Source organism: Perna viridis, chromosome 7, assembly GCF_037379345.1.
Source record: "Perna viridis isolate PV_CMFRI_1.1 ecotype Kerala chromosome 7, ASM3737934v1, whole genome shotgun sequence".
Classification (NCBI taxonomy): domain Eukaryota; kingdom Metazoa; phylum Mollusca; class Bivalvia; order Mytilida; family Mytilidae; genus Perna; species Perna viridis.
The window spans coordinates 29939060-30083238 of record NC_142451.1 but is presented as its reverse complement, the minus strand read 5'-3'; the positions used below and the strand labels follow the sequence as shown (position 1 = coordinate 30083238).

At 33.2% G+C, this 144179-nt stretch overlaps 8 protein-coding genes across 19 annotated transcripts; 5 read left to right on the top strand and 3 right to left on the bottom strand.

The window, feature by feature from the left end:
- Positions 1 to 25480: 25480 nt before the first annotated feature.
- On the top strand, positions 25481 to 63960 carry LOC148612224 (zinc transporter ZIP10-like). Of its 4 annotated transcripts, XM_088593477.1 has the most exons (10): positions 25481 to 25643; positions 49130 to 49629; positions 50453 to 50636; positions 51548 to 51717; positions 54309 to 54476; positions 55837 to 55897; positions 59257 to 59508; positions 59755 to 59942; positions 60297 to 60460; positions 63347 to 63960. In XM_088593477.1, exons 2-9 carry the CDS (start codon positions 49207 to 49209, stop codon positions 60435 to 60437), a joined length of 1587 nt encoding a protein of 528 aa, XP_088449603.1. In that variant the 5' UTR covers positions 25481 to 25643; positions 49130 to 49206; the 3' UTR covers positions 60438 to 60460; positions 63347 to 63960. The 4 variants fall into 4 exon arrangements, with proteins under 4 accessions (XP_088449603.1, XP_088449606.1, XP_088449601.1 ...); XM_088593480.1 differs by having other exon boundaries at positions 55840 to 55897; positions 60297 to 63960; XM_088593475.1 differs by having other exon boundaries at positions 60297 to 63960.
- A 4703-nt stretch (positions 63961 to 68663) lies between these two features.
- On the top strand, positions 68664 to 96959 carry LOC148612223 (uncharacterized). Of its 7 annotated transcripts, none has more exons than XM_088593470.1 (13): positions 68664 to 68798; positions 72404 to 72444; positions 73199 to 73342; positions 74069 to 74160; positions 75637 to 75748; positions 76073 to 76192; positions 76571 to 76597; positions 79987 to 80013; positions 82477 to 82585; positions 85704 to 85828; positions 86515 to 86658; positions 88795 to 88920; positions 94250 to 96959. In XM_088593470.1, exons 2-13 carry the CDS (start codon positions 72423 to 72425, stop codon positions 94993 to 94995), a joined length of 1794 nt encoding a protein of 597 aa, XP_088449596.1. In that variant the 5' UTR covers positions 68664 to 68798; positions 72404 to 72422; the 3' UTR covers positions 94996 to 96959. The 7 variants fall into 7 exon arrangements, with proteins under 7 accessions (XP_088449596.1, XP_088449599.1, XP_088449597.1 ...); XM_088593468.1 differs by lacking the exon at positions 68664 to 68798 and adding an exon at positions 70467 to 70544; XM_088593469.1 differs by lacking the exon at positions 68664 to 68798 and adding an exon at positions 70482 to 70584.
- A 5585-nt stretch (positions 96960 to 102544) lies between these two features.
- On the top strand, positions 102545 to 104152 carry LOC148612222 (uncharacterized). The gene has a single exon (XM_088593466.1). It carries the CDS (start codon positions 102614 to 102616, stop codon positions 104150 to 104152), a length of 1539 nt encoding a protein of 512 aa, XP_088449592.1. The 5' UTR covers positions 102545 to 102613.
- Positions 104153 to 105298: 1146 nt separating this feature from the next.
- On the top strand, positions 105299 to 110847 carry LOC148612221 (uncharacterized). 2 transcript variants are annotated; one of them, XM_088593465.1, is made up of 5 exons: positions 105299 to 105437; positions 105607 to 105672; positions 106318 to 106508; positions 106829 to 106906; positions 108105 to 110847. In XM_088593465.1, the coding sequence occupies exons 2-5, from the start codon at positions 105639 to 105641 to the stop codon at positions 109827 to 109829; spliced, it is 2028 nt and encodes a 675-aa protein (XP_088449591.1). In that variant the 5' UTR covers positions 105299 to 105437; positions 105607 to 105638; the 3' UTR covers positions 109830 to 110847. The 2 variants fall into 2 exon arrangements, with proteins under 2 accessions (XP_088449591.1, XP_088449590.1); XM_088593464.1 differs by having other exon boundaries at positions 105352 to 105491.
- A 1302-nt stretch (positions 110848 to 112149) lies between these two features.
- LOC148612220 (uncharacterized) lies at positions 112150 to 114949 on the bottom strand. 2 transcript variants are annotated; one of them, XM_088593462.1, is made up of 3 exons: positions 114755 to 114949; positions 113419 to 113521; positions 112150 to 112312 (listed from the first exon to the last, which is right to left on the bottom strand). In XM_088593462.1, the coding sequence occupies exons 1-3, from the start codon at positions 114837 to 114839 to the stop codon at positions 112165 to 112167; spliced, it is 336 nt and encodes a 111-aa protein (XP_088449588.1). In that variant the 5' UTR covers positions 114840 to 114949; the 3' UTR covers positions 112150 to 112164. The 2 variants fall into 2 exon arrangements, with proteins under 2 accessions (XP_088449588.1, XP_088449589.1); XM_088593463.1 differs by lacking the exon at positions 114755 to 114949 and adding an exon at positions 114543 to 114579.
- Positions 114950 to 122047: 7098 nt separating this feature from the next.
- On the bottom strand, positions 122048 to 124270 carry LOC148612219 (beta-microseminoprotein-like). The gene is made up of 3 exons (XM_088593461.1): positions 124114 to 124270; positions 123367 to 123469; positions 122048 to 122230 (listed from the first exon to the last, which is right to left on the bottom strand). Exons 1-3 carry the CDS (start codon positions 124181 to 124183, stop codon positions 122098 to 122100), a joined length of 306 nt encoding a protein of 101 aa, XP_088449587.1. The 5' UTR covers positions 124184 to 124270; the 3' UTR covers positions 122048 to 122097.
- Positions 124271 to 124608: 338 nt separating this feature from the next.
- On the top strand, positions 124609 to 133602 carry LOC148612218 (uncharacterized). Its single transcript, XM_088593458.1, has 12 exons — positions 124609 to 124645; positions 125623 to 125809; positions 126390 to 126630; positions 126890 to 127072; positions 127584 to 127771; positions 128359 to 128518; positions 128781 to 128892; positions 129108 to 129258; positions 131899 to 132043; positions 132286 to 132460; positions 132869 to 133005; positions 133339 to 133602. Exons 2-12 carry the CDS (start codon positions 125624 to 125626, stop codon positions 133395 to 133397), a joined length of 1737 nt encoding a protein of 578 aa, XP_088449584.1. The 5' UTR covers positions 124609 to 124645; position 125623; the 3' UTR covers positions 133398 to 133602.
- Positions 133603 to 136400: 2798 nt separating this feature from the next.
- LOC148612217 (uncharacterized) lies at positions 136401 to 141121 on the bottom strand. The gene is made up of 3 exons (XM_088593460.1): positions 140982 to 141121; positions 138250 to 138352; positions 136401 to 136751 (listed from the first exon to the last, which is right to left on the bottom strand). Exons 1-3 carry the CDS (start codon positions 141049 to 141051, stop codon positions 136613 to 136615), a joined length of 312 nt encoding a protein of 103 aa, XP_088449586.1. The 5' UTR covers positions 141052 to 141121; the 3' UTR covers positions 136401 to 136612.
- Between the last annotated feature and the right edge of the window lie 3058 nt (positions 141122 to 144179).

The following is a 144179-nucleotide window of genomic DNA, read 5'->3' as shown; positions in this document are numbered from 1 at the left end:
GTTAATTTTGGTCTTGCACTAGTTCACTTTGCCGGATCCTTAAACGTTGAAAATTTGTTCTGGTCATTTTCATGATCATGAAAACAAAAATGAATAAAGCGTTCCCACGAGTTACTAAGTCATTTTCACGAGTAACTAAGTCGTTTCCAAGAATTTCTAAGTCATTCCCATGTGTTGCGCAAGTTGTTCCTTCGAGTGACTTAGTCATTCCAAAGAGTTCCTCATGTCGTTCCCATGAGTTACTGAGCCATTATTTCCACGAGATACGAGATACTAAGTCATTCCCACGAGTTCCTCAAGACATTTTCGCGAGTTACAAAATCATTCCCACGAGTAACTCAAGCCGTTCCTACGAGTTGTTAAGTCGCTTCCTCGGGTAATGAAGTCATCCCACCAGTTGTTTAGTCATTCCCTTCACTTACTTAGTAGTTAACACAAGTTACTCAAGTAATTCCTACGAGTTACTCAAGTCCTTCCCACGAGTTACTAAATCATTTCCACGAGTTACTCAAGTCGTTCCTAAGAGTTATCTAGCCATTTCCAAGAGTTACAAAGTTGTTCCTTCGAGTGACTTGGTCATTCCAACGAGTTTTTCATGTCGTTCCTAGGAGTTACTGAGCCATTTCTACGAGATACGAGATGCTAAGTCATTCCCACGAGTTACTCAAGTCATTTCCACGAGTAGCTCAAGTCGTTCCTTCGTGTTGTAAAGTCGTTTCCTCGGGTAATGAAGTCATCCCACCAGTTGTTTAGTCATTCCCTTCACTTACTTAAAAGTTACCACGAGTTACTCAAGTCATTCTCACGAGTTAGGACAGTCTTTCCCTCGAGTAACTTAGTCATTCCCACGAGTTACTGAAGTCGTTCCTAATAGTTACAAAAACGTTCCCACGAGTTATTTAGTCATTTCCACGAGTTACAAAGTCGTTCCTACGAGTTATCAAGTCATTCCAACGAGTACTTAATACATACCCACGAGTTGCTCAAGTCATTCCCATGAGTTACTTATTATACCTTTGCTGGTCGAATTTGGGCGGCTTAGGCGAAATTCCTTAACAAAATGCCACGCTCGGTGTTGTCCTTGTTAATTGCTAATATATATAGTATTCATGCATGAATACATACTTTTGGTCAAAAATGTTTGAAGATAGTATTTTAAATCTTAACCTGATGGTAGAAATGACTTGTAAGATTTTCTAGTTTTTTACATTACTCAACAATAAAAACTTATGAGGCATACTTCATTTTCACTCATTAATTTTTACATGTTTTAGATTTTTACTATTTAAACATATATGAAATACTGTCAAAGTGAAGGAATAAGTCAGCAAGTAGAGGATTACAAATTTTTCCCATTGGAATGCCGACCGTTTGTTGAAAAACGCGTCCACCACACTGGACAAATATGTTGTCGATTAAAAATTCCAGCGTTTTGTAAACATCTTCTGTATATTTGGAAGATGATTTGGAATTATTTCTTATAAAGTATGAGGAATATCTCCCAAGAACTATATATTTGTATCTAGGTGTACCGTCTTTTGTAGAAAAACAACGACGTATAATGATTTATAAGTCGAGATTTTTACTGAGTTGTTGGGAATAAAAGTATACAGTGTGGAAAAATCATAGGCTTAATGCTATTATATTCTGATAATAGTCTTGAACTGATTGTCTCCAAAATATTTCGAATTTTTCAGGATCCACATTGTATTAATACCACTACGGTAGTAACAAGTGTTGTGGTAGGACTGCAGACCCTCTTTGACAGCTGTGCGAATATAAGTTAAAAGTTTTGAAAGAGGTTTGGTGGTACATTTTGCAGATCCAGCTATGTAACGTTGTCTGTATCGATTCTTGTGGAGTTACATAGACGGTAAATCACAATCATCGTCCTTGATAGAGAGAATGGGGTAGCAGTATAAGTATTATCACTGCTATTATTTTCTACGTCAACCACTGATAATAAACATTGGATTTTAAATGTTTTGCAGACAAAAACAATGTTGTTTTATGCTTTGTCTGCTGGTACGACGACATATTTTTCATGTATAGTAAACAATGTTTTTGCTACATCGGGGTCTTTGAAAACCGATGTAGCATTGCACTCATTAACTTACTTAAAACTTTCATTCGTTCCAAAATAAAAGACATCACGGCCTTTAACCACTCTGACAGAGAATCGATGTCTTCTTGTTCTCGTTTTATCCATTTTCTTGCGTAGTCCTCTACGGCATCCATAAGAACTTTAAAGTTATAATTCCAATTCATGGAGCGTGCTTCACGGTATTTGGGACCTTTAGAAAGGATACTACGGATATTACGCAGAGATTCATTTGCTGGAGAATGTTAGCCAAATTAATTGCATCTATAACTTTGTTGACTTCTCACACAAACTGGTTTAAAGAGTCTGTGGAAACCAATGTCAAAAGTGATGGCAACAGCTGTATAATGATAAGTTAGGGTCAGAAACAGGAGGGTCAAGACTTGTTTTGTAAAGGGAGTGTAGTAGAGTGAGAGGTATAGAATAGAGTTTGGTTCTAATGTGATGTAGTCCAAAAGGTTTTTGTATGAAAGGAAGGAGACCATATATGGAGACAATATGTAACTTAGGTGACGTATAGTGGCGATGGCCATGACTCCTTTCCCATCTTGGATTTTTGTCAATAAATTCATCACATTTATGCTATTGTTATATTGGCGTGAAAGGTTTCCTATATTTTTGATGTTGTCATTGCATCCGTAAGGTATTGTAGTACCTAGCCTGCATATCCAGTACTTCTCTCTTTCCCTACGATAGTTTTTACTTAAAACGGGACTGTTCGTAGGATGGTAATTTTTTTTCTAAAATACGAACTTTCATAGAGAGGATTTAATGATCTTGTTGATTAAAATGTTGATAATCTGTCGGGAATTTGTAGGTATTTACTCCTGAACGATGACTGCACATTCTTTTGTTTAATCGTTCTTGTGTTTCACCGACAAATAATACAGCATAAGTTGCATTCTAATCCATATATTAAGTTTGTTAACTTGCAACTTAAGCCATCATGATTTCTTGTATGGAAGATTGTGTTTGTAAGGGAACTAGAGAAGTAAGAGTCGGTTATAAAAATGTTGCATGTTTTGCAATTTTTAATACCACATTTTGATATAGTGCAATGTGGTCCGTCATCGTTGTAGTCAAATATATCATTTAAAGTGATGGAACATGGTTTAATTATTTTGAAATAGTAAGAATTTTTGTACTGGAATAGATGGTCTGCGGACTGAACATGCGATAGTGTATTTTTTGTTGGAATTGTCGGAGCACTATCCATACCAGATGTGAGCGTGCTGAGATTTCCATTTGGGGACACAACAAGACTACAGTGTGTCCGATCTGCTCTCAGGTTCGGACCTTTTTAAACTGGGCGACTTCCGAGCCATTTTTTCTTTCATTTCTTTTGTTAAAACCATGAATTTTAAAATTGTATTACTGGGTTGATGGATGATACCCTCGGGGACAAAATCCACCAGGAAAAGTACGTATATAAAATTTTAAAGACAGCATCGTGTTATTGAGATAGAGATTATATGTCACCTTGTAAGAAATATTCATGAATGTCATAGTCTACAATTATGGATCTAGAGCTGATGCATGGGAGACAAATTGGGTTAATTATATAACTTTCTTTGCAAGTAATATACCAATAAGGGTCAATGTAATACATTAAATTATGTTTCCGCCTACCTTCACGGGGCATATTGTTTTAGCCTGTTTTTTCTCCCTCACGAACTTTGTGAGCACAACACCTCTGAAACTATTCAAAGTAATTCAATGAATCATGGTATATAATAAGCACATGATATGAACTAGTGCAAATTACAAGGAAATTAAGACCCAAAAGCCTATGTAGAAGATGCGGCCGTTGGAAAAAATCCTCATGAATCAGCTTACCAATGTACCTTTTCTGAAATTACTCAACGTATTTTCATGAAATTTGGTGAGTAATCAATACACAATATGTAAATATAAGATCCCAAATTATTACCAACGTAGATTTCGTAACTCGTGGGAACGACATCAGTAACTCGTTGTAATGACTTAGTAACTCATGGGAACGACATAAGTGACTCGTGGGAATGGCATAAGTGACTCGTTGGAACGACTTCACAACTCGCGGGGACGACATAAGTAACACGTGGGAACGGAATGACGTATTTATTGTTTTACATGTTCAAAAATTGACCATAACTTGGTCAAACGTGAAGACATACCTAAACAACGTTTAGTTGCATTGCTTAAGACAATTTTATTTCTCTGTTTTCTAAAATCAAAAATGAAAATCAAGGTAACTTCACTTTAAAAGAAAAAAAAAGACATGACAATGACACTTTTTTTAAATGGAATAAAATTGGAATAATGCGGTACATTAAGTATCTAAAGAAAACATTGGGAACGTACAGAATACAATAAAGTCTCTAATTCCTAAAACTTTACATATCAAGCCACAAACTATCTATGACACATCAGAAACAGTGTCTCTAACCGTTAGCGATGAACAAATAGATATAGTATCGCTTTCGAAAAAAGAGATTGGTTCCGAGGTCCCAGCGATATACGATTGCCAAAATTATAGACAGTAAGATCATTTCCTTACACTTTGGTCCTGGTAGTGTAACATTTCGAATTGTATTCATTCTTTGAATGAGTAGATTTCACACTTTGATATAATATAATATCACTATTTATCACACCGGTGCTATTGATAAGAGAAGGGTTTGATTTAAAATTTAGTTTTTTTATATATATTTAATGGGATTCCTATGTGACTCTAGCCGGAGAATTGCATTATTTTCGCTTAATTAATACCGGTATACACTCATTTGCAATATGACGGGTGCCGCTGGCGGAACAGGACATGTTTACCCTTCAAGGGCACCTGGTGTCACTCCTGGTCTATTGTGAGGGTTCGTACTGCTAGTGCTTTAGTCTTTTTGTCTTACGTATTGTTTTCTTTTTTATATCTATTTTGTTCCGGTTCGCTACATTGTGTATGTAGATCGTCTTTGATTCCTGTCCTAGCCATGCATTTGGATTTTGACGTATTTGAATTGTTCATACTTTAGTATTTTTTTGCCGATATTCAAAAACCCTGCCGACGACAATTTTTATAAACTATATAACCAGATACAAACTATGTTATCTCGTTTTAGTACCCTTGTATGTACTACTCATTGCAGAGGAAAGAGTAATCAAGGGAACAAAGATTCAAGCGGAAATCAAAAGAATGTAATCCAGGGACAAAGACGACCAGACATGGAAAGCAGACAAACAACGAAAAACATAAAGAAACTAAAATAATATATTCAAAGTAACGACAGAAAATGAGCATCTCGGACTCCACTAAAAACTGGGAGCATGGACGAGGTGCACCGGTTGGGTAAGCGTCCTCTGCCTTTCTAGAAACACTCGCAGAGTTGCTCATAAGCTCATAAAAAGTCAAGTCTGGAGTAGACGAAAGAGGAAAGGAAAAGTATGACACATTTAACAATTCAGTCTTTTTTTTTTGTTTTGGCTCTAAAGTTTACACTTTTCATTTATAAAAAAAACAATTCTATTACACCCTGATACTTTTTGCTTCTATTGTCATGGATTTAGAAAAAAAATGTGAACATTCATGTAGTCCTTGTGTTATTATACTTCAGTATAGAATAGATTTTACACAAAAGGTATTTTAACTTTAAAACTTAAAAAAGCAAGGACACAACAGTGGATTTTGATTCATTTAGAAAACAAATAAAGTTGGAAAAAATTAATAGAGGAAAAAAGGTAAATTAATGTTTCGCAATGTGTTAAAAATTGTTGCAGACTTATGTAATGAGGCATGATTATTACGTGTTACGTTACGTATTCAAGTTATTGATGACATTACGTAATTTGTTAAGTACAAACAGTACTTAAATAAGTTTGATTAGATTAATGATCTATCATTGTTAAAGTAACAACAGTATAGTTCACCTTCAGTTTTGAACAGTGACCAGATATAAAACAAGAATTCATTTTAATTTCAAGCTTATTGTCTGAGTTAATGTGTGCTACAAATTAAGAATAAGAATGATATGGCCTTTCTAGCTATTGGATTACCCTGTCTTTTTAACTCAATTAATTGAATGTCTACCGAATCCCAAACAATTCACTCCGGATAATTTCATATAGTAAACAAACCAAAGTATCCTACAATAACTATGTCTATTATATTTCCTCGCATTAAGAAAAGATGTATACCCGATTTTCTGATGATATTATATTGGTACAATTATTATATTTATAATATATATATATATATATATATATATATATATATATACATAAACTACACATCTTGAGAAGTCTATTACAGCTGTGATGGTGGACATACAAGCCTTCGGGATGATTTTGTTACTATCACATATATCTGAGATTTATTTCTGATAATCTTTGTACATATAATTCACGTATTTAAAAATAGAGAAATAAACAACCAGTTATATCAAACTATATTAGTGAGTATTTGCTTATTATTGTCTCTCTTGTATTGACTTTTGAAATACTAACTGTTTTGTACAATTATTGTAAAAGTTACAATATTTCAATTAAGATATTTGTATGTCTCATTGTTTCGACTGAAAGTACTCAAGAAAAAAGGTTTTTAATTATTACGACATATGACAACGGTTTATTAATGATGTTTATATGACATGCTTCAAAGCTCTTTGGATCACAGCCGTGATAGAATGGCAATAAATATATGCCCTACTATCATGACCTACGATGGCCCTTTTACCGACGTTATTGATAAGTGAACTAACTTTACCGACGTTACAACATAATTGTGCTCCAAAACGCTCGCCATTTCGTGCAGCACATAGGCTGTGTCTTTCTTAAAACATGAAGAATCTAATCCTGATAGATCGAGTTCGTGTGACCTAAAAAATCACGGAAACCCAATTTTATATCTTTTCTTACCGCGGGCTGGCTATAAATGTCGCATTCTTTATACTTCCTAGTAAATAGTCATAGTCAGAAAAATGACTCAAACCCAACAATGGAATAAAAATATACACATAGTATATATTACTGAAAATCAATTGACAATAACAAGTTACCTAATTAAGTTCTTTTAGATAACAAGATTTTATCATAATGTAATATAAAATTTACTTCTGATCAATGCATTAAGCGTCGCGTTTGTTTAGCACGTTTGTGCTTACATCCTTTTCGATTTTTTTATGTCGTAAAATAGAGTCGCATCTCAGTTTTTATGTATGATATTAACGGATCGATTAAAAAAAACTATTTGCTTGATTTGTAACGGTTGAGCTAGTTTATCAATCAAACGAATAAAATATTTGTAAGATGATGTTTAACTTCATAGGTTTTTCAATTGTTAAAATATATAATTACACCCTAATGTCAATAGTGTTTGACACGCTTTGCATTATGGTTGCTAAATTATTTCTATATTACTATATTATTATTATACTCACTTGCAATATAACGGATGTTTCTAGCAGAAAAGGACACGCCTCCCCTTCGGAACACCTTCCGGATGTCACTCTCGGTTTTTCAGTGGCAGTTCATATTGTTAATGTTTTAGTCTTTTGTGTGACGTCTCTTCAGCTTTGTGTTCGTTACAACGTGTATAAAGAACATTTCTGATCCATGTGTTCACATTCAGGTCATGTTTTGGGATGTTGACGTATTTGAACCGTCCTACTGCTGACGCTTCGGATTTTTTTGCGTCGATTTATCAGCTTAGTTTGGTTTAGAATACGTATCTAAAATTTATTTAATCAGTGCAGGAGCCAAGGATATTTCTTTATCAAGAAAGTCATATATTTTATTCGGGAGTTTTTATCTGGTGTGATATTGATTGACTTGTACCCATTTTGTTACTCTTTCGGTCTACATTATTGTTTTTCGGAGGAATTCCTTCAAATTTATTCGTGTAAGGATCATATATGGCACTTGGGTTAGGGTTGTTTGTTTGTTTTTGTTGTTGTTGTTATCACCACATTAATTTCTTTAAATTATAATTTGATATGAAGGCAATTAAAGCAAATGTATTTGGGGAGTTGAATATAAGTTTTTGAATTAAAGGAACAGGCTATTTTTACACAATAATATTATGAAAAAATAGATATTATACAATACAGAAAAGTTGGGTCGCTGAAAACAGTAAAGCCCATTTGGCAACACAGTACTTCTTGTGTTTCGCTTAACCTGTATCTCATTTGCATTTAACTTTGACTTAAACTTTTAAAAATGACTAAAACATTAAAGCTTCATTCCATATATTGCGCCGAGTAGAACCTCTTGGTAATTGATTTTGCTTCATATTTTCATATTTACGAACTCGTGGATAGTTATGGTGTATCCATCAACACCATGAAAACTGATTTATTCAACGGGTCATAGTTTTCCTTTCCTCGTTTGTCTACCCCGGACTTGACTTTTTATGAGCAACTCGGCGGGTGTTTCTAGAAGAGCAGAGGACGCTTACCCTACCGGTGCACCTTGTCCATGCTCCCAGTTTTTAGTGGAGTCCGAGTTGCTCATTTACTTTTGTGACTTTGTATGTATGATTTTAGTTACTTTATGTTCTTTGTTGTGTATGTCTGTTTTCCATGTCTGGTCTTTGTCCCTGGTTTACATTCTTTTGATTACCGCTATAACCTTGGTTCCCTTGATTACTCTTTCAACGGGTCATAGTTTTCCTTTCCTCGTTTGTCTACCCCGGACTTGACTTTTTATGAGCAACTCGGCGGATGTTTCTAGAAAAGCAGAAGACGCTTACCCTATCGGTGTACCTTGTCCATGCTGCCAGTTTTTAGTGGAGTTCGATTTGCTTTTTGCTTTTGTTACTTTGTGTGCGTTGTTTTGGTTACTTTTTGTTCTTTGTTGTGTATGTCTGCTTTCCACATCTGGTCTTTGTCCCTGGATTGCATTCTTTTGATTGCTGCTCTAGCCTTGGTTCCCTTGATTACCCTTTTAAAACTTTTTGTACACAATTATTGTTTGGATTTAGATCTTCCTATCATGTAATTAATTCTAATGCTGCTGATGAGAGAGTACTCCTAGAAACACGTGTATAGTATATCAAAATTTTCAATATTAATACGATTGGTATTTTTAATTTGCTAACACATAGAATTGGTTTCAAAAGTAGAGCTAAAGCTTTTTTCCGCTTTATAACAAAAATTGTGAAATTACAATGACGGTAAATTAGTAATTTGCATAAAATATTTGTTGTATTACTGCGCGCCGTTTCACCATGTGCGATTAACAGTAATCTCCCCGAAAATTCATTATATAGTAAGTAATTTCAATGGTAACGTGATTCATGGTGTAGAAAAACCCATCAAACAAACGATGCTTTTTCAGTCTACATATGCTTTAACTTTACATAATGATAATCAAATATGTCAAAAATCCGACCTACCTAATTTACGAAATTAAATCTTCAAAATTAAAATTTGCAATAAATATTTTAGATTATGATACGTCATTGAAAACTCGAATATTAGATTATTTAATATTTTTTCAACGAGGTGGGCATGTGAGTTGAAAAATATATTTAATAATCTGTTTATCGCTGTTTTGCTAAATTTCAAAGTATTAGTTTTTTTCTTTTTATTTTCAGTTTTCTTGACCTAAATATGTAAGTTTTATAAGCGCTGCAAAATTTCTTTTCGGGACTATTTTTCAGCGACGTGCTATATGACGTCACGTATGTTGTACAGCTGTGATACACATTTAAAAAAATATCGGTTAACTATGGCAGTCGCGTTTAAAATTTGTGGAATAATTTTGGGATTTATTCATTCTAATCGGGTAAATTACTGTATTTAATCATTTTCCATTGTAGACTACAAAATATTGCCACAAATTACCCATTATTTCATACGCAGTAAACAAACAGATGGTTATTTGGGTCGTCAAATATTCCTACGCTGTTTCTTGAATGTCACGCGGGGCATAGAAACGTCCGATAATTTTAATTCTCACTTGACTTGCGTGAGATTGAAAATTATCGTATATCAAGATAAAAGGGATTTTAAAAACAAAATAGCGATAAACCAAGTTTACAATATAAGTATACATAGGGGAGTCTTTTCTACTTTACATGACTACTTTTTGATTACTGAATAATTAGATAGTTTAAAATATTTCTATAGAATGTTGAAAAATTGGGGTTTTCGACAGAGTTAACTGTCATTACATAACTATTTGCAGAACGTTTCAATTAAATACCATCACGATATTGTAAATTTGGTCAATATGTCTTGAATCTGATATTGTACGGTCAAAGGCGTTGGATATTTTATACCATATTTCACTGTCGAACTTGTACAGAGATTACTATTTAAGTAGAAGTCTTTATAAAAATCAGACAGAAGGTGATTCATGCATTTCAAAAACCCACCGAATTCAGTTTTATTTCTTATTCAGAAATAGTTACTGATACATAACCAATCTTAGTTTTTCATTTGGATATTGCACTTTTTAGATTGTATAGATTGTACATGAAATTGGAACTTTGCAAGAGTTATTGTTCTTGATTTGGTTTTATTTGATTAATTTTAGTGGAAGATTTAAACATAATTTTTAAACAAGTGCAGACCTGAATGCAGAAATTGTTATTGTTGTGTGAAAGTGTATCATCTATAGACTGAATCTTTTGTTTGGTAGGTTTTTCTATACTACACCATGAATCACTATACTGTTTGCAGTGTCTGAATTTTATATGGACTGGTACTTAAACTTAAATAAGATGAAACTGAATAAAAAAAAATGCTTGTATATTTGGAGATGGTTTAACTTTAATATCAGACACAGTTAAGAATCAAGTTTACATAAAAACACAAAATATACCATTCCCATTTAAACAATGTCATTTATGTATGTTTAAAATATTGTTTCCATATATTTATTTAGGAATGACTTGCATACGCAAAAATAGTTCAAGCACTAGTGCATTTTATTTAGGGACAGAAGGTTTCAATTTTTTTTTTTTTTTTGCTTTGTTTTGTTCTTTAGCATATCTCCTGACTATGACAACAATTGTTCCAAATTGTGTAGTGTGTATTGTCGTTGGGAGAAAGCTTCGTAAGTTGGTAAAAATGTTACCTACCCTTTTGAGAAGTTTATAATGGGATAATTAAGTGGAAAGAGTGAATAGATTTGACCAGTGTGGAACTTGTTATTGTATTAATGACCTCTTTGCACAAGTGATCATATTTTGGTTATTCACGTTAACCAATTAATTATCCTATTTCTTATATGGATTTCCTCTTATTATTCGTTGCAATTGCCAACATAAACTTTAAATTTTGTGACCAGAGGATCGATATTTGTTTTGTGACGTTTTGGCGGGAGAAAGGACGAGAGTGAATTCACAGTATGAATTATTGAATTCTTTTACACAGGTATCAACCGGTAAATCACTATAAAATACCATTTCAAATCGATGCATATCGAAGTTTTATTTGGCTTTTAGATTATTTTGTCGTTATTACATTTTGTTGGGTCAAACTTTTTTTATCAAAAAGACAGTCATGACAATCCATAGAAATCTCGCATCCTTGAGCAATTTAAAGGTCTTGATATTAAGTTTGACTCAATATAAGAGAATGCAAACTTAAAGTGGTGAATACGAAATAAGTTTATTTGGTATTTATTGACCTTATACAATCAAAACACAGTCAAGGTGGATATAATCAGAAAACAAATGTATGCAAGATCAGGCAGGAAAAAGTTATTGTGACGGCTGAACCGTTAAAATGTTACCCGTTATTCATTTGTCAAGACTACTTTCCATTTCAAATTATTCAGGTGATCTCGATTATCATTTCTATTTGAAACGTGTCTAGGTGACTTCGATAATCATTTCCGTTTGAAACGTGTTCGGGTGGCCTAAGATATTTATTTATTATTTCAAGCGTTTTCGAGTGACCTCGATCTTCATTTTTATTTAAAAAGTGTTAGGGTGACATCGATTATCATTTCTTTTGAAATCCGGTTTGGATGAACTCATTTAAAACAAGTTTGGCTGACATTAATTATCATTTGTTTTCCATATCTCTTTCGTCTAACTCGAACTTAACTTTTTATGAGCGACTCTATTTAGAACATTTTTGGGTGACCTCAATTAGAATTAAAGACAAGAAAGGAGCTTTTGTGTTTCAAGTGTAGTTATACAAATCATAGGAACGTTTGTATTTAGCATTTGACATCATATTAATCAGTAAAGGTACTTGGATTAATTTCATTCAGTCTCAAATGAAAGCTTGCTATGTTTTGGCGAAATTGAATATGATACAAACCTTTCCCTAGGTCTACCTCCTTGAAATTAAAAAAAAAATGTTTTGAAATAAATTTTGCCTTTTAAACTTCTAGCCTGTTGTGTCTGTCTTTTTAAGAATCGTACAAACTCTGTAATATGTGATAAAACCCCCAAAAAGCTACACAGTTTTATTTTTGCTATTAAGTTGCTAAGTAGGTCTATATGAAGAAATATATAATTATTCATTCCAAACTGTCTCCTCTAAGGTGATAATCCAACAGTTTCTATCGTATTTTAGTCATTTACGTAGTTATCTCTCTTAATTTCAAATTTTACAGTACGTTCTAATAATTTTTTATCACCTAAGAACAGGGAATATATGATAAGTCGTGTGTTAATTTCTGTTTACTACATGTATAAACAAAATATCAAAAATAAAAATATGTATGTTTTCCAGCCATGAATCAAAGTTTGCATAATTCTCTCCACTCTAGTTATAACCTCCAAAAAAGTTGGCATTTCAAGTTATCTTTAATGTTTTAATTAGTCAATGAAATATTATTTTATACATATGATTGATAGTATGTAATTACATGCCTTTTTTGGAGTTATAGTTTGACCTTTGAGATTTGTACCAAGGTTATGTCTTGACATTGTTATTTGTTATCCTTTATTGTGACTATTCATATTCATTCCTGCATTCAGTTTTCCTACTAGTTCTGTCTATTCATTATTGTCTTTTATCTTAACTTCTGTCTATAGTGCCTCGCGTAGATCTGGGTGTCAAAAGAATAAGTCTGCAGCAGTGCTGCTAATCCTGTCATAAATGTTGATTATATAACTTTTTTTTACTTGACCTGTGAGACTTGAGTAACGACTTAGTTGATGATGTATCACCTTGTTGTTATGGTGATGCCTCAAACAATGGGATGTTTTAGACTTTCTTAGAACACTCACTCTGCGCCTGCGTTTAAAGTTTAGAGAATCACTTTCAAATATTGCGTACGTCATTTTCGACAGAACAATTAAAACAAGCAATTCATGTTTTAGATCGCTACATTTTCATAGTACGTTGCCGCCGCTCTGTAGAACTTAATCTAGCTCATCAACATTTCCTAATATTATATATTCTTTATTGGCACAAACACAATTACAATAATAGGCAAAGGCCTATATAATTGATATATAAAAGTGTACCATATATAGTAGCGGTATACATGTAAATAGAATATTAATCAAATGTTATGAGAAGAGATATTTGTTATGAAATAAATTTTTTTCTGATAGAAAAAATAATATCTAAAAAAAATTAGTATAGTATACGAATCACTGAATATACATTGTTTCAGTATGTAGTAATTAATTGAATCAATATCTTTTTTGAGGATATTTGATAATTTGGACATAAATTGACTTCTAACTTCGGAATATTTTTCACATTTTAGCAAAAAATGTAATTCATCTTCAACCTCCCCAGAGTTGCAAACTTTACATAATCTCTCGTTTGCAGGAATTGATAGATGACGGCCTTTTTCTAGTTCCAAATTATGGCTACTGATTCTAATATTGCAAAGAGAGGATCTTTCTGATCTTTTTTGTAAAATATCGTTTACTCGTTTGTATCCAATGTGTATACTTCGATAAAATGTTAGTTTATTTGAATTTTGGATTTGGGAATGTTGCTCTTGCATAAATTGATCGGTTATTCGTTGTTTTATATTTGATAAAATAGGTTTAAAGCTACATTTTTGATAGATTATGTGTGAAAAACCAAGTTTATTGATAATAGAATACATTCTCTTTGTCCAAGTGTTATTGTTTTCTGTAGCTTGAAATATTTTGAAAGCCAAAGTGTTTTCTCAGGAAAGAAGATGAATTAAAAATTTAACACAGGAAAACATAATTTTTGAGTGAAGTGGGAGTCGTCTAAGTTCAGAACGACATGCAACTTTTGTAGCTTTGCAATGTACACCAAGAATTTCCTTGATGAATTTTAAATGAAATTTTTCTACAACTGAGTTATTAAAGAGTAATCAAGGGAACCAAGGTTATAGCGGTAACCAAAAGAATGTAATCCAGGGACAAAGACCAGACATGGAAAACAGACACACACAACAAAGAACATAAAGTAACTAAAATCATACATACAAAGTAACAAAAGTAAATGAGCAACTCGGACTCCACTAAAAACTGGGAGCATGGACCAGGTGCACCGGTAGGGTAAGCGTCCTCTGCTTTTCTAGAAACACCCGCCGAGTTGCTCATAAAAGTCAAGTCCGGAGTAGACAAACGAGGAAAGGAAAACTATGACCCGTTGAATAAATCAGTTTTCATGGTGCTGATGGATACACCATAACGATCCACGAGTTCATGATGACGACCATAAAACTTCTGTAGTAATGACTTCAATCTTGTAGCAACATAACCCTGTTCCAGAAGCCTATTTGTTAGAATTCTAGCGCGATACAAAAAGTCTGCGTAGTTTCGGCAAGCTCTGGCATAACGTATGAGTTGTGATATGAACACTCCATATGCTGGAGCCGAAGGGATGTTGCCACAGATGAAAGGAAAGTTGACAATTCTGAATGAAAAGTCATCACGTTTGTCGTAAAGTTTGGTCAATAGTTTTCCTTTACCATCGATTTCTAAGTGTAGGTCAAGATATGAGGCTGACTTCACAGTGTCTGTAGTATCTTTTATCTCAAGTTCTTTTGGGTAGATGCGATGTATCAAATCCCCGAAATTAGGATTGTTTAAAGATAACACGTCATCTATATAGCGGAAACTGAGATTGAAGGATCTAGCCAAACAATATTCTTTCTTTCTGATCAGATCAGCTATAAAGTCAGCCTCATAAGAGTGAAGGAATAGGTCAGCTAGTAAAGGAGCACAATTTGTTCCCATTGGAATGCCGACCGTTTGTTGAAAAACACGTCCACCACACTGGACACATATGTTGTCGTTTAAAAATTCCAGCATTTTGTAAACATCTTTCTCTGTATATTTGGAAGATGATTTGGAATTATTTCTTACAAAGTATGAGGAATCTCTACCAAGAACTATATATTTATATTTAGGTGTACCATCTTGTTTGGAAAAACAACGATGTATAATGTTTTTAAGTCGGGATTTTAACTGAGTATGGGGAATAGAAGTACAGTGTTGAAAAATCATAGGTTTTAATGCTATTATATTCAGATAATAGTCTTGAACTGATTGTCTCCAAAAGATCTTTTGAATTTTTCAGGATCCACATTGAATTAATACCACTACGGGAGTAACAAGTGTTGTGGTAGGACTGTAGACTCTCTCTGACAGTTGTGAGTATAAAAGTTAAAAGTTTTGAAAGAGGGTTGGTGGTACATTTTGCAGATCCAGCTATGAAACGTTGTTTATATGGATTCTTGTGAAGTTTAGGAATCCAGTACATAGACGGTAAATCACAATCATCGTCCTTGGTAGAGATACCAAAAGAGGATAGCACAGATTTATGGTTTTCCACAATCTCTTCTTTGGAAAGAGTGGTAGCATTGTAGGTCTTATCACTGCTATTATTTTCTACGTCTACCTCTGATAATAAACATTGGATATAAAACGTTTTGCAGACAAAAATAATGTTGTTTTGGGCTTTGTCTGCTGGTACGACAACATATTTGTCATGTATAGTAGACAATAGTTTTGCTACATCGGGGTCTTTGAAAACTGATGTAGCCTTGGCACTCATTGACCTACTTAAAACTTTCATTCGTTTCAAAATTAAAGACCTCACGGCCTTCAACCACTCTGACAGAGAATCAATGTCTTCTTGTTCTCGTTTTATCCATTTTCTTGCATAGACCTCGACGGCATCTATAAGAACTTTAAAGTTATAATTCCAATTTATGGAGCGTGGTTCACGGTACTTGGGACCTTTAGAAAGGATATTACGCAGAGATTCGTTTTCGAGAATGGTTAAATCTCCCGTAACGACGTGACCAGAAGGACCATATTTGAATGGAGAGGTCTTGCAAGAACAGTCAGGTGGTTTAGCCTTGAAGTCCTCAATCTCGAGGTTCTGCAATAGCCTTTTATAATTGAAAATTTTGGATGCGATTGGTGAAGTATAGGAATATGATATAATTGGTATGGATTTGTCTTTGAAATATGGGGGAATTTTGTTGGTAACGTTTTTGTGATGGAGGATGTTAGCCGAATTAATTGCATCTATACCTTTGTACCTTTAAAAGTACATGTATCAATATCTATACCCCAGACTTCACTACTGTAACAGTACAAAGGAATGGGGCTAATTAAAGTATCAAACAGCTTTTCTAATAGATGACATGAATGATCTAGCCCTACTGACTTTTTTATCTTGAATAAAGCTTTTCTAGCCTTTTCCATCAGCAAAGATAATCAAATATTGTCCTTTCTATCCTGTCCACAGAAATATCGAACGAGTGGTCAATTGAAGACTATGCTTGAATAAATCATACAAAATTAACTGACACTTTCAGATAGACTGACATAAAGTAAGTTGAGCGCCTTGAACATGCCAATTGTAACCTAAGTATAAAAATAATTTAAATCGATAATTATGTTCATAAATACAAAATGTGTAAAACAGATATATTTCAAAATTTCTTAATGTTTAAACAATGTCAGTCAATGCAACATTGAACATCTTTATTGTCGGATTATGCGTTACTAAACAAAGTATGACGCATATAATAAAACATAACGCTATAATGTACGTGAATGTAAGGTTAAGGAGTAGACCTAGGGTAAGGGACACAACTCTTAAAAATTATTGGAACGTTTGTATTCAGCAATTTACATCAATCTCATGTCAGCATCAAAGAAATATGGATTGATTTCATTCTGATTCAAATGAAAGTTTGATAGGCTTTGCTGAATTGAATATGATTCAAACATTTCATTGATTTCAATAGTCATGTCCCTTACCCTAGGCCTACCTCCTTAAATTATTTGTAAATTTTAAAATGTATAACAATGCATATACTTTTTGAACTGCAGAATATCTCACTCTTGACTACTTGCATCAAACAACTTTGAATGGGCCTTAATATATCATGTTACAAGTGCATGTAGATAAATCTTCGTAAAACGATTTTTTTTTATAATTACATGTATAACGTAAATAAATCAATGTACTTTAGACACTTCACATAGCGGGACATAAGTGTACCCTTCTCTACCAGATTGGAACATTGAACTTCGTTCTCAAAATGAATAAATGAAAAACATCGAGTAAATTAGGATTAAACCGAATAACCACCACCACGAGACTTAAAAGAGATTATTATACTTCTTCAACCATACGAGTGGTATGAAATTTCATCCCTGTCAACACAAAAAAGTTTAAACATCCTACCGTAGAAAGTTTAAATAAATTAATACGAGACGTTTTGAAACATTAGAGCACTAATTATAAACATATTGAAGTTTTCTTTAATCGAACATAAATTAGGAAAGGCATTGTATGTACATCCATCTGTCAATTAAGTTGATGTCGTTTTTAACATGACTTTGTTGACATTGACTGGTTCACCAGGTAAAAGGGAATATTGGATGTGTTCTCAAGGAATCCTTGACTAAAAATAGTTATGAGTTAGTCTCTCTAAGAGTTGTAAAGGGAACCAAGATTCTATCGGAAATCAAAAAATGTAACCAAGGACAAAGACCCGACACGAAAAAAACACACACACACATACAAAGAACATAAAATAACCAAAATAAAACGTACAAAGCAAAAAGAGTAAATGAGCAACTCGGACTCCACTAAAAACTGGGAACGTGGACCAGGTGCATCGGTAGGGTAAGCGTCCTCTGCTTTTCTAGAAACATCCGCCGTGCTGCTCATAGAAAATCAAGTCCGAAAGAGGAAAAGATAAACTATGATACGATGAACAAATCGGTTTTCATGGTGCATATGAATACGCCGTAATGATCCACGACTTCTGTAGTGATGATTTCAATCTTGTAGCAACATAAACTTTTTCCAGAAGCCTAATTGTAAGATGTCTAGCGCGGTACAAAAAGTCTGCGTAGTTTCGTATGCGTTGTGATATGATAACCATACGCAGGTGCTGAAGTGATGTAGTAGGAATCGGGCAGTGGTGAAACATGGTATAAGAAATGGAAAAAGTACAAATTTGTTCAAATTAAAAATTTCTGACCAAATCCAGTGTTACACAGATTTAATAGAGGTATTTTCATATGAAGAAATCATCATTGAGTGAATTTTTAAATGTATTTTCAGATTGATAGGTTTTTGGTATGCATGTTTCTGCTTTTGCTTGATTTTTCCAAACACTTACAACAAAACACTAGATGCTTAAACTTGGAGTCCGAGTTGCTCATTTGCTTTTGTGACTTTGTATGTATGATTTTAGTTACTGTATGTTCTTTGTTGTGTATGTCTGTTTTCCATGTCGGGTCTTTGTCCCTGGATAACATTCTTTTGATTACCGCTGTAACCTTAGTTCCCTTGATTACTCTTTCAAGTAGTGTCTGAAACTTACTATGCTGTCAGCCCCCTCAAAAGAAGTCAGAATAATACGATAAAAATAAAATGATATTTCCTGGACTTGTCTGATTCATTTGAATAAAAGGTCTTGTATGTAGTTAGATCAGAGAGAAAGTGAATTACGTCCTCGGCCTTGTTGAATTTTCCCAATAAAAAGATAAAAATCTGAATAGTTTGGATCAAACAATTAAATCGTTGGGATCACAAAAAAAATGCACGGCTTAACATGTCTTCAATACAAACAATTAGGGCTATTCAAAAGATTTAGTATATGGGCTGAGATAACCCACGTGCATCCTACTCATCAATCGAAATATGATTTTCAGCTACCCTTATAACTCCCGTTTACGAAATAATTTGTCGCCAAAAAATAAACTGATTCAGATGCATTTTTATATTTTGGGCTACTAATTATACCTCGTTGAAGCAAAGTCATCAAAATAACCGAAGAAGTATGAACCGTGATAATACTGAACAGAAAACACCGTATAAGACATTTCCAACTAATGCATAAATACTCTAGGAGTGTTGACATCAAAATAAATGTTAATTTAAGCGATTTTTCAGTGGGGTAGGGGTTACAAATTTTGCATTTTACTCCAAATCCTAAGTGTTACCGCAACTTTCTTGGTACCGTTATAAAGTTGAGACACTGTTTTACTTAATAATACCTATATGTATTTAGTTTCTTTCAGATGCTGTTCCAGTGAGTCTTTGATGCTCGAAAAATTAAGTCACAAAAACCTTGGCTTTTTTAACTAGCGGGTTACAAATATAGGCTTTTACTGAAAAAGAATCCGGGTATATTATTGGCGACAATTTGATTCAGAAATGGGAGGTATAAAGGTACCTGAAAATCACCATGATGAGTGGAGGGGGTGCACTGTGGACTATCCCAGAGCATTGACTAATTCGGTTCACATATTACGATGGCAAAAATGTGTCCCTTGTCTACAAATTAAAACATGACCAATATGCACTAAAATATGATCTGATTTATAATAATTGTTTACGTCTCCTTTATACCAAACGTCTATTTATAACAAGATCCAAGTATCATTATCTTTGACAAGTGTTGTTCAAAATTTCATTGAAATATCGTAAGTAAATATTATTTTACAAGTAATCTTATTTTTGATTGAAAACAAACGCAGTTTATAAAAAGCCTTCCTTGACTTAATGTCAATATGACATTTTACTATTCTGCATCTTGAAAAAGGTATGAATGGTTTCGAACAACAGAATAAAAATTAAAAATGGGAGGGGCATTCAAACATTGAGAAGATATACATCTCTTAGAGTGGTGCATGTATTTGTACTTTGCTCAAAACAGGACATAAAAAATGAATACAGTACTGCTTATAGAAAGTTCAGTAGGTAGATATTTATCATAAATTTAAGGAATAATCCATTCACCGACATCAAATATAATAAATTCTGTCCTTGTAAACGAGATGTACGAAAGTAATGACATTGATATGATATTATATAAAATACGAATGGCATATTGACATTTCTCATGCCGATGCAGTTGTTGTCACGTACATGTACTCTCTTTGTAATGGACAAAAGGAATTGTGCACACTTTTCGAGTAAAAAAAAAGACGGGAAGTTTTTTTTACTGTTTTGAAACAATTATGTTTTATTCCCAATTCCTACACATCCAAGTTAAACTTTCATGATTTGAAATCTTAAAATTAAATTAAAAACGATAGGTGGCGCAAAAAATGAATTCATAAATCTGATCTTGAAAAATAGCGTACATTTTTTACATTTTAACGGATTGTGATTAAGATATGTGATCATCATTCTATAGAGAGTTAACATAACGAATTGTTACAACATAGTTGACTTTTTTTTCATTTTTAGGTAAAAAAAGATGGTTTATCAGTCTCTGAATCTGGAGTTCACGCATTGTTCTCTTTTTTTTTTGCCGAAATAATCTACCACATTTCCATTGCATTTTTTGAAAAATTCAAGCAAATATCTGCAATTTTAAGGATTTAAGGCACATTTGAAATTTTGTTACTATTAATTGATACGGGGATTCACGGTTTCATTTTTTTCATAAGTATATGAAAAATATACATGGTGTTTATGACACGACAGTGATTGTTTTCAAGTATAAGGTGAAGACAGGGTGAAGGAAGCAGGAATAGAATAGAGATGAAAAAATAGTGCCGAAATAGGACAACAGTTTTGCCGGATTTTTTTTTCTTTTCATCTATGCACGGTAGTTATAAAGGAATGTTCAAATGGTTATACAGTCCTCCATGAACATATTGCACTTAAAAAGGATGTAAGTACCAGTCCACATAAAATCAGACACTGTCAGTGGTAAAGAGATTCAAGGTGTAGAAAAACAGACATAACAAACAATGCTTTTTTCAATCTACATATGCTATATTTTCTTCTGGAGACCATCAATTCAAGATTATTATCAGAATATAATAGCATTAAAACCTATGATTTTTCAACACTTTATACTTCTGTCCCCCATAGTCACTTAAAATCCCGACTCAAAAACATTAAACATCGGTGTTTCTCCAAAAAAATATAGTATATCTAGATACAAATATGTAGTTCTTGTAACAGATTCCACATACTTAGTAAAAATAATTCCAAATCATCTTCCTAATATACAGAAGATGTCTCCAAAATGCCTGAATTTTTGATCGACAAAATATTTGTCCAGTGTGGAAGACATCTTTCTATCAAACGGTCGATATTCCAATGGGAACGAATTGTGCTCCTCTACTTGCTGACTTATTCTTTCACTCTTATGAGGCTGACTTAATAGCCGATCTGAACCGAAAGAAAGAACAAGTTTAACGATATCATTTAATCTCAGTTGACGTATTATCATTAAACAATCCTAGTTTCGGGGATTTGATCTATCAATCAATCTACCCCAAAGAACTTGAGATAAAAGATATGACAGACTCTGTAAAGTCAGCCTGTTATCTTGACCTACACTTAGACTACTGACCAAACTTAACCCAAAAACGTGATGAGTTTTCGTTTAGAGTTGTCAATTTTTCTTTCACCTGTGGCAACATCCCTTCAGTACCTGCTTATGGAGTTTTCATATCACAACTCATACGTTATGCCAGAGCTTGCCGTTACTACGCTGACTTTTTGTATTGCGCTAGATCACTATAGAAGTTTTATGGTCGTCATCAGGAACTCGTGGATCGTTACGTTGTATCCATCTGCACCATGAAAACTGATTTGTTCAAGGTATCACAGTCTCACAATTGAAGAGCTGATATACCATGATTTCCCGCCATATTTCTGGTTCCCTGCTAATTCAATACTTTATGTGGTAAGTCTCATATTAAGTACCAGTTGTAGCATTTTCATTCGGAACTTCTGGTTTTTTCTTTTACTGAAGGTAAAGAGCAGAAATATGGCGGGAATTCATGGTATTTCAGCTCTTCAATTGTGAGATAATAGGGAACATTTCAAAATATCCATAGAAACAAGATGGCGGATAAACAATACGTTCAGTGCAAAATTCTCGTAAGAAAAATAAATTTTGAATTTTTTCAATCTCGGAGGTAAGAAAGAGAAATAATTGTATGGGAATTGTAGTACAGAACGACATAAATAAAATGGCAAGTTTTTTAAAGGAACTTTTGAGTAATAAAAAAATTAATCTAAAAAAAACTGCAAACAGGCTGAGGTGAATTCGAGTATACAAATGTCAAAATTCAAATTCAGCACGCCACTTTAACCCTCAATGCCAGATTTCATCCAAATCGGAGCTTGGAAACGGGCAACATAGCGTGTTTTTTTTTTTTTTTTTTTTGGATAATCTTGTTTGGCATATCAAGTTGTACCACCGTGCCGTAGGGACCTAGGTTTCTGAGATATTGCAATGTCCTATATTTTGACCTTTTTATTTATTTGGAGTCATCTTAAAATGGCTACCTTTTTCTGATTTTTGAAAACGTAAGGTACAACTCCAGATGGTACCAGGTTGTTCAAAGGTTCATAATAGACGGTCAAAGACGGTCATTTTCACTCTAAATACCAAATTTCATCCAAATCGGAGCATATTGAAATTATGGCAGGAAAATTGGTTACCATGGCAAAGGGCAACGCACTGTTCGGTTGTGTTTGCATAATCTTGTTTGGCTTATCGAGTTGAACCACTGTACCACATTTCAGGTTACTAGGCACCTAGGTTTCCGAGATATCGCAATTTCCTATATTTTGCCCTTTTTTCCTTATTTAGCAGCCATTTTAAAATGGCCGCCCTTTTCGGAGTTTTGATAACTTTTGGTATAACTCCAGATGGAACCGGATATTTTATGCAAAATTTTGTAATAGTCAGCCATACGGCCTGTGAGAATTTTCTCTTGAAAAGTTCATCGGATGGGAGACGGAAGATGCATGACGGAAAAATAATAACAATGATAATAATAATTTAAGTTTACGTTTTCTGAAACGTGGGGCAAGTCATTCCCCGTATACATTATTGGCTCAAATTCTTAAAATTTAGATGCGGCACATTATTCTCACTCTAAAAATAAATTATACTGAAAACGGAGCATTTTGAAGTTCAGGTGGGAATATCAGTCACCATGGCAACAACAGGGGCTTTCACATGGTCTCGGGATCCCAAAATTTAGATTCAGTATGTCATGTTTACCCAATAAACCAAATTTCATTAGAGACTTTTTGAAATTTCGTAGGGAAAATTGGTTACCATGGCAACAAGCAACATATCGTTTCTTAATTTTTTTTGCATAATCCTGTGTAGTATATCAAACTATACCACCGTATCAAATTTCAAGTTCCTAGGCACCTAGGTATCTGAAATATTGCAATGTCCTATATTTTGACCTTTTTAAATTTATTTGGCGTCACTTTAAAATGACCGTCTTTTTGGAATTTGGAAAACTTTAGGTACAACTTCAGATGGTATTGGATATGTGTGCAAAGTTTCGTAAGAGTCAACCATACAGTTTCCTAGAATTTCTCCGGAAAAGTTCATTGATTTGAAGACGGAAGACGACGGAACAATAATAATAATAATAATAATAATAATAATAATAATAATAATGATATTAAAAATGATAAACGGAGTAAAAACAATAAATCACCGACACTTTGTGGTTTGCAAACCGGCTTCAGAAAGCAGAATAACGAGATTCTGGCAAGATGGTACAAACCGCCAATAAGACGCTGGCTAATGTAGGCTTTCCGCTGGTAACAGCAATTCCCGTGTTTCCTCTGTGCATTACCAAGTGAACAGGTGATGAAGTTGAGAAAGAAAAATAAATTGGCAAGTTTTTTTTTCTACAATTACTTACTCTGTTGAGTTCAATTACTCAAAAACAGATTTGTTACTTTCTTAAGTTTTTAGGTAAATTTGTTATTTTGAGAAAATATTCTTGGTCATTTTATCAGAAACGATATATATCGTCATGAACAAACAGGGGCGATTTTCCATTCATTTACAATGTCGGACATCATAATGGCGAATAATATTGCAATTCTGACTTCACTGTCAGATTCCGATCTGTATCATATTGGACAATAAGGTTTCGCTTTCCTTTACAGGGCTATAAATATTGGCGTTTTCAAAAACAAATCCTACTTCGCAAAGAACGATAATGTTGCCCCTTACGAGTTTGTTAAAAAAAAGAACGTTTTGAGTATCATAACAAATTTTTATCAACAAGTAAATATGTACATGTCTAAATATCGGCGTTTTGAATATCGTAACAACCTGTGCCTCATAGCGAAAGATAATATTAAACCCCCAAGTCTGTAAACATTGGCGTTCCCTGCATGCACCATTAAGAACGATGATGTTGCGATTTGCGTGTCTGTAAATATTGGTGCTTTGAGTGACACACCACACAGCATACAAATCATAATTCTGATTTAACGTTTACAAGCAGAATGTACACTTTTTCTAGGCACAGAAATAATTCTTTTTCTGAGTGTATTGTGCATTTAAGGAGGTAGACCTAGGCTAAGGGCATTACTCTTACATGTCATTTGAATGTTCATATAAAAGCATTTTACACCAAACTCATGTAAGCATTAGGGAACTTGGATTGATTTAATTCTGTTTCAAATGAAAGCTTGTTAGGCTTTGGATAAATTAAATATAATACGAATATATCGCTGTTTTCAAGAGTTATGGCCCTTATCCTATGTCTACCTCCTGAATTTTTCCTGCAAATGTCTACAAATACATGAGAGTTCTTTATCCTTTATTAATCACTGTTCTCTCCGGTTTCACCTCGTGGTAACAATATTTTTGGTGGTTGAAAAATCGATTCTATGAACTTAAAATACGTTGACATACTCGGCTACACTTGGAAAACTTCCATTGAATACTGCGAAGTCTGAAATTACCTAATGATTTTATTAAAACCTCAATATCGAAAAGGAAAAGACAAATATCTTGTGTTCGTGCATTGAATTAATCAAAATCATCTTTACAGAAACTTGCATAAAGTATTTGAGTACAGTCTGTCAATACGAAACATCACCGACTGGTTTATAAAAATATACTTTTCCGTGTTTTTTAAATGCTTTGTAAACGATCCCTTACAGTATGTATAAACCCATTGGCGCCTCGATAAATAAATTTTAATTCACAAATGAAACGCTTTAAGTAAATACTTCAGTCGGGTAGATGATGGGGTATATTTAAGTTTAAGAAACCCCACTTATCTCATTTATTTTCATTTATCGTTTTAACTAGTGGCATAATTCATAGATTTTTTAAGGGTCAGTAGCTGATGAATACATAGATGTTTTCTTTCATTTTTAAACATAAGGTAAGGCATTTTATTTTGTAATTTTGCAATTACGGTAGGAAACTGTTACAGTTTTGAACTTTCACAAGATATTTGTACCTAGTCATTACATTTATATTACTTTAGATAAATGTATCAAACATTTTTCGACTCAGAAATGCATTCATTTTTTGTTTTTTAGAATCTTATAAAATTTAATGAAAACGCTTTCATGAACAATGTGAGCGTCTAATACTCTTTATATTGATTGTATTATCGAACAATACGAGCAAAATCGAGGACAGGGTGTCGAAAAAAAAATATTGCTTAAAATTACTTTAAACTAAGATTTCGAGTTTAATCTATCTTAATCCCCAACAGAGAATGTGAACAGACAAAGTTTAATATAAATTAATGAGTAGTTTGTAAAGTTGGATTTTTCAAACAATACTATGGATTCAGAAACAATATATTGTATAACAGGACCGAAAGTACAACTTATTACACAGTTCCATCGGAAACGCCTTAACCAAGTCTGGATATATTGCAGGGGTTTCTAACTTACCGTTTTATTTTCCCTTGATATTGCCATTTGTTATACTGACTTTTCTTTTTGACTTTTCCTTTTGTCTAATTTGATCAGTGATAGTTTGGATATCACCCTTCATATATCTTAAATAACATTATAACTGCTGTTGTATAGTACGTCATTGTATTTTCCCCCCCCCCCCCCCCCCCCCAAAAAAAAAAAAAATAAAATAAATTTATTTTTATAGACAAATGTGTGTGTACAAATTAAATGATATAGAATAAAAGAATAAAAGATACTCTCGCGCTCACGCACTTGTCGAGATATTCCACATGATATCGCCAGCATCAAAATCGAAAGTAACTATTATTCTGTTCATTGGTAATCCGATTCTGGCATTTTTATTTATTTTAACATACATTTATGTTTTTTTAATTACTTATTTAGAAAAAAAAATCTACTAAAATAATTATATTAATTGACAAGATAAAGACCACGCCCCTAATCGATTCTTGCTATACATTTTTTGCTAACATCAAATTTTAAAATAAATGTAAAGATTTAAAGAACAGAGTTTTGTTCAGAAATACAGGTATGTTGTAGCCTAAATATCTAATGTAGTACAAGCTAGCAATAATTTGTTATATATTGCCAGATTTGAATGAAAATTTTAATATATTATGTTTATCTGTGTTGGTATTTAGCTGGATCATGGCATAAAATATCTTAATTCATCTAAATTTGAAGAAATGGCATTTTTGTCAAGAAAATGCTAGCTTGCACTGTATATACATATAAGAACAGGACTCTATGAATTTCGGAATTCAAATCTTGTTTTTGGTAGCTATAGATTTATTCTAAAATATGTTGTTTACTCTTTTGTTGTTAATGTTATATAGAAGTTACAAAACATGAGTTCCCAAGTTTGACTTGTGCTTGTATGTTATGTACATATAAAGATGCATTTAGCAATGTGTCAGCACTAAATTTAACGTATTATCAAACTATGAGTGAAAACATTTCATTAAGAAATGTCCTAGATATTAATTCTAGCTGACCTTAATACAGACGTTCAAATTTTCATTCTGCGTTCTTTTACAAAAAATAAATGAATGTGTTCCTCATAATAAACGAAGCATCAGCGTTGACAGCTCAACGTCGTATTCTGATTTCTAGTGTTCATCTTTAGACTATCCCCGTTTTCAAGGTTGTCCTTTAAGGTGTAAAAATCAACTTCAACAGATTTCGTATTGTTTATAAAAATGTGTTTTGAATGCGTTTCTCTTTTTAAACGAAGCATCAGCATTCAAAGTTTACCTTTGAAACTGGATAAGTACGTGTTCTCTAGTATGAAAAATCTATTTACATATTTTTGTTGTAAATGTTGATCCCCTTTTACAAGATTGACGAGTCGTAATTTTTTTCCGACATCTAGGGCACTAAATATGTCAATGTTCTGTTATCCTGCATTTTGGCCTTTTTATTCAATACGGGGATCATCGTGGTCCGACTTCGAGGACAGGGATTTTGGGGGATTTTATATGACATTGAGTAAAACAAATCGTCAATAAGACCTTTGTGTTGTCATTAAATCAGTTAGTACTAGCTTTTTTGCATAGCTTAATGTTATTTTTAGCGTTGTTAATGTAGGCACGGGCCATTTTCTTTTCCAGAAGGTGGGGATTGGGTAGTATTTTATGTTGAGTAAAAAGTTTCTTCCTGGTAAATACGAAAATATTTTTTCCAGCAACAGCCGGGGTTTAAATTTTTGCTTGAATTATTGTTTAATTTACATTGTTAAGTAATAAAGACATGTTGGTTCATATTATTTTTCTAAACATGACTGAGAATTTTTTGGGGCAAGTTATAAAAAGTTAATTAAGTTGTTATAACAAGATAAAAAAAGAGCTTCACATGGTACTAACGGGCTTCCGTACGATCCTGTTTATTCTGAACAATGATGTTACTTCTTTCAAATTATTAATCTTAAATTTCAGATTAAAGGCCATATTGCACTTTCAAATTTATCATAGTAGGTAACACTGAACAATATTAGCAACGCAGTTTCTAATGATTTAAATTCAAGATATGAAGCATCTTGCCATTAAACGTCAATTTTACTTTGGCCTATGAATTCAACTTGTTTATTGAAGCTGTCAACATATAACGTCAAATTGTTCATATTGTGATATATCGTCATGTTGAAATCAACCTGTCGGAATAATAAAGCAAAAATTGAATTTACAATGTCTACTTGCTCATATAAATGTAATGACATAAAAACAAGATGTCGACATGTTGATTTCAATATGACAATTTATCATCATATATATACAAGTTGGCATAATAAATAAACAAGTTGAATTCAACAGGTCGACATCTTACTAACATGTCATTACATTAATATTAGCAAGTCGACATTGTTATTCATTTTTTCTACATCATTCCGACATGTTATCTTTAACATAGTGATTCGATTCCAGCTTATAACACACAATATAACTTATCATATGACTTATTTGCCACAAAGTATCCTTACAAGGGGTGTACCATATGCGTTTCCATACTGGCCAGATGTAATGCTTTATATAATACATAAAGCTTAGGCAAGCATTTGTTTTAGCTAGAAAAAGTTCCCAGCGTGTTTTTAGTACATAAACGTCAACATGAGAATTTAATATCACTGATAACTTAATTGAATACTATGTTGGTGCTACACATTGCACGACATTCCATTTGTACATGGTTAGGTTACACCCGGGTAATGGCTTAGAAAAGGCAAGAATCTATCTAACGAATATAGAGCACGGCGGCCAGGAAGCATTAATTCTAAGCAACAACCCGGTTATGTGGATTTTTTAAAGACGAAAGACGTCGTTCATGGGCAATAAATTTTAAAGAAAACTTACTGCGTCTACACGATATGTCAACTGTTGCTGCCAGTTATAATTTATCTAAAGGAATCTTTTTTTTATGACTAAGTAGCAGTCTTTGTAAGAATCAAGTAAATTTTGTAAAATGTGCCCCCCCCCAAAAAAAAAAAAAAAAAAGGCTACACATTTTTATATTTGTTAAATTAGTTGCTTTACAGATATATTTCATGAAAAGTATAATTATTCATTCCAATCTATCTGCTCTTAGGAATTAATTCACAATTAAAAATCCAATCTACCACCACTTTGAACACAAAACCACGGAATTTCCACTGTATGGGGATATTCTTTTTAAAAAATTGCCCATAGTATTTCTTTAAAAAGTTGAAAAATTATTTCTTATCCAACTATCTTTTTCTTCCATGTTTCAAAAAGAAAATTAGGGGGTACATGCCTTCTCTCTTCCTGTTATCGATAAAAAAAACCCATAAAAACCCGTTAAATTTTCAGCTTACATGGCTTCGTCTGTTAACCATTCTTCAAAATTCTTCTCTGAAATTACTAATGGAAGTCGACAATAATGTTCCTTAGGGAATTATGCATTACTTTTGATCAGTGAAATAACATGGCCGTCGTGTATATATATTGAACATACGGTTAAAGCCACTTATTTCTAGGTGTAACTCAAAACATCCAAGAGACTAAGATAATAACGATGACAAACATTCTTCGGTTTGAAGAACTCTACAAAAATCTCCGTAGAGACGAAGGTAAAAAGCGAAATTAAATTATAGTCATCGTTGCTTCAAAGCGACATATGACGTGTTGCAGTTTTGTCAATATTTTGAAAACAATCATTAACAGATTGATTAAATGATCCTCTGAGGAAGTCAGCAAAATCGCCATTGGAAACAAAAATTAAAGGACGACTGCATGTTATTTAATTGCTCTTGAAAAGGAAAATTGACAATTTTGCCTTTTTTAGCAAAAATCATACTAGATAGAAACTTTCAACTGATGGAATATTCGTTACTGGGACGACTCCTTGTTATTCGGATTGGTATACTTGTATACCTCATAATATCACTGTTTTAGCTATTTAAAGATTTTTACTAAAGTCATAAAACTCAATTATTGTTTTAATAGTCGAAGGAGGTTTGCATGGAAGTAGCTTATGTACCTTTAAAAACTGCGCATTTTTAATTTAATGAGACGCAAATGCAAATGATTAAAATGTCTTGTCGATAATTAACAATTTCGGTTCTGTATTTTAATTACTCTTTTGGGAGGACTGTTTCCATTTCTTGTTCTATTTTTTTTATTATCATTATTATTATTTTTTTTTTGCTATTTTCTTTATGATTAATTATGGCAATTCATGCACCTTGTTTGAATCATACTATTTGTGTGATGGTATTTATAATTGAAATAACAAAAAAACATGAACCGGAAGTAATATCATACCTGTTTAGGCTAGCATACTCCTCACATTGCTGCACTTAATTTCTACAACTTCAAAATTAAACCGAGTATCTTTACAATATCCACAATTAGTCGAACTTGTCTAATGAAAAAGAAATACGGTCGATGGCCAAAACAGCTGTTTCAATGCCAAACCAAGTATTCAACATTTTTATTACTTATTTTGAGTATTATATCATCTGTTAATAAGTAAATATAAGTCATAACCTTACATGATATTAAACTGTTGAGAATCGGATTTTGTTTTTTTTAAATCTTTATATTTTTCAATGTAAATTTAATGATAAATAAGTTAATCATAATGTTATTTGATAAGTTTGTATTTTTCTACAGTACCTCCGCATAATTCAATTCAAAATTACCCGTGCAGGTCCGGGTGTCAAAAGAATAGGCACGCAGCAGCGCTAAGCGTGTCGTAAAAGGCGACTAAATAGTGCTCAGAACCTTAGCCGGGGGCTAGGACGCTCTGCCCATAGAACAACTGGGTTGTGTGTCCCAGGTGGTGGAATGGGGTACCCCTGGTATGTTACATGCTGGGGTTGTCAGGCTATAATACGAAAAATCTGACAACAAACCATAGTGGTGCACCGTGCTAGGAAAGATGCCACGTTCCTCGCACGTTACAAAATCCTATTGTGGTATTCTCTCGGAATGGGAACCATAGGGCTCCGCCACAGGAGGCTAAATTGCCCGACCCTACCCACCTCTCCCTATTTCCAGCGGAAATCAAAATTTGTCGACCCCATTATCCTTGTGTCCCATCCCATTTTTCATTTCATCAACATTTCATGTTCATTTTATCATCCACTTCATCGCCTGAATATAGCTGAAATATTGTTTCTCGGACGTTAAACCCCAACAAACAAACAAACAAACAAACAAACATCAATTCAAAGTAGGTTATAGACTTTTGTGGCATTGAGAATATTTTACGTGACTATGGTGAGTAGAGCTTCATTTTTAAACGAGTTTAAGAGTAAAAGAATATTAAAAAAATAGCAGATTTAAATTAAATCAACATTAATAGAATATCAAGTTAAAGGTGAGAGAGTTAATACTATTATATGACTGATGATATTTTAAATTAAGTAATGCATTTTTTTTTAGAAAAGTGAGAAAAAGATTTGAGAAATGAAAGAAATAAACATTCAAGCAAAAGCAAGAAGAGATCGAACGAAAATTTATACGTAAAACGTAAAAAAATATGAAAGATTTTTTATTAAAAATTACCCAGAAAAATATTATATATATATACAGACATTTTAACACTGAATCCTTTTGTAATTAGTAAACATTTCATTCAGATATTTTTGGATTCTATAATGTTCACCAGGAGCACGAAAATTTACCGTTGATTTTGACAGCTATTTTCTTTTAACTCAGGGTTGATTCTGTAACTTTAATGTTCCATTGATTTAAGGCTCAGCGTGTGTGGAACAGGGTTGTCTGTACTCAAATCCTGACTGTTGCTTGTGTTGCCAATGTGTAATTTGTGACACGTATCTCAACTATTCCAAGAACAACAGCTCTACGCCCGCGTCAAAAGTTCAACGATTTTGGGTCATTTATGTGTCAGACCCCTACATTTATATGATGGCGCTAACGCTAAGACCATTTTGGTCAGCTTAATAAAGCTGCAATGCATTTAATCTCTTCGGATCTCTCTTTTACGGAAGTAATGTGGAATTGTAAAGAACTCCTGATAATGCAAAGAAAAGAATGAAAGAGGACAGAACACTTTATTAAATGCTTTCGGACTTTGTTGCATAACTTGTAATGTTTGTATCTGTTATAAAATTGTGTAAGCTTGGAGTGCAAAATAACAAAAATCGGTATTTGCGCCCCTTAGACTTTTTTTTCCTTTTGAAGCGATTTTAGCCTTTATTGGTAATTACTTGGCCTGTGGTTATAATTTACGTTTTACCGAAGTTTCAGGCATTACCTCTGTCCTTTGGGCAGTAAATTTGTCATGATAATGCCCTCTATATAAGCAACACAATTTATACAATTTTGAAGGCACTATCACTTCATAAAGGCTATGAATTTATTGATAATTCCATCTACGTAAACAATTGTGTTTATTTCATGAAAGTCTCGATTTCAGACAATACTGCATAGTAATATCCCGAGCAGTATCATGTGATAATGCCTTTTGACATTTTAATGCGCATACAATGTTTAGAAATGGAACATGATCATGTAAAACAGCTAAACTTGTGGACGTCCTCGGGAATTCGGATGCTAGGAATCGGGTCGGACACTGTGAATGTGGAAAACAACTTTCTGGAACGCTGTGGGTGAGTATTAAATTTTTCACAACCATGCATCGTGAATGTTTGATATAAGATGCCTGACGTGGCACACCTACTGGGGAATAGTTTGCCTTGGCCGATGCCAAATTTCCAGTAGTGTAAGTCGATAATGAATCTGCAGCAGCCTTCGATCTTCGAAAATGTCAGAAAAAAATCCGAAATTTTGACTTCATCGGGTTATTTCTCTATCAATGAATCGATTAATATAATTGTATTGAGCGATACATCTTCTAAAATCTATTCTTGGTAATCTCTTAGAAAATCATTCTTTCAAATGCACTTGTAATAGTACCGTTTAAGTTTTCATTTCATGGGTAAAGAAAATTGGACACTAAACGAATGGGAGAAGACGATGATATTGGGGTTTGTATACTTAGAACGCGGATGTTTTAGACACCAAGAACACGGGTAATTATAAATAACACGTGTTCGCAAGAGAATTGAAAGTCCCTATGATGAGAAAACTAGCAGAAACACCAAAAACTGATTCAGTGACCCTGTTTATTGAAAGGAATATGGCCTCCATGTACCCATATTGGGTACGGCCAAACTTACGAATAATGACCATATCAAAACCACGTGATTTAAACGACAATCAATGGCCAAAGAGTGATAATGAATTTAACATATGACATGACATTTCAATTAAAACAGTGATAAATACATCAATTTACAAGAGTTCCTGATATAAATCTTATTATGGTGTGACATCTCTTTAACTTCTGTTCCTTACCGTGATCTTCTACAACTTCAATTTCACGCACTTTGCTTAAACAATAAGAAAAACGATAGAAGGACAAGAATATATTACCGAAGCTAAAACTTATTTGAAAGTCTAAAAATAGAACCAGATTGGCCATTTATAAAAATAAAAGCGGCGCAATTAGAAGATCCTGACCTAAAACCAGTGATAGAAGCAATACATAATAATATTACACCCAGTCTGAATGACTTATCTCCCTTATCAAAAGCTTCTAAGGAATATTTATCACAATGGCAACGCTTACAAATAAAAGACGAGGTCTTACAAATGTATGTAGGAAATTCGAATCCACTGATGGAAAGTCTTTCAGGTGGCAGACAATTTTACGCTGAACTCTACAAAAAGTTGTTTTGCAACAATTGCATAGTAGATTAACTTTCCTAATCTATGTTGTATTTCGAATTGACTATGATTTTATTCTCATATGACATAGCTACAGAGGTAATAACATATATATACACAATACAGACAATACAGATATGAATGCATGTGTGGAAAAACATGTACATGAATACATTTACCTAACCAGGAGGATTCATGACAGTAGATATATATTTTATATCTACACAATTTTTCTAGTTCAGCTAAATTATGGGATGAGAACAACTGGTTAAACTTCAATATATTATTATTTTGCCAATAACGGCAGGAAAGATATTTCTTCCTTTCATTTCGAAAATAATTACATAATAGTATGTAATGGAACTCATCGCCGATGTCGGGGGGATCGCAGAGGTAACACAATCTATCCGCTCTCGGAATGTTATGCCACCTTCCCACCTCCTCCGGTAGTCGATGATTTCCACATCTAAACTTACAGAATGTATATACAAAACTAAGTGGTAAAATAGAAGTATAATCTTCTAATTCAACATTATTCTTAAAAGTCTGTAGTTTAGACCTTTTGATGATTCACTCATGTTGGCTGACCATTGTTGTCTAAATTGATCTTTTAATCGTTGTTCAACTGATCATACGATCCACTCGTTGGAAAATAATTCTGGGTTGCGCGTACGTTTGACATGCCACAACTATCAAATATATTTTTGATAAATGTTAGCCATTTATTTTCGTACCCATAGTTGTTATAAAAGACAAACAAGTTTATACAATATGGAGGAAATCTTGTTTTCTCTTGCAAAATTAAGTTGAATCCAAAATTTTATCATCCTTAAATAAAAAATAATTGAAATAGGAAATCTTCCTAATTCCCCCATAAACCATAAAACTGGCAGTTGACTGTTTCAAACGAAGTATATGTTTACAATAAAAGAGATGAACTCTTTCTATAATATCTAAATTTTCAAACTCCCAAATTTCACAGCCATAAAGTAAAATTGGATTGATGGCTTTATCAAACATATCCAATCGACATTCAATTGTTAAATGGTTTGTTTGGCATTTCCGTATAATGCTATACATAGCTTTATTAGCATGATCACGTAAATGCTTTCGAGTGGCTAAAAAAGACCCACTTTCAGAAAATAATACTCCAAGATATTTATAGCTTTTGACATTTTCTAATTCTTCGTTATTGATAAAGAACTTTAATAACTTTTGTTAATATTAATTTTAAGTTTCCATTTGCTACAATATAAACAAAATTTATCTAATAATAATTGTAAATCTGTACTAGTTTCCGACAATAAAATAGTGTTACAACAACAGGAATAGCTTAAGATATAGATTACGTTCATTTTCAATGTCATCTGAAATGGACTTAATACCATTAACATCTAAATTTTGCAATTATCCCTGCAGGTCATTTAAGTACGTAGAAAATAATAAAGGTGGCAAATTTTCCCCTTGTCGCACACCAATTTCACTAGCAAATATATCGGAGACGTTGTTGTTATGAACAATACATGATTTAACATCACTGTACATATTTTGGATTATTTTCAAAAGTTTACCATTAACATTATTCAATACTAGTTTGTGAAATAGAGAGATTCTGTGAACAAAGTCAAAAGCTTTTTTTCAAAATCTATGAAAATACAATAAAGTTTTTTCTTCTTTAGAGACAGTAATTCAAATAAAGCATACAATGAACAAATATGGTATGTTTTAGAGTACCCTTGCCGAAAGCCTGTCTAGTTTTCCTTAAGAATATCAAGTTTATCAGTAAAATAAGTTAATCTCTGATTTAAAATAGAGGTAAAAATGTTTCCCAAGCAAGATAATAATGTAATAGGCCTATAGTTTTTAGCCTCCATAATATCCCCTTTATTTTTATATGTCAGAATTATGTTACCAATTAACCAGGCATGTGGCAAGACACCAGTATTAAATATAAGATCAAAAAAACATAACGTAATTTTCATTCATGACGTCAAGAGATGAAGCGATATATTCATTTATTATTTTATCTTCACCAGATGATTTATTATTTTTCGCCTTTTTCACAGCCTTTTCAATTTCCTCTCAGGTGATTACACTATTCAGTGTTTCATTCAACAAATCATGGTTCATATCAATGTCTATATCATATTCATCTTGGAAATTATTCTTATTCAGATTCTTAAAAAAACTCAAATAGTGACTCAATTGGGATATCGCTTTTAACTCGTTGACGTCCTTTATTAAAAATTTTCCAAAATTCTTTTGGATTTTTCATTTTACTTGCCATATTGGCATTATACATTTTAATATTTGTATTCATAATTTTCTTATATATTTTTTTCACTCTCACGAAGTCGTTCTTTAAACAAGTTACACCCATGATGTTTATAAAGTCTCTGAGACTTTCGTAATTCTCGTTTAGCCTTATGACAGTCAGCATTTCACCAATCCTTGTCATTGTTCTTATTTGAATTCTGAGATTTTGACCATATATTAATAGTGCCAAGCGTTGCTTTTGCACTTTGGAGCAAAACATCAGATATTTCTGACGTTATAACATTTATATTATGTTTTGTTACATTTTCATATCCATATTTAAAAGATTATCTGAAAGTAAGTTAACTCTGTTTCTGTCTATATTTTGTCTAAAACTATCTACCTTCTCATTATTCCATTTCTTAATTTTATCTTCCTCAGAATTTTGTTGAATGGGTGTGTTTCTCTTTTCAAAAAATTACCCGAAGTATCTATGTTCAGCGATATTGCTGCATGTACATCAGAATATAAGTTACAAAAATCAAGTATTTCGAATGTGTTCACATATTTAAGAAAATGTGAATTACATAAAATATAATCTATTACACTATTATGCTTAGTTGTAGGTCTACCTACGACTCCACCTTCCATTCTACCATTCAGAACAAACATTTTATTATTTCAACAAAAATCTGTAAGTTTTCTACCGCAGCCATTAATCACTGTATCACAACTGTTTCTGCTTCTACTTATTTTCAAATTGTCAAGAACATTAACATCAGTAAAGTCAATCTCTTCTATGTTCATAAAATCATTGGTTTCTATATTATCATAATAATCAATCATGTTTGCAATTCTGCTATTAAAATCACCAACTCAGACTAAATTATTTGAATTTTGAGAAAATCTTTGTAATTCATTTTCAATATCTAAAAAGGCGTCGTCTGATGCATAATTCGAGTTCACTGGTGGCACATATAGAATACCAAAATATACATCTTCCGATAAATTGAATACAATTTTATCAACTTTAAACCAATATACAAACTGGCAGCTAGTTTCAATCGGTTTAATATTCTTTTCTAAATATTTTCTGTAGCCTAGTGCAATACGACCTGATCTATAATGAGATATTTTACTTCTATTCTTATAAGTGGATACAAAGTCATTTGAATCTACCGTATTGCAGTCATCAAGTTTTGTCTCTGTCAAACAAATAATATCTTCTATTCTTATAAGTGGATACAAAGTCATTTGAATCTACCATATTGCAGTCATCAAGTTTTGTCTCTGTCAAACAAATAATATCAAAGTCATTCAACAATGAATTAAATTCAAGGTAAAACAATCTATTTTTAATACCACAAACAGAAGAGTTCAAATTTGTGTGGGCGTCAAGCGTATTGATCTCATTCAAGTGTTCAGTTGCAACAGTTCCTTCTCGGTCGTCCCATCTAGTCATGTTGTGGGGTTCTCTCGGGAAGTCGTACCTTGAGTGGGGTTCCCTCGGAAAGTCGTATTTTGGGCGTGCTCCCTGTTCTTCGTACCTCCTTCGAAAATCTCCATCGCCTCTGGCAAAATCCACATTTTCGTTTCTCGCCGGTGGGAAAAGTTCTTCAACCTCGACAAAAACACGATCTCGCTTGAAAAAAGCCTTTTTTCTTCTGTCATCTGGCCTCTTTGAACTGTGGCCATAACAATTGTCTCTTGTCATTAATTTCCTTAGGAAATTGTTCACTGATTCCGCATGTCGTCCCTTAATGTTTTGCTACCAAACGCAATAACTTTCTCTTGGCCTTCAACTTTAAAGAAAGTCTGGCTATGCCCCTGACCTGTTGCAAAAATACCAGATAAAGGTCCCTATATAGTTCTATAAATTTTCAAAGTTTCGAATTCAACTGTGAAGACGAAATAATAGAATTGGACGAAAAAGAGGACGCTAAATGCGCCTATGTGGTTGTAAATAGCGATATTGTTGCCCCTGCAGAAAGAGTAATCCAGGGAACCAAGGTTTAGCGGTAATCAAAAGAATGCAATCTAGGGACAAAGAACAGATATGGAAAACAGACACACACAACAAAGAACATAAATTAACTAAAATCTCGGGCACGTAGTCTCGGTTGAAGGTATAAAAATTTGCCCAGAGAAGACCGATTCTGAACAAAACTGAGTACAAAAAGGAAGTCCGTGCTTTCTAGGCCTGGCCTCAAAGTACCGAAGGTTTATATATTAGAGATTTTGCAAAACTGATCAACCACTGCAGCAGAAAATGGAGCATTAATTTGGACAGAACAATGTGAAGATGCAGTCTGTTGTTTGAAGTTAAAATTTACCAACCCACCTGTTTTGGCATACTTTTATTCGGATTTCGGGAAAACATTCCTTTTAGATTGCGACGCAATTTTTTTCCGTTTTAGGGGGTGTCCTTTCACAAAAAGTAGAAGTCCAAATTTGACTAGGGGTCTAAGGGAACGCTCAAGCCCCCTTAGTCAAAGAAAGTTAGTCAAAATTTATGCTGAAAAGGGCTTTACTGTGAGATCATTTTGTGGATTTTTTAAAAAATTTTATAGTACAAGCAATGACCGTATTCAGGATAAAACGTAAATAAAGAAATTGTCCCCCCTTCAATTTGATATATTGCATTTTGTTTTGTTTTAAAATGCCTATCCCTTCAGTACCTGCATATCAAAACTCATACGTTATGCTAGAACTTGCTGTAACTACGTAGACATTTTGTACGGCGCTAGATCGACTTATTACAATAAGTCTTCTGGAACAAGATTGAAGCCATCACTACAGATGTTATATGGTCGTCATTGTGAACTCGAGGGTCGTTACTGTGTATCCATCTGCACCAAATGGACCGATTTGTTCATGCAGCATGACATAGTTTTCTTCCCTCTTTCGTCCTCCACGAACTTGATCTTTTATGAGCAACTCGACGGGAGTTTCTAGAAAAGCAGAGGATGCTTACCCTACCGGTGCACCTGGCCCATGCTCCCAGTTTTTAGTGGACTCCGAGTCGCTCATAAATTTTTGTTGCTTTGTACGTATTATTTTGGTTACTTTATATTCTTTTTTTGTGTGTCGTCTCTGTCCCTGGATTATTTTCTTTTGATTTCCGCTAGAATCTTGGCATCCTTGATTACTCATTGTTCCTTACAGTGGTCTCTGAAATAATTGTATCTCAACTCGGGTTCCATAGTTAACCTGATTTTAAAGCTTTTGAGAAAAAAAATATTTATTCAATATATTCCTTCAACTATTTTGGAAAGAGTCGGATACACTTTAAATAAAGAATAATCTATCAAGTTCCGAAGTCATCGTTGCAATCATCATAATTCGGTAAATCGTTATTGATAACCAATTCATGTCTTGCGATAGTACGCCTGAGCCTATATATATATTCCTTCTATTTAGGTCTAATTGTTTTATCTGCTTTTCAAGCCCTCATAATGACCATGAATCTGTATTTTATGTATGATATATAAGACTAGCAGATGGGTAACGTAGACATTTGACCTCTTAGGGGTCCAATATGTATATTAGCTGACTTATTGCCCAAAACCACCATCTCTATTCATCATTGTGAAAGCCCGTTCATAAACGAAAGCCGGTCCGCACACAGTATACATTGGATGTCATTTTTTTTTCAGACAAACTCGATCCGTCTTGAACTTTGACCAATTCAAATCATGTAAAAGACGTCTATATGCTACCATCATGAAAATGGGATTCAGAGTTTCACGGAAAAAGCCCGTGTCTTTACTCAGTGAGGACATATTAAATCAAGAAACAACAAAGAAACCGCCGTCCCTTACATGATTGCTTCCATTTATCAATTACCACCTTGTCTTCTTTTCTTCTTCTCTACATATCTTTCTTTATTTATTGTTTAATCGTGTTTTTGTGAAAATTTAGTGAAAACTCAGGCTTCCGAACTTCCGCCAAGTTCCGCGCCTGCAAGTATATTCATTCTTAGTTTTGACTTCCCTGTTTGAATATCTGCATCTATTCAACGCTTTTAACGTATCCCGTCAGCTTGAAACACTTTTCTTCCTGATCCTTGTAGTTTTCGTCTTCTTGTACCTGGGATTTTCATGTATAACTCATATATAAGGAATGATCGTTCCTGTATCAACTAAAAATTGTGTTTCCACCTCTTACACTTTTGCTGGGACATAAAGTCCCTTTTTCGCCCTTCCATACATGTACATGTATGTACTGGTATTGTCCTTCCTGACACCTAGTCTCGGGTCCCAATCTTTACCATGGTTCTTCCTGGCTGGATGCCAGTCTTCTGATGCATTATTATTTCTCTGCCTGACCGATGGTCAGTTTACATCCCTGGTTCTAGACCAGTCTCTTTCCCCAATACCTTTCGAGTGTCGAGTCTCCCCGTTGATCCCATTATAATCTTCATTGTCATAACTTATTTCTTGGGTCCTGCATGGGTTATTTACTAAACCTAGGCCCCTAAGTAAAAGAAGTCCCTTCTCACGTGACCTTGCTTACCACACTAGAAACATTTGATTTTACCTTTACTTTCTGACCCTTGCTTGTAATTTCTCTTATTACCATTTTCCTCTTCAAATGTTGACTTTAATTCTTTAATTACTGTCTTCATAGTTACGTAGTCCTCTATTCCCCTTTTTCCTGAATTTATACTTCATAAATTCCAAAATTTTACTCTATCCCTATTTTTCATTCTTTATGTTTCTTGAAATGCTTATGTTTCTAAAACCACTTGCATAGCATCATCTAAAGACTGTGGGTGGACTTGACGCCTCTGGATAAGCCAAACTTGCCAACTTTCTTATGCTATGAACTAACTCTTCCAATGTGTCATTAGGTTTTCTTTGTCTATTTCTTAACTCTGTTAAATATAATTCTGCCCGACCCCAGGTCCATAACGTCTTTCAAGCTAGGTCAGCAATTCCCCAAATGTCATTATTTCAATATGCCAATAATTGTTGAGTTTGACCCTTTAAATACACAGCCAAAAACTGTGATTTAACCATTTCATCCCATTTATTTATTTATTGTGCACATGATTCAAAATATGCCCTGTAATCAGCCCATGAAGTAAGTACGATCAATATATCAGGGTGCATTTATATATTTCTATGATCCCCATATCATTTCTATTCCAATACTAGTAATCGAGACTGCCCCTCCTGTTGCAACTTTTTTTCATTTTCATTTTTAATTATGTTCCTTAAAATCGCGCCTTCTAGAAAAGCAGAGGACGCTTACCCTACCGGTGCACCTGGTCCATGCTCCCAGTTTTCAGTGGAGTCCGAGGTGTTCATTTGCTTTTGTTACTTTGTATGTATTATTTTAGTTACTTTATATTTTTTGTTGTGTATGTCTGTTTTCAAGGTCTTTGTCCCTGGATTGCATTCTTTAGATTATCGCTAGAACCTTGGTTCCCTTGATTACTCTTTCTAAAAATCTTCATCATCACTAACATTATATTATGTAGTCTTCTCGATCAAAATCTAACAAGTCACCTATTCCGGGTTTTCTATTTATAATTACTTTTTTCTCAGAATCACTATTCCCAGCTGCATCACTCATTTGTTTACCTATTTTTATTCTTTTCACTTCTGAATTTCTGGGTTGCTATAGGGTAAACATTATTCTTTATTTTACTTTTGCCTATATCTCTTTTATCCTGATTTGTTTACTCTTATTACAGCCCTTATTTTATTATTAAATATTATTTCCTATTTATTTTACAATTATACACCTGTGATCGGGGCTAAAATCCTCCCTTTAACCAGCCGACGGCTAAAGTTAATTACGTGAGCGCCGTCATTTTTTCTTCATTTATTTTTTTTATTCACATTAACCGCCGGCACAATAAAATCTTTATACCGTCGGACAGCATCGTTTCAGTTCCAAGAGGTGGCCAATCTCAAGGTAACTTAAAATGTCTTCTCCGCGGTGTTTTGTTTAGTACTTAAACTTATCTTCGAACTATATTTTAAATGATATAGCCGCCAAGTGTTAACAGAGCCGGTGGTTATTAGCCACTCGCTCTGATGAGTTTTCTTGCTTTCAAGATTTATTTCGTCTTAGCCGCCGTAGTGTAATCTTCGAGATCTTCCTTATGGCAACAAATCTTCAGAGTCGCCAATATTCTTCTCTGTATTTTCTGTTTGTTTCCTCAAAATATTCATCATCGTCCCACCGCTGCCACTAGTGGTAATATAGACGAAACTTATGGCAAGCCAAAGTGGACAAAAATCAATGTTTTATAATATTAGAAGATGAATTTTTAATATTACAAAATCATTTCTTTAATATTAGAAAAGATTTTTTAATATTAGAAATTGATTTTGTAATATTAAAAGCTCATTTTCTAACATAACAAAATGAATATGTAATATTAGAAAATCACTTTGTAATATTGCAAAATCAGTCACATTTTTTAATAATACAAAATGATTTTCTAATATTAAAAAAATCGTAACTGAATATGACAAATCCATTTTCTTATATTAGAAAATCAATTTCTAATATTAAAAAGTCGTTTTTTAATATTAGAAATTCAATCGATTTTTTAAAATTAAAAGTGATTTTTTAATATTAAAAAAAGCGTTTTGTGATATAAGAAATCTAATTTGTAATATTAGAAAATGAATTTGTAATATTAAAAAATCATTTTTTTAATATTTGAAAATACTCATTTTTGTCCACTTTGGCTTGCCATAGAAACTAGTCTCAGTTTGTATGTGGCCAAAGGCTGTTTAATGTACCCTACTCTGAGTATTTAAGGGCTTTAGCATCTAATCAGGGTTACAATGGTAGGGCCGGTTTTGCCGCCGACCACAAGATAAACAAGGAAACCAGGGTTCATTGTGAAAAATATATTACCGAATGAAGCATTTGAAGGCATGACAAGCACCGATTCTATGAAGTTGACAATTATATAATAGATAACAATTTCGCTTTAAGTTCAACAATTAAAATTTCATTGCATTGTCATATTAAACAACCTCTGCAGCTCAGATCGAAACTGTATCTGAGCAAAAAATTTGACTGGCAGCTAATAAACTTTATCTTGAATACCCCTCTTTTGAAGCTACCCTTAACCTTGCACGTCCTTATATAAAGAACACGTTACGAACGAAAATAATTACGCAATTTTTTTTTTGGAAGTAAAATCCCTTACATTTTGACACTGACGGGGAAAATGCATCCACCACCGATGAAAATGAAGAAACGCAAGTTTTTGAATCTCCCGGGTCCCTTATCGATGATGTCAGCTGACATGCGCTAACTGCGCATGTCGAAAAAGGGGATCTCCCGAAATGTGAAGTACAAAGTACCGTAACATGAAATGTGAATACAAAATGTGAAGTTATGAACGTATTTGTGCATGAACTGGTAAGTTTTTTGACAAAGAACTGTGGTATCAATGGTTCTTCATGGATCTCAGCCCTACAATACATTTACATTTTATATATATACAGATATATGCAATGTTTAGTATCTCAATTGTTTGTACATGCATTTGTCCCGTGTCAGTTAAATAGTTATTCTATCCCACGACTATAGGGTATGTGTTTCATACATTGCATTACATGAGTTGTAAGTACTATATACAACACATAGTGCTAAAGAATATTATTGACTCATAATCTTATTAAAATCCGGAAAATTCTTTTCGTCGATAATCGGTTTTGTTCTTTATCTATATTTACATGTGTACGGCCTACTTTTTGACATTCGCATATGTGGGTAAACAAACCTAATAAAATCAGAATTTTTGGGAATAAAATCCATACATCGCTACCAAACACATACATGACATATCAAACAGACATATAAAGTACATACATAACATGGGAATGAAGACATTTGTTTGCATGCCTCCCAACAAAAGAGAATATAAGAACATTTTGTATTACACAAAGTATGGTCTAGCAGTGTGCACCTCCGACGAAAATAATAACATTAATTTTTATATATCTGAACGACTGGAAAAATGTAGTCTTGAATCTATGATAAAATTGAATAGATGAATATATACTGAATATTACATGTCAAAATCTGTATCAGCCCAAGAATCCTATATCACCCCAAGGGCCACTTGGTGATATAGGTCGAGGATTGATACAGCATGTGATATAGATTTTAACATATCATGTTATGATGAAATGAAATTCATCCTCAATATCGACTTTACATAGAGGACAAATTTTATTTTCACATTTGGTTTTATTGAATCTACCTGTTTCTATAGCTTATTTGCTGTTGCTTATTTATAGTTTGGTATTTTGATAATATTTTTGTCAAAGTAATGTAGTAAATATTTTTTTCAATTTTAAAATCAGATTTAAAATACATTATGTTCTTAATTTGTTACCATGTTCTGAATTTTCATCTTTATGAATGGATTTATTCCATTAATGATTGAAATTATCTTTCAGTTTCAATGTGATTGCTTTCAATTATCTTTTCCTTGAAAAAGTGGTTTGGTTCTCCCTCAATTTTTTTAAATAATAATTTGATTTTTGAATGAAAACTGTGAGATATACCTGAGCTAGCTTTGTATGATTCATATAAAAGTTTATTTTTTGAGTTCAAAATATGTAGCCATAATCCAATTGCAGATTTTAATGCTAAAATACTAATAGGGTACATTCCCAATTCTGATAATGCTGCTACATTTACAGCTGCTTTGTTTACCCCAAGCAAATACTTAGCAAATTTAATTTGTAATTTGACTGGGGCATTGTTAAGTATTTAGACTCTAAATTTTTGTCAATTTAGACAATATTTAAACACCACAGTTCACTACAATATAAAAGTATAGGCGAAACACATGATTTGTGTAATTTTAAATGTGCAAGTACATTCATTTTGTCTGAAAACAACATTTTTTGATACAAAATATGGCTTCTGATGCTTTCTTACAAAGCAGGGTTATTGCCTCAGTAAAACTCTCTGGAAGGTTTGAGAATGATTCAAAATTATTTATATCCCATAGCTTGTTCAATGGTTGCCTTTCTGAAGGTGAACAAAACTTTTGTAATTTTTTAAAGCAAAAAAAGTGATTTATTAAAGACCATTATTTTAGTTCTGTCAAGATTCATAGTTAGTGTCCAATGTTCACAAAATTTATCTAATTTATCTATGAATTCTGCAATCCTTCTGCACATTCAGATATTAATACTTGATTGTTGAGATATAGCAGACATGATAACTTGAGTATCATTAATAGATACTGCGTTACATTCTGAAGTAAAAAGATTAGATAGATCGTTGATGTAAATTGAGAAAAGAACAGGTCTCACACCTATTTACTGTAAAGCTTTATACTTTCTATTTCTGAGAACAAATTGAAATAATTGCTTAAAATGGATAGAAATAACCCGCGTGCTTTGTGTTCCTAGAAAACGGAAACGACCCGCGTTATATAATGCCCTAACCCGCAGTTTTTAGTGTCCAATTTTCTTTACCTATCGGTATGGAAACATGTAAGTACTCTTACAAGTGCATTTGACAGGATGATGTTGTAACAGATTACAGAGTATATATATTTTAGCAGATATATCCTCAATACAATTAAAAATCGATATCATTGATACAGAAATAACTAGATAATAAAAGTCAAAATTTCGGATATTTTTCTGACACTTTCGAAGATTGAGGGCTGCTGCAGATTCATTATCGAGTTATGCGACTGGAAATTAAACATAAACCGAACCTAATACTTCCCTCAGTAGATATGCCATTTCAGACACCCTATGTCGAACATTCATGATGCATGGTAGTGAAAATTTATACTTGCCCATTGCCTGCCAGGAAGTTGTTTTTCCCTCATTTATGGTGTCCGACTCGGTTCCTAGTGTCCAAATACCCGTCCCAGCGTGATGAAATTATTGAATTGTGAAATTTAAAAATGAACGGCACTCATTGGCGGTCATGTTGCGCACATTGGGAACAATTCATTATTAGGTTTTATTGGAGGACTCAGGATCCATTTGGTAATTCTATTTTGTGCTCTTAATGATACAAAATATTTATTTTAAAACTACATTTGGACAATTAACTGTCTGGGTTTTCGCCGTATATAATTCACTTATTGGACTTTAAAAAAAATTAAATTCGCTAAAATGAAGTAAGGCCATTTTTTCATCTACAAATCATTCTTGAAATCACATTAACAGGTAGGGCTAAATATTGTTCTTCATATACCCCAATTATGGGAGTTAAAGCTAACGCAATCACCTTGCCCGGCCGTCTGTCACGACGTTAAGCTTTTTTTTCTGTATATACACGTACATATGTAACAGATTTATCTGTTCCTGGAAGGAATGCTTAGATATTTGGTATAAATGCTTTTTATGCTGACTAGCACCGTGTCTCTCTTTCCACGTTCCTCACTTATCTACACTCTGTTAAACGTACGACTTCATTTGACAGAAACAAATGAGTGAGTGTATTTTTAGCAGGACGTGGTGTGCAATGTCTTGTTATTGCTGATTAACGCAGGAATGTACATTATTAATGGTTGTAAGTTTTGATCATAAATGATGATAAGGCAACCCTGTTTAGATTAAATGAACAAAAAAAATGTAAGGAAGACGTAAACTTGTATATGGGAGGGGGTATCACCCTCCCTTTCAAGTCCAAAGTACACTCCATGTTTTGGGTGAAGTCCGAAGTACAATTTTACATTTTGATAAAGTCCAAATTCCATGAAATTTGAAGTACAAAGTACTGCTGTTTTGAAATGTTAAGTCCATGGACTTACGTGCCTAAGTCTAAAGTATATCGATCGTTTGAATTTTTGCGCCTCAGATAATCGTCAAATTGCATTCTGATTACGAAGGACATTAAAAAAAAACAACAAAAACACACACACACACCAATTTCAAATGCATTGTAGCAGTGTACCAGTTTGCGTAATATTCAGGTTCAATGTCGGTTTACGTGGAACACTTAGATGAATGAACTCAAAACTCTCCGACATACTGCGTAATTGAACTACAAACTTCTAGTTGGCCTTTCCCGGTTTCTAAATATTTTCATGTCGAATTTCAATTTATCGACCTCCAAGTCAAAACTGTCTGTCAAATCATTCAAACTTAAGCCACCACAATCATTGAAATAAATCATGTCCTTAGACACATGTCCCTCTCAACTAACAACATTTCTCAGTTGATAAGCTTTATAGCCCAAATGCTACAAATTATCGCATAGACATCTATGTGTCATTTAAAGTGCTTAGAGTCTTATGCATCTAGTTCCAGACACGCGTGTATTAATATAAACGCCAAAGTCTTAGTATACATTTTCAACAAAATGTATGGTGCAGACAACTCTATCCATGCACTTTTAACTAAAGGCCCTGGAGCACTTGCAGCTCTATTATCTAAACTAGCCCAATAGAAAGATTAATATAAAAAGCAATATCACCAGACCAGATTGACACCATTCCCAATACATTTGTATATGCATTACCGAAATTCCTATGCCATCTTTTGAGCAAAATTTTATTTTCATTTGTCATCTCCTGGCTTCCAATGTCACGAGGCGGTAACCGAAATAATAATAATAAAAAAAAACACGAAACCGTGAATGATTGTTTCGGGATTATGTTACTCTTTTGTAAAACATTTCGCAATAAATGATGGCATGGAACCTCTTTCTTTATACAAGTTTCTTGATCGGATCCACTGCCCTCTTTTTGTAAATATAATTGGATCCGCCAGGGCCTGCATGAAATTTCAGAAGACAGATTCAGTTTTCCGACAGTTAGTTACATAGTTTCGCAGGGTGTTAATTTCTATCTATATTTTGCATCTAAAAAAATAGACAACTTGAATATATCGACAGTGAACGACTGATTGCGTAGGAATAAAGAGACACTGATTAGAGATAGAGGTCAACTATTTTTAATTGGATCGTTGTCAATACAAATGCACAATTGTAATTAATCAGCATATTAAGTTCGCAGTAAATGTTGTTTATTGAGTTTGTTTATTGGCGTAAATAACATAGAATTAAATTTGATGTATTAGAAATACCAACAAAATGGACTATCAGCATTTGAACCAAAATGGGGTATGCCAGTGAGACTATTTTATTGCGGTAGTGCTAGATAATTGCAGATGCTTTCAGGCTTTACAAATCGAAAGGCTCTGGCGACTGCTATATCTATTTTGATCTCCGATCTAAATTGATAGTAACCGAAAACACTATATACCTTCTCCAGTGCCGATGTGGTATGCGGTACGTTGGTGAAACAGAACAACCTTTCAACAGGCGCTTGTCAATGAATGGTTATCCGCAGTGACTACAAATGTAAACCAGACGTCCTTCTAAGTCGTCATCTCAGATCATCTGAACACCTCCAGGAGGATATCCACAATATTGTTGTTACGATCATAGAACATGATAACAACTGGTCAAAATGTAAAAGAGTGTCTCGGGAAAGCTTTTGGATAAAAAAAATTACAAACAATTTCTCCAGATGGAATAAACGAGAAAAAAAATCATATTAGGTCCTGGTCTAAAGCTGGTACACCACTACACGCTATACATCAATACGCCGTACTACTATAATCTGACTTTTCTTAATTGTTTTCTACATTTAATTAAATTCTAGTTTTTGATAACACACCCCACATTCTCGTTTTTATTCAGATTCCTTATCATTTGCTTATGTGTGCTTTTGATAAAGGTACAATCACTCTCAGCGTGACTCAGCTTCAGAATCTATGTTTTGATCTTGAACTTTGTTAGTTTTATGCCGGTTATCCGGGCAGACCTGAAGTGGAAACACCTTAAAATTGGAAAAAAAATGTTTTGGCTCTTAGCTTAACCCGAAATCCTTAATCCGTCCTGGGTTTATATTAAAGCAACACAATATGTCAAGCCTGATATTTTAAGTGCAAGCTACATTGCTCACCTATATCACATAAATTTTTGTTATAAATATTCATTTACAGGTCTTTTAGTATAGACACAAGACAAGTGTAATCTTCTGATCATCCATGATTGTCCCTGTATAACACTTATTGACAAGATGCTGAAAGGACGTGGTATATCATTCCTAAACATTGCGCTGTGTGCCGTTTTCCTCGAGAAAATTTCTAGTCACGGATCTTCAAAACATTTACACAGTGATGGTCAAGTCAAACTAGAACCAAAAGTCTTCATAGACACATTATTTACCAAGTATGGAAATGGAACAATTATGACGTATGAGGGATTTGAACATTTGATGTACGGAATCGAGTTGGGAAACCTCATTATGGAGGACACGATCAGTGCCCATCATACCAAGAACAAAACTGGGTTTATACTGCTGCACCAAGACAATCATAGCCACGTCGTAAACATTGAGCTGTTGGGGATAGAACGGAGGCATGTAGACCATGACCACGATCATCGTAATCACGACAATCATGATCATGAATATCAAGAAGCACATGATCCACTTCAGACGGTAAGTGTCACGCTACATTTTTGACGTGCGAATTCCCGACTTGCGGACCAACGTTTTGTCAATATTTATCTCTTTTTGGAGCAGGTATCTATTCGGAACAGGTAAGGTTTTCCATCCGATATCGACGATACCTTAGAAAATCTCGAAAGTCAAAAGAGAATTTCTCGTTCTACTGACCCTGCCATAAATTTTCTTTACCCGGAATACAAATGAAAATCATCCTTATGTAACCTACCAACAAAATGAAACACCCTGTAAATTTTAGAAACACCGTTGTGTTTGTTTGCCGGGGATTCCATTTTCATTCGAGTTACCTCTTTTTTCTGCACCCGAATCCGAACATCGATTAGAGAGACTTCGAAATTATACCTGCTCTTACAGGAAGTAACTCTGCAAAAAAACATGGTAAAATATGGCTGTATCCCGAGCTCCGCAAGTAGGGAATAATGCATGTACATGTACATATATGACTAGTAAGCCCAGAGTGAGTTTTGTCACGCTTTTTCGCATATACAAAATGGGGGTAAGAGTTTTTCTGATATTTTGAATTTCTCAAGAAATGGTAGCAATGACTGTATTTTACAATATTATATTGAAATTCATAGTTTTTGGTTAAATCAGTCATTGTTCTTATCAATTAAGGGTTTGTACATGCGCAAGCTTTTGTGAATCGGTGTTTAAAATTAATTTATACGCCAGGTTTTGATTAATATAGAGGATATTTGTCTATCGGTGACCTGGCTCTAGACTAGAGAACGGATTAATATATTATTTTTACTAGCTTCTTCAATACTTTGCTTAAACATTTTTTTTTACTTCTCAGTGTTTAAGCCCAAAACAAATTCTGCAAGTATTTGGAATTGATGCAAATAATGGTATCACAAAAAGAGATTTCAGAAAGGTCTGTCCAGCCTTGATTTTCCAATTAGATCAGCGGCGATGTCTGTCAGAAGATATCTTAATTCGATATTACAACTTCAAGGACCCTAAATCTGTTGGTAAGAAAGGTAAGATCTTTTAAAATGGTGTAAATCTTGCCTATAACTAGGCTTGTTTTCCCTTAACCGGTACGAATCAACTTTCCCTAAGTCTCTAAGTTCGTCGTCTGCGCCAAACCACTTGGTACGAACCAATAATAGTACACGAATCTGTATATCAACTGGAACGTGGAAAGCGCCCTAGATTTCAAACGGATCCACTCAATTTTTTTAGTTTCACAATCACTTTATTCTTTTAGTGTAGTGAAAATGGCTGAGTAGTTCCGATTGTAAAATTAAAAGTCAACGAATGCATCAATCCGCTCCTTGAATAAGTATTGCATAAAAACGCAAAAGAAAATTAAATTGATAGGTAAAATATTAGATGGTCCAAAAATAAAATATGAATATCTTAGCAAACTTTGTGATGGTCGGATTGATTTTCCATGCCATCAGTGTTCCGTTGGAGAAAGTCTGCAAGTAAACTCCCAGGATTTATATCACAAGCGAATCGTCGAAAAATGTTAAATTCTAATTTCAACGTTGGAACGATGTTGAATGGTGATGCTGCATTGCGAATGGAGACGGTGGATAATTTACCCCATCAAAGGGCTTAGTCATTGGGAGATATTGTATAAAGACCATCTCTATACAAAGGAACTATAGCAAGTGACGAGTTTCATAAAACACACCTAACAAATCCTTAATAATTAACTAGTGAACAGATTGAGGAAGTATATTTAAATGATGGCCCTGTAGTGAATTATACATGTACAACTAAGAAGCAGTTTCAGAAAAAAAATCGTATTCGATAATTTGTAATGGCCAGCACTAGATAGGTTTTAAAATCGTTAAATAACACTTCTAAAGTCGGCCCTATAAATGCACATGTGGCATTAAATGAACGATCTCTGATTTTTTTTTCATTTTTTACTTTTCAGCATGGACTCATGGTTTCTTAAGCATAGCCATTATAAGCGTTGCTGGTTTGTTGGTAGTGTCAACGGTGCCAATGTTAAGGAAACTATGTCTTGGAGGAATTTTACAGTTTCTGATAGCTTTGGCAGTGGGTGCTCTGACAGGGGACGCCATTCTTCATCTCCTTCCTCATGTAAATTATATCTTTTGTCTGTAAAAAGGCTAGTGTCTATGATAATAAGTAATTATAGATTACTGGTATACGATGGACGAATAAGTGTCAATTTAGAAAAAAACTTGTATTTTCAAGTAATCAATCCATTTATAAATCAAACAATGCCAATGGTAGTCATTCAAGGTACAAAAAAACAAGAACAAACGATGCAACCGATGACATTGACTGCTATAAATATATGATAAATATGTTGTCGTACCAGCAGATAAAGCCCAAAACAGTGTTTTTCTCTGCAAAACCTATTAAATCCCATGTTTATTATCAGAGGTAGACGTAGAAAATAATAGCAGTAACAAGACCTATACTGCTACCACTCTCTCCAAAGAAGAGATTGTGGAAAAACATAAATATGTGCTATCCTCTTTTGATCTCTTCACCAAAGACGCTGGTTGTGATCTACCGTCTATTTACTGGATTCTTTAACTCCACAAGAATCCATAATAACAAGGCTACATAGCTGGATCTGCAAAATGTACCACCAAGCCTCTTTCGAAACTTTTAATATACTCACAGCTGTCAGAGGGGCTCCAGTCCTACCATGACACTTGTTACTCCCGTAGTGGTATTAATTTAATGTGGATCCTGAAGAATTCGAAAGATCTTCTGGAAACCCTCAATTCAAGATAATTATCAGACTACAATAGCATTAAAACCTATGATTTTTTCAACTGTTTATACTTCTATTCCCCATATTCAGTTAAAATCCCGACTCAAATAAATTATATATGGTTGTTACTCCATAAAAAGACGGAACACCTAGATGCAAATATGTAGTTCTTCGAAGCGATTCTTCATACTTAGTAAAATTCAATTCCTAAATATACCGAAGAAGATGTTATCAAAATGCTGGAATTTTTTATCGACATCCAGTGTGGTGGATGCCGTTTTCAAACAAATGGTCGACATTCCAATGGGAACAAATTGTACTCCTCTACTTACTGACCAATTCCTTCACTCTTATTAGGCAGACTTTATAGCTTATCTGATCCAATGGAAGAAACGTCGTTTAGCTAGATCTTTTAATCTCAGTTTCCGCTATATAGATGACGTATTATCGTTAAACAATCCAAGTTTCGGAGATTTTATACATCGTATTGCATCAAGGAACTTTAGATAAAGGATACTACATACACTTTGAAGTCAGCCTCATATATGTATCTTAACCTACACTTAGAGATCGATGATATAGGAAAACTATTGACCAAGCTATGCGACAAACGAGATGACTTTTCATTCCGTATTGTCAACTTTCGTTTCATCTATGGCAACATATCCCAACAGCTTTTGGGTATGGAATTTTCATATCACAACTCATACGTTATGCCAGAGCTTGCCTAACTTTTTGCATCGCGCTTGACTTCTTACAATTTAGCCTCTGTAACAGGGTTTTGTTGCTACAAGAGTAAAGTCATCACTACAGAGGTTTTATGGTCGTCATCATGAACTCGTGGATCGTTACAGTGTACCTATCTGTACCATGGAAACTGATTTGTTCAAGGTGTCAAAGTTTCCCTTTCCTCTTTCGTCTACCCTGGAGTTGACTTTTTATGAGCAGTTTTCTTCTATGATAAAAGCAGAAGGCGCTTACCCTACAGGTGCATCTAGTCCATGTTCCCAGTTGTTAGTGGAGTCCGAGTTGCTCATTTACTTTTGTTACTAAGTATGTATTATTTTGGCTATTTAATCTTCTTCGTTGTGTGTATCTGTTTTCCATGTTTGGTCTTTGTTCTTGGATTACATTCTTTTGATTTCCGCTAGAATCATTGTTCCCATGACTACTCTTGCAAACAGGTCTGTATTTTGAATAAAACAATATACTAATCTTCTTCACAAATCAACCAAATGATGACTGATTAAAACCCTTGATAGCACCAGTTTAATGTTCAATCTATTTTATTTTTACCTCGAAAGTACAAAAAACGAATGGCAAATAAAATCTAAGTCTAGTTATCTGACTTGTAATTGTTTCTGAATAAGCGGTAAAAGTAAATTTCGTCATTGGTGTTTTGACATACACAAATCACTTCCTGTCTGATATTTATAAAGACTGATACACATTTTATCCTACTTTGTTTGAATGTCAACTGACATATTCTTAGATAGCTAGCTGGTTGTAGTACACTTAACGTATGCCATGCTTTCGATTTCGCCATGACGTATACTCTGGCGCGCTTACATTTTATGGAAAAATACACAATTTTCCCACGGGAACCACTGCATAGATTAAAGGTGCAAACTTAGCACACAAATGGAATAATATTTTCATTTAAGCTTATTTAAATACTACATTTATATTGGATTGGACAATAATTTAATCACTATACCAATACAAATACCCGACTGATATAACAATAACCAATAAGTAATGATTATAGCCACTAACAAAGGTATAATTGTACGAGCTTTTTCATATGGACCGAGTTATGGATTCTCTGCTATCCATATTGGTATACATGTACTAATATACAGCTTGCCAATAACTCGGTCAATATTGAAAATCTAACACATCTATTACATAACATTATTGTTATCATTCTTACTACTTGCAGGCGATTGTTCCTGAAGTTGAAACGCCCGCGCATGACCATGTACATGATGAAAGAAAGGCTCATGATCATCATGAAAATATTTACAAAGGATTGTGCGGTCTAGGTTCCATGTACTTTTTCTTTCTAATTGGAAGAATCCAGACCATAATATCTAGCAAAAGAACAAAAGTAGGTTATTTTATTCGATTTCAATCATAAATATTCTCCTACGTTTTTCGGTTGGTGTGATAATAATTGTTTATTACTATTCCAGTGCATGTGCATATTATAAGTATATATATCACTAACGATCGATTGAGTTGTCTATTATGTGCTGTTTAAGTAAACAAGTAAAATTCAAACGCACGTAAACACTTAAATAGGGCTATATTGGGTACAGTTACAACAGTTTTAATGTAAACTGTGGAGACCAGAGGGTTTCCGAGGGTAGGAATCCTCTTTTTTGAAAGTTTTCTTGATTTTGTGCACAATTTTGAAAAAAAATAGCAAACTTTAGCCATGAACACCCTTTTATAGATCTCTGTATCGGCCCGGACACTTTTAATAAATTCGGGACCCAGCCTTTAAAAAGCGACATGAAATGCTATTTGATTTTTGTTGTCTTTTAAGTGTATCCACCTTTGATATTTATGCATTTGTACCTTCGCTATTGTTTGGATAACATTAGAAGGGTAAGGGAAATAACTCTCGAAATCAGTGATATGTTGTATTTAATTTCATCCAATATTTTCAAGCATTCAGCTGATACAGAATGAAATTAAATCCACGTTACCGAGATGCCAAAAATGATATTAATGTAAACTGGTTTACACAAACGTACTAGATCTAATGCTTTGTAAAAGTTATGCTTTTTTATTTTCTGTATCACTACACTGAACTCGACATACGAAAGTGCTGACTGTTCAACTAGTTTTGTCACTGATTTACAGAAATGTCTTCATATTAGATTTCGTGTTCAATTAATTTAAATATTATACAAGCTGATATTTTACACATACTGCCTGTAGTAGAGGGTGTTACGCGGTAGTATCACACGAGGTAAATATACTACTACAGGCAGTATGTGTATGCTTAATACGAGAGTGTGATATATTGAGAGGAGAGAGGGTGATATATCTTGACGTCCGGGTGATATATCCTAGAGGAGGGTGAAATATATCGTGACGTCGGGGTGATATATCCTAGAGGAGGGTGATATATCGTGACGTTGGGTGATATATCCTAGAAGATTGTGATGTATTGTGTGATATATCGTTGACGTCGGGGTGATAAATCGATCCACTAATAACTGTGCAGTGGGGGTGGAGCAAGTGAGGATGCTCAGGGATTAGACTAAAATAACTCATCACCCATTACCCAATCAGAATTCAAGATTTTTGTAAGAAGTGTAACATCATAGGATTGAACAGCTATTTTCGGCCGTTCATTCATGTATGAACGGATCTCCGAGCTCCCAAACTCAATGAACGGCCTTTGGCCGTTCATGTAATGTTTGGGAGTGCATACAAAATTCTTATTACATTTTCAGCAGAATAACAATGAAAACACTCAATTGCCAGAATACAAAGAAAAGCTGAAGGAGAAAGAGGGTAAGAAGAACATTTATAAGCATTTTAGACACGTTAATTAAACCTACTATGCCAACTTCCTTAAGAAAAAAAAAGGATTTAAGGCTTTGCTCTTGAGGCCATATAATATTTTCTCAATGAATTTGAAAAAAGAAGTATTGTGCATGTATTAATTGGTAATTTATAGTAGAAAATTCATCTACAAAAATGTTTCAATTAGATATATAATGTCAGCTACTTTAGCAACTAATTTGCAGACATACATCAGCTATTCATAGTAAATTATTGTTTGACGAAAATTGAAATGTAACAAGATCTATTGTATGGAATGGCTTGTTGAAGGAGGTGAGGTAATGTTTCAATAAAAATGCTGTAAAAGACAGTTTCATATTTTAATATCGTTTGTAACTAAGTTAAGAATGTATAATAATATACTACAACTTATCAGTCTGTCTGGGAATTAAATTTTAGGCATTTTGCGAAATACATACAGGAAGATTATTAAATTGACAAATTCACTTTGTGTTAATGGTTTTAATGCATACATATGATGTGTGATGAAGTTCAAATTGTAGTACCTGTAATACCATGAGAAATAATAAACAGGGAAAGAAATCGTAAATATGGTTGTCATAGAGACCTTGACATTTAATTTTCGTTCAGAAAAACAAAAACCAAAAACACAAAGGATTCTTTAAAAAATGTATTTGAACTCATAATGTTGTTAATGCATTAAAATGCAAGTGTTTGCAGAAATCTGAGCCGTAAAATCGTGCAGATGTCATACTAGCTTTTTGTAATATAGGCGGTTCTCGTATCAGCTTATTTCTTTCATTTAGAAAATTAAGTATTAAAGAAGCACTCCGTGTAAGAAGCATGCAAAATGTCATTCATGGTGGGAAAACCTACATAGTTTTCCGATGCAGTTGGTATAGTTTCGCCTTTTACCCTTTGACCTTAAGGGCGCTCTCCTATGGAAAAGCAAGTCACCTGATCGCATTTCTGTTTCCCGATTGGCCAGATACTGATAACTTAGTGGCGTTTGAAAAAAAAAAACTGTATCGAAAATTGAAATTGCCTGCCATGTGTTATTTTCTTGAATGAAATGTAGAAACTTGCAAGTAAAGAAAAAATAATTTTACTGTGTGGATATTTTTTTTTAAGGATAGTACTTGTTATATTTTTATATTTAATTTGAAATGTTAATTTAAAATGTTAGAGTAAACAGAAACAGATTGCACTATTGTAAATGACACTAAAATACAATAGAAACTAGGATTTTTAATGTGGATTATCTCCTAAGAGCAGACAGGTTTGAATGAATAATTATACATTTCATCATACAGACATATAAAACAATTTATTAATAAAAATAAAAATAAAAAAAAGTGTTGCCTTTTTTGGGGATGTATTACATATAATACAGAATTTTCATGATTCTTACAAACACTACTACTTAAAGGTCTGATGAGATCCCTATTGATGGATAAGGATAACACTTATAAAAGAGCTATCGCGTTTCATGTAGATTTAATGATAGGTGCATTTATATAAAGTGCAGATTAAAGATTGCCATAAAACCTGTTGGAGGTCGTCACATGTTAAGTGATATTTTTTTTTAAATTAAAAATATCATGTTTAGAGAAAAAGCATTTACAATTGTTAAGTGTAATAGAACTACACGTATAGCTTGCTCACCGTTTTTCAACCTAATTGGATGTTGGTGTTGTTGATCCTATGAGTGTTTAGTTTACAAAGTCATATATTTAACTTTTGAAGGGCATTGTTGGGAAAAAGATTTGGCTGTCACAATTAAAGCTAGTGTCCTATTGACAAGGAAGTTGTACATAAATACTTGTTAATTGGTAGTACATATTATTAAGAAGTTTTATGCCAATTCGAGTTGTCGTGTTTTGCACCTCATTGTTGTGGTAATGAACGTTTTGTGTGTGTGTGTGTGTGTGTGAAGAATGGCTGCAGCATTTTCTATGTTATAATGTCATCGCCTCTAATTTTGTTTTGCCATTTAAATTACTTTAGGGATTGCCTGATGAAGAACATGGTCCTTTATCATTGGTCGCCCGGGGTTGGGGGCATATTGTAGTCCACCAACTCCTCTTAAACCGCTGAGTAGAATTTAATGATACTTTTGTGCCCTAATTTTTTACCATTTGAATGAATGACTTTTGATTTATTGTCAGATACAAAATATCTCTAAAACTCCTCTACAACCATTGAATAGAATCTATAAAACTTTTACAAATTCTTTATCTCATTATGCCATTGTGTACTTATTTTGTGTTTCCATCTTGCATCAAAGTGTTAATAATACCGCTGGGTGAATTTATTAAACAAATAACAAGCTTATTAGTGATAATTATTTTATACTGCGTGCATACAATCCAATCACCACTGATTCGATTCAATATTAAACTAAATAAAACTTAATTTAATTCAAGTAATAAATTAGAATGTTTGGTAATTAAATGACATGACTGGCATGAAAACTGAGGACGGACGAACGGACGGACAGCATGATCAATATAAACGTACTGCTTTTCAAGCGGGATATGATGATATTTAAATTCACTGTTTCATGTAGTCTAGCTAGCACACACGTTATAAGGAAATAAAAAAAATGTACATACGTTTTTACATTTGATACATAATGAAGTTGAATTCCAATTTCCATTAAATATTTTATTGGATGAAGCGCGGTACATTTTTATAATTAACCAATTAAATATAAGCCTAAAAGAATAAAAAAACGAAGACGCTGATGGCGATTTGACCAGGTTTCGATTTAACTTAATCTCGGAACCGAATAGACCCTTTTGTGGTAAGTAGATGAGCATGCTCAGTATACACTTACGTGAGGTAGGGCTTGGATAGAACAAAAGAATTTTCCTCGCGAAAGTGTATATTGAGCATGCTCTACGCATGCTCATCGACTATTCTACAGTTAACTTAAGTTTCCGTGCCGAATTATCCGTACGTACAGATACCGATATCAACTGGTTCTGATACAGTGAAGGGCTAAAAAAAAACAAAATTAGATATACCACATGAAACCAGTGCTTGATTTTTGTAGTGACTCGAATGATACTCACCGATCCCCATCGGTGAGCGGTTAGCAATAGTTCATGCATTGCTCCGTCTTGGTTGTGTCGCCTATCATTTTTTTGCGTTATTTTATATTAGAACATTTTTTCACTTTGTCGAATTGACGATTTGCAGTTTTCATCATATGGATTAAGGGCATGAAGGGTAAGATTGCATCAACATAATACAAAACTGACTGCACGAAAGATATGTTGACAAAGAAACAACTGTTTCGCTGAACCTTAAATACATGAATCAAGCTCTAGCTTTGCTTACAGGTGTAGAATTTGGGGATATTCAGCATGAATGTGAAGTACGAGTACACCATAATGTTGGCCATTCACACAGCCACGAACATGATCACGTGGTTCCTAACACGATTTCCGGTATGGTTTGGCGGGTAATTGTAGGCGATGGCTTACATAACTTCAGTGATGGTTTAGCTATTGGAGTCGCCTTCGCAAATAGTACAACGGGAGGAATAAGTACGTCAATAGCAATTTTGTGCCATGAGCTGCCTCATGAGATGGGTAAGATATTCCTAGTAGATCGTCCGGAGGAATACTTTCTACTCTTACGTCTCTATTTGGGCTATCTATTCACTTTGAAAAAAATCAGCCAATTTTCACTTGAAATCAGGGAAATGCTTGATTATAAATTGCTTTAAAAGTTGACTTTAAAATGATATTATTTGATTTTGAAATTGAAAATTATACATCAATGCTTTCAAAGGGGTATCCCTATCTCAACTGACATACCTTTTCTCACATTTTCAGGCGACTTTGCCTTATTACTGAAAAAGGGTGTGAGTACCAAGCGGGCAATCTTGTTTAACTGCTTATCGTCTGTACTCAGTTGTATTGGCATGGTGATAGGGATTGCTGTTGGCAACATCGGCGCCATCAGTCTGTGGGTGTTTGTCGCCATTGCTGGCATGTTTTTATACATATCACTTGTAGACATGGTAAGTACTTTTTAAAACATTAAGCAGTTAAGATGTTACGACTGTCTAGAACAATGTCTTTTGATGTAATAAACACAATAATGGTCATTACTGTGCATTCTGACATTTTAGGCAACTGTTTAGTTCCAAAAGTCAAATTCAGATTTACAAAAATCAAAGTATAGACAACTCAGTGCCTTATTTTGAGTTATTTTTTTACCTTTCTTGTGTATAGTCTTCCAGCAGCGCATTCAGCTGTCAAAAAAATTGAAATGAGGATCATTTAAAACGTGTGCTAACATCATTTATGCATGTCAGCTAGAGCTAGATATGGGGGAAATAACTAAATGATGACAATTATTATTTTAATTTCAGATTCCAGAGCTTACGACATCCACAGATGGTGAACAAACATGGGGAAGGCTAATTGTACAGATGTTCGGACTATCAGTTGGTACTGGGATCATGTTTACAATAGCTTTCTATGAAGAAAATTTAAGAAATATTGTCGATTGAGAACAGTTCTAGATAAAAAAAATGTATGTCGGAAATCATATGATTATGCTAAGCTGCTATACCGTCTTACAATTTATGTTTTGCTTTTTTTCAATGAGTTCTTTACATAAAAAAGTATTGTATGATGTGCATTTCAGTACTCTTATAATGCAGACCAGACCCAGAACTTCCAAAAAAGGGATGGGGGTCTGATCTAGAATATTTATTTTTGTAAGAGGTTGTAGGATATCATTTGCTCATTTTGCCAAAAGTTTGCTCAATATTACCAAACTTGTATGAAAAAATTAAATGTTTCCTAGGGGGTTCCCATGGGTCACTGCAGACACTAGTTAATGTTTTGGTTCTTGGTCAAACCCCGAAAATAAAATGCTTAGTATATATTGATGTTATACACAAATATGCCACTCAATATTAGATGGTATACATCTTTACGTGTCAAGCTTAGATATTACTTTACATGCTTCCAGTTTATAGTGGAGTCCGAGTTGCTCATTTACTTTTGTTACTTTGTATGTATGATGTTAGTTACTTTATGTTCTTTGTTGTGTATGTCTGTTTTCCATGTCTGGTCTTTGTCCCTGGATTACATTCTTTTGATTACCGCTATAACCTTGGTTCTCTTGATTACTCTTACAAAATATGCACAGAATTGTGTTGCTCCAACAATGTCATTTAGTTTGAACTTTGAACCTTTTTAAACGGACTATCCGCCCTCATTCTGTCCTAGTGATATCTGTTTAAGACCTTACAATACTTGTATTTGCGTGATAATTGAGATACCAAATTACTAATGAGTTGCTAAATTATATATTAGAAATGGCGTAAGGGGGGAAATACTTAGGAGTGAATGGAAGGGGTTTTCTTTTTTTTTGTAGTGAATTCAAAGTACTCAAACACCAAAGATTCAAAACACTGATTTTGATATTTGTCAGAATACGTGTAATATGAGTTAAACGTCAAAATCAGCCATTTTTAATTATTCTTTGTATTGTTTAAAACATGGGTGTAATTTATCAATTATGGACTTTTAACGAAGTTAATACGTTATATATGGACCTGTTCAAAAGCGTCACGTGATCATAATAACAAATGAACGAAAAAAGACTGTTACACCATATGTAAAATGTGATTAACTGTAATTCATTTCAATTGTGTTTCCCAGACATTAATGCAAATTACAAGAAATTATCTTTGTCTTTGAACTCATTTACGAATTGAATGTTTCACGTTAATGTTTCATTGGCGTTTAAAAGCGTTGACAGTTACTGTAGCTCATTTTGGATATGAAGCGCTACTGTTAACCTTTGCACATTTTAAATATAGCGTTAGCGCTTCATGTCCAAATTGTGCTAAGATCAACGCTTGTACACGCCGAGGAAACATAAAAAATGTAACATTCAATTCTTTTAATTACATTTCATATGTGTCTATTATTTTATTATTATTGTGTTTTATATATTTTATATATACATGGAAAATAGGTAATAGACGGCGATCAAAGTAGAAATTATGTAGTCCACCTAGTTGTGGGCGCTGCCTATACATAAATAACTCGAAATGTTGTTTCATCGACTTGAGAAATCGATTATTCATTGAGATTGGTGTACTTAAATGGCATGCACAGTAAATAGTTTTTTTGGAAATATTTTATGCATGTACATCATTATTTTAATTAAGAAATGTAAATTAGCATCCACTGCTCGAACAGTAATTATTTGGGATTAGACGGGAAACTCGTGTAAAATTCCGCTTTCTTCGGGGTAACTTTACCGACTGTTCATTTTAGCCCTCGTTTATCAAAATGCATGATGTGTGTGCTGAAATTTGAATAATATGGAAAGTTAAATATTAAACAATCGAGTTCAACAACTTTGGCTACACAAAATGTTTCATCACCCTTTTAACCAATTTGTTTTCTCGATAAAGCAATTGATAAAATACGCATTTTAAAAATGACTTATAGCGAACTATATTCTGTGGAAAGAAATCTCGGTAGCAACAGCTGTCATTTGGTTCACTCCGATTGCCCATATTAATAGGTACAAAAAGGGTACTAGTTTATAGTGTTGAATGATACCCGGTAATAACCATTTATGTTATTTTTCAATAAACTATGCAAGGTGTTTTATGACACCCATCTTAGGTTACATAGTTATTGTATGTAAAATTGTACGTTATATTGTGTGTATAATTATGTTGTGTACAAGTTGCAAAATTGTTGCTACTTGAATGACACGAAAATACAAGGTGCAACCTATACAGTCATATCTGTATATGTTGCAACTTGCCATGTACAACCTTTACTGGGAAATTGATTGCATCTTGTACAAACCTTTTTTCTATACATTTTTAGTATCAAAATAGACCAAAGTATAAATGTTTGAAATTGGTTAAATTAACACATACAAACAAAATTACTATATTAATTGATGAAAAATCGTAAATGTTCACAATATATCAATAATGTTTGTTCCACTTATTACTACAAGCTGAGGCTGCATGGCACTTTGAATTACATAGTATTTTATCCTCTTAAGGCATTTACACCCCCTTCTTGCAATGACAATAGAAAAAAAACTCTTGCCTACCACTCACTGACCTCTTACTACCTCTCAAACTACACTCAACATAAGGATCATCAGTCAGTTGCATTTCACACCCTCTGTAACTGCTATCTGGAACCTAATCATATACCCCTTGATTTGTTCTACTTTAGTTCGTACTTTGTAATTAACATGTGCATTCACATTCTTGATATTTGGATGACTGATACTTGATATGAATAACGTGGTGTTGCTGGCTGAAGAATTGTTATATATATTGTAATGGAAGGGTTTGTACAAGTTGCATCCAATTCAGATAAGAGTTGTACAAGTTAAATAAAACTTGTAATTTTTTTACTTAACCAGAAGGTGCTGTCAAAATATGTACAAGTATGTGGTAGGAAGATTGTTTGCTTCGTGAGATGTTACTGTCAAAACTTGTACTATGGTTCTGTTATTTGGGGAACCAGAAATTGTTCATGCATAAACGCTGTCCAGAACAGAGCTATCAGATTGTTATGGGGATAGGGAAGTATACACCTAATGATGCTATCAGTGGTGATATGGGTTGGAGACCTCCATGCACGAAACAATGGTCAAATGTTTTTAGACAGTGGAAGAGATTTACTGTTATGGAAAGAGACAGAGTTAACTATAAAATTTTTCATTGGAGTGTAAATATAAATAAGAAAAATTGGTGCTATAAAGTTAAAGATAAGCTAAGAGAGTGTAACTTCTATAATTCTATAGACACTGAAAATGTCTTAAGTAGGCGAGATGTTTCAAATTTAGAAAATCTTATTTTTGAGAAGTATATGGACTTGTTAGTGTTTTATATTTGTAACTATTGTTTTTATTGTATTGTATATATATATTGCAAGTGGTGAGACTGTAATAAAATATTGAATCTGAATCTGTATGTAGTAGAACTGTGCCTTTTGTTATGATTAATTAAATTCTTAAATAAAAATATACGCATATTTTATTAGTATTATTTTGACTGGTTGGCTTGATGCGAGTAAGTTTCTCCAATCACGAGGATAATGTAATTAAATATTTTAATTCAGATACTACAGTTATCGTGAGTGTTTTTTTTTCTTCATAAAAGTCCATTTATATCAGAAGTGAAAATAGCAGGTGCATAATGGCAAAATCCTTTCAAAAATGTGCTAATAACAATAGTACGTGGGCTGGGATAACCCCCGTGCACCCTCACTCATCCATTCAGCAACCCTTATACCTCCCATTTGCGAACAATTTTTCCACCAAAAGATAAATTGAAGCATTTGGTTGAGGCAAAATCCATTTTTTTTATGATTTGGGATTCTTCGAACTTCTACTTTGAAATTCTACAAAACGAAGTAAATTGACATACATGTATATAGGTATCAATATGTAGCCCAAATGCCTCAGCTTTACAATTAAGAAATAAATCACGGAAACTCTATTCGCTCGGGGTAAAATAATGCGGCATAAATGGTCAGCCCGTGGTAAAATAGTGATAAAATGAAGTTTGCGTGATTTATTTCGATTCTAATAGGACAATTATGGTACTTTTTTTTACATACGGAAATCTATGAACAGCCGTATTCGGCTATGTCAGTTAAAAGTGTCGCGAGTGAACCTTTGCTTTGTATTTTTTATAAGGAAGGAAAGGACCAATTAAGCAGTACGATGTTAGATATGACAATTGTTTTTTGCATTATAAGGTCACGGTGTTCATACATGACAGGACAATGTTTCATTCATTGACGATTTTTATTGTTTGTTTTGATTCATGATGGTGCACGTACGTGACACGTGGCAAGGGCTATCATGAACGTGTGTAGGTGATTTTTATGGAATATATTATAACTTTTCTAAAACATACGTTTAATATTTTTACTAAATATGAATTTGACGTTTATTCATGCTTCTGAAATGAATGAAAACAGCTGCTACACATCGGAATGTTACACGAGTTTGTTTGCATGATTAAGGTGGGCAGTAATTTTCACAAACACAAGCCACGCCCAATGAGTCGCGTACTGCTCATAAAGCAATCGAAACAATCGGCAAACCTCGGGTGACTCCGCTACGCTACCTCAGTGAGGAGGGTACGGACTCGGTCGAAGTTGCGACGAGTGGCAATCGAAAATCAACCACACAGTTGTGGTCTAAAAGCCATTTAAGGATGTCATATTAGAAAATGAGTTATACAGTGTCGATATGCTGCGGAAGACAATTTTGTTTGATACTGAGATCAGTTTTCAAGGATGGGGAATATTTTAACATTTGTTTCTTGAAAATTAGTTTTATTTATTTAAAAAATTGAATTATCAATCGAATGCTACATGTACCAAATTTGAGACGCTTTAGTTGAACAATATTTCGGAGAGTCGAATTGATGCGGCTTTTTACGGGAAAATCGTATTTTTTTGCATTTATTGATACATTCTGACTATGAAAATCGCCGCAAGTCATCAAAAGAAACTCAGAAGTATTGATTGTAACGATACTAAACAGAAAATAACAAATGAGTCATTTTTTTTACTGAAGTATTAATACTTTAGGGGTTTTGGCATCAAAAATTAAATTTAAGCTATTTTTCGGAGGGGGAATGCAATTTTTTTATTCTACATCAAAATCCTAAGTGTTACCGCAACTTTCATGGTACCATTGTTTTTAATAAGCTAAGACTTTGGGCTGCATAATGATACCCATAGGTATTTAGTTTCTTTATACCTCTGTCCCAGGAAGACGTATATATAGTCGCTCGAACAATTGAGTAAAAAAAGTCTTGGTTCATTGACCCTATGGGGTACAAATATAGGCTTATAATGAAAAAAAAGTCCGTGAATATTCTTTGGCAACAAATTGATTCGGTAAGGGAGATATAATTAAAGGTACCTGAAAATCACCATGGAGTTAATGAGTGTAGGGTGCACAGTGGACCCTCCCAGCCCATTGACTACAATAATAACTGTTCAGCTCTGTGTAGTACATTTTGTGTACGTTAGCGTGGATCTCCTCTCAGTTGATCCTGTACTTCATGCACCTTGCAGAATAGTCTCATGATAGGCTTAGTTAAGTGCCAGTCTATGTAAGAATCAGGCAATTGGTGAAACATGGTATAAAAAACCACCATTTTGAGAGTTTAATTTACCTATTTGCACCATCAGAATTAAGAAATGACAAGATTTTCCATATCGTTTTGGTAAACTGAGTTATAATTTCATTGAAATGCACTGAAAATGAACATTTCTTTGACAGATAACTTTGTCTAAAATCTCATTTTTCTATCATGTTATTGAAAAAATTCTGTCAAACGTTGCTTATTTTTACTGTATGAAGTCATCCTGGCATATTAACGTGGAAAACAATAATAATTTTTTTTGGTAAACCCGTTGCCATGGTAACTTTTAAAGAAATTCTACTGTACAGCTGAAAAGCTAATTCCATGCCATTTTGAATTGTATTGTTTCCATGGAACCCATTACTGAATTTACTTAATAACTTTGTTCTGCATCAATTAAGACCTACATTTTAACATCATATACAGCTATTTGTCATAGTTGTTATACAGTTGTCAAAAGTCGTGGTCAAAATGAGTCTAAAGGTACCTTTCAAAAGTGTTCATTTTTTGCATTGTAAGAATGCTAGTTTTAGTTAAATGTTACAAAATATAAACTTTACTCCATATCATAAGAGAAAAATAGACGTGTTATTTTTCTATTTTGAGAAAAGTTACCTAGAATACGGTTACCATAACAAAAAAGCTATAATGTGTATTTTTGGATGTTTTCTGTACTCGATCTTCAAATAATATTTCATTTCCATCGAGTGGTACCAATGCTAGTATGTAGTCAGGATATACCTATAAAAACAATAAAAATATATTTTGTGGCGAAAATAAAGGTGAAGGTCACGAGAAAGTGCATGCTTATACAAAAACTGAAATGACGAAGATGACCTTTTCATATGACCTTAAAATGAGAACAAATTTATCATGAAATTTAAAATCTTGCTAATAATGCTCCTTTGAATTCTTGTGCAGTAACAGTTTTCGCCTGCTTTCTTAAACTGATTAAGGATTTTTAATGAAATACCCTGTAAAAAAAAAAAACACTAAAAATCGCCATTTCCTTGAAAATTACCATGGTTTCCAAGTTTCTCTTCAATTTCTCAAAATTGAAAAAAAATGTATCTCTAGTTTTCTATAATTTTCTTGTGCAAGGACAGTTCTATCCACTTTTGAAAGTGTACACATATCTACGGATGCAATTTTGTACTGGTTGGTATTAAAAATTACATAAAACAGGATTTTGAAAACGAAAAAAAAAATTATTACCTTAGTATGTGAAAATATGAATGTGGCTACCTACAAAAACTGGTGAAATTGTTATCATGGAGTTGTCAAAGTATCTGAAGCAAAAATTTATAATTTCTACATTAATGGTTTCAATGGTAACATATTCCACTGAAAATAGCTAAATTTCCCTATTAGTATTTAAGCTAAATACTAAATGTTGGTTTCCATGACAACGGGGTTGCAAAAATAAAAATTTCTGTTAATTTCGATGTTAATATCTCATATGGACCTATTTTAGGAATGTAAAAGGTATTCAAGGTTTTCATGTGATTTTTGTTCATACAGAGAATCTCTTAAAGCACAGTCACTCTGCTTGTTGACGAAAATACATTGCGCTTTCTTTAGCAAAATAAATAAATAAATAAATAAATAAATAAATAGATAAAATAATAAAACAGTCAAAGCCCCAAAAGCGGAAAACAAGCACTGACCAGAAACATCCGGTCGCAGCATGGCAAGAGTGAAATAATGGAAACTTTATTTTTTCCAAAAATGTGTTTAAAATCCGTCTAAACGTGCTTATAATAATTATCATCATGATTCATTACTTGATTAATACATAAAATTAAGTACCAGGACCCCCCTTTTTTTTTGCTTTTTTCGACTACTCATGTATTTATCTTTTAAAAGTAGCACTGCAGATAAGAATCATGCAAAATGTGATTCATGGTTGGAAAACCTACATATTTTTATTCTTGATATTTTGTTTAAAATGTTATAGTAAACAGAAATTAACATGAGGATTTTCATATAACCCCTGTTCTTAGGAGATAAAAAAATATATAGAATGTACTGTACAATTCAAACTTAAGGGTGATGACTCTGCAAATGACACTAAAATACAATAGAAACTGTTGGATTTTCAATGTGGATTATCTCCCAAGTACAGACAGATTGGAATGAATAATTATTCATTTCATCATTTGCATGATTCCTACAAAGACTAATACTTAAATACAAAACACCGTAGTGTAAAGATACGGTAAATAATTGGAAAGAAGTCAATTAAACGAGAGAAAAGAATGAGGAAACATTGAATTTTATATAAATATCACATTTGATAACAAATAAACTTAATTGTCAAGTTCAATAACCTCAAAAAAAACAAAAAAAAAAGTAACTTCCAACATTTTGGAAGCTATCATTGCTGGTGTGTTACATAGCTTATCGCTATAATATGAGCTTTAATAGCGTGTACGCATAGCCAAAAATCACATTATTTTGTATGAATTGCAGAAGAATAATCTGCACTTATTGTTTGAGAACGACAATGGCATTGCTACAGATAAACAATCCGAAGTCTGCTAAGTTAATTACATCTTCATTTTGGACACTTTGCAACTGGCGATGGTTACGATGATGTTGTGTCGCGTCAATGTTTTGGATACCAAATGACACTTAGGCTGATGCACGCATGTGTAATTTTCACAGGGATTTTTTAAAAATATCCTATAGTTATTTTAAGCGGTAAGTTGAATTTCTTACAGTAATGTCATGCAGTATGTTTGCACTTTCACAATTACGTTAATATGAATATTGATTTATATGCAGTTATCAGTGTGTATGAATTAAAATACTTGAGATTACCACCCAACTGTCTCATGCAAATAAAACGAACGACAAAGGGACATTGCCTATCTTTCCAATGCGGGTTACTACATGCACTTATAATTAACAGTAGCCCACATCGGCCTAGATAAAAAAGTTCACTAAGTACGGAAAATAACGACTTATCATCAATCAATACGACCAAAAACATAGTGCATGTCGCCATATGAAGTTAGTAAATTTGACATGAAAACAAATATACATGTATATACATACTGATACAGCGCTTAGTTTTACATGATAAACACTCTAAATTTACAGTTTTTTATGCCAATATACATCTGTCAGAGCTACATATACGTGCGCAAAGTTCGGTTGACTCTGTCCCTTTTGCTATACAGTGTCCCCAAACTTCGTTATTGAAAAAGTATACAGTAGGTACTGATACAGTAAATGCATCCCCTCAGACAGTTGGAATTCAACTAGCATGGTTATTTATGTTGGATGCTTCATTCTTTCAATCGTTATACAGCTATATAGGGTTGTGGCTTTCACTGACTTCGAACAGCCTCGGTAGTCCCAGAGTATAGCGTGCTCGTATCGAATACAAGAGATCGTGGGTTCGAACCCCGGCCAAGTTGCATGAAAAATTAAGAATATTGATAGTGACGAGTCACTGCCTACATGCGATAGAGTACAATAAAATCTGGCTTAGCGTGTCGAACTAGCACAATTAATGTTTGTTTGTTTGTTTGTTGGGGTTTAACGTCCGAGCAGCAATATTTCAGCTATATTCAGACAAAGCACAATTAAAGCAGGGTCTGTTCGTTTGGTCAATGTTCTCGTCCTGAAATGCATAAAAATGTCCAGGCCCCCCTAAAATACCAAATGGGTATTGTGAATGTGTCAAATAGTCAATACCCCCGGATGAAAGATGTCAGCTCAAGGTCACTCATGGGTCTTCAATGAATGACAAGAAAACACTCACACCACACGGTAGTTAGACTGCAGCTGGCCCTCACCGTATGTTATATATCCCAATTCTTCCCGGAGTTGAGAACCACAGTACATCATTTATAAGTCATATAACAAGAACCCAACCCGTGCCATGCCGAAAACGGCTTTTAAATATAGTGTGTTATAATTATAGTTTCTTTGTAAAGACCCTATATTCATGGAACGAATCAATGTTAATGATACAAAAATTTGTACCGTAACCACAATTCCTTACAAATTAGACTACACGACGGTTTAGTCAACTTATTTGGTGAGCATCATGAGCTTTCCATGATTTGTGAAGAATATTAAAAAATTAATTATAATTTAATTTTGATTTATTTTTTGATTTATTTATTTATTTTTTTTTGTTATTTAACTTGACCGTGGGGCTGATGAAATTTAAGAAACATGTCCTGAATCTGTACGAAGGTAGAAAACAGAGCTTACAGTAAATCAAAATTAGTTATTAATCAATTAACTGTTGCCATTTTCAGCTATGAATAATCTGAAATTTCAATAATTCTTCAAACCTTGTCCATGATTAGTTTTCCGGATAGGATTCATCCGGTACCGTCATTGATTTTACCACGCTGCACATGCGCTGTCAGGGGTGTACAAAATTTGGGAAGTCGCACCTTGTTTATTTTATCTGTTAATCAAGTTTTGGTATGAGTCATAAATTACTTAATTGCAATTAAGATTACAGGTAACCTAGATATCATCATTTTGCTTCAAGAAGTATTGAAAACTTACAATTTTGCCGCGAAGTGTGTGTTTCCATCAAATTCGATTTCACTCACCGGCAAGTTTTACCTGTTCAGTTCAATACGATTACGAATAGAACCATTATGTATTTGACTTAGCTTTGTCTCAATTATAGCTTCATTTACAAATTAACTTAAAATATGTCTTCTGATATAGATAATCCTCGAAACCCAGAGCCTGTTTGGGAGACTATCCAGTTTAGCGAAACTTTCTCCAAAAGTAGACTCAGTATTAATCATACAAAATGTATACAGTTTTTTTTCATTTGTTTATGAACCTTTATATTCTAATTGAGATACTTTTGTAAAGTATTTGAGTGCTGAGTCTGCACTCAATACATATTATTATTTTTAAATTGTAAACTGCAACAAGTGGTAAAAGTCATGCATTTTTAAATGTATCATTGTATGGTTCAGGTGTAGTAAGCACACATATGCTTTTTGATATTGCTGATTTAGCACACAGTTAAAGAAATAATTTGCAAAATCTTGTGGCATGTATTTAAAATTATTAGGCTAAACTGTATTAAAAGACCTAGATGTAATCAAGTTCCAGATTAGTGGAGGAGGGTAAAATTTTGCATGATTGACTTGAATCGTCTTAATGTTGAAATTCATGATTTTGCTTACAAATATCTATGAGTTGAAAAAAGCATTTGGATAAAGAATAGTAGTACTGAGGTCACATAAAAAAGTTGAAAGACCAACCATGAAAATTAATCTCCGTAGTTATTTTCACGAGAAACAAATTCTGTTTTTTTTTTTATAAAATCTAATGTATAGCAATATTAAGTCTTATAAAAACTTTCTCTGTACCATAGCGTTGACTTTCACAGATTCCCTGTACTTTCTTCAAATTATGACAGCAAATTATGCTCTACAGATTGCAGGGATGATTTTCTATCGTTTTTTTAGTGGATTTTCACTGTTTCAAATCCATATTTTACCGTTTTGATTCTTTTTTTATGGTATATTTACATCTGTTGACTTCGTGAAATCATTCCTGAGATGGTGAATTTATTATTCCTATGCTAAAAATAAACAAATTTAGGATTTTTTGGACCAGTGGCAAGAAATATGTATCTTCTATTCACTACACTGCTCCATAGGACCAAATTGATACAAGGAAGATATTGTAAACTTATAGAAGGGTCTGAAAAATTCCCAACGATGTTAGAACTGTCAAATTTGCAATGCAAAAATCAGTTAATCAATAGGAAGGGGATTCCCCAAATCTAAAGGACCTACTTGACCAAAACTAAGTCATTATATTGAGATACCAAGCAGGAGTATACAAAAAAAGGACAAAATAAATTGGCAATGGTAATTTGCTAGAAATTTTATCCCTTGATTAAAAAGAATTAACTTAAAATCATGTTTGAGTACAGTAATATAAAGTCCTTGATAAAATAAACACTTATTTCTGGAGCATTATTTTATAATTTTGCATATGGAAAGTGGTTAATGGTTTTAGGTCCTGGCCAAGGCTGCTTAATACATACATCAAGAGTGAATCTTGGGTACATATACAGTATGTCATGAATGAAGGTTATTTTGATGAATTGACAAAGATGACTTACTATCAGAATCCTTTGTTTTTGCACCTATTTTGGCTCCAGTTTCTGGAAGTTTCAAAAATTGGCATCTGGATTTTGGAGTCCAGAGTAGTCCCTGATGAAAAAGTATAAACAGGTCTGATGTAAGGTTCCTTGCAATGTACAATATGATTTGATTAAAATGGTCTTTTTTTTTTATTTGCAGTTGAAAAAGGCCAGGAACAATGAGTGATCCTGTTACTGAAGGTACATGTATATTGTGTAATACAGATAAGTTCAATAAATTTACAAAATCATTTTTAAAAATACATGTAATTAAATTATTCAGCTGCATTTGCTGTTCTATAGTGCATACAACTGCTGGAAAATTCAGGACTTTTATCTCAACAGACCTGAGTACATCTTAATTAAACTTGATGTACATGTAAATTTAATTTTGTTTGCTTAATATATCTAGGTCCTGCAGTTTGGGAACAACTATGTGAATATTTGGTCAGGGTATTGAAACATTGTTAGTATGGAAACAATCTTGTACATGAATATTTAATTTATCTTAGCATACATGCTTAATTGCATGTATGTACATTTATTACATAGATAGCAGGCAATTGAAGAAATGTTCCCTTTGCAATAAATTTTGATGAAGCACACCTGAAATGAATTTATTAATTACATTCCTGGACTTTCTCACACAAAATCATCACAACTTGAATATTCACTGATTACTACATTTTTATTGTACATGTACATGTAAATTAAAAATTATTTTGAAAATACATGTAGCAATAAAGTATTGGGATAATCTATATAATAAATAGGATACTTGATTGGCTATCATGAAAAACAAAATATATTACATGTACTCATTTCAGGAACACTTTAAGATTTAACTAGTGCTATGAACAAGTTCTGTGAACTTGATAAATCTGGGCATTCTTCATCTTTCCTGATCATATTTTGGTTATTCACGCTTATGTTTGTCCTCTCTTGACTTTTCCAGATATTGTTATGACCCCAACTAAGAAGGGGAAGACAACTCACATTAGAATAGAAAAGAAAAAGAAGGAAGAGGTTGATACAACGGTAGCAGAACACGTTGGTGACGGCAAAAATAAAGGATTTGTTGTTAATAAAAAAAATGAAGGTATTGGAGGGTTCAAATCTTAGGCCTAAAAATAATGTCTCTTACCTGCTTCCCTATCTACATTAAACATTTTATAGCCATCTGGCTCAAGCACTGTTTTAATCTACATTGTTTCTCCATTAACTCAATGTAAAATGTTTTTGAAAATTAGAAAAATATTTCCCTACATACCTACACCTTTTTTTGCTTGCTGATAGCAGGAAGCAAGAGTATTATTTTTGGCTTATGATTTGATACATTGTGTTTGGTCCTATCAAAAATAGCAAACATTTGCAGAGATGTCTGATGTAAATGTGTAAAGGTTACATGAACAAAAATGGTTCAAACTTTTTAAATTGACATTGGGATCTGTCAAAACAAACTCACAGATACATGCATAATTTGCATTTTTTTTTCATTTTGGATTTTACCAGTGTTAGTCATCTTTTTTGTGTGTGTACATGTACAGGTATTTAATCACATTTCATTTGCAGTCTTTGCTGTCTAAATTTCAGACAAAAAGCTCCTACACTTAATCTGAAAAGAATTTTTATATGATACATTGGCTTGGAAGCGGAATTTTTGCATGCCTGCCACTATTTTTACCAGCATTGACTGGTGGGCTGGTCCTAATTTTGAAGACTGCATTTGAGTTCAAATGCAAGCTGCTATGTTCACTTCAAAAACTAAATTAACCGGTATGTATTTGTCTATCATTTAGCATATTTATTATTATTATTTATACAGGTGAAATTAAAAGTGATTATGATGGCAAACCACAATTACAGATAGGGTTTAATTGTTTTTTGGTTGACCAGAAGACAGGAAAACACTATGTGGTTTGTATATATTATTGTACCATGCAACAGATTTCAGAAATAAGTAGAATCTTTGCACCATGTAAATAGATTTTTTTCTTGTGTTGAAAATTTTGCATTTTGGTTGTGAAAATGAGTGTTCTTAATTTGTAGTTATGTAATTTTCCCTCCCCTGAATTTACCTTTTCAATGTATTGATAGGTCAAATTTAATTAAAATGCGCTATGGGAAAATGGCAGGTAGATTTCCCTCACTTTTTCCCTATATAAGCAGTCAAACAGTTGTGTTAGGATTAATTTAGATATATTTTTTTGCACTTTCTAGATATATTGAATATAATTTAGGTTAATGATACCTATTACACGGAGCATTCTTTTCTGTCATCTTGCAAAATCATATAGACATATATATATTTTCAGTTAAGTACTAGTGTTTAAAGGATGTAAAGATAATTTGTTCAAAATGATTTTAAAAAAAATTACATAAATTTTTCTTTGGTGAAATTACAGAAATGAAATTTAAAAAGCCCTTTTCATAGGGAGAAAATTGGTGTGAACAACTCTTTACAAAGGGCAAATGTTCTATAGAAATGTAATGGGAGTTAAAGATTTTAAATATATAAGAAAAAGAGTTCTGTAACCCTTAATATAAAAGGATGTCAGTTAATTGTTCTTTATTTAAATTTATAAGAAATCTTACCTACCAGTTTTTTCTTAATATTATATGTAATAGTGAAAAATCCCTACACTATCCATGTAAAATGTTGTAAAAATTGGCTTTATTAAGGCTCAATTATCTTGGAGTTTGGTGACGTATGTTTTTACATTAAATTTTTAAAGTATGTTCATTCGAGATCATCTTTGAGAAAAACTAGGAAATTCTATCTACCAAAAATATAAGGTATGAACTACCTTAAGGCACAAAGACAAAATTTAGAAAAATGGTGTGATGCCCATTGCCTGATTCATATACAGAATGATACTAAATGTTTGCCAACTGATTCAGCTATTCCTTAGGCAAAGGCATTTGTTTCTGTATTTCTGAAATTTTTCTAATAAAAACTGGAATGCTGGCTTAATTTTACACAGATTTCCAAAGAAACTCGCGTATCAATAAGAACTTGAAATAATTCTGGACTTTACACTTAGCAAGTCCAATTGGTCTGTTTAAGAATAACGGTGAAATCTTTATGATCTTTTATGATAGAACAGTATAAAAAAATGGATGGGTAATTGTGCTCATTTTTGAGATGTTGGTTTTGTCTTAGTAGGTCTTATCTATTAAAACACTGAAAATAAATAAAAAGGATTTCATTAAAAGAACTTCCCAAATAACATTTTAAGGTGTGTTTGATGAAATTATGAAAAGAAAAGTGGGGGTTCACCAAGCAAATAATATAAATGCTATGCTGTGGATAAAACTAGAGGAGTCCAAAATCTGACAAAAAGTGGCAGAACATGACCAGCGAAATTCCTTAATGCCCTATTCTTTTCTTAGGAAAGCAGAAGACTAAAGTTCTGGTATGTAGACGGAACAGATTACCTTGAACAAGTAACCACTGCCTATGAATTCTTCAAAGAGCTTGTGAGACCACAAAACTTCCCAAGAGGTTAGTTGTATTTCTTAGAAATTGTTTTGTATTGCGTTCCCTGTCAAGAGATATTTGAGAAGCAGTATGTTATGGTATCTTGATTTCAGGCATGCCAGACATCTACTTTCTGTTTAACAAAATTTAGCCATTTCTGGCTTCGACCCATTTTTGTCTCATTAATAGGTTTAGTGATACATTGACACACAAAAAAAAACAAGAATTATTTTGTAAATGTCCTATTACCTTGTGAAAAAGATTTCGTTCCCAACCCACATTATGTTGGAACACTTAGTTGTTGTTTTTTTTTCTTTCAGTGAATTAACTGTGATCTGTGTTTTGTAGATTATGTTGGTTTTATTAAGAAATGTATGAAGCAGATGAAGAAACCAGATTATAAATTGGCTAAAAATGTTGACTTGGAAATCCGACTTCTAGATGCAGAGGAAGCCCCAATGAGTCCAGGTTCGTCTTTTAAATCCTTGATATTGTTTTTTGCTTTTGTTTTTTGGGAGAGGGTTTTGAATTATTTGCTTTAGATTTTTAGATTTAGTATTCTTTAATTTATTGGAAGAATTAAACGTACTGTTATAAGTATATTCATTAATTCAGTGAAGTTACTACATACTATCTCCTTCAGTACACCTAAATTTTTTTTATTATAAAGTAATTCTGCCAGTAAATGTATTTTCTGAAACTCTTTAACAGTTAATTCACACTTTCATTTTGACACAAGAGTAAGTAGTGGTTTCTCTCTTCAACTCTGTGGGCTTAGCTTAAAGATTTGAGTATTTTTCACTTACCTTTTGATGACAATTTTTACAAGTGTATGATTTTTGTCAGGGGAGGGAACTTCTCCTGATATGATAGGTAGGTGGACCATGTTGTTGTATCTGCAGTACTCAGTTATCTCCCTTTAATTTCTCAAAGTTCTTTTTTCTTATGAGTGTTGTATATTTTTACTGTTTTGATTTTAGTATCCAGACTTATATTTATAAACTGTTGATGTGTCAGTATTTTTTCATTTTTTTTTGTATTTCCAGTTTTAGTAGTTTTTAACCCAAGATCTTTAAGATTTTTTAGTATGCAATATAGGTATTTTCATAAAATAAATATGACATTTCTTAACTTTTTGTACAAGGAATATCAGCAAGCATTGGTAAAGTCTTTTCTTTTTCACACTTAGAATAAAGTAATGCATACCTATGATGGGTTTCACCTAATTTTAAATTTAATTTAGACCAGTTTTTTTAATTTGTTGGTTTACAGATTTTTGACTGGATGGAATTGGATCGGTAGGTTGGAAAAAACTTTAAAATAAAATGGGAACTAGAAATACATATCTACTATTTATATGTGAAATTTTTTTTTATTTTAATGGAAAAGTTTTTTTATTTTAAAAGATTCGATTATCTAACCTGACATAGTTAAAAAGTGGGATTCTAATCTACTGTATGTATGTACACATCAGGTATCATTCAGTTTTTTTTAAGTGCCCTATAAATTCAATGTGTAGTACTTGAACAATGTTAATTTCATCAAGGTGGTGGAAATTGTCTAAAAGAAATTCTAGTTTTAAAACAGGTTTGGTAAAAAACGTGTACTGTTTAACTCATAATTGAGCATTGGTGTATACGAGTTGTGTTACAGAAGGACTTTATGAAAAGTACAGGAAGAATTCAGGGACACAAAATTGAGTAAGCATGCAAGCATGCATACTTATGCAAGCAGATTTCATGAAAATAATAATTAAAAAAAAAAGTTTTTTTTACATTTGTCTTCTATTTTCATATAACAATTACACTGGAAGACTACATATAACATTACACTGAAAGACTACATAGTCTTTCTAAAAACTTTTAAAATAATTAGATTGACAAAGATTACTGAAAGACTACATAATCTTCTTAAAAACTTATAAATAAAATAATTAGATTGACTAATGGTTTTTAAATCTAAATAAATACAATAAGAACTAGTAATTTGTCATTAATTAGAAGACAAAGACACTTGTAAATTTTATAAAATTTAAATAAGTATTGGGGATGAATTAGTCTTCAGAAAAAAAGTAGGCAACAAATTGAGTTTTAACTGAATTTTCTCAATTGTTGTATAAGCTCTCTTGCAGGCATTTTTTATATATTTTCTTTAGAATGTAGATGTTATAATTTTGTACTTGCCAATTTTTTGTAGTGGGCGGTTGTTAAAATAGTAATTGGAAATTGAAATTTCAATTTTTTTCTCTCTGGAAAAATCAAGTTAGCAGCTTAACCAACAAATTAAAAAACTGGCATCAGTTTCACAAAAAGTCGTAAGCGTAAAATTGATCGTAAGTTATGACGTAACAATGCTATTTTCTGTTATGGCGTCATTACTTACGATCAATTTTACACTTAGACTTTTGGTGAAACTGTCTCCTGTGGCCTTACTCTTGTGATATATCTTTCCAGCCTTATCTGAATCCAGCATATGTTTTGTTCATTATCAAGTTTTGAAGCCCAGTACTGTTGTTGTAAACTCGATATTTTAATCCTTTTTCAAACACTTGTGGCTTTATTATCCCTCTGTTTTATGTGTTCACTTTAAGACATTTTCCAATGCAATGCATGCTGTGTTACAATACAAACAGTATTTATCACAAAATTGTTTTATCTATTTTGTCATCATTTAAAGTAACATTGATTTAAGATTTTACATAAGTTTACCAAATCTAATATGATCTGTTAAGCAACTTTTTCACTGGACTCAGCACTGCAGATACAGTTTGAAATGGCATGCGATGAGTGATATTATTGCCGGCATAGTTTCTGCATGGCAGATAATTTGGTGATCACATCATGTCATGTATGTTTGCCATAATGTTTCTACCCTTTGGCAATAAATGAAACCAGAAAGTTTTATATTTTTACAGCAAATACAGTATTTATGTTCATGGGATTAAGTTAGTCATGACAATCACCTTTTGAACTAGGACATTTGGCAAGGAGATTGAATATTCTATCATAAATACATGTAGATTCATTTACCTGTAGAGTTAGTCTACATGTTAATCATTTGATAGAAAGTTTGTAAATCTTAGGAAATACAAGCTAGTAGCCCAGACCATATATTTGTTAAATATTTTCTATATGTTCAACTAAATTTTACCCCAAAAGTTTGGTAATCCAGCTCAAAATCTAGAAGCCATTGGGTACTGTGTGACTGCTAATTTTTATTCCTGCTTAGTCTCCATCAATGCGTCAACTAAATGGGCAGTGAATCATTTGATTGTCAATTAATCATAGAAAGACCAAGTCTGTTCTCTGAACATCATTATTGTATGTGCTGTAAGATATTGAATTCATATATAATTCTGTAGCATATCATAAAACCCAGCTGTAATTCATACTAAGCAAATAAATTAAAATGTTGAAGGGCAATTTCATTGACCTACATGTAATGCATATTTTTAATATGCATGTCCCAAATGGATTATTTCAATGTAAACATGTATCTGATTGTATATTCAAATTTCATCATTATCCTAGCTTTAAGATCATATTTTTGGAGTACATGTAGTTTGAAGTAAGCATTTATCCCATTAAGCAGAATATCCTTAAAATCTTTGTAAGGAGGAAAATTATGCTTGATTGTACATTTTTCATATCTGATGTGTATTTCAGTAATTGCGTTATTTTAAATTGTTGATAAATGATGGTTTTTGAGTTTGCTAAGTGTTACACCTTTCCACTGTTTTAAATTTGTTACCTAGTTTCAGTATGACCATAGCATATATTACCTTCTTCTGTGAAGTGTGTCTCAGTTGTTTGTGTTTACTATTCATTATGTTAAGAAAGTATAAAAATGTGAAGTGATACCCCTTTCATACATTTTTTACCAGAATTACGTGTTCTCCCCAAACCTTCCTCAGTGCTTACTGGCTTAGCACAGCATATTTGGCTTCCCCACAAAGTAAATAGTAAATTCTAATCAAAATGACTTAAGAAAGTACAAGTGTTAAAAAAATCTAGCACTGCAAAGTATAGTGCTATGTTGGCAATTGGAAAGCACTGAATTTCATATTTGAGTATTTTTATTTAAATTCTGTAATGAAAAGAAGTCATTTTACCATCATAGTTGGCTGAAGTGTTATGTTGCCCTTCTGAAAAAAATACTGGTAACAGAATATTTTTTCATTGAACTTTGTATGGATTACTATTAGAGTTATCTCTGAAATTTAGCAACATGTATATATACAATATATTTATGATCCCTGTTAGGGCCTGCTGATGCAGAACAATATTTTGGTAAGTAAATATGGTTGCCATGGTGACAGAACGAGTGTTGTAGTGTTGGAGATGACACCTAATCTTTAAAAAGATGTAACTTTAGTTTTTATTCCTTACTGAGGAAAATTTGTGAACTGCCAATATTTAGTTGTAATGAGTTGAAGTATGGAGAGCATGCTAATTGACCAATTCAGGAATACAACTTCCAATCGATAGGAATTTCTTTTTAAAAAGGAAAACCAAGAAACTTTAAAATGATTAATGATTGATTCCATTTGATTAAACATACATTTACAATGAAATAAATAATAGACAAAAAATGTTTCAATTGTCATCATATCAAGTCAGTGATGTATGGCTAGTACATGTAACTTTGGCTATGTGAAGGTGTATGAATCATAAAGTAGTGCAATCTTTGTTTCAAAGTTTTCCAAAAAGTATTTTAAGTACATGTGTACCATTCTGTGTAAGAATCAGGCAGTGAGTGGCACATCATTTTTCTCAATTTGGTCTTTTTTTTTTCTTCAAATATATTCAAATACATCTAGAAAACAACTGAATAGCAATTTAAATTTATCTTGTAGTATTGTTGACATAGATATTTTTGTCTGCTATTATAAGGAAAAGGTTTGGGAAAATTTTCCCGCCATTTTTCCATAGTGCATTTCAAATAAATTTGACACATCAATATCTTAAAAAGGCAAACTTTACCAACACTTTGACTGTAATTTCTTGAGGTTATGAGGTATAAATACTTGGATAATGCAATAAAATATCTATCTCTGTGCCACACCTTGTACACATTTTGCCTGATTCTTAGACGGAGAAGTACTTAAAACTGTTGTGGTCAAATGTAACATGTAGCTAAAAATTACAATTGATCCTCTAAACCTTACAAATGGCACATTAAATTTCTAGCATTTTTCATATATTACATTGATGACATTGCATTCTTTAATTCTCTGTATTTCTGAAAAGGTTTATATTGATGATGAACAAATGTGCATGTGTGTGTTTATATTAGTTTTCTTAGTTTTGACATAGTGGCTAAGTATTAATCAGTAAGCCCGTTTGTTGACACAGTAGCAGTCATTTTTATCACAAATTTTGAAGCAATTAACAAGTTTGTTTTTATTATACTTTTCATATCAAATATTATATTGCAATGCTTCAATTTATTGTATTCAGAGCTATAGAAATGAATTTTTTTTTAAGTTCACAAATTTTCCTTTTGATTTAACCAACACCTTTTTCAATGACCACATTTAAACTGATTTGATAACCAATAGTTTCAAAACCTGGAGCCAGATAATTAATTAACTATAACTGCTTTAATTGTTGAATATATATTTTTCCTACTGTTAAAACCCTGAAGTTTAAGATATTTGTACATTTTGTACAAGGCAGAACTTTGTTCATAGTTAAATCAATATAAATGTAACAAAAACAATCTTACTATTTTTTATATGTCTGCAAAAAATTTGCAGTCATATGTTGGTATTGCGCTGTTGTCTTTGTCCATAAACACTTAGTTTTCGTGCAGTAATTTGAATATTATTTGGTTGACCTTATAAAATTTTATAACAAGACTCCACCCACAAAAAGAAAGTTGATATTGATTTTGGGAGTCATAGTCCTAAGTGTTTTAGGGGCCAAAAACCAGCATTTCATAGTATTTAACTATATACATGTAACTACAGTATCTGTGATATTATTTCACAATATTTTATAACACGGTAGTCATACTGGAATTGGACTGGACTATTTTGAAAAATTAGGGTGAAAACGGGCCCAGAAAAATGCATTTTCAAGATGTTTAGACAATATCTTGACTTTCAGAAAATGTATCTCTTTGAAATTGTATTACAAGGTGCCATACCACCAAAGGATGGTGTGTCCCAACTGTTCAGGGTTTGATCTGTGGTCCTATCAAGCTACAACCTGCAAAGTATTTTATTCAGTTAAGGATCAATTTTATGTTTGTCAGTGTTGATTAAAAATTGTTGTAGAAAATGTTCAACTGGTAGCATGTACTGGTTTAATGATTGATGCAAGTTTTTGTATTTGGTATACATGTAGTTTTGTTAAAGTGTCCAGAATTGTTCTTATTGGGTTAAGAGACAATTTTTATTTCATAAACAAAAAAAATTAACAATTGGTCCTTAACTAAAGAATTATATGCAACTGTGCTGCTTATGATTATTTACTGAAATGATAAAGTATGATTTGGTTACTGAAGTATTCAAATGTTCCTTTACTATGTATATTACAATTGAAACAGACTTTGTGCTATTTTTAAATGAGCAGTAATTTCAATGGTTAATAACTTAAATACATTTACATGTATAATATTGCATATTTGCATTGTTCAGTTTTTGTATATGCATTGTAGCTTTTAATTAGCTTTGTTTAAGTAGGCTAGACTTAACAGTCTTATACTCAAGAGACACTTAGTTTCTAGTGCCACTTCAATGTTTTTAGGTATTACCAAGGAAGATAAGAGATCACAAGAGGAAATCCTGAGAGAAAAACTTCTCACCATCTTAGAGTCTGCCTACCCTAATGTATTGGAGGTTGAGGATCTTATCAGGTATATTTTTGTCTCAACATCATTGTTGTAAAAGTTTTTGTGGCAAGAAAGTACACTCCCATCAAAACATAAAAGTTGGAAGGGGTTGAGTGGAATGGAGTGTAGTGGAGTGACCGTGCCTCCACCCAATACATGTTGATATCATGGTTCTGTTGTCCACTCAACAAATGGATGGTAAATTGGAATCACTTTGTCCATCCTTTATTCCGTATGTTGAATTTCATGATTATCTCTGCTCCCAATAGTTGGTATGTGTCTTTATATAGATGGGACATACTGTTTTTTTTTCAGCCACTTAACGAAAACATCATAGCTACTACATATAGTGAGTGTTCTCCTGCCAGTTTTTAGCTCACCTAGCCTAAGATGGGGGGGCATACTGTTTTTTTTTTAGCAATTTAATGAAAACATCTAAGCTACTACATTTAGTGAGTGTTCTCCTGCCAGTTTTTAGCTCACCTGGCCTAAGATGGGCATACTGTTTTTTTTTAGCCACTTAACGAAAACATCATAGCTACTACATTTAGTGAGTGTTCTCCTGCCAGTTTTTAGCTTACCTGGCCTAAGATGGGGGGCATACTGTTTTTTTTTTTTAGCAATTTAATGAAAACATCTAAGCTACTACATTTAGTGAGTGTTCTCCTGCCAGTTTTTAGCTCACCTGGCCTAAGATGGGGGGGCATACTGTTTTTTTTTTAGCAATTTAATGAAAACATCTAAGCTACTACATTTAGTGAGTGTTCTCCTGCCAGTTTTTAGCTCACCTAGCCGATATCCATGCGAGCTATTGCCATCACTTTGCATCCGTTGTCATCAGTAACAATTCTTCAACTCTTCTCCTCTGACTCTACTTGACCAATTGGAACCAAACTTGGTATGAATGTTCCTTGGGATATCCTGCATAGAACTAGTTTAGGGATTCTTGATTGTCGAAAAAAATAGCTGCTGTTAATAAAAATAGAACATAGGGGTCAGACAGTAGATTTTCTCATATTATATCTCCAAAACCGTTAGGTTTAGCCAAATAGCCAAATTGTTTCAGTTGCTGAAATGATTCTTAACATAAGACCTACAAAAGTCTTGAAGGGATCAAAGTTGTCAGACGTCGTAAGAGTTACTGCTGTTGAAAGATGAAAATTGACTCTTTTTTTTTTTACAGTTTTCAGCAAATATCTTGAAAACTGATCGATAGTTAGAAACTTTCAATTGCTGAAATGATCCTTATGATAAGCTTATTTATATATATGATCCTTATGATTAGTTCTACTAAAGACTTCTTGAGTCAAAATTGTTGGATAGCTCCTTGTTAAATTGATTGCCCTTGAAAGGCAAAATTTAACCAGGTGAGTGATTCAGGCTCCTGGGAGCCTCTTGTTATCTAAACCTTGTTATTTAGTGATAGAATGTCTTAAACTAAGATGAAAGTATTAATGGCTGTTGTTTTCATGCCTTTGATATAGATGTTTTAATAAAGATTTGGAATTAGATTTTTGAATTACTTTTTAGCTCATCTTGCTGAAGGCCATTTGAGCTATTGCCATCACTTGGTGTCCATAGTCGTCATTAACAATTTTTCACAACTCTTCTTCTCTGACATTACGTGACAACTGGAACCAGAGTTGATATGAATGTTCCATTGGGTATCCTGCATAGAACTGATTTGGAAATTTTTATCCATCAAAAAACATGGCTGCTATTACTAAAAATAGAACATAGGGGTTAGACAGTAGTTTTTCGTATATATCTCCAAAAGCTTTAGGTTAAGCCAAATTATAATAAAGTAAAATTGTTCAGCATGATGAGATCTAACAATGGTCAAATTTTCATTGAAATCTGATAAATCATGTAGGAGTTATTGCCTTTTTTGGACCTTTTTTGTTTGCCGTTTTTAATGTTGTTTCTTTCAAAAAACTTCTCCTCTGACACTACTTGACCAATTGGAACCAAACTTGATATTAATGTTCTCTGGGATATCCTGCATAGAACTGATGTAGGGGTTTTTTGCCAAATTCTGACGTATGGTAAAAGTGTTTAGCATGATGAGATCTACATGTATCTGTGGTCAAATTTTCATTTTTAATCTATGAAGCCATGTTGGAGTTATTGTCCTTTTTCAACATTTTTTTGCTATTTTAAATATTAAAAATATTTAAAAAAAGTTCTCCTCAGAATCTAAATGACCAATTGGAACCAAACTTGGTGTGAATGTTCCTTGATTATCCTGCGTAGAACTGATTTGGAAATTTTTGATCCATCAAAAAACATGGCTGCTGTTACTAAAAATAGAATATAGGTGTCAAACAGTAGTTTTTCACTTATAAAGTCCCCAAAACTGTTAGGTTTAGCCAGATTCTTTCAATTGCTGAAATGATCCTTATTGTAAGGCCTTCTAAAGTCTCCAAAGGATCAAAGTTGTCAGACAACTCCTTGTAAGAGTTGTTGCCCATGAAATACAAAACATGACAATTTTTATTAACAGTTTCAGCAAATATCTTGACATCTATAATAGATAGAAAGAAACTCTCACTTGCTGAAATGATCCTTATGATAAGTCCTACCAAAGTCTTCTGAAGTCAAAATTTTTGGACAACTCCCTTGTTAAATTTATTGCCCTTGGAAGACAAAATTTAACCACATGAACGATTCAGGCTTTTTGGAGCCTCTTGTTTTGAGTTTTTAGCCAATTTCTTTAAAATTCTGATAGATAGAATAAAACTTTTAATTGCTGAAATGATCCTTGTGATAGGCCTACAGAAGTTTGCAGGGATCAAACTTGTCCGACGACCCCTTGTTAGAGTTATTGCCCTTGAAAGGCAAACAGTTATGTTTTCAGCAGTTTTCAGCCAATATCTTGAAAACTATAATAGATGAATTGAAACTTTCAAAACTATAATAGATGGATTGAAACTTTCAGTTGATGAAATGATCCTTACGATAAGTCCTACCAAAGTCTTTATTGAGTCAAAATTGTTGGACAGCTCTTTGTTAGAGTTATTGCCCTTGAAAGACAAAAAAATAAACCAGGTGAGCAATTCAGGCTCATGGGAGCTTTTTGTTTGAGACAGTGTCATATTGAATTGTCAGAGATGAAACAAAATTTGTCGTTCTTTTTTCCCAGGATAACAGGTGCAGATCCAGCAATGGTTACACTACAATTAGCAGAATTAAAACAAAAGGAGTTGATAGCAGAAATGGAGGATGGGAAGAAAGTTGTACGACATGTGCTGCATGATGACAAAACAGGTTACAAATCCCATTTAATCGTATATCAGATGTATCTATACTACCAAAATAATTAACTCCATTTTTTCCAGCCGGCATTACATTACAACCATTAATCAAAAGTTGTAACTTGTATACAGGTACAATGTGATACCACAGTGTAGATTGAATCTTTTATTATTTAAAGACTGTTTTCCATATATTAGTAATTAACATGAATTTATAAGTTCTGGATTGTATCAGGTATTTACATGTATCTTACAGTATATGTTGCAAGTAATTTCTGGTTGCAAACACAAAAATGTAAAAAACAACCTTTAACCTGAGGCAGTAACTGCAATGCTTCTGTTGAAGTGTTTCATTGCACAAGCACAGATTACTACTACTGCTAATAACATGTTTGTAGAGGGAACTTGGATTTTCCTAAAGTTAGATTTGTGAATTTACAGCCTTGTCAGACTTTCATGATATGTTTGTACAACCATCTTTCCACTGTTTGTTTGTCTATACTAATAAGGATGTTGAAACACATTTTCTTATTTGTTTTTATTTAATGGTTCATTTTTATTTTTATTTATTTCCATTTAAGAGTTATGGGACTTTGAAGCCTAATTTAGGATGGGGGCTAATGATCTACTTTAGAATTTGTATAAATTAATAAGTTTTTATATTGAAGTTGTTTTCCAACTATTTATTTCTAATTTCAGAGGTGCAGCATGTTAAACAGATGCCAACAATCGCAGCTAACCAACAGCCTACCATAGCTGTAATATGTGCTAATTATAGTGAGAAGTTAGCGGTTGACTCCATGATGGAACAAAAAACTACATTTGTTAAATTCAAAACAGAAGGTAAACAATAATGTCTGAGAGTTATAGAAAGTATATATTTTGGAGTCGAAACACTCTTTTTTTAAGTGCAGGCATGATTTTGTCCTGATTTGAAGTAGAATTCTCCATTTCAATCCCAGATATACTATTATGAATCTTTTATTTCTTTATACTTACCTATGACTTTACTGATTTCCACTTGGTAGATCTCAGCCTAGAAACCAGGCAGATGCTTATAATTGGTGATACATGCATTTCTTAATCCCTAATTTTTTTTATCACAAATCCTTCTGTAGGCCCCATAGCAAAACTTTGAAGGGGTGTTTTTTTTTCGTTTTGAAGATGTGCCTCAATATAACATTTTCTTTATGTTGACAAAAAATTGCTGGCATTACTTGTGACAAACCAATTTTATTGTAGTAGTTTTTTTTCTTCAGTAAAAGACTTGAACATTTGTATATATATAATCTCCACTCCTGATGGTAAAATTAAAATTTTCAACAATTGAGCTTTAGCCAGGATATTAAAATATTAATTTTCAAGTGGAGAAATTATTTAAAATCAAGAATATGCTTAAGGAGAATCAGTTGCTGCCATGAAATCTGTATCAACCTGAAAAAAATTTTAAAATGGCAGAATAACTCTAGCAGAAATTTAATCACTGGTTTAGAATTGGAGGAAGAATTTTACAGATTAGAAAACGTTACTGTAAACCACATTTTTTTGAAAATATTTTTTTGATTTTTGCTCATTTTGCAGGCAAAAAAAACCCCTCAAAAATAAATCCTTTTATAATAGAAGACATGCTTAGTGTCAGTTGGGACAATAGAAGAAGTGACATTAAATTGATATCCTAAAACTCAAAAAATAAGTTTGTTTACAATATAATACTGAGCGAAATTGCTAGCCATGAACAGTTGAGAATCAAATTGCCCCGTGCAGGTCCGTCCGGGTGTTAAAAGAATAGGCCTGCAGCAGCACTAAGCTTGTCGTATAAGGCGACTAAATAGTGCTAAATAGTGCTCAGAAACCTAGCCGGGGGCTAGGCGCTCTGCCCACAGAGCAACTGGGATGTGTGCCCCAGGTGGTGGAATGGGGTACCCCTGGCGTGTTACATGCTGGGGTTGTCAGGCTATAATACGGAAAACCTGACCACAAACCATAGTGGTGCACCGTGTTGGGAAAGATGCCACGTTCCTCGCACGTTAAAGAACCCTGCTGTGGTATTCGATAGGAGTAGGAACCTTTGCGCTCCGCCACAGGAGGCTAAATTGCCCGACCTTACCCATCCCCCCCTTTTTCCAGTGGCAATCAAAATTTGTCGACCTTATTGTCCTTGTGTCCCATCCTTTTTTTTTTTCATTTCATGTTCATTTTATCATCCATTTCATGTTCATCGTCTGAATATAGCTGAAATATTGCTGCTCGGACGTTGAACCCCAACAACAAACAAACAATCAAATTGTAACTATTTTTTTTTCTGTTAATGCAGTGAAAGTAATATTTCATTAACCGTTACATTCTGAACAAAACTAGGGTCGTTTGGTCGGCATTTTCAGTTTTGTTCTACTCTTTTTTTTTTGGATGGCTTTTACCTTTTCTTCAACCAAATGGTTGGCCTTGAAGTAAAATTTATGCATCATTGTTTATTGTAAGTTTATTAGGTACCATTGTAATAACAGACCTGCTGTTCATATGACAACATTTACATATTTTCTCCGCTGGCCTGTGCCATGCTGGATTTTGTTTATGACTAGGTGACTGATACCATTTGATGAACGAATAAACACACAGTTAATTCGAACAATGGAATGACTTAGCTGTATTGTACTTTAATTTTTTAACGGAAATTACCAATTTTAATTTTTAGTTTAATGATCAAATAACATAGGGTCAGGTTTTAAAAATAGGATCAATTGAGTAACCATAAACAGACATGTACTTTTTTTATGACCTAAGTAGTAGTCTTTATAAAAATCAGATAGGAGGTAATTCATGCATGTCAAAAACCCACAGTAATCACTTTTATTTCTAATTTAGAAGCTATTACAATCTACAAAACCAGTCTTAGTGTTGCAGTTTTTCGATAAAAATTGTATACATGTAAGTTGTGTATGAAATTGACACTTTGCAAGAGTTATCACCCTTGATTTTTAGGTGAATCTAATGTGTACACCATTGGTTACATTGGAGAACACAAAGTTGTATCAACAAAATTACCACAGATTGGATACCACAGGGCAGCTCAAATCTCATCTGGAAATACAACTACTAGATTATTAGGTAAGATTTACTCTCTTCATTAAATATTAGACCAGTACAGCTGAATATTAATGCTAGTTATACCATTTGGACAAATTATTAGGTATGGTTTTTGACACTATAATAAAGTACTGATAGGGAAAATTAACGCTTGCAAACTATCATAAAAAATTTTAGTTTAAATTCTCAAATCTCTTCTCTGCAGAATTACAAGCACTAAATTAGTAGCTAAATTTGTTTTTCCCTAATTAAGAAATACTGATATGGAAAATTAACACTTGTAAACAGTCTCTATTCAATATGACAGCTCCTCGCGTTAAGTTATCAGCCAAAATTGTTTTTCCTATCAAGGAGATATTAAATTGACCAGTTTGGCAGCTCATCATGAATGCTACTACCATTTATTTGTTTTTCATTATCAATTTGTATTTTATATTTTGGCATAAAACATTGTGAAAACAAATGGTATAGGTTTATAACATGACCACGTGCTATTTGTTGCTCTAACCTATTAAAACTATGATGAGTAGTGTTTTTACCTGCATTTCCAAAGGTTGAAGCAGGTCTTTGAGTTGCGTCACTCCATCCATTTGTAACACTTCAGCTTGTCATCCCAACTCCTCTGAAACTTGGTATGTAGCAAGATCATCATATGTAGTTGTGCATATTATCATGAAATTTTTATTCTCAAATTTTTATGGGAGATATGCTCCTTTGAACTTGGAAGAAATTTACTGTAAATTCTCATATGTTAGTTTGTCATCACCACTTCTTGTAAACTACTTAAATGAATCGCATGAAACTTTGTATGTAAGCAAGAACACCATACATGTATGTTGTTTTGCATATTATCAGGAAATTTTTATTCTCTAATTGTCATTGGAATTATGTTCCATAATTTTGTTTATCTGTCAACAATACTTCTTTCGTGGCATTTTCCTCAGCAACTATATTTCTGTTTCACATACAATGTGATGCAGATCCAGACATCAGTTAGTCTAGCTTGTTAAAATCCTAGACTTCTCCTACAAGCCTCGCACAAATACTGTAAAATTAAAATTTTATTTGGCGATGATCTAATACAGTCAAAAGTATCAGGTGTGTCTGAAACTTGAAATCTTTGAAGACACAGGTTATCCAGTGTGAGTAAATACTTTTTTTCTTGGATGGCTGTCAGATCTTTATGGGAGAAATCATATCGTATAAACAACATGAAGTTATGCAATAATCATTTGTACTTTTACTCGAAAGTAAATTTTCATATTAAAATAAAAATTATGCAAAAAAATTACAAAAAGTTTGTCTGAAGGATGTTGTCAATTTGACAAATTCCAAACCAGGAAGTTTAGTTGTGACAGGATTAAAAAATTGATATAGTTGTTTGTATGTGTCATTTGAGAAACAGATTTTTAAGTGGTTGAATGCTTAAGTTGAATTAAGGATGAAGGTGTTATATAATTGTTTGTACTTTTACTCTTAATTCAATTTTAGAATGCAAATTTTGTAAAAATAAAAAGTACAAAAAGTATGTCTGAAGGAGACTGTTAATTTGACAAATTTCCAATCAGGAAGTTTACGATTTCATCTCGGTGAGGTTGTTGTCACTTTGACATATACACAATACCTATTCTCGTTATATGTTAATATCAGCCATTTGTGATATCAGATTTTCTAGTGGTTAAATGCTTATGTTTGCTTGAGTTGATAGGGTTTGGTGTAATATTTCAGAGAGAATAGCTTAGTGTGAAATCATTGATGGGTTTCAAATATATCAGGTGACAGAAATATTTAGCTTCATTTTACAAAAATGGTTAACCACAACAGTTTTGTGATGGAAAATTGAAAAAGAAATACATCTTTTATTTTCATCTTGGCAAGTTTAGATTTGAAATTAAAATTGTGAAAACAAGACAAGTTGTGATATTTCTCAGTAAAGTGTTTAATGTGAAAAAAGGATTTTCTTGTAGTAAATGTGAAAATGGGAATCTTAATTGACTGTCTTACAATTGGTACTGTCACATTTTTAGAGCAGTGTCAGATAAAATGACACTGTATTGATTCCTTGCCAAGTGCACTTGGCAGATAGTGTATTAGGCAATGTTAATTTCTTGGTTACCATGAAAACCTAATGAAGATTGAAGGCATTTTGTATACGTTTATGCCACTAAAAGGGGATGATGATGATGTTTTTCATATTGTTCATAGGCCAAAAGATAATGAAGAGGGTGCTATTGGGTGTAATTATATACAATTAGGGCAGCTCAGTGCATGCAGTATCATGCTTTATACAGTCCAACCTCGTTAAGCCGAAGTCGAAAGGACCATGCAAAAGTGTTTGAGTTATCCAAGGTTCGAGTAATCTGAGGTCGAGGATAAACCAGAAATACTATTAGTTTGGTCCATGATTGTTTCTGTATTTACATCATTTGTCATGCTTGTACATGTAGGTACCAGTATCATATTGCATATCCCTGAGCAGGTGTACATCAAAACATGGATGCTATAAAAATATAGTGCATTTTCTTTTTGTCTCTCTACAAACTAATATTTTGTCAAAAGATATGAACAATGACTTATAAAATAGAGCAAACATCACACTGTAAGATGAAGAACTTTTTTAAAAGAAAATCTAACATAATATCATAAAAATGTTCCACTGAAAAGGTTGGTTTGGTGAGTGCAAAAGGAAAGTGAAAGTAGGGAAAATGGCTATTTATAGTTCGAGACTACTTTTCTGTCCAATCTTCGTGGACTCACCCTATTTTCTTTGCGGGAAATTATTTTTTCACATGTCCTTAGAAATGCTACATAAGTGAAAGTTTTATTGAATCAATTTACATATTTTTAAAAAAATCCTAAAAATATGCACTTCACTATAGAAGTCTATGGGAAAATTAATACATACTGAGACCTGTACATGTGCTTCACTTTACATGGTACTTTGTAATGTCATGCGTTTCATATCGGAAGATATTTTTTTTGTATGTATACCATGTTTGAAATACTGAACGGCACAAAGTGTTTTAGTGAAATTTCCTTTTTATTTTTTCTATATCATAAACGCCATAGTTCATAACATGCTGGTTTGTTTGATTCACAATCAGGAGTATCGTCAAACCATGTGCTGTACAATATTACGATAAAATTTCAGATTCACTAGTGACCCGTGCAGGTTCGGGTGTCAAAAGAATAAGCCTGCAGCAGCGCTAAGCTTGTCGTAAAAGGCGACTAAATAGTTCTCAGAACCATAGCCGGGGGCTAGGGCGCTCTGCCCATAGAGCAACTGGGATGTGTGCCCCAGGTGGTGGAACGGGGTACCCCTGGCGTGTTACATGCTGGGGTTGACAGGCTATAATATGGAAAACCTGACCGCAAACCATAGTGGTGCACCATGTTGGGAAAGATGCCACATTCCTCGCACGTTAAAGAACCCTACTGTGGTATTCTCCCGGAGTAGGAACCATAGGGCTCCGCCACAGGAGGCTAAATTGCCCGACCCTACCCATCTCTCCCTATTTCCAGTGGCAATCAAAATTTATCAACCCCTTTGTCCTTGTGTCCCATCCCTTTTTCATTTCATCATCATTTCATGTTCATCGTCTGAATATAGCCGAAATATTGCTGCTCGGACGTTAAACCCCAACAAACAAACAAACAAACAAACAGATTCACTAGTGAAACGAATGTAGTCGTTGAAATACTCTTACTATCATCTGTTTGATGTTTCATTGAATAGTCATTACAATTCATCTGTATTTTTAAAAAAAAATTAAAAATATCAAAATATCTGATATTACTGTTAGTGTAAATTCCGACGTGTTATTAATAAAATTCATTTATTTTAACAACATGTGCAATTTTAAATTAAGTAAATTAACAAATCAAACCATAAAGAGTGTCAACAAATTAATTTTAATAGCCATGCTAATTGTTGTTGAAACACACTTCGACCATGGTTTGTAATAAAATAATCAGTTTTCCGACTAATTAGTTGACTTCGAGACATCAGGGTTAATTAACCTTGAAGTCCTGTCAAGGGGACTGATTGTTTACCTCGAGTTATCCGAGGTTTCGATTCGTCTGAGTTCGAGTCATCCGAGATAAAATTGTATTGGAGCAAGGGGTGTTTTGCTGGAACTTTTTAATTGGTTCGAGTTATCGACAAATCCGAGTTCAACACATCAAGGTTCGACTGTAAATCACTTAAAAGAGATATTGACAGAGGCCCATGTCCGAGGTTATTATCTCTTTTAAGTTTTTCATAAACATGATAATGCATGCACCAAGCTCCCATAATTTTTCTATTACATTTCTGAGAATTTATCACTAAGTTAGTTTTAAAACAAATATTTTGGTGAACATTTAAATTTGTCTAGTTGAGCATAACCATTTTTGTACATATATGTTTTTGGATGTCCTTTTTTTTTTAAGGTGTGCAAATTAAGCCAAATACCTTTTAGATATTTGACCAGTAGTTATTCAGTCTGATAAATTTGCTACCGGTACATAAAACACTTTTACCGTGAATGTAAACAGCTGATGTCAACCGTGTAATATCACTTGTAATTGAATGTCTTGAGGGCGCAATATCACAAAATATTGGTATGTCAGAAATACATTGTTTAAGTGGAAATTACGAAATGTAATAAAAAGATAAATTGAATATAAAAATAGGTTCTTAGGCACCCTTATGTATAAGATAGGGACCCTAAGAACAAAGATATAATTTTAGTTGGCCTTATTAAAGTAGAATGCAACTATCATTCAGGGCGAGGTAATGTTGTCATAAAAAAGTTGAAGTAAACAAAATTATATTATTGATTTTATGTAAAAAAAAAACTATTTTGATTAACCAATGAAGACATTAATTTCACGTATAAACAGTTTTATCAACCATAAGAAATGATACCATAGAAATTTAGTCACGAGTCTACCAGAGTGTTGTGAGCAAAGAAATTAATTTGATCTCTTATAAGCCTTTTGCTTGATTGATTCTCTTTCAGGCAAGATAGGTTATTTGGTGTAGACTGATTTGGTAAGGTGACATCATGCACAGTGATTGGTCTGCACTTCAAATAGTTTCAAAATAGATAAGGTTTGGATGAAGAGGCAAATCTTAATTTTCACTGGAATCAATCAGAAATTTATTGTCTTAAAATTTTGACCTAGTTATCCTTGTATAACCAACGTTGGGACAGTTTATGCATGTTTATATATCACTTCACAGTTGATGAAGGGTTAACTTCCCTGGAGTTGATTATTTTGTGTAACTTTGTCAAATATTAAATAGTTATTAAATAGATAGTTTGCTGATCAATATTCACAACATTTTTACCAATCTCTATTACAGGTACATTCCAGAACATAGAACATGTGTTTGTTGTTGGTGTGTCAGGAGGTGTTCCGCACTACACTGATTATTACAAACATGTCCGTCTCGGTGATATCGTCATATCCCGATGTAATGAGAAGGGTTACATATACTACCATTGTGACAAAATCCTCAAGGACAAAGATGACAATATTGTTTACAAACTACGCACCTTCGCACCGAGAGATTTCACCTTACAGAATGTAGTTGAAAAGCTAGAAGAAAGGCTACGTAGAAAACCTGACAAGGCTCCTTGGGAAAAGTACATTTATGAAGGCTTAGATCTGTTGAGAAACCAAGAAGCTGACTTTAACCGCCCACCGAAGGAAAGTGACAGATTGTATATGAACATTGGTGAAGATGATTTGATAGAAGTACAGCACCCATTGAAACCAGACGATGCCATGGAATCAAGAGAAGGCATACCCAATATTCACTATGGTGTAATTGCCTCAGGTCGTCCTGTAACCAAGTACGATTCCACCAGACTGGATTTCGCAGCCAGATACAACATAAGCTGTTTTGACGCTGAATTTGACCAGGTACTTGAATCTATTGTAGGTAATAGAAAAGACAGTTTCCTGTTTATCAGAGGGATAGCTGACTATAGTGATGGCACTCGGAACAAAGAATGGCAGCCTTATGCATCTCTCGTATCGGCAGCAATGATGAAGACAATCATCAAACTGATTAGCAACCCTTACCTGAGTGAAGATGAAGATTAAACTGTTTCTTTGTCAATTTACGGGTGTAACATAATAAGTAACTGCCAAGACTTAAAGCATTAAGCTGAATCTCATTTCATTATTAGTGTATGGTTGGGTTGTTAAAACAGTAAAAATGTCCCCAAATGATAAGGTCAAGTGAAATAGAATATATTTAAAGAAAATCCTCCAATTTTCAGTTATGAGATTGCATTGCTTAGACACTGAAAATTTAAAGAACTCAATGTAAAATTTTGATTATTCACATGAGAACAAGATTTGTCTGTTCTAATTGTTGCACCCATTATTCAACATTTTTTTTTTTTTTTTTTGGCTTTTTTTGCTATTATTTTTATTGCATTTTGAAATGCTATTTTGCCTCACTATTCATTCATTTACATGTAAGTGCTTACATAATTCATCATACACATAGACCTTTTAAAAGTGCAATACTTAATATTCAGATGTATAACAGAGAAATGTCCTATTATTATTCTTCTATAGAGGATTTAACTAAGATTTTCGTAAGTTGAAGATACACATTTATTTTTAAAGAACCATTTTTGGCACTGGAATGTAATTGCCAAGAAAATATTCCTGCTCTTTAAAGCTCTATCATCAAGTTATATATAATGTATTGAGTTTGTTGAAGAGTTGAAGTAATGGCGGCTGTTTTACAGAATTGGTTTATTCAATTACAAATATGACCTTTCTATACATATGTAGGTTGTTAGCAAACTGCCTTGTATTTATATAACTTGAATTCAGTGACAATGTAGTGTACTGTGAAGAAAACAATACTGTGGGCATCAGTTTTTCTTGTATTTGGAAGTTTGGTTTTTGGATCTTTAAATTTTGGACTTCATTAGAGCATGCAACTTTTATAAAGGACATTTTACATTGTATTTGGAGTTTGAGTTCATGCTTTGACTGAAATAAGGAAACCATGAAATTTCATTTTCCTCAAACGAAGGAAAAGGACATTTTACATTGTATTTGGAGTTTGAATTCATGCTTTGACTGAAATAAGGAAACGATGAAATTTCATTTTCTTCAAACGGCAGTTCTTTCACAATATACAGTTTTGAAAAGGTCACTTACACTTATATTTTGTTCCATTTTTGGTTGGATTTAATTTTTTGTAAAAATGACTAAGAGAAAAAAAAAAGGATTCTAATACATGCTAGAAATCTCTTTTGATTATAGTCCTGGTGCTTTTTATAGGTTGAATATTATATGCCTAGACTAGTTATAATATTAGTGCTTATGATTGATTTTTTAACTTTGTTCAAAAAAATACTTGAATTATTCATTTAAATCTGTAGCATTCTCATTTGGCTTGTTTATATATCTATTTGTTAAATCAATTGGCTTGAAATAGGTTTTGATATTCAGTTTTGATGTCTCTTAATGAATGAACATTTCTCAAAATACATGTCAATATATTTGAAGGTTGTTGAAGTGTTATGAAATTTTTTTCTAGGTTGTACATTGCATGGTAAAAAAAAGAAGTTTATTTATAATTGCAGATTGTGAGACTGAGTTTCAAGCCATATTATTAACAAAACCATCTTTATTTATAACAACATTTTTGAACCTATACATTTGAAAAATCCCCAAATACTATTTATCTTAAAGGTGACATAATTGCAATCATGAATACTTGCAATGCTTGAATTGACAGTGTAACATTTTGTACCTTTATGTAGAGCTAGTCAGATTTTTATCAGTTTTGTCTCCCTGCTTGTTTTTGTAATGTCTATAAAGTGTTTTGTCAAGAATATATGATACAGGCTGGATTTTATTGGGCCATGAAGATGTGAAATTTGGTTAAATTAGGCCTATAAAAAACATTGTTATGTTTCTGGCCACCATACTGACACTCCTTCAGATCCCCTATCCAAAAGTTTGTATTCGTGATTTTGAAAAAAAATAATGAAAAAGCTTGACTGACTGTCTTACAGAAAAAAAGAGAAGAAAATAAAGCCAGAGATATATATATTTTTTATCCTAGATGGAAAAACAATGAGATTGTGGTGTGTTAATATTTTTAATCAATTTTTAACACGCATGTGAGTGTGCTCATGGACATGATCTATGTCTTACATGTTTAACCTTGGCACATTTAAAAGATAAAGTAAAAATTTTTAAAAATCCCTACTTACCTACCCTACAAAATTTTGAGGGGTGGTCGGAAACACAATATTTTTTATTCTGCCTTAAAGATAATAATGTAAATATAAACACAACTGAACAAAAACAATGTCTCACAATACACAAATTTCTTTGCATGTGGGTTAAAACAGTTTTTGAAACACTCTCTTTTATAGAATAACCTCATTGATTTAGTATGCACCTTCCGGGGAAATATATATTTTTTTGTATGCATCAGTATTTTTCTGCAGCATTGTTTTCCAAAAAACTTGAAAACTTTTGATGCAAATGTTTCTTTATTATTAGCTAGTATTAGTTTGTCTGAATCACAAAAATTAGTGTGACATTTTATTTCAGTTTATTTTCTTGAGAAATCAAGTTCAAAGAAAATAAATTGAAAAAAACTAGGTGATAAATATTGAATTTTTAGAGGTATGATCAAGCATTTTTTTAGAGCTTTTTCTGTGTTAGAAATGATAAAGAATCTTCTATTCTTTTGTAGTAGGTGTTGTATTTCAAGAACAGTTCTGTTAATCTTTAAAATGCTCAAAGGTGTTACTAATTACGTTTTGAATTTAGAGCTAATTGTTGAATTTTATAGTTTAATAGGTAGGTGTTGATTTTTCTCACTAACTTTGTTTAAATTTGGAGCATGTTGTTCAGGGATGATTTTTTTTGCCTTTTAGTATAATTCTGCTATTTCAAATCAGGATTTTCCTGTTACAGTTTTATTTTTACTATATATTTACTTTCAATTTTGCCAATTTTTGCTTTGTTTGTTCACCTTGTAAAGTCATCCCTGAAATTGTGACTTAAAAATATATAGTTTGGTGGGTAGCTGTTGATATTTCTCTACTAAGTTATGATGTTACACTATTTTGTTTCCCAGGTTGTATAAATTTGATGTGTTATTTGTTATTCCATTAATCATTCCATATATTATCATAGTCTATATATATACTTACGTTAGGTTAGCGTTCAATCTGATTAAAATCAGCTGTTATGATATGCTACTCTGCTTTACATTCTCAACTTCTGAAGGAACCTGATTAGAGGTCATGTCCAGGTGAACCATGATCAGCCAATCGAATTGCCTCCAATAATTCCACAGAGATGTTCATAAATCTGAAAATTTTGTGTATTGTGAACGACCGAAAAAAAAGTAAAACTGCCGGCACCCATAGTGCAAGACTCAACACCCAGAAAAATCTATTTTGTTGGCAATATTTGTGTTGTCTAGATTTTTGTTCATCCAAAAACTGAAAGATGTTGCATACAACAGAATTGTTACAAAATATACGGATAGAGAAAGTAAGGCATTGTAGCTTATCATAGGAGCTGATTTTAATCAAATTGGATTAGTGTTCAAAATGTATTGATAGGGCTTCAATTTATACCATTATGATCAGTGCAGTTTTGTATTTGTCAGCCTTGAGTGATAGATTCTTCAAAAGACAATTACCCTGTCCGCATGTTCAAAAGTAAAATGATTATTCCCAATTACTATTAGGGATGTTAATAATTTTTTGGTCCATTTCTTTTATTTGTTGAAGGAAAGTTCCCTTAAGATATAGTGATGGAAAACAAAAACATTAAAAAAGGGGGGGCATTCATAAAATGTGTTTTAGCTCAGTATTTTTTTTTTATTTTCTTCTTTTCTCAGTAGGGTTTTGAACCTATTTTAACAAAAGTAAATTTAAGTCCAGTAATTTAGTCTTAAAATAAATTGAAAATCTTTAGTTCAGTAAAACCAATGCTGAATTTTATTTGTGTGTCTAGAAAATTTATACTATTATCAACAGTTTACTTTCTAAATTGACATTTTCTTTCAATGGATTGTATCTTATTTTGAGTATTGATAATATCAAATTAAGATAAATCTTTTAGATTTTTTTAGTAGTCAGGTTGTCAAAAAAATATTCGATACAATGCTTTCACATGTACAACTCTATATGAGGAAAAAAGAACAAAGATTTGTATTCAGAATATGTCATCATATCAATTTCAATTATTTTTATTTTCCATTTTACATTTATCATAGGTTGTATGGTGAAAAAGGGTTGTTTCAATTGCTGTTACAGTAAAAATAAATCAAATTTGAATTTTTTCTAATCAGGTATAATACTATTTGTTTATTTTTTTGGGTGTTGATGTTACTTGTTAATATAGTTAATGTTTTCATATTAAACTGTATTTGTATATAGATTTTTTTTCTTGCTATTATATTCAAATTTGTTATTTTTTGATAGACTATTGAAGTTTTGCTTTTGACTGTTGTGGAAGTACATATTCTTCAGAAAAATATCATATAGATGTACTTACTTGGTATTACTTATACTTCTTTTTCTCTATGCTTTGTCTTCATTTTAGGGGAAAATACAAGTGTGAGCATATTGAAAAGAATTATAAAGGGGTTTTAAAGAATATCAAAATTGTAAAAATTTTCCCATCTTGCCAATAATAAAGTATATAATCCATTGTAGGGTAGAAGTACATTGAACCCTGAATATCAGAAAACCTATCTAAACTAGACATTTTGTAAAAGTGTTGTTTTATCAATTCAATAGGTCTACCCTGGACTTGACTTATGAGTTGCTCGACGGGTAGGTCTAGAAAAGCAAAATGCACCCTATAAGTGTGGTTTCGATAGGTTTCAATGTACTACATTATATACTAGTTTAAATGTATCAGAAATCATTCATTTCTATTGTGCTGTTTTATATTGTAATTTTCCAGGGGTCCTTTTGTTATGGGCATTAAATAAATTAGATGAATTATAAAAAAAAAAGATGCACCTAAATGTCTCCAGATAAAATAGGGCTGATGTTGGAAAAGAAAAGTTCTTTCATTTTAATGAATGATTGATTTGGATTATTTTATTCACTGAAATAAAAAATATTATGTGGAAATGTTTTTTTTTCTGTTTCTATGAGAATTTGGCATTATTTCAGTCTTGTCAAAATTTCTATTGCTACAGGAGGTAGGATTTCCTGTATCAATTTACTACATTTTTTATTATTTGCTGAGCAAATAATGATGAAAATTTTTACTTAATCTTTTCATTTCATCACAAGTTGCGTGAAAAAAAAACCAGTTTATTGCACAAAGAAAACCAATGTCAACTTGTATTTTTCGTTTTAGAATAAATTGAACATTATTTGGTTATATACATGTACCCAATCTTCTCTTGAAGCAATTTTATTTTTCGTACTTTTGGTGGGAATTTTTGAATTCAAGTAATAATCCATTTTCGGTTCACAGTTAATTCTCATATTTTAGTTGTTTAATATTTGCATAATAGTGTTACATTCGTCTGTTCAATAGTCTTATCACTAATCACAATAGGTATTATTAGCTAGCTTTCAAATATTATTCTCTGTGTATGCTGATAACACTTGAAGCAATATTTACATGAAATTATAATATTTATGATAAAGTGTATTGTATGATCCATGATTGTATGAAATTTAGGAATTTTTAGAAAATGCTTCCATAAAAATATACAGAAGTATTCTTTTGTTTCTTATATATTTCTTATAGAATATGGTATGAGAATGGAATTATATTTTGGTTTTTAATACTGCTCCTTAATGACCATTGTAATTGCTTAGTGGATGTACAGTAGAACTTAACTTGCTCGAACCGGGATGGCAAGAACACTGGAGATTTCTCGAAAACAATTCAAAGTACCAAACTTTTCTCTAATAGAATCAGTAGAAATAACCATGGATTTCTCGAACACTCAAACTGACTAGTTGGTATTTTGGTAATAAATCTTTACTGAAAATTAGATGAAAACAAATTATTGACCAAGGAACTTGAACTCTGAAAGTTTTTTTAAAAGAAAACACAGCATTTTTATGTCCACAAATCAACAAAACCTTCCCGAAAAGCGAATGGAAAATATCCAAGGACTAACAAAACCTTAGTAGGAAGTAAGCAATTCCTAATGAAAAAGTCGAACTCAGACCGGTAACAAAAAAAATCAAAATATACAACTTCATTTTTCTTAACTCTCAATAGCTCGAACACATTTCGATGGTCCCATGGAGTTCGAGCTACTGAGGTTTGACTGTATTAGGAAATGAAGTTTGGTTGACATTTTAGTGTAATTTCTATTGTAGTAATTGTATTACAGTCTTAACTCCAAAATATTTGAGTCCGTCATCAAAAGACGCGTTCTGATTTGGACTGACACAAAAATTGCTAGATAATTTTATAACGAAGTTGTGAGATATAAAAAAAAAATCGATTTGGCCATTGATGTTTGTCTGTCAGACCATGTTCCCTTAAGTTTAACTCTTCTATGACCATTAAATTGAGTTTCATGGAACTATTTACCAGTAATAAGAATAACTAATGAAAAAAAAATATTAAGGAATAGTGCAAGATGAGTTGGGAAACATTTACCCAGTAGCGTAAGCATCTACTGCGCTGCTATATGCACCCACCTCATTACTTACCATGTACTGTATTATATGGAAAACAAATGGAATTGACGTATTCACGATATAGGTGGATCTGATTTGGAAGCTAAGACTTACATTATGAGGTAACCCAAGATGACATTATTTTTGTTTGAGATCACCTCAATAAGCTGTAGCACGTTCATATCCGAAATAGATTGCCGTATGAGTACAAAATAATTCAGGTCTTCCATTGATCAAAGGCTTTATTCCTTTCATGAAGTTCAAGTCAAATAATTACAAAAATCTTACTATGCGCATATCAAATCGTTTCCTTGCGTCACACATGAAGCGACAACAAGGTCTTTTTGGTTCCAATAGTAAATTAAGATTTAGTATTGAATTGAATTCAAAATCAGTAACAGTATCCGTTTATATTATTAACATTACAAGTAAAAACTGAAGTAATGAATTAACCCCATTTTTCTACAATTTTTTCTGGTAGAGTTCCGAAGTCTGCTATGTAAATGCAAAAACCTTTATTACCTCAGCGTCTTGTTCATATTTCAATATACTTTGAGGACACTATGCTGATAAACTGAAACATTTTACAGTGTTTATCATCTTTCAATCTTTCTTTAAGCTAAGCTACTCTTTTAATCTATTTTCTGTCAGTTGTTTCGTATTTTCCCAATTTTTTTTCTAATTTCACTTAAAAGTACAATTACTTGCTGGCATATTCTATGCAAAATTTGAAATTATTCACAGGAAAAAAGTGACAGAAACTTGAATCTTGTTTGTCGATGACACAATGAAAGATTTGTTTTAGATTACCATTCCCTTTTTTTAAAAGAATGAAATTTAAATCCATTGAATGTATAATATGTACATATTTGAGCAAACATATATTGAACCAGTATTAAATGAAGTGTTAAAAAGTTATTGTTTTGTCTGAGATTTAAATTTTGATATAATGAGAAAAAATAATTGTGACTTGTCAACCAATTAAAAAAAGCTGAAATTATCAAAGTGAACTTAAATATCCATTGAAACCACCTTCTCCTAACATTGAAGACAAAATGGAGAAAAATCTTCACAAAGCACGTAATAATCATTCGACTAAAGCCGAAGATGTTCATTTCAGTTGTAGTATTCACCCAACGGAATTGGTAATGGCGTTTTGTGATACTTGTCAAAAAGCAGTTTGTTTCGATTGTTCTAGAGAAGAACATCGAGAACACAAATGCTTCAAGATGGAAAATAAGGCCATTGATGCTAGACGAGACATTCCGAAATTGACGTCTCAGATACAAGGAAAGAAATTGCCAGAGCTACTTAGCTTGTTAGAGAAGATCAAAACGTGTAAAAGTGAAGTAACAAAAACCGATCAAGTGTTAGAAAAAATTAATAAACGTGCAAATGAACTTATGGCTGTTATTATGGACGAACGGGACGCTCTGATCGACCTTTGTAAAAAGTCGGCTTCTGCCCAGGAACGGTATTATCAAATAGAAGAGAGTGTCACCCGAAGGTATATAGACCTTTACAACGTCAGTTTACAAGAAGCTAGTGATACAGCGAAGAGCAAAAATAACATCGAAGTGGTAATGTTTGATTGTAAACTCAGAAAGCAGATAAGAGATTTCAAACCTCATCCACTTCGATCTCCGTGTAACCCTAAATTTAAAATAGGAAGAACAGATAGGTCGGTCATTCAGAATATGATTGGAAGCGTCACATGTGACGATACTTTCGCAGATGCCACCTCTGTTCCTGCTGGCGAACTCATAGGCTTGCAAACAAAGGTTGTTTCGTCAATGCGTTATAGCTGCCTAAACATAACATCTCTTTGTTTCCAACAAAATAACCAAGCTTGGCTTCACCCGGTTGAGTCAACTATTGGTGCAATAATCGATATAAAAGGTACGGAATTAAAACGGTTTGATTTTGGTGCTGAACTTTCGAACTTGACAGTAACACCGAAAAACGTAATCCTAGCCACTGATACAGTAAACAAGCATATCTTAAGAATTACCAACAATGGCATCCTTCAGGAAGTTCTCAATACATCACCACTTCAACCACATGGAATTCATGCGTGTCAAAATGGAGACTTACTTGTGTCGTATATGTATAGGTCGGATCCAAAGGCAACCGATAGTAAACGTCTTGTTCATAGACTCGGAAAAGACTATTCTATAAAACTTACGATTCAATTCACAGGATCCTTTTTTAACAAAAAGCACATCTTAAACCACCCGAGACGAGTTACCGAAAACCACAATGGCGACATTCTTGTGGTTGATCTATCTTCAGAGTCATCGGGGAAGATTTACGCTTTTGATTTTATCGGTAAGATGCGTTTCGCTTTTGAGGGCAACCCTCGGAGATCAAAATTCCTACCGTTCGACATATGCTGTGATTCTGATATGAGGATATTCGTTTCTGATTATTTCAATCACGAGATAAATGTAGTGCATTGTGATGGTCAACTTATTCAAGAGATTCCAACAAATCTTGACGGGCTGCTTAATCCCATTGCAGTGGCGTTTGATAAAAAGGGAAAACTTTGGGTTGGAGGGAAAGGGGGAAAGATTTTAGTGTTTTCTTATAATTAACGAGTTTCGCAATAAAACGTGTTCTGGCACACAGAGTTGCTGATTGTCAGAATATTTGACGTAACACAGAGAAACAAAAGGAAATTAACAAAGAACAATTTAAAATAATTGATGAGTAGATAAAACACGGATAAAACAAGCAGGAAAAAAACTTCCTATATTTGTTATTTCTGGAAATCTAGAACCATTTATTTCTTTGTTTCATCTTCTTCAAATTGGTCATAAGTTTTAGGATGTAAAAATTTTGTGAAAATGACACATGCTGCTTTAAATAAGAAAAAAATGCTTTGTTTTGAAAGCCTCTTTACTAAAACTTATTTGTGATCCTTATTTCTGCATGACTGTATCCATACTACACATGCTCTTAAAAAATTACTGCACTGATAGGCAAAACCTCAGGGAAAGTCCATATAAGAAAGGGCAATATCGCAAAATCAAGACAGAAACTGGAAAGTAGGAAACATTCACGTCAGGCCAGACTTGGTACAGGCATTTCCGATGAAAATGGTGGATTAAAGCAGGTTTTATACATACTAAACCCACCCATCCCCCGCTTCCATTACGGTTAACTTTTTCTAGTTTATCTTAACCCAATGCTATTGGAGGTATCTTTATAAAACTTCCAATGCGCCTTTAATGGTTAGATTTCATTACAGTTCGAACACCTTTGTTTTAATGCTATTATCACTCCCATTTATAATACGTTAATCTGTTTTATAGACTTTGGTAGTAATAATCTTGTAACGAAATAAATTATAGGGATTAAGACTAAAACATTTAATTTACGTATAGAACTAATACATGCACGTATTTAATAAGCGCAGTGATTAACTGGTAGTTCGGTTTGCTTTGTTTAGAAGTTGGAATATGCACTAGATTATGATTTGAGAACAATATTTTCATCAGATTCAAAATAAAGTACAGAAGAATTATGATAATAAAAGGTATGTATATATCAATGAAAGATATTCTCTCTCAAAATTGCAATGTTACCTTGTTAATTTTTAAAACAATTTTGAACACCCAGTCAAATCCATTTTATTCAATACTGACAAACGAGAAAAAACCTTGTCGAAAATACCTTTCGGTGAGCGTTATCTGCCTTATATCACCATATCTGTATTTTTAAAATAAATGCACGTAAAACCAATTTTAACACAAAATGACAGTATACACAGGTGGGAAGTCCAGAATCAACTACAATTGGGCGCATGGATGACAGTAGACACAGATGGGAAGTCCTGAATCAACTACAATTGGGGCGCAGGGATCACAGTATACACAGGTGGGAAGCTCTGAATCAACTACAATTGGGCGCAGGGATCAGATGAAATGATAGGTTAGGGAATTTTGCTTTAGATCAGTATACACAGTATAGTAATGTTGATGCAAAAATGAAATCTAATTTTTTAATATGTTTTTGTGTTATATTTTGTTTTCTTTTTCTGTTTCAGACATGCTCTGATTTCGTTTAAATTATTAGAAAATGAAGAAAACAAAGGCTAAGAAACAACCTAAAGGTAAGCTGTTAAATAACTAAGATAATTGAGGTTTTCCGTACAGAGGAAAGGCCTTCTGTTTATGTCAATATATCGGAGTTTTCTTTTAGTTATCTTTATTTATTATTTCAAAGAAATGGATAGTGTTACTTTGTTTAAATTGACCAAAATATTAAAATGCAATGCGAAGTTTGTGGTTAAGAATCGTTTAAAAAAGTTCGATTGCCAAAACAAAACACAAAAAGAACTACAAGACTAACAACAAAAAGACATGTTGGAAAACTATAGATATAAACAAATAAACAAAGCAGCATCATACTCTAAGGACTTGGAAAACCGTAAACATAACAAGATAAGAGACACACACACACTTCTTTTTAGTATAATTGTCTTAGCACAAGACCAAATGAATCAATGAAATATAATTTAATCTTTTCATACATGTACTTGGTCGAATCAGTCATAGTTTAACAAGTTTAGTTTTTTTTTTCCTGCCCTACTATTATACCAGAATATTCTTCAGCTAAATTTAATATCTTATTTATCATTTCTTCATATATCATCAGGCCACATCTTCTGGGGCTGGCTCTTAATTGTACTCTGCACGGTTGCAATGTCATAACTTATTTATAACGCATTTTGGTATAAATTGATATTACTTTTCAGTTTCAGAAGAGGACAGAAAAAGTTCATTTAAGTTTCTGGTGTGCAATGGGTTTGTGTATTTCATCTGTTTTATGGCGTTTACTGTAATTGGCGTTGTATTCGCCGTCCAACTCAAAGACGTAGAAAATGAAAACAGTTCCTTCCGTGCTTGGCATAAGATATATATTGGCGCTTTTGTACTAGCCACTGTTGTAAGTGTACTAATATTGTAAGATTTTTATAAGTCAAGAGTAATTAAAGAAACTATATCAAATTTCTATTCACGAACCGATTTGAAGACTGCGCCTTTCTTCGAATTAAACGCTACTTGCGAACAGCTATATATTTAAATACATGTACACTGATGCGACCTTTAAAAACAATTAAGAAGCCTTCACAAAAATGTGGCAAAATCGAAATCAAACTTGCTATGCAACGCTTTTGGATAATTTGGTAATCAGTAGTATTTAGCTCTTGCTCAAATTGAAACACCAACCTCTAACCATTCATACAAGCATACTTTATCTTTCAGAGTTTTGTTCTTGTCGTCCTAATATGTTGTGCGAAAAGGCATGAAAATAGAGGAAATAGACAGGAAGTGAATGGAACGGTATGTTTATAGAGAAACTATTTCATCAATAAGAACATATAGGTGTAATTGAGCTTATAATTATTTTAGCATTCAAGATCCATTCGGACAAACACAAAATAATACAAAATTAAAACAAATAATGAGTGAAAGCGTGTAATAAATTTCCTTTTTTATCACATTGTCTACCAAATAGCAAATATTATGCACGGTAAAACTATATTTATTAATAAGGAAGTGTCTTTTTTCTATAATAACGACCTCATACAACATTGTTTATGACAAGTTTTTTTTTGAAAAAAAACTGATTACAATACTAGCAAAAGGAACAAATATGGTGAAACACAATGAATTCACCATTGTATAACTTTTATAAAAGAATAATCAAGAGAACCAAGATTCCAGCCGAAATCAAAAGAATGTAATCCAGGGACAAAGACCAAGCATGCAAATGAGACAATTTGTTTGTTTGTTTGTTGGGGTTTAACGTCCGAGCAGCAATATTTCAGCTATATTCAGACAATGAACATGAAATGGATGATAAAATGAACATGAAATGATAAAAAAGAGGATGGGTCACAAGGATAATAGGGTCGACAAATTTTGATTGCCACTAGAAAAAGGGGGGATGGGTAAGGTCGGGCAATTTAGCCTCCTGTGGCGGAGCCCAAAGGTTCCTACTCCTATCGAATACCACAGCAGGGTTCTTTAACGTGCGAGGAACGTGGCATCTTTCCCAACACGGTGCACCACTATGGTTTGCGGTCAGGTTTTCCGTATTATAGCCTGACAACCCCAGCATGTAACATGCCAGGGGTACCCCATTCCACCACCTGGGGCACACATCCCAGTTGCTCTGTGGACAGAGCGCCTAGCCCCCGGCTAGGTTTCTGAGCACTATTTAGTCGCCTTTTACGACAAGCTTAGCGCTGCTGCAGGCCTATTCTTTTGACACCCGGACCTGCACGGGGTTCAAATGAGACAAACACAACAAAAACATTAAGTAACTAAAATAATACATTGTACATACAAAGAAGCAAAAGTAAATGAGAAACTAGGACTCCACTAAAACCTCGGAGCATGGAACAGGTGCACCGGCAGGATAAGCGTCCTCTGTGTTTTTTTCTGTTTTTTTTAGAAACACCCCCTCCCCGAGTTGCTCTCGAAATAGCAAATACTAACACATGAATCATTAGATAGTTTTTTTTGTTGGTTTCAGATTGGTGTAATTTATTTAATGCTTTGGGTAGCATTCTTTGGTTGTTGTGCTGCTGGAGGATTTCTTGGTAGTTTCATTGCCCATACAAATATCTTCCCTGGATGTGACAAACCGTCAACTACAAATCAGATTTATGACACCTGTTTCTTGCATTATGTACCACACACGATAGCGTTTATCCTGTTTTTTGTACTTTTCTTCTTTGTAATGGTGTTTGGTTGCTACCAGAGAAGCGACAGAGCCGAAAAACTAGTAACGCCTCAGGAAGATCTCGACGCTGTGAAAGAACAACGAGAAAAGGTTAAAGGCCATCAAGTTGCTGCTAGATGGCGACAAAGCGCTAAAATAATGAACGAGCGGGGATTTGTTAAAAGGAGTAGAATTTCTAAAATAACACCACTTCCTCCTTTAATTCAAAATGGGTCTGGTAATTTAGTATTTTCTGATGCTGTGGAGGAAATAATGCTTGCAACAAGGATTGACAGAGAAAATCACGAATACATTCCGAAGGTAACCTATATCAAGAAAAAGGAGGATAACAAAGACAACATTCTGAAGCAACCACTCCCGCCATTACCAGTTTTGCCAAAAACAACTTCTACAAACGAATTTAAAGCCGATTACCCTACATCACCAAATATCAAAAAATCTTTCCCCGATGAAAACGGCTTGGTCTTAAAAACGCCCTCCGATGCAAAGAAAAATCGAAAAGAAAAGAAGAGTAAACCTGATAGTCAGACCGATGAGACATCGGGATATACATCAATTGATGAAATGAAAACGAAAGACGATTCAATAGAGCAACCTGATGATATTGTCACATTTTGCAGCAAGGAATGTCTTGAAAGTTTTCAAAAATCGGAAACAACAGAATTAAAATCGTCTGATGTTGTCACACCTTCTGATCTACTGATCGAAAAAGCATCATCCGATAGAGGCTCTTCTGAAGGAACATCCTCGGGAACGAGCGATGCGGCATCGATCGATTACGATACAAGCAAATCTCAAGAAGAAGATGAAACGGAAATTCAGACTCTTAATGGACAAATTACTGTTGATGTCGATCAACAAAAAGAAAATGTAGTTTCTACAGACCGCCCAAATGATACAAGCCTTAATCAAAACAATCTAGATATTTACAAGACAGAGTTAGATCAAAGAAATACATCTGATATTACGAACCAAAAAGATAGTGACGAATCCAAAAATAGACTTATCATAAGTTCAGCGGACAACGTGGAGACAATAGAGAAAACAGAACAAGTTGATGACGAGAAGGAACAACAAACACACACATCCACCACGGCAACCGAACATGATAAACCAGTATTGCAACATAATTCAACGGATGAAAGTAAATTTCCAAATACGGATGAGAAAAATTTGTCAGAGGCCGTTGTTGCAGAAACTTCTCAACCAGAAGCTTTCAGGGTTAATCATAAACCGTCCGACACACCTTCAACAACTCAAAACGAAAATGACAAGAATTCGTTTGAAGAAAAACCGTCTCCCGGAAAGGAAAATCAACAGGCCGTTGCAGAAGGAGCGAATGAAGACAAGACTGTTACTTCTAGTTTTATCGTTACACAAAAAACAGGAAATGAAGAGACTAAATTAGATCAACCCTTGCTTACGGATACACATATAGACGACAATAAAATACAAAACCAAGAACAGAGTATAAACAATCTAGAAGCAGCGAAGAAAGATGTAGAAGATGCTTGAAATAAAAAGAAATTTTTGCTCCCAAGACAATTTTTTAAGACTTTTCAACAGTTAAGTGTTGTTTACTCTTCCGCTTTGAGTAAGCACAAAAAAGTAAATCATTATCTTCATGTCTGCACTTTAAAGCTCGTATAATTTCCATAATGAGGAAAACATCCCATTAAAAACCTGGAAATATGTTACGTAGATTTTTCCATTAAATAGAATAAACAAATTCCTGTAGTGATCGAACTACTCCGCCTTTGTCACGACCACAGTAGTACTTTTTTGTATATATCCTGCCGATCGTAAAGGATTTGTGTTATCGCCACCTTATATAGAATGTGAACGTGCAAGTTTGCTATTTACTTTATGAATTCTGTTCAGATTCTTGCCACTTAAATGATCAAATATCATTTATATTTCTATTACATAATTACATATTTCAGAATTACATACCTTAATGGTATTATGACAATTTGTGATTTATGGTATGGCATTGTAACATGCACAGGGTTAGTAACATGTGGTAAGAGCTTCAATTGTCAATTATGAAATTGCATTATTGTATATTGGAAAACATCAGAGGATTCTATCCCACGTTGAAATACACGTCAATAATTTTATTATCTTTTTTATTATAGTTTGATTTTGAATGTATTCAGATAGGTTAAAATGCAGAGGCAGCTTTCCCTGTCAGTGCACAGAAGTCAGGCTCTTAACTAACTGTTATCTGTTATCCGTCTTTTCATCTATGTATTTTATTTTATTTTATTTTATTCTATTTTGCGTTCCGTGGGTTTTCATTTGACTTCATTATTTTGCATGTAATAATAATATGTGTACGTTTTCTTTGTACGACGACTCGCGATTCCAAGCTCTGACCAGCGTCTTTATATATCTATATTTGCTGCGGACAGTCGTCACATAAATAGCATTAAAAGTTAATGATTAAGTGACATTATAAGATTGTCAGACGTCTTCGAGTATCAGGATAAACCGGTCAACAGTAAAAATACTAAAAGCATAATAAAGTATTAAAACAAATAACAAAAGTGTTTAAAGTTTTATATTGTGTTGAGATATCTATGTCAACCATCTTAACTCACTAATAGTTTTTTCTTGCTAATATAATCCCTATTTGCAGAGGACATAATGCACTCTCTAACGAAAGATACCTCTTGCAAGTATGAATTTCCTCTGTATTCCTGTAACAAGAGGCTCTCAGGAGCATGAATCTCTCACCTCGTTAAATGTTTGCATTTCAAGGGCAATAATTCTAACAAGAAGTTCGACAATTCAATTTTGTCTTAATGAAGACTTTGGTAGGACTCAACATAAGGATTATTTCATCAATCGAAAGTTTCATTCTATCTATTATATTTTTCAAGATATTGGCTGAAAACAGCTAAAAACATATTGTTTTGCCTTTCAAGAGCAATAACTCTAACAAGGAGTCGTCCGAAAACTTTGTTCCCCACAAACTTTTTAGGCCTTAACATAAGGTTCATTTCAGCAACTGAAAGTTTCATTCTTTCTATCATAGTTTTCAAAATATTGGCTGAAAACTTTAAAAAGGTTTTTAAATTTTCAAGGGCTGTATATGGAGTCGTCAGACATCTTTGATCCCTTCAAGACTTTCGTCGGCCTTATAATAAGGATAATTTCAGTAATTGAAAAATAATTGGCTAAATCTAACGGTTTGGAGATATATGAGAAAAACTTCTGACTGAACCCTTAGTTCTATTTTAGTAACAGCAGCCAAGTTTTTTGACGGATCAAAAATTAAAACAATATATCTATGCAGGATACCCCAAGGAACATTAATACCAAGTTTGGTTCTAATTGGTCAAGTAGTGTCTGAAGAGAAGATTTATAAAAGAAATAACATTAGAAATAGCAAAGAAACATAAAAAAAGGGCAATAAATCCAACATCGCTTCACAGATTAAACGAAAATTTACCCACAGATAGGTCCCATCATGCTGAACACTTACTTTATGTCAGAATTAGGCTATATCTAACGGTTTGGAGATATATGTTAAAAACTACTGTCTGACCCCTATGTTCTATTCTTAGTAACAGCGGTTATGTTTTCGACGGATAAAAATTCCACATCGGTTCTATGCAGGATACTTCAAGGAACATTCATACCAAGTTTGGTGTCAATTGGTCAAGTAGTGTCGACAGTGGACGACGACGACGGAAGCCAAGTGATGACAATAGCTCACATGGCCTTCGGCCACAGATATGAATTTGTGTGTTTTATGACACTTATTTGGAAATCCTTCGGGCATCATTTCGAGTCGATGTAGATGACTGAAAAACATAATAAAAAAAGATAACTACAAAAACGTTTATTTGCCGCGCTTATTTTTGTCTTTGAACATGACGGCTCCTACACATGCCATTCTCTCGTCAGAAATGAGAACAGGAACTTCGTTACACTTTCCGACGCGTATAATCTTACATGTAGTTGGCAATAAATGCACTCTAGCTCCGGTTCTGAAAAACATAAAGAGTGTTTCCGCATCGAACGCTGCATGTTAAAGAGGTAGACCTAGGGAAAGGGAAATAATTCTTGAAATCAATGCTATGTTTGTATCATATTCAATTTCACCAATGCCTTTCAAGCTTCCCTTTGAACAGAATAAAATCAGTCCGAGTTAGTTTGATGCTTACATGAGATTGATGTCAAATGCTGAATACAAACGTTCCTTATGATTTGTAAGAGTTGTGTCCCTTACCTTAGGTCTACCACTTAAAGGGTTCAATTTTTATAAGACATCATAGAAGTAATTTGTATTTGCTGTTGTGGAACAACAGCATACAAATACCTTATGATTATATTTTATAGTTGTTTCTGTTGTACAATTATGAATTTTGTATATAGACCGAAAGCTCTTCCATGAATTTTAAAGTTCACACATATATATAGTTATGATTCACACAATAAAAAACAGTGAAACCTGAATAATCCAAAAACCTGTGTAAACCAGACAGATTTTTAAAGTCCAATATATTATATATTAAGTATTTTACACCTTAGTAAACCGAACAAATTCTGAAGTCTCTCCGTTAAAACAGTTTCAATGTTGTAATATTTAATAATAAATCATTTTAAGCAGGGTCGACAATCATTTTCGTTTAAATCTTTACATAAATATATGAGATTTTTGCAAACGTACAGAAAGCACAATTATAGAATTTCTATACTAAACACCTGTCCGACTGGTGATCGTTTGAACTTTAAGCATGTGACCCGTTTGTACAGGTTAAAAGTGATCCTGAGTTTTGTGAATATTTGAGTAAAAGTTAAACAGACTTTAAGCAACTAACTAATGTTTTGGCAAATAATTTTCACTGTATACAGAATATTACCTGATATAAATATGTATTTTGTTATACCTATACAGTGAAACCTGTCTTAACCATACTACTTTGGGAGTGTAGGAAGTGGTTTGTTTATTCAGGTTAAAAACACTTAAACATGTATGGAGGGACTTCTTAAAATGTCTGGTTTAGACAAGTGTACGTTTTCATGGTCCGATTTTGACATGCTTCAGTGAATATATAAATTATAGTCCATGTTGATATTTCAAATGACTTACAGACAGCATGTCATTGTACCCTGAACACAGCTACACTCTAGGCACTTGTCTCGTAATACCAATCTTCCTCCGTCTTTAATGGTCGTCCCATTGTAATTACAGTCTAAAAGAATCGTGAAAAAATTGTCACTCAGTTTTAAGTGCTACGATTTGTAAGTTGAATAAATGAAGGTTAAGAACAAAACTGGCCAAATCTAGGCAAAAGTATAAAATAATAATAGGATAATTAATTGGAAAGAGTGAATAACCAAAACATGTCCATGAGTGCCGAAGAACGCCTAGATTTTAACGGCGGATTGATATGCAAAAGTATAAAGGAATTGGTTTTACTCACTGGTAAAATGCACGATTAACGATTAACACATGTGATCATGTGATTATAATAGGAAAACCGTATGTACCACAAATATTTTTGTTTTGTGCCTGTTAGTGAAATTATGCAAATGAAAGTGCCACTTATGCTTATAAGTTAAAATAAATCTGGTGTGTTGTTCATGTGGTACGAATAGTTTCCCAATTATAATCGCATGATTCACATATGTTAAGCTTGCATTTACCGGACATAGCTTGAGGGCAATGCGTATACCTTGCTTACGATTAACGACTGCGGATACATGAAAAAGTCAATGTCGTATATTTTATACATACTTGACGTTCGATTAACTACATAATGTTTTTTTTTCTAATTAGCAAGTACGTGAATAAGAGTTAGCTTTTCGGGAAGCACTCGATGCATCTCTACAGAATTCCTGCTGTCATTTATTTTTAGGGTCTAAATTAACCGTCTTTAAAATAAGTGTTATAGAATTACAACTTGTAAGTATATTTAAATCCCCGGAGTTAGTTCCCTCTCTTCTTAACCGCAGAAGACAGGCCGTTCGAAATTCTCGGGCGTTTTTCAAATCATACGTCGTTTAACAATCGTAAAATGTCCCGTAAAATCAATCACTTTTTCCCGCTTTGCAAAATTCTTGCATTTGAGAGGGCTGACAGCAGCTTCTACTGTGAATTTCGAACGTCAGACGCTGTTCGGAACTTGATAAATCGAAGTGAAACTTGTCTAAACCATAAAGGAAATAAAAAAAATTAAAACACAGAAAATATTTGTTTCAAATTTGACCTACTCATGAGCAGAAATCTTATCATTTTCATTAATAATAGCAAATCCTGTTCTATTATTCAATTTGTTATTTTCATTTTACAGTATGACGTGCAAATCATGATTAAGTGTTTTTTAATTCACCGCGGTGATTTACAACAAAGAAAAGCTTCTTATTTATTTTTATTTAACATATTTCTGTATTTTTTTTTAAAGAAAATTAGATCGTAACATTACCTTGAGTACTGTTTTGGAAATCACAGAAACAGGCTCCATTGGTACCAAGAACAATTCCAAGAAGAAAAAGAAAGCTTATAAACATTTTGCTTATGAAGCTCTGAAAACCGTACCACAAAATTAAATATTGATTTAGCTCTTAATCCAAGGAAAAATTACGCCAGAGAGTCGAGGGCAACTCGACAGCTGTAAAATGGAAGGGGGATCATTTAAATTCACGCGGATTGAATAAATATGGCATTGGATCAACAAAGAAAAAAACATATCAAGATAAATCGTGCCTATCATGCAGTGTGTTGCTAATGGTTTGAATCGTGTTATTGTCGTTTAGTCAATTAACACCTACGTGTAATCCCCTTACGATATGTGACGTGGTTCGAGAGAGCGTTTGTTATACCAGTGCATATGAACGACTACATCTTTTGTCATAATTGGAAAAAAAAGGTTTTTTTTTCAATATTATACCACACAAAAAAGGTATATAAGAAATACCATGTCTGTGTGCCTGTTCGTCTTTCAATATTTTTTGTAAGTTTAGCACCTCCACAATCGCTCGAGGAATTTTCTTGAATTTTAATGATAGTTTGGCAACATATGTAGATTTACACCAAGGAATACAGAGACTGCTAGAGCAATCTAAAGGGAGATAACCAATTTATGTGTTTCGTAGCTACAACTCATTTTAATCAGTTCAACGAATGCTGATGAATGTTTATAGTATAGAAAGGTTGTGCGTCAAACGTAGATGGGAATGATGGAACATAACTATTTTCAGAGGAATCCAAAGGGAGATAATCCAACTAAACGGTTTTCGCATTTCACGTTTACCTCCATTTGAAGCGTGTGGCATTCTTTTTGTGGGTTATATATCTCACACAATTTCGATCTAGGTTTTACTTAATATTCGAAATACTTCTTTTAAAAATACTTATTTTGCATTTAAATGATTTGTGTATTCTGACCATACATAGTTTGTTTTGTACTTGGCTTAAGGAAGTTTTTACGAAACACTAAAAAAGGGAACACTAACTTTAAGAAAAAAGAAAAGTGATGCGCGACAGAGAAAAAAAAAAACTAAACGACCAAGTAATCTAGCACTCATTTTCGTTCGTTTTGATTTTACAGGAGAACGTGATGTCACTTCCGTTTTTTGTGGGGGTTCATATCGCTAGTGCTTTAGCTTTATGTGTGACGTCTTATTTTCCTTATATTTCAGTTCTATATCATGTGATCAATTTTATTCGGTTCGCTATATTGTATACGTAGACCGTCTTTGTTTCCTGTGTCATGTTCGGGCCATGTTTTGGATTTTGACGTATATGTATTTGAATTGTCCCACTGCTGATGCTACGGTACTTTTATGTCGATATATAAGGACGGAAGTAAAAAAAAAAGGTATTATGGAAATTGGTGGTTATGTCGATAAAAAATAGAACAGAACTAGATCACAAAGAAATTGTGCATGTTTCATTTGTTTCAAGGTTGAAGTTTTTTCCATTGGCAATTGATATTAATGTGATATTGGATGAAAGGGTATTTTATCATGCTAATTTGAAGTGTGAGTTACAAAGCAAAATAGCTTAGAGTAATAAAGGGAAATATGGTTCGAGCTGAAATCAAAAGAATGAAATTCATGAACAAAGACCAGACATGGAAAACAAACACGCAAAAACAAAGAATATACAATAACCAAACATAATACGCACAAAGCAAAAAAAGTAAATGAGCAGCTCGCACTACCCAAACTAATCATATCTAAATGATAAGATTTTGTTTTCGAAAGATTAATATTTGAATTCTAAGGATATGAAAATAAAGATTTCATTGTAAGATTTTCAAGCTTTAAAAAACTAATATTCATTTTCTGGTAAATGGAATATTTTTGCCCTTATACCGGCCACGAAAGGTGTAAAAATTTAGCAAAAATTAGGGACACATAAGGTAACCTTGCTAAAAAAAACTTATGGGCTAGATATCCAGCACAGTAAAAATACAATGCATGCATAATGTTCAGGTCGCGTTTCAGAAACTGAAGAAGCATATAATGTTATTGGCAAAGATTACAACAACACCGACTAGGGTGCAAAATAGAGGCGATTTCAAATTCTCTAATGAGACTTCGCATTGAAATCCCAATAGAGTGTGTTCTTGTCTTCCATTTTCTAGCATTTTTTAATTTTTTTTTCACAAGATGGTAAGGGTACAATCAATTGATTTTCTTGGGCGACGATTATTTTTTTTAATTGTGTTTCTACATTTTTAAAAAAAAAATAACTTGTCTTCGACTAAGTTAAAAGAAAATTGTTTTCTACAACTGTTAGCTTTTTACTAGCTTTTAACTGTTTACTTGGAGAACAAAAATGTTTCTAATGGTCACGAAAAAGAAATTGTCTCAGAAAAAATATCCATATCCTCCCCCCAAAAAATAATAAAATAAAACAATTGCTGCCTACGTACGTTAATTTAGAACGCCCTGTCTGTCGCTCGTTTCCTGTATACCCCTGTATATCTACACATGATGTCTAAAACGTTGTAATTTGACAAATGTCATGTAATTTATCTCGCCCGTGTTTAGGAGTAGTAGTGCAATGTATCTAAAATTATTTACCACATCGCATCTAAACTAAACTAACATTTTTAATTAAAACTCTCATGGATTTCATATTTTCCATCCGCCAATAAAAATAGGCCACGTTAAATGACATTCGTTCGTCTCATCATCAATCCTTACGATTTTGAATTCCTCGGAACATTTGTTCTCACGTACAACTTTACAACCAATAGGAATCACCGATAAACCAATTCTCATCCTGCAATTATAGCAAACATTAAAATTAATATACATGTTTTTTTTCTCATATTCCCGACTTTGGCTTCGTTTTTTTTAAGATTTTAAGCAAAGGGGAGTAACTTTCTACAAATTTGTCACCCGACAGACTGGTTTACTGTCAAATTGGAGTAATGGACAGCAGTAGACTTTAATTCAAATATTCAATTTATTATGCCACGGTTAGTACTTGGATACTTTAAAATAACTTTTTTCTAACCATTCAGGTACTTACTGAGGTGAAAATAGTTTAAGTTTAAAAGCAAAATGTAAATCGGTTGGGTAAATGTTTAACATTTTCGTAAAAATAGTTTCCGACCATTTGTTTTTACGGGGAAGCATTGCACCTGCCTCACAGAAGTACTAACTTAACCTGCTCAGAAAATTGAGACGGAAGGGTTAGTTGCTGTCAATGATTAAATATGGAATACGGACTTAGCACGAAAGGGAGGGTCTATTAGATAGAAAACAGTAAATATTTTTGCGTGGACCAGATATATCGGTATGAATTAAGGAGTTTTCTGCTTTTCTATTAAATCAACTTGATTGATTTGGCATGTGGAACGTGCGTCATTATGCGTTCCAAGATCATTTGAAAAAGGAGAGATTAAGGTGAGGAAATAGCTGAAATATTGCTGCTCGGGGGTTAAACCCCAATAATCAATCAATCAGTCAATCATAAACTGAGGAAATTAGATTTGCGGAAGAAACATAAGAATGAATTATTCTTTTAAAAATACATATTAAAAAAATAATTATGAATAAAATGGAAGGTAATAGCAAAATTACCAAACTGATTAACTCTAGGCAATAGTCAAAAAAGGAAAGAAAGCATAACAAATGGTATAAGAAACTTACGAACAGCACCCCAATCTCCCAGCATCACAGTTGCATCTGGTACACTTGTCATGGAATTCTTTAGTGGTACCACATGTTATGACAGTTCCATTGTAAACACAGTCTGGTATACGTATAAGAGTAATCAAGGGAACCAAGGCTATAGCGGTAATCAAAAGAATATAATCCAGGGACAAAGACCAGACATGGAAAACAGACACACGCAACAAAGAACATAAAGTAACTAAAATCATACATACAAAGTAACAAAAGTAAATGAGCAACTCGGACTCCACTGAAAACTGGGAGCATGGACCAGGTGCACCGGTAGGGTAAGCGTCCTCTGCTTTTCTAGAAACACCCGCCGAGTTGCTCATAAAAAGTCAAGTCAGGGGTAGACAAACGAGGAAAGGTAAACTATGACCCGTTGAATAAATCAGTTATCATGATGCTGATGGATACATCATAACGATCCACGAGTTCATGATGACGACCATAAAACTTCTGTAGTGATGACTTCTTGTAGCAACATAACCCTGTTCCAGAAGCCTATTCGTTAGAGTTCTAGCGCGATACAAAAAGTCTACGTAGATTCGGCAAGTTCTGGTATAACGTATGAGTTGTGATATGAACACTCCATACGCATATAAAAGTATAAATCTTATCATTATAGCATATCGTTATTGCAAGATGACAACATCAATGTATTTAGTTAAAAAATGATTTGTTATTTTAAGAAATGAATTTTCGTATCTCTGTATTTGACAGAATTTTGACGACAATATGTAAACGCCATATGGACCATGAACAGAAAGATCCTAAGTGTTGTTGTTAAAACTGAAAATATGGGAAGATATCAGAATGATGAATAGCTAGAAGCACTGAGAAGACAGTTCGCAAATAGTTAGATTTGTAACCTGCTTAATCAGACAATTACATTGTAGTATTGTCTGAGAAATACTTTCAAAGATTACCTAAAGGTCTTCAACACATGTAACCACACAATTTAAGTTCTATCTTATGAAAATCAATTGGTTTATGCCATTATGGAAAAAGACAATATATCTTCCAAGAAAGACATTGTTCATAAAATGAGGAAAGACATATGAAAAATGTAGCAGTCAGTGCCAAGATAGAAGCAGACGTAACCAGGACCACAATACAATATATAATACGAAGCTTGACCTTGACATAAAATACTAAGAGACCAGTCAGATCTTATGATTGGCGGAACATAGTAAATTTCATTCCACTATTTTTTTTTATTTCAATGTAATCTTTAACTCATTGTGATCACAAATAGAACAGGGTTTTTTTCTGTACCAAAATTGGATGACATATAATATCTTTTCAAAACGCTCTAACAAATTAACTAAACCATGAACAGATTAAAGAAGAACTATTTCCTTTTATTTCAAAACTTCAGTCATACCTCATATCTTGACCTACACTTAGAAATCGATGGTAAAGGAAAACTATTGACCAAACTTCACCACAAACGTGATGACTTTTCATTCAGAATTGTCAACTTTCCTTTCTTCTGTGGCAACATCCGTTCGGCTTCTACATATGGACTGTTGATATCACAACTCATACGTTATGCCATAGCTTGCAAAAACTACGCAGACTTTTTGTATCGCGCTTGAACAAATAGGCTTCTGGAACAGGGTTATGTTGCTACAAGATTGAAGTCATCACTACAGAAGTTTTATGGGCGTCATCATGAACTCGTGGATCGTTACGGTGTATCCATCTTCACCATGAAAACTGATTTATTCAACGGGTCATAGTTTTTCTTTCCTCGTTTGACTACCCCTGACTTGACTTTTTATGAGCAACTCGGCGGGTGTTTCTAGAAAAGCAGAGGTCGCTTACCCTACCGGTGCACCTGGTCCATGCTCCCAGTTTTTAGTTGAGTCCGAGTGGCTCATTTACTTTTGTTAATTTGTATGTATGATTTTAGTTGCTTTATGTTCTTTGTTGTGTATGTCTGTTTTCTTGTCTTTGTCCCTGGATTACATTCTTTTGATTACCGCTATAACCTTGGTTCCCTTGATTACTATTATAAGTGTTTTTATTTCATTTGTTTCATTCTCACTCCTTCAATTAGTTACGAATCAACTTTTATTTTTTTTTAGAGAACATGAGTTTGTGATCTCTTATGGATGAAAATGCTTTGAGAAGAAAATTTGGCGTATACCACTTACCGTCTGGGTCTTCCAAGGATAATTTCATAACAAGATAAACATACAGCAGCTGAGATAAATGTTTAAAAAGGGCATATGGCCCCTATACATTGAACAGTCGAAGGAGGGAAGCAGACACTTGATAATTTGAAGACACAACATACAATACCTCATACCCAAAGAAACATGTTATGAAAATTTTGCTACATTCCTTTGAGCCATTCAGGAAAAAGTATTAGCATTATTAAGGTGCAGATTGATGAATGGATGCACACCACGGTAACTATAAAGTTTTAGCATTTCAAAAAACCGAGAGAGGGTGTGAAACACATCTTCTGATAGACAGGATAACAGATAAGATGCTTTCGAAAAAAAGTTATTTGATTTATATAATAACAACATGAATATAAATTAACCTTGTGTAAATTATTATGTAGTATCCGTATACGTAGCCCAACTCTCGACACAGTCGAACCAAGTAATAACGTTTTTATTTTAATCCATATATGTCGTATCATTTCAAATGGGCGTTTTTTTCTCTTTGTGTTACTCAAAATTTCAAATGTATAATAGACTTGTGATTGGCCTAAGTAAATTTGTGAGTACATTGCTGCTACATGTACATGTATGAACGAAACACTTCGCATTCTTTTATCGATATAAACAAGCCATGAAACAAGAAATGAGTCATTCTGTTGACCAATATCGTAAGGATGACTAGCTTAGACGCCTATAGTCAAATATATCCATATATCACGGATGCCCCCGCACACATTTTTAACCAACGAATGTTAAGCGACAGTATATGAGACCACATAAAGACAGCAGAAAAACTGAATAACGAGAACACTTGCAGCTAGTACAAATGTATTCAACTAGTCTTCATTCCAACAATTAAATTATTAGAATGGAATGATTTACAAATTCTCCTTTATCTGAAGATGTCATGCATATATTTTAGTTTTTCAAATTACCTTGAGTTACTTGTTGTCTAAAGAAACATGCTCCTTCATCGTGTAAGATTAATCCGAGAAGCGTAAAGAGTTTGATAAACATATTCAGAAAAAAATGTCTTGAACTTGACGGAAGAGTTAGACAATTCCGATTGACGTAAGAAATACTTACCTATACAGTGATCTACTTAAAAATAATTTTCATATTATCAATAACTTTCGTATTATCAGAAGATTACTTCGAAACTTACAGAATATTCAAGACTTCTAGGAACTGAAAATTAAACTGCCCTTATTACCTTTCTGCATAAAAACTAGAAGAATGGACAAAAGTTAAAAAAAAAACAAAAAAACAAAAGGAGCAATTCTTAACTCGAAACAAATTTCTTACTCTTTAAAGCAAGCTATCATTGTATTCTTACTTTTTCACGTCCAAATAGTTTTTACGCAGTGATATTGAGGTTATTAAGAGTGCTCATAAGGATGCTAAGTTTTTTTTTAGATTTAATATTTCAAACATGATGTTCTTAATTAATATTCTCATCGTCCGACTGCGGCAATGGGCCCTTCACAGTCCTTCGTCTCGTCATCAATTTGTACTGCTTTTTCCGAACAATTTCCGTCTGGTATAACTTTACAGCCATTTGGTAGTGTTGTTATGTGTATTCCAATCCTGAAAGAGCCTCAGCTAATAAATATGACATATGACAAGTTAATCAGGCCCAATTTACGTGTGTTCTACAAGTACTTTGTTTGCTCCCTTGATATAAATAGTTCAGTGGGTGTTTTATATTTGATTATTCTAATATGACGTGTTCATTTCTCAAACAGTATATGTCGGTACAACCCCACCTTTAGCACCTGCGCACTGTCTCTTTTCTTTCGCTGGTGCTTTGAGACAAAACACTCATTTAAAAACGTTTACGCGATGATTTAACGGCTGAGGGGTTATCTAATACTATACTGATACTGATACTGATACTTAATCAATAGATGGTTTACTTGGATATTTGGTTTATTTCTTAATTAATCCAACTTCCATACGGGGGTTAAACGGAACAGCCGTTATTTTGGCTACGCCTAAGGAAATTTTGGTCATAAAAATTACCGTATTTGTCATATTAGAAAAGAAATAATTCGTGGAGGGGGTAGATTTGTACTCATTTTAACATGGGTACGGCATTTGTATTCGATTATCTAACACCAAGCGACACGGATTATTTTTTCTATTTTCCACTTTGACCCATAAATGAATGTATTCGAATTTACAAAAAACCTTTCAACAATATGAAAACACTCATTTTCTAAACCTTCAAATCTAATTTAATCTATATACTACGAAGCGATTTAAAATATTTTTGCGCGAACAAAATAACAGGCATGCTCATCGACTGACCCACAGTTACACTCCTTGAAACGTTCAAGTTTCCCATTTTTGCGTTCGTGCATCGTTCATCGTGCGTTTACACATCGTTTAGCGTTCGTTTAAACGCACGATAGAAGCGTTCGATTATCATGCGTTTGGTGAGCATTTAGTGTGTGTTTAGGCATTTCTGCATGCGGGAAACCTAAACTCTCAAGGAGTATAACACAAAAAGGTCAATTTTATTTTCTTGTGCAAAAGATGTTGTTTATTTTTCTTAGAAAGTCCATATCAGTGTAATGAACGGAGAACAAGCTTTTCGAAATTAAATGGTATGATACTTAAACGATTTCGATGACCTTTTCATATCACGAAGAGAGACGGATAACAAAACACTCACTGCTTAGTGTTTTTTAAAAGTAAAAAAAAACTATATTTATACTTACGAACAGCAGCTCATTGACCCACTATTACACGTGCATCTTAGACAATTATCATCAAACGTAATAGTACTTCCATTTGGCACGACTGATCCATTGTGAACACAAGCTAGAAGACGGATATGTTAATGTGACAAAACTCTTTATTGATCATTCCAAGAAACAAACGGACACAGATAAAAGATAAATCCATTTAAGTATCACTCCAGATAACAATCATGCAAAATGTGATTATTATTTTTGATATTTTGTATAAAATTTTAAAGTAAACAGAAAATAAACATGTGTATTTTCATAGAACCGGTGTTCATAAGAGATATGAATTGTACAGAATTTACTGTATAATTCAAACTAAGGAAATTAACCCTGCAAAATGACACTAAAATACAATAGAAACTGTTGGATTTTCTACGTGGATTATCTCCAAAGAACTGACAGATTGTAATGAATAAATATACATTTCATCATATAAACAGCTTAATAACAAAAATAAAAATATGTAGTCTTTTTTGGGTGTATCACATATTACAGACTTTGCACGATTTTTACAAAGGCTTCTACTTAATTCTAGCAAAAAACAAATCAAAATTGTCCTTACCAAAAACAATTTTCGATACGCGATTGCAAAAATGATAATACATAAAACTTTGATCGATATGTTTTCTGTGGTGTTATTTATGTTGCATTTTCTGTAAAATCATATTTACTCATGCATTTATGTATTTATTAATTTAAAAGGAATTTGCAACTTACTTCTACTGAGGAAACAGGCTCCTTCACAATTTAGAATTAGACCCAAGGTAAGTAAACCTGCTATTATCATTTCAAAAATCTTTGGTTCTACTATCTTGATAATAAATTCGGTAAGTTTATCTCCGACTTGACTCCACCGCACTGTATGTGACTAACGGTATTTCTTGATATGTAAACCGCTTTGCACGCTTATTACAGTCAACATATGGACACACGTAGCATTATAACGCAAAAATAACAGTTCTTGTCTTATGCCTGCATGCGTCTTCTATTTTCTAATTAGAATAATCTCAAACCTGCATGATGCTCCTTTATTAAATCGATAAAAAACTACACATACTACATTTGACAAAAAAATGGAAGGAGAACATATAACTTGAGTCATTTTCGTAGAATAAAAGTTTTAAATTAATTGGATTACAAATACTTAACGAATAGTAGAATATTGACCTTAGTCAAATATGTAACTTTATCTTGGACCGTTCTTTCTTTTAGCAACAGATAAGACAGTGTGCTGACTGTGACTAAATAGGTAGGTCGAAGATTTCTTGCACAGTCTAAAACTATATTAATATTTTGGTCTTTCTCATATTTTGCTTTCTTTTTTAAATCTACTGTTGTGCTACTAGGTTGTCTTTTTGTTTTAATTGCATTTGCGACGAAACAAACGACTATGTATTGTTACGTGTAATTCTTACATGTAATTCACGTCACTCTCCTATTCATAAAAAATAACTCGCTGTGATAATCGTTTTCCCGTTTTTGAAGTTATTTGACGTGGAAGGGGTAACTAAGGGCGGATCCAAAAATGTTTTAAATGGGGATTCCAGACTATATTTTGCCCATTTTTGACTTCTTTCTACCCCCTGACGTACCCTCTCTGGATCCGCCACTGGTAACGAGTTGTGACATTGCAATGTTGCATTTTAAGAGAGATGTAATATATTAAACGAAGTATTTTTTTTTACATCTTGCAAAATCATACAAATGTATGTATTATCAATGAGAAGATAGTGCTTGAATAGATTCCAAGAATTGACTTTTATTCAATAATTTGTTTTGACATAAACCTTCATATGGTAAAATTACAATCACGAATTCTGAAACCCTTCTTCACGGGGGTATAATTTGCGGGAAATGTAAACGGAATTTTACTTTTTAATATTACAAGAAAAAAAAGTTTGATGAACCCCAATTTTCTTTTTGAAACAAAGAAATTATGTTACATAAGCATTTATTATACAAATTTGATCAACCAGTTTAAACTGAAAATTCCCTGCAAATGGTATATATTCTATATATAATGCTGTAAATTTAGGCTCAGTTATCTCAAATTAAGTTCGGTGTCCTATTTTTTTATCTTGAATTTTCCGATACGTTCGTTCAAGGTTATTATTGAGAAAAGTTAATGTAAGTATTTGATATGATCTACCTTAATTCCGGATTCTTTCACTCCAAAATGTGTACTCGTAAAATTCTAGAACACCTAAATACAAACTGTATTGATAGGATGGTTATTGCCCTTGGCTTACTTCTGGCTCTAGTTGGAGATGTATTTTGTGAGACAACGAGGATAGAGGTCACCCAAAGCTGGAACGGTGGTTTCCATGGCAACTATTACATTGTTGCTAGTAGTCATACATTGAATGGATGGACCGCCCATGTTAAATGTAACAAGGCTTTGACGAAGTTTGAAGTAGGTTTTCATTTGACCGAAATCATTGTTATTGCTTTGGTTTCTTTTTCTCGGTCTGTGAGTTTCGTTAGTGGTGCATATAAAATACTATTGACTAAGGTTCGAATATTAGCCTAAAGATGATCAAAACCAGCAATACAATCTAACATACAAAGTAGCATCAATACACGATTTAGTCGTCCAATGCGACCTTTACCGATCCAATACGTCATATTGGCCTGGTTAAAATACGTAACGGCCTAGTAGGCCAATATGACGTTTTGGACTACTTAGTCAATAAAGGTATAATTGCGTAAGGTTTTCCATATTGATTTAGTTATTGGTCCCGGGCTAATGATTTTGGACTTCGTACGCCTCAGAAAAAAATGGTTAGCATCGGACTAATCTCAGGACACATTAATAGCGATAACAACCTATCAAAAAAATTTATATCGACCTTCGATTCAATTTCAAGTTTTCATAAAGAAATTGTCGCATGACGTGTGTGCGTGTGTTAAGGGGTCTACAAGTAATTTAAGCAACTTTCATTTAGTCTTTAAGTTTTAAATTTTAACATGGTGCAATTTTTATTTTGTCTTAGACATGGGGTGCTCAGGTTGTTAGTCAACTGAACGGAAATACGGAGTTCGTCATCAAGGGCGGTGACCATATACAACAAGGGCAAAGTCAAACATTTGCATACAATGGTTTTCAATCTGGGGCGACTCCATCATGCACTTTGTCACTAGAGGGGGAGTCAGGAGGCAGTCATAATACACCTGCCCCAAGTGGTGGTGGTCAACAAGCTACATCGGCACCAAGTGGCGGGCACTCTGGTCACAGTACGTGCACTAAATGATTATAACGAATGAATCAATTTCTCTACTTAAGGTTTTTTATAACTAAAATTTCAGAATACGAACGATATTGATTAAATTTCTTTAGTAAAAGTTTTTTTTTTTTAAATCCAATTCATATTTATATTGATATATGTACCCTCGACATGTAAAAAGCTAATACCCGTGATTGAAGTTGTTTTTCAAGATTAACATAAATTGCAAAGCGATAATGAACATGACTGTCCTATCACTCTTTTTATAGGCGGTGGTGGAGGAGCCCATATGAAATATGACTATTCAGAAGCCATGAAGCTGTCCATGTTGTTTTTCTTTGCTCAAAGATCCGGCAGAATATCAGGAACTTTCAATCCTATACCCTGGCGAGGTGACTCTGCAGTTAATGACGGAGATGCAGGTCATGATCTTTCAGGTGGTTGGTACGATGGTAAGTTTAATGAAACATATGGTTTGTAGTATACATAATTCATAAACATATGTTAATTAGTAAGCTTGATTAAAGTTATAAAATTTTAAATTATCATGTAGGGTATCGTTAGATTAATCCGAGTAGTGCTTATGTCATTACAAAACAACTGTGTTGGTAACAAAATTGTTGTGTTCATGGTTGCTTCACTGAAGCGTCTTTTATCCAAAATTAAACCCATAGGTGTATCCTGAGGGAGGGTTTGAGGAGTTTGAATCACCCATTTGTTGAAAAACGTGATTAATTTTGTACAAAACTTTGGCAAAAATCAGCATAAAATTATGATATTCTGATTGGACCCTACTTTTTATTTAATATTTTTTTATCCACCAAGGAGACCAACTAATCAATGTAAATCAAAACACCTATACTTATTGAGATGAATAAAAGGAGGATGTCAGGATAAAGAAATTGTTAGCTGACTTACATCGTTATATTCACGACCTCTATAAGTTGTATATCTCCGTTTCAGCCGGAGACCATGTTAAATTCAACTTTCCGATGACACAAGCTGTTCATGCTTTACTTATGGGATTTGAAAAGTTCATGGATGCGTATGATGCAGCAGGGAAGAAAAATGAAATGTATGATATGATGAAATGGCCTCTAGATTACTTTTTGAAATGTTGGATTCCAAGTCAACAAATATACTATTTCCAGGTAGGGTAATTTATGGATAAAAGAAAAAAAATCAACAAACCGAATAAAAAAATAAAAACGAAAAACTAATTGAAGGTCCAGAAATTTTGAAAAATGGAAGAGGGTTCAATAGTCATTGGCTGCTTACATAAGGAAAAAGTGGGGGAAATTTCCCCGCCTATCAAAACTAAATTTGACTTATCAATATCTTAAATGTCAAATTATACAATTACTTTGATGGTCATTTCTGGAGATTTTCAGGTATAAATACTTGCTAATGCCATAACCTTTCTGTGTTTTTTTCTTTGTGTTCTACACCTTATACACATTTTGCCCGATTTTTGGACGGAGTGGTACTTAAAATGACAAGGGTTTACTTACTTTCCGATATTATTTGGGAGGCGCGTTTTCATAGTTATATTACAAGGTATGACGTCACTTAGGGTTGAAGCAAAGCAAGTTATGAAGATTTCCCGCACTACTATTGTATCAGGGATTATAACCTCATTATCACATAAGGCGAAGATCGTTAATCAAGGAAGTTAAAAACTTCCCCACTATTAGGAAATGGTGTTAATAGTGTTAATTCTGTAGCGTGTCCGTTTTAGGTTGGTGATGGTCATGCTGACCACGCCTACTGGGGTCCACCAGAGAGAATGACAATGTATAGACCGGCTTATAAGCTGGACGCCTCACATCCTGGTAGTGATATTGCAGGAGGAACTGTGGCTTGTCTGGCTTCAGCTGCCAGATTATGGAAAAATAAAGGTTAACAAAAATATAACATGTCAAGACTCTTAAGTTTAATTTTTGACCAAATGAATTACATGCATTGAATTCAAAGTAATGAAAGATGTACTGAATTAAAGATAGAATGGAAGTGATAAAATGAACCTTTGTTAAAGTCAATGTTTAAGTTAAAATATGCTATTCTATTTTTGAAACATTTATGGTTAAAACAATCAAATGGACGAGGAGATTACAAAATAAATATTTTATACTAGTACGCATTTCCGCTTCCATAATATAGATGCAGCATACAGTGGTAAACTTTTGACGGCTTCTAAATCCTTGTACGAGTTTGCCAAAGCTCATCCTGGAGCATACACTAAAACTTCAACAGCTTCAAAGGATTTCTACGGGTAAATGTTATTTTACTCTTTGTTTACTTTAGTATTTACCATTGCTACAAGTAGCATCTTCATACAAATATTGCAAGTAAACAAACGAGAAACACAAAAGCGCTAAAACGTATTTTTCAAAATAAAAACCTCAGAACACTGGCCTTTAAATCGAAAACAACTAAGATAAATACAGTGAATCTTATATTGGTTGACATTCGTAAAATTTTCAACAGATCCGACGAATACCGAGATGAGATGTGTACAGCGGCTGCTGAGCTCTACAAAACCACTCATGAAGGCAAATACTTAGACGATGCTAGAAGGTACTATTCCGCTGACTTACCATGGAGTTATAACTGGGGCGACAAAACTGTTGCTTGTCAAGTATGATATTTTTGGTAAAACCGTCAATTAAGTCATTAGTATGACTGGTCCGTTAATATCTTTATTTCTCTGAGAAGTTTGGTTCTGTACGTGACCAAGGGAAACACGACAGGTATAAATAAAAGACGAGATTTTATTTAATTGATAATTAAGGGCCCTCAAGGGGCTTTAACATTTATAAACAATTATAAGTATATGACATTAACATCGACAATGTAATACACACAAACATGTTTAAACAAGATGCATAGCATGCTTATTGCATGTAAGTACAATAAATGATTATTTATTTTTGGTATCTGCTCAGTATGATCGACATTGACTCTCTACGCTATTCCACATTTCGATTACCTTTAGTATATTATAGCTTTTATATGAAGCACAGTTCACTCAGTGATATTTTGCATAAAATGTAAATAATGTAACTAATTATAGTGTAGAATTACAGCAAGTAGTGAGTTTGATGAACATAAAAATATTGTGACGTCATAACTTACGACTAATTTTACACTTACGATTGTTTTTGTGAAAAGGGCAACTGATACTTTAAAAAACAAAATAAACATCGTACACAGCACTCGAAGAACACTTTGTATTTTGTCGTGGTATATACCCTGGTATCTACCAATTTCCATTGTGTTTGCAAAACTGCTTCTCATTTCAAAATTTTAACAAGTGTTAAATATTTTTCACAAGAATATTAAGTTTTACAAACACTTTATACTTGTAGCTTACCATCAGAAAACTGATTTATTTGTTAATGCCATTGTACAGTGTCTTGTGATTTTAAGACATAAGTTATACTGTTTTTAATATTCAAGAGACAAATGGCATTAACAGTTTATTTTTTAAACAAAATCTGTTGATCCGCGCCTTAATAGTTTTTTGAAATACGTAATAATTTCGATTCATCATATGCATCTTTTAGTTAGTTCCAAGATTAACCATCTACAAGTATAAATCAGGGCAAGCCTTCCATTGTACATCCTCAGATATGACGCTAAAATCCGACAGGTTTCTGGAAACTAGGAGAAACTTTTATACACATTCAAGCATCACTGAAAATCCGACGGGTTTATCTTGAAAGCAAAAGTAGCCTTCCCTTCCCACCCTCGAAAGAGTAATCAAGGGAACCAAGGTTATAGCGGTAATCAAAAGACCAGACATGGAAAACAGACATACACAACAAAGAACACAAAGTAACTAAAGTCATACATACAAAGTAACAAAAGCAAATGTTTTGCTCATAAAAAGTGAAGTCCGGGGTAGACAAACGAGGAAAGGAAAACTATGACCCATTGAATAAATCAGTTGGTGCAGATGGATACACCACAACGATCCACGAGATCATGATGACGACAATAAAACTTCTGTAGTGATGACATTAATCGTGTAGCAACATAACCCTTTTCCAGAACCTATATACTAGCGCGATACAAAAAGTCTGCGTTGTATCGGCAAGCTCTGGCATAACGTATCAGTTGTGATATGAACACTCCATACGCAGGTATCGAAGGGATGTTGCCACAGATGAAAGGAAAGTTGACAATTTTGAATGAAAAGTCATCACGTTTGTCGTAAAGTTTGGTCAATAGTTTTCCTTTACTATCGATTTCTAAGTGTATGTCAAGACTTCACAGTGTCTGTAGTATCCTTTATCTCAAGTTCTTCGGGGTAGATGCGATGTATCAAATCCCCGAAATTAAGATTATTTAAAGATAAAACGTCATCTTTATAGCGGAAACCGAGATTAAAGGATCTAGCTAAACGATATTCTTTCTTCGGATCAGATCAGCTATAAGGTCAGCCTCATAAGAGTGAAGGAAAAGGTCAGCAAGTGAAGGAGCACAATTTGTTCCCATTTGTTGAGCATTACATTGAAAATCCCAAACGTGAATTTGGAAAACAGAAAATTGACAATCCGATTGGTATATTCAGAAACCAGACCGAGCTTTCCTTTTAACACATGCCATTTGCAACTGGACGGGTTTATTTTGAAATCTAAACGCTGCATCCTTTGTTTTTATCTTACATGTACCATTTTTGCTTATCTTTATGAACCCTTTTCACCTCTGCATTTTTCTATATTTTGGTTATAATCAATTAATGAAATAAAATTATGCATTACGACTTGTATTTTTTACCTAACCCCGAATAATATCACATTTTACCTACCCTATTTATAAAATCCTACAGTATTCCAAATTTAAAAATACGTAAAACACCGAGGCTTCATTCCTTGCATTGCATATAGTAGAACCTCTCGGTGATGCATTTGACTTCCTCTTTCGATAGATTTGGTTATGAGTACTTCTTGTATACAACTAATATTTTGATTATGATCCTCCTACATATTTGATTTTAATGCTGCTGATGAGAGGTTACTGCTTGAAACAAGTATACAGCATATCGAAATTTACAATATATAAAACTGGTATTTTTTTTTGTATTTAAGAACCCCTGGGTCGATACCACTGCTGGTGGAACTGAGGTCCCGAGGGTATTCACCAACCCAGTAGTCAAACTTGTCTGACCCCGAATAATATCACATTTTATCTACCCTATTTATATAGAAATTTACAATATATAAAACTGGCATTTTTTGTATTTAGCTTCAGACGTACTTTTTTTTATTTTTAGCTTCTATTATTTGAAATCACGAAAGAAGCCAAATTTCGACAAAATGTTGAAGCTTTTGTGACTTCATGGATGCCGGGTCATGGCGTCCCTTACACACCATGTGGTCTAATATTCCGTAATGAATGGGGTGCGAACAGATATGCAGGTACTTATTTGCATTTTCATTTATTTAATTCATTACATACAAATCTGTACTATTTTATCCAATCATCTTAGACTTGGATTGCCTTCAGCAGGGATTGAAAGTTTGAAATGTTATTTTACACTGATGCCATATCTAAAAAAAAACAGTAAACAAACTTCTACTTAAGTTTTCTGTTCCTACAGTCAGTAGAAGAACTTGTCGTATTGGTTGCATTTTGCATTTATTTACGTGATCCTTTTTAGGAAACGGCGCTTTTATTGCGATAATGGCAGCAGCCGACGGTATAGGTGGTGACGACTATATAAAATGGGCTATGACCCAGATAAATTATATGCTTGGTGACAACAACTATCATATGAGTTATGAAATAGGATTCGGTAATAATTATCCTCACCATCCACATCATAGAGCGGCATCGTAAGTGAGAAGTCACGATTACACTATAGTTAAATATGCATGTCTCAACCAAGCCCTGAACAAATCGAAAATCTAAACAATACACTTTCTAAATTAATTTATTGCAGTGTCAATGCATTTATTTTGTACCTATATAAACCTAACACCTATCTTAACTGCTAAAAAAAAATTTTGATTTGGACAGGTTTTATCATAGTTTGTATATTGTATGAACTTTCTTTAGTATATACCAGAAAGGAAAAAAATCACAGACATCGTATACAGATTAAAAAAAATGTATATGTGACTAGAAAAAAATCCCAACTCAGAGCCGAATTTGAAACTCAACATTCATTTCAAGCTTGAAAGGAACACACCATTTGAAAAAAGATTGTCTTTACATTCAAGGGTTTTTTCTTTCTCCGTTAGTTCTGCCCATCAGGATTTAAAAGGTGGTTTAGTTGGCGGACCAGGTAAGAATGACGACTATGTTGACAATCAAGATGACTATGTGAAGAACGAAGTAGCATGTGATTATAACGCTGGTTTCCAGTCTGCTGTTGCAGGTGTGTATACTCTACTTCCGGTCAACAGAATTGTGATTTTTTATTGGTTGAGTTATTTGCTCGTAAGAGCTTGTATTTTTTTATTTGGCAAAATGTCATTTTCCCTATATCTTTGTTTTTTCACAAATAACTAATATGCGTTGAATGATCTTCTCGTGCGTGTTAGCTGAGGGTAGTCGAAGAGAACGCTTAATATTAATTTCCGAGAGGAGAATTATATTTTCTGTCCCAAGCCCTACCTAGTGGAAGTATAAATCACGCATGCTTATTGGTTACGCAGTTATGATGAAAGGATCTATTAAAAGCGTATATCCTTTTTACTTATCATTACAGGTCTTTACCACTTCTATGTCAACAATAAGCTCCCTCCAACTCCACACTCAAGATGCTAAACACATACAGTGGATTTATTTATAACTAACCATTTATGAACTTTGTATTTATTGAATTGATGCAGGTTCATCCTGGCGAAAAACATTTAAACTGATACTATGGTACTTCAAAAATTGTCTGGTTTAGACACGTTTTTTTTTCAAGGTTCCGTTTTGACAGGTTACACTGTACATCGTTAAAGGATAATAAAATTATTTGAACATACCATTTAATGTCAAATTAGAGAAGATTAGATATCATCAGGTCGTCACAAAAGGGAAAGTTACATAAAAGAAGAATATCATGAAGTCATCTAATAAACAAAATAAGTAATAGCAAAAGAAAGTTGCAACTATACCAAACGGAGGCGAAATAATAATAATAAAACAAAACAACAATAAGCCTTTGGAGTGAATGATGAGAAAAAAGTAAGCGTCTAACTATGCCAATCGGTCCTTCGTATCTTTTGGTTTCATCATCTTTCTGTACTGCTATCTGGGGGCATGAGTTATTGGGGTCTGGTATAACCTTACAGTCGTCTAGAAGGCTTGAGATATATCCGCCTCTTCTGACAAAAACAAATACATGTATGGCTACGTTTATAACAACAAGAGTTATACAAAAGTGAACACTAAATTAGGTAAACTGGCTTTAATCCTTATCCACGTCTATCATTCACAAAAATTGATATATGACAATTTAATACTTAAACCGCAAATTTGGAATAGACCAAACTTTACGACAAACATGATGACTTTTCATTCAAAATTGTCAACTTTCCTTTCATCTGTGGCAACATCCCTTCAGCACCTGCGTATGGAGTATTCATATCACAACTGATACGTTATGCCAGAGCTTGCCGAAACTACGCAGACTTTTTGTATCGCGCTAGAACTCTAACAAATAGGCTCCTGGAACAGGGTTATGTTGCTACACGATTAAAGTCATCACTACAGAAGTTTTATGGTCGTCATCATGAACTCGTGGATCGTTATGGTGTATCAATCTTCACCATGAAAACTGATTTATTCAACGGGGCAAAGTTTACCTTTCCTCGTTTGTCTACCCCTGACTTGACTTTTTATGAGCAACTCGGCGGGTGTTTCTAGAAAAGCAGAGGACGCTTACCCTACCGGTGCACCTGGTCCATGCTCCCAGTTTTTAGTGGAGTCCGAGTTGCTCATTTACTTTTGTTACTTTGTATGTATGATTTTAGTTGCTTTATGTTCTTTGTTGTGTATGTCTGTTTTCCATGTCTGGTCTTCGTCCTTGGATTACCGTTGTAACCTTGGTTCCCTTGATAACTCTTAATGAAACACGCATAACAAAGTAAAAGAAGACCACTATCTGAGAGTAACGTGATAGTGTAAACGGAAGAGGTTGCTATTTTGTATTTACTGGTATTAATTTTCGAGGTTTCAAATAGATTAAAAATGATGTGCGTTAAATTGTGCTGTACCTTTTTTCACACTTTTCAGTCCATCACAAATATAGCCTAAAAATTATCACTACTCGAACACTAATGCGTTTATAGTATTCATGATAGTTGGACAAAGGCTATACCAAGAAAATAGCATGGATAATACGAACGAATTAAAAACATACATAAAAACCATACACAAACACTTTTACTGATTCAATGTGAATTGATTTGTTCATTTTCTTCGTCTTTCATTTTAATGAGGTCATGATATCATATGAACAACTCAGTGTTTTCAGAAATGAAGATTTTTACATTAGATGATGAAGGCTGGATGTTTTTTTTACATCAGGCACATACGAGCAATGAAACCTCCAGCCAGGTTGTCATATGTTGTTGGATTACATCCATTTATTGGTATAAATATAGTAAATATTCAAGAGGTCACCAGGACCGCTCCCTCTATCATTAAATGGAGACCAGTGGTCATGAAATTAAATATTTTTTTTCAATTTAATTTGATTTGAAAGATATTTTATTTATGCACTACAGTGTATGCCAGTTTTTTCACAGCACTTTAAAAAGTGACGGAGGTCAAAACTAAGCACATTTTACTATGTATGTAAACAAGCAATAAATTGCCAAACAATACCGCATGACACTAGGTTTTGAAAGCTGCACAAGATAACTTGGCTCTTGAAACTTAAAGAGTAAAACATAAAACTTTTTGAGTTCTAGAGGTCTATTCACAAGGGACATAACTTAAAACACGGGTTTGCATTGTGCTATTTCCCTAGATTAATACTACGAGGAGGACAATTTCGACAGATCTAACATCGTTGGGAATTTTTTAGACCCTTCTGTAAGTTTACGTTATATTCCCTGATACGATGGAGCAGTGTAACGATAGAGTCGTCACATTCTGAGGCGTTTTGGAAAAGCTAAGATTAACTTTGTATTTTATCATCGAAGCTTGCTCATATTTCCTAAATTGTTTGGTTCACGAGTGCATTTAACAAGTATACGAGAATGAAACTGCCATGATGCTATTTTCAAGCTCATGATTTTACACTCACAAACCGGATATTGATGTTTTTTTCTGACAACCATTACCGCTTCGTTCAATTTAAAAAGTAAAGTGAGTGCATTTTTATGGTAAGCCATAATAGTGCACTTATTTTACATAGATATTACTAAATAAAAAAAAATAGGAATAGAGAACGCCGATTGGTATTCACCAAGATTTAATCAAATATAAGAGTTCTGTTCCATAATTCGATCTATCATGATTTAAAGATCAGTTTAGGTGAAGGATCTGAAATAAATGGCAACAGAGGACTTTACTACTTCACTGTCAACATTTAGATTCCTCAATCTTCACTCCCTAGATGCTGAATTTGTACTTTAAAATATTCTAAACTGAAACCCTTCATGGCTCTTTAATTTTTTTGAGTTGATACAGGTGTTCGGTTTAACTTGGCACAAAATACACAAATACAGATACGAAGGTACTCCATCAATTGTCTGGTTTAGACAGGTTTTCGTTTTATCCAGTGTTCGGATTTAATAGGTTACACTGTACATCTTTGAAATATAGAAAACGTTTTAAATAAAACATTTAATATCGTAATTACATGAAAGAAAAAAATATAAGGCCATCACAAGAAGTAAAGTTACTTCAAAGAAAGAATATCACCAGTTTTCCAAAGAAGCAAAGTTAATGGTTGCTAAAAAAGTTCCACTAGTACTAAAAGAAGCAAAAAAACAAAACAAAAAACAGCAAAGAGTCTGTTGTGTAAACGATGACATTAAAGTTTAGCGTCCAACCATGGCAATCGGTCCTTTGCAACGTTTGGTTTCGTCATCTTTCTGTACTGCTATCTGGACGCATGGGTTGTTGGGGTCTTTTATAGCTTTACAGTCGTCGGGAAGGTTTGATATATACCCACCAATTCTGACAAAAAATAACATGTATATTGACAATTCAATACTTAAACCGCCAAAATAATTTATGGGTAGTTCAATTAGAAACATGAACAACGCTACTCACTACAGACGTTATTGATATTTTTTCATAAAATGAATGAATGAGGTAAAAAAAAATGTTAAAATTTCTCCTTCACATCATTAAGATAAATTGGCTTCAAAATTGATTAATATCGGGGATATGATGTTTTTTTCTTTTAAAGTCCTTTTTGTGTTTTTTTTTATTTTTATTTTTTTCATTTTTATTATTATTATTTCTTTTTTGCATTTCTTGGTCAAAAAGTCGAATACCATTTAAAAGCTACAAAACACTTTTAGTGTATCTAAGTTCCTATTATCCAATTCATAAAAGAATATTCTCAAATACTATTATCTTCTCAATATTTTCGAGGCCAACTTCCTGAATGTCGAGGCATATTGTACCGGTTAGACACACATAGGACGTGATGGTATAGAAAAAAAAACGTTTCAGCTTAGTTATTCTAGACAAACAACGCGTTAGATTTGAAAAATTGTCTGAAAATATTTTGCCATGTATGGATAATCGTTACTGCAATTACTGTTAGGACAAATTAGGATATAGAATTGTTGGTTCTTGGTTTAATATGATCTTCTTACATTTACAAAGGATAAGAAGTGTACTTAATTATTCTTTGAATTGGAACATAATTGCGATGCTGCCATTTAAGAAAAAAATAACTTATCTATTATTTACGATTTATTGTGAAAAATTGTGTTTTTTACAAATGCAAATATTTTTTTATGAACTATTTGAACGCACCATTTTAATTCACTCATGAACCAAAAAAAAACTTTATCAATAAGGCATGTCTTATATTTTTCGTTTAAAATATTATTGTCCGACAAAAAAAAACGGCGATCTTTGCTAAAATATGCTCGTTAATTAACCGGATCCCAACATGAAAATGAATCTTAATTTTTTTCACTTGAAATCTTTACAAAACATCATAAAAAAGGATACTTATGCACCATTCCGTTTAAGAATACGGCAATGGTTGGCACATAATTTTTTCTCAATTTGATCGGCTTTTTTTTTTTTTTGGTGTCAAATATATTCAATATTTCTAGGAAACAGCCAAAAAGTTTATTTGGATTTTCCATGAAGCATTTGTGACGTAGATACTTGTTTGACTACTTATATATGGAAATAGTCTGGTGTTAATTTTCCCGCCATTTTGCCATAGTGTATTTCAACTAAATGTGACCTATCAATATCTTAAATAGGCGATATACTTCAGAACAAGAATAGGTAGATACTATTATATGAACAATCCAAAAGCGTCATTCTCTGTTGCATCACACCACGTGCTTTTAGTTTTGATGACATTGTGATTTCTTCCATCTTTGTTTTTGATTTCGGATTTTGTAGTATATGTTGCATTCCGATTTTTTCATTTATTGAATATAGTTGTTTATATGTAGAAGAATATATATGAATTACTTACGAACAGCAAGACATCATGTTGTTGAAGCAACTACATTTCAAACAGTCGTCCTTAAATATTTGAGATTCACCGGTTGCTATTGTCACTCCATTATGAATACATTCTGCGAAATATACATTATTTGATTCGAATGTATTGTCAATACATTTAGGGCGAAATCTTGGGGTCGGGGGAGTCTAGGGGTAGAACCTGCTTTTTTGTATTAGAGTGACATTGAACCACACAAAACTGTTTCGACTACTGTGAAAGTATTATTGTTCGTGAGGTACCAATTTCCGTTGTTTTCATGCGTAGGCCAAACCACGAAATTTGGTTCCATTCAAACAGGTGTTTTCCATTGAAGTGTATACTGAAAACGTCAAAACCACGAATTCAAGAATCCACGAACTTGTTTTTCTTCCCTGTTCCTAGGAAATTGGTATCCACGAATTAAAGTACTTTCACAGTATTCTACAAGGTATTTAAGAATAGCTCAGAAACACTCAGCTATTTCAGGGAGCACAAGTGTATATTGAGTGTATACAGATTTTGTTTTTGTCGATTTTGTGCAAAATGTGACCGGAACCCTTATTTTTATCCCTTACAGTTATTTTTAGTGTTATTATTTTACTTTTTAAACACATTTTCGTCACATTTTCTCAGTTACAATCAATGGCAGGTTGCTGATATTTTGTACGAAGCTTTCTATATGGATGTTGCATCATAGGCTATATCATCATAGTCGTATGAGATCTGCTGTCGGTTTGCCAAAAGGTCATCAGTGGAAAACGAGGTTTCACCAGAGAACAATTTCTCACAGAGTTCGTGTAAAATTTTCGTATCACTAGGCATACCATGAGACTTTGCTACTTAAGAATTTCCGACGTTACACAAATGCTTATATGTAATGTATTAGTCTGACTGGTTTTGTTCCAAAATTTCCCTAAAATGAATTGTGACAACGTTTAAAAACCAAATATGTTGTCAAGCTTGATTTTTTGACAGCTGTGTTATCATATATAGAATGACTAAGATAATCCATTGAAGGGCACATTTATTAAGAACTGAACATCGTGATTAAAAGAAAAGGAGCACTGCTCCACTATAAGATCTTTTTGATGGCTTTGATGACGTTTAAGTAAGTACTGAAACGTCACCTGTTGAACAAATAATGACATTGTTATTTTAACTTTCTGTGTGACATGGGCCGATTCCCGAAGATCCACCACATGGTTTCCGCCAGAAACAGGGCGTTTTAAGCCATTGGACGGTGAACCGTATGGGTCTTCATGGAATCAGCGAGATATTTTCTATGTGTACAGTATTTTGATTTGCTATTCATCATAGAACGTATCAAAGACTTTGTCAGACATATGTATTGTTTTACATTACTTTGCATCAGTGAGTATTTTCCGTGAATATAAGATAAAGTAATTTATAAAATGAAAGTGTTTTGCACTAGTGAACCTGTCTTTGTTGACTTAATCTATATAAAAAGTTTATCTTTTGTGATATTGTTATTCGTGGCTCAACACTGGCAAATAAATTATCAAATTTTGGAAAGTTTTACATTGTCATTTGGAGCTTACTATTGTTCATTGTGTAATTTATTCGTAAGAAAAACTTGTAATGACATTTTATGGTAAAAAAAAAGAAATGTCCCAAAAAAGGAATAGAATTGTTGTAAATTGGTATAGGCTGCACAAATGTAAATCAAATTAAGGTTTAAGAAGTGAAAGGTAAAACAGACAAACAAAAACAAAAACAAAATATAAAAAAGAAATAAAAAACGAAACAATACATCAAAAAACCTAAACAAAACAAACAGGATCTCGGATAAAAAGTTCTTTTGTTTCCAAATAGCATATTGTGTGTCTAAAATTAAAACATACACTGACCTGTCATAACTAAGGCGACCACATGAGGTGGATAAATTAATTTCGAAATAAAAAGTATTTATCTCCTTTTATTTATGTGCCACTTCAATGAAATTGAATAATTATGTGTACTACTAGTCTTCTATGTTCCTCACATGACAAAATACATTGATTCAACGTTGTAGTTAGCAATACCGGAATACAAGCAATATATTAAATGTGATAGAGGTAAATTAAACCTATCGTGTACTTGTCAAATCGTCCATATGAAGCACTGTCCTATAGCCAACAATGAAAAAAATACGGAAAAAATATACTATGACGTTTTATGTTCTTATGAAAAATATCTCGGCCGATTTCATTGGCACTCAAAATCGATAGAGGCAAACATTTATGGTAATCAAGTGGTTAAGGTACTCTGGACAGTTAGTTCAATTGGTCTCGGGTTCCATTTAATGTAAATACCCAGAAAAACATTAAAGTATACAAACCAACAATAATGGCGCTTAAATACATAAATATTGTTACCGTTGCTCTGTCTGCCAGTAGTTTAATCTACAAAAAGAAGCCTGAACATTTTCGTTTGCTTCCCAAAAACGGATTATTACCTGTTACGAATTGAAATTTTAATTATGTTTGCGCTCTTAAAGGTTACTTGGCATTTGTGAATTTTCTTATTCATCCTTAATTTGGGGCGGGGTGTCGGTCCCAATCTCATGTATGTAGAACCTGAAACGTCAATGTAAGCAAAAACTACTCTTGACTTTCTATAAGCAATACTCATATATTTTTTTCTCGGGGACCAGTGTAAGTCTGAACGGAACAAACTAACTTTTGTCAATTACGGTTTTGTCACAACATTAATAATTTACATACCATGTGATGCGAAACAATATCCATCGATGCTTAAAATAAGTCCGAGAAAAAGAACTGCAGTAAAGAGCATCTTTGATGTTGCCGTCTAGACTGGACATATAGCAAAACATTCCTTTTATAACGAATATAACAACTAAAATTGGTTCATTATGTAACAGCTGTTACATTATTTTGCAGCTTTTCCAATCCGTATTTGTAATATTATCTCCTAGAAAAAAAATGTTGTGTATTGTACTGTTTTGTACTCACAAAAAACTTTTTTTTATTTTGTTTATTCAAGATATTTTTAGTATTTCAATCACATTTATCGGGTCTTTTTTTTCCTATTGTGAGAATAATACAGAAATATACATTTTGCATAGAAGATAGAAGGAAACATTATTTACTTTTCATGAAAGTATGACTCAATATTAGGAATGTTCTTACTGGAAAAGGAATCACAGAGTAAAGCAAACCATTTGTTTTAAACGAGACATGATAGTGTAAACAGAAGATGTTTTGATTTTTTGCGAATCCCGTTAAGTGAACATATTCACGGCTATTATTTTTTGCGGTTTCAAAAAAATGATTAGCGTTATATAGTATAAATTCTCTTGGCACTTTTTTGTCCACTGCAAAAACTAGTAGGTCTCGAAGACGAAATTAATACGCTTAAAGTATTAATGATACCTAAACAAAGACTAGACCCAGGAAACAGCATGAAAAACACGATGTGTTATGTAGTCTTTTACTTACAACAACTGGTCCTCTACATTTTTGGGTAAAATTAATTCACAATGTAAATCGAATTGTTCGCAATTTTCTAGTTTCCTTCTTTCAACTCATTCAGGATTTGATATCATATGAGCAACTCGATAGGGTGTTTCTAGAAATGAGGATTTTTACCTCAGATGTAGATATAATTGGCTTTCTCCACCTTTTGTCCGTTTGATATTTCATATTTAATTTCAATCTAACGTTGACAGACTAAATTATCTATGATACGAAATACTTCTTCTTATTACTTTTATGTGTTTAAGTTTTTCTATTAACATATAAATTAATTTAAATTAGAAAGGGTTTATCTTTATTTTTTGGAGGTTACCGATTTTCTTTCCTTTTTTATCAATATCATTGTCCAGTTGATGACCATGTTTTTAAACAATTTAAGTCAATCGGGATTCCAATGAAAACAATATGTGTAACTATGATGGACATTTTCATTCCCATGATGTCGAGCTTAAAGCAGACCGTGTACCCGGCTAGCGCTGAATTTAACTATAAAACAATGTTCTGTACGTTCAGAAAATATTAACATGTTTTGATAATAACGTAAATGTGACTAGCTGCAATATTGAGTTCTAAATTTACTATAACTGTTGCAAGGTCTTTTTCAAGTAGTACAGAATTCAGCTTGGCATTACTGATTTCGATGGAAAACATTACTGTTACTCATAAAACACGCAATCATTTTTGAATGTACAATATCCTATATCTGCCAATTTTTTGTCGAAAATACATGTAACCCAAAGCTTCCTGATTAAAAGCAATAGCTGACCATATTCAATCTTCTTCGTATCAGTATTACTCTTTACACTTGAAAACAAATGGAAATGCACAGTAAAAATAGATAACTTTACACCATCACATGCGTTTGGTATTTTATTATCTGAATTCATACACTACGTTAGAGCTTGATAATATTTTTTGTTTGTTTTTATTGTTTGGATGTAGAGGTATTGTAGATATGTGCTATGAATTACCGTGCTTTTGATTCACTCACTCAAAGTTTTCAAAGTATTATAATTCAATTTCTGTATGATTATGTTGAAATGGTTCATTTTCCATTCCTTCTATTTGTCAGTTGAAGTCGAATTTTGGATAACGATGTGTGCAATATAGGTCTCGTTATCTAAAACACTCTTATGTACCATATGATACAACCCAGTTGTTTTGCTTTATTATATTCAATTATTGTAACAGATCTAAATTATGTTAAATATAACGAGAAAGGTATGGCATATATTTCAAAGAGACATCAATTTCACCTGGATGAAAATGTCAGCCCAAGTCTACCCATTGCTCTTCAATGAACGACGAGGAAACCCCATAACCACAGGGCAGGGTACAGCTGACACCGAAGATAGCAAAAGCTATTTAATCACCACCGGTATATTCACAATTGAAATAAAAAATCTAGATTACTTCACCATTTCGTTTGAGATGCTGTACCAAATCAGACCATCGCAGTATCAGCTACCCCAGTGGTGTAATATCTATTTTGTCAGATTAAATTTGGACATCGAAAAATCGACAGTACCTGTGTGTTCTTAAAAAATTGCAACCAACCAAATACCCATCCACCTCCATTTCTATGAAAAAAATTGGCTTAGCGAAGCGCAGCTTGATATTACAATAGTGGTCCAATCCTAAACAGTTTCGACAAGTATGGATATATTATTCAAGCTTGAAAAAGCCTGAAATTTGATTAAGATTAGACATTCGATACCAGATAAGAATTTGGCCAGAATCCAATTGGTCCTCCCCCCCCCCATCTTTATTCCAAAATAGTTCCATTCAAAACCTCCAAAATCTATCGTAATCATCTTTTTGGATATGACACTTTAATGTACAATTTGAAAAAAAATCATTCCTTTTTTCCTCAATTTATCTTCCTGGAATTATACAAATGTTTTCCTGACCCCACTATGGACCATTATTCTTAATCGAATCAATCCTAAATTCCACAAAATCAATCCTAGACTTCAATTTGTGGTATGACAATGTGTAGTACTTATTTATAGAGTTATATTTAATCACAGTCTAGTTATTGTATAGACATCAGGAAAACGCTAGTAACTGGTCCCTTTAACGGTGAAAATCTTAATCCCACAATTAATCCAATTATGACCACTGGCCACTTTTTCCCGTAATTCCGACACGTTTTGGGCTATATCCCCATTATATCAATACCGACCTTTCTTATGTTGTTTAGAACCTCATTGTACAATGTTATATAAGATTAACCACCTAATATTCAAGTTATCGCATTAAAACCAAATGTCTTGGGATGACGGTGACGACGACACGGACGACGACAACAATATACCATTATGCAACTGCAGTTTTTTTGCAAACACATTTATTGTACGACTCATCAATATTGAAAGAAAGACAATTTGAGCTTAACAAATGTCATGTCAAAGTTGTTCGGATAAT

Bases quoted from the DNA above. Each gene is read 5' to 3' on its own strand.
- LOC148612224 (XM_088593477.1), top strand. From the start codon at position 49,207: ATGCTGAAAGGACGTGGTATATCATTCCTAAACATTGCGCTGTGTGCC. The intron at 49,630-50,452 runs GTAAGTGTCACG...TTTACTTCTCAG, and splicing joins CACATGATCCACTTCAGACG to TGTTTAAGCCCAAAACAAAT. The intron at 59,943-60,296 runs GTAAGTACTTTT...TTTTAATTTCAG, and splicing joins ACATATCACTTGTAGACATG to ATTCCAGAGCTTACGACATC.
- LOC148612223 (XM_088593470.1), top strand. From the start codon at position 72,423: ATGAGTGATCCTGTTACTGAAG. The intron at 72,445-73,198 runs GTACATGTATAT...TGACTTTTCCAG, and splicing joins GAGTGATCCTGTTACTGAAG to ATATTGTTATGACCCCAACT. The intron at 85,829-86,514 runs GTTACAAATCCC...TTCTAATTTCAG, and splicing joins GCTGCATGATGACAAAACAG to AGGTGCAGCATGTTAAACAG.
- LOC148612222 (XM_088593466.1), top strand. From the start codon at position 102,614: ATGGAGAAAAATCTTCACAAAGCACGTAATAATCATTCGACTAAAGCC.
- LOC148612221 (XM_088593465.1), top strand. From the start codon at position 105,639: ATGAAGAAAACAAAGGCTAAGAAACAACCTAAAG. The intron at 106,509-106,828 runs GTAAGTGTACTA...TTTATCTTTCAG, and splicing joins CTTTTGTACTAGCCACTGTT to AGTTTTGTTCTTGTCGTCCT. The intron at 106,907-108,104 runs GTATGTTTATAG...TGTTGGTTTCAG, and splicing joins GACAGGAAGTGAATGGAACG to ATTGGTGTAATTTATTTAAT.
- LOC148612220 (XM_088593462.1), bottom strand. From the start codon at position 114,839: ATGTTTATAAGCTTTCTTTTTCTTCTTGGAATTGTTCTTGGTACCAAT. The intron at 113,522-114,754 runs GTAATGTTACGA...CGATTCTTTTAG, and splicing joins TTTCCAAAACAGTACTCAAG to ACTGTAATTACAATGGGACG. The intron at 112,313-113,418 runs GTAAGTCATTTG...TATGTTTTTCAG, and splicing joins GGTACAATGACATGCTGTCT to AACCGGAGCTAGAGTGCATT.
- LOC148612219 (XM_088593461.1), bottom strand. From the start codon at position 124,183: ATGATAATAGCAGGTTTACTTACCTTGGGTCTAATTCTAAATTGTGAA. The intron at 123,470-124,113 runs GTAAGTTGCAAA...TCCGTCTTCTAG, and splicing joins AGCCTGTTTCCTCAGTAGAA to CTTGTGTTCACAATGGATCA. The intron at 122,231-123,366 runs GTAAGTATAAAT...AGGCTCTTTCAG, and splicing joins GGGTCAATGAGCTGCTGTTC to GATTGGAATACACATAACAA.
- LOC148612218 (XM_088593458.1), top strand. From the start codon at position 125,624: ATGGTTATTGCCCTTGGCTTACTTCTGGCTCTAGTTGGAGATGTATTT. The intron at 125,810-126,389 runs GTAGGTTTTCAT...ATTTTGTCTTAG, and splicing joins AGGCTTTGACGAAGTTTGAA to ACATGGGGTGCTCAGGTTGT. The intron at 128,893-129,107 runs GTAAATGTTATT...AATTTTCAACAG, and splicing joins GCTTCAAAGGATTTCTACGG to ATCCGACGAATACCGAGATG.
- LOC148612217 (XM_088593460.1), bottom strand. From the start codon at position 141,051: ATGCTCTTTACTGCAGTTCTTTTTCTCGGACTTATTTTAAGCATCGAT. The intron at 138,353-140,981 runs GTATGTAAATTA...TATATTTCGCAG, and splicing joins ATATTGTTTCGCATCACATG to AATGTATTCATAATGGAGTG. The intron at 136,752-138,249 runs GTAAGTAATTCA...ATTTTTTGTCAG, and splicing joins AACATGATGTCTTGCTGTTC to AATTGGTGGGTATATATCAA.